This window comes from Caretta caretta, chromosome 3 (assembly GCF_965140235.1).
Source record: "Caretta caretta isolate rCarCar2 chromosome 3, rCarCar1.hap1, whole genome shotgun sequence".
Classification (NCBI taxonomy): Eukaryota; Metazoa; Chordata; order Testudines; family Cheloniidae; genus Caretta; species Caretta caretta.
This window is the reverse complement of record NC_134208.1, coordinates 117,137,930-117,282,108: the sequence shown is the minus strand read 5'-3', so window position 1 is coordinate 117,282,108 and position 144,179 is coordinate 117,137,930. Positions and strand designations below refer to the sequence as shown.

General features: G+C 42.2%; 1 protein-coding gene across 3 annotated transcripts; it reads left to right on the top strand.

The window, feature by feature from the left end:
* Positions 1-56,558: 56,558 nt before the first annotated feature.
* Positions 56,559-135,907, top strand: RGS17 (regulator of G protein signaling 17). 3 transcript variants are annotated; one of them, XM_048844201.2, is made up of 5 exons: positions 56,559-56,944; positions 102,794-102,937; positions 123,816-123,905; positions 125,893-126,127; positions 130,363-135,907. In XM_048844201.2, exons 2-5 carry the CDS (start codon positions 102,819-102,821, stop codon positions 130,549-130,551), a joined length of 633 nt encoding a protein of 210 aa, XP_048700158.1. In that variant the 5' UTR covers positions 56,559-56,944; positions 102,794-102,818; the 3' UTR covers positions 130,552-135,907. The 3 variants fall into 3 exon arrangements, with proteins under 3 accessions (XP_048700158.1, XP_048700159.1, XP_048700157.1); XM_048844202.2 differs by having other exon boundaries at positions 56,560-56,940; positions 123,828-123,905; XM_048844200.2 differs by having other exon boundaries at positions 56,560-56,940.
* The last annotated feature ends 8,272 nt before the right edge of the window (positions 135,908-144,179 follow it).

Below are 144,179 nucleotides of genomic sequence, written 5' to 3'. Positions count from 1 at the left end.
GCAAACATACACTGCAATGCTTTGTTCTACAATGATTCCCGAGTACGTGTTACTGGCCTGGAGTGGTAAAGTGTCCTACCATGAAGGACGCAATAAGGCTGCCCTCCCCAGAAACCTTTTGCAAAGGCTTTAGGAGTACATCTAGGAGAACGGCGAATGCCAGGGCAAAGTAATCCTTTCACATGCTTGCTTTTAAACCATGTATAGTATTTTAAAAGGTACACTCACCAGAGGTCCCTTCTCCGCCCGCTGGGTCCAGGAGGCAGCCTTGGGTGGGTTCGGGGGGTACTGGCTCCAGGTCCAGGGTGAGAAACAGTTCCTGGCTGTCAGGAAAACCGGTTTCTCCGCTTGCTTGCTGTGAGCTATCTACAACCTCATCATCATCATCTTCTTCGTCCCCAAAACCTGCTTCCATATTGCCTCCATCTCCATTGAAGGAGTCAAACAACACGGCTGGGGTAGTGGTGGCTGAACCCCCTAAAATGGCATGCAGCTCATCATAGAAGCGGCATGTTTGGGGCTCTGACCCGGAGCGGCCATTCGCCTCTCTGGTTTTCTGGTAGGCTTGCCTCAGCTCCTTCAGTTTCACGCGGCACTGCTTCGGGTCCCTGTTATCGCCTCTGTCCTTCATGCCCTGAGAGATTTTGACAAAGGTTTTGGCATTTCAAAAACTGGAACGGAGTTCTGATAGCACGGATTCCTCTCCCCAAACAGCGATCAGATCCCGTACCTCCCGTTCAGTCCATGCTGGAGCTCTTTTGCGATTCTGGGACTCCATCATGGTCACCTGTGCTGATGAGCTCTGCATGGTCACCTGCAGCTTGCCACGCTGGCCAAACAGGAAATGAGATTCAAAAGTTCGCGGTTCTTTTCCTGTCTACCTGGCCAGTGCATCTGAGTTGAGAGTGCTGTCCAGAGCGGTCACAATGGAGCACTCTGGGATAGCTCCCGGAGGCCAATACCATCAAATTGTGTCCACAGTACCCCAAATTCGAGCCGGCAAGGCCGATTTAAGCGCTAATCCACTTGTCAGGGGTGGAGTAAGGAAATAGATTTTAAGAACCCTTTAAGTCAAAATAAAGGGCTTCATCGTGTGGACGGGTGCAGGTTTACATCGATTTAATGCTGCTAAATTCGACCTAAAGTCCTAGTGTAGACCAGGGCTATGTTATGAGGTGTTTGAACCCTGTAGAGGGATGCCAAATGGGCCTGCTAACCCACTGTGGCAGGTTCCACATATTCATCCACCAGTGAAGAGAAAGTAGAATCATATAATATCAGGGTTGGAAGAGATTTCAGGAGATCAGCTAGTCCAACCCCCTGCACAAAGCAGGAACAACATCAGCTAAATCATCCCAGCCAGGGCTTTGTCAAGCCGGGCCTTAAAAACCACTAAGGATGGAGATTCCACTACCTCCCTAGATAACCCATTCCAGTGCTTCACCACTCTCCTAGTGAAATAATGTTTCCTAATACCTAACCTAGACCTCCCACACTGCAACTTGAGACCATTGCTCCTTGTTCTGTCATATTCCACCACTGAGAACAGCTGAGCTCCATCCTCTTTGGAACCCCCCTTCTGGTAGTTGAAGGCTGCTATCAAACCCCTCACTCTTCTCTTCTGCAGACTAAATAACCCCGGTTCCCTCAGCCTCTCCTTGTAAGTCATGTGCCCCAGTCCCCTAATCATTTTCATTGCCCTCCGCTGAAGAGGGAGGAGAAAAGGAAAGTATTTTTTAAAAATTATGAAAACATCTCTAAGTTTAACATTGTAAAGGACTGGGGCATAGGGTGGTCTGGCCTAGCAGTCACATGTCTGCCCACAAGAGACAGTAGCCATCCAGAAGGGGTTGGAGGAATTGCAAGAGCCAGGTCCCGTAAGCAAGAACCAAAGTCAGGCTGGGGTTGGAAATGGGAGATCAGAGATATTACAAGGCTTGAATCAGGAGGCAGAAATCAGGGTCAGAGTCAGGCTGGAGTCAGAGATCAGGAGATCAAACGAAGTCTGGCATTGCAGCAGACCAAAGTCTGTGTGGTTACCAGACAACTTCCTGGGGCAACCCCTGAGATTAAATAGGGTGCTGGCCAATAAGAGAGGGCTGCAGGGTACCATCACTCTGGGTCTTCTGTGGTGCCAACTCTCCACAGTGCTCCCTGGCTGTACCTCTGCATGGCCTCCCAGTGGCACTGTGGGAACATCATCTGTCCCAGGCTCTACAGACCCCTTGGTCTAGTTCCTGGATTCTTACATCTATTATAGCAAATAGCTTAGTTTTTAAAGTGGGATCAGGCATTCATAAATAAGAACAGCCTTTGTAGTTTGGCCTTGTGAAAATAGCATGACAAAGGCTATTTGTATCTATCTTCACGTTTCAGGATATAAGATAATCATTAACTGGGTTCTGGAAGAAGTTTTCCTCCATTATATAGTGTTACACAATTAGATCCAGGCGTAACATGTTCCTGTGAAGCATCCAGTACTGGCCACCACTGGGAGATGAAACTGAACAAGAGGGGTCTTTTTCTTAGATATTTTTTTTGGGGGGGGGGGGAAGGGGGTCTGTGTATTCAGGGCTTGATCCTGAACTGTCCTGCACCCTCTGGACCAACACAGGAAAGCACTTACAGCCAGCTTTTCTTTTTACTTTATTAACAGAGTCATTCTTTTATAACAGAAGTCTTATAAAACTTGTTTTACAACTGGAATAAAGCCACTCTTAGTACCTACACAATTACAAATTGACCTCTGGAAATCCCTGCCACTGTATTGATGAGACTTGCTACCAGTCAATTTCTTCAACTTTGTAGTATTGTTCACATATTGTGGTTGATGTCTTTTTACTCTGTCCTCCTCTTTGGTCTTGTCAATTGGTATCATTGGTTTAAAGTCTTTCATTATCTCTGTTTAGGTCCAAACTTCTGTTTTCCTTACCTTGAGATGTATAACCTATTTATTTGTTGTCCTATCAAATGCTATGCACTGTTAAGCTTTTTTCCTTTTTTCCTCCTATCTTCCTTATTTTAATATCTTCATTTTTATTTTTATTTTGACTAGTGTTGAAGAAGTTTCTAAATTGTCCTGGAAATTCTGCATCTTATAAAAGCCATAAAGAACTGATCTCTCATCTCCTAGTCGCTGTTAGAATGACCATTGCATGATGGTGGGAGAGGAATGATTCCCTTAAAATAATTGATTGGTATCAAAAAGTGTAGGAAATTCTAGTACAACAAAAAATAACTCATCCAGTCAGAGTTCTACAGATTAGAATGAAGAAAAAACCAACTACTTAGAAATTTAGTAGAACTTTTTGAAGTTTGCTGGAAGAGGGTAATCTCCCACCACTGATAATTTTAGGGCTAGATTTTCAAAGATATTTAAGTGCCTAAACATGAAGGTAGATATCTAGTGGGATTTTCTAGAAAGAGGAATATGGATGATGTGCATAATTCCTCAGTCACCATATGGAAAATTTATCTTTCCCTCAGAAATCTGCTGAATTATTTGTAATTTAGTTAATGTGAGAATATTGGGATCATATGATTATTTACATTACAGTAGTGCAATGGGGTCCCAGCTGAGATTAGGACCCATTATACGAGGACCCATTGTTCAAGAAACAGTCCTCACTGTGATGTTGCACACTATATGATTTTAGGAAAATGTGCTAATGAGTGTGAATATAATGTAACTGGAATATGCTTTATTCAAAAGGTCTCTATAAGCTTTGTAATGATACTTTACAAATCTACTGAGTGTGGTCATCCTATTTGTATAAATGTATCACTTTTGTATCTGAAACTAGAAATATGAAATATAACTCTGAGGTCCTATTGTAATTATGCAAAGTGAGGGCCATTAATGGTGGTTTAGAATCTTGATGGCTCCCATCAACTAGGACAATTGGTTCTAAATGTCTCTGTTTACTTGCAAGCCTTCCTGTGAGTCAGGCCAGGAAGAATGAAGGCTTGGGGTGTCTCAGGACATGTGACTCTGTCACTTGGTACTGGGATCCATCTTAAACCTGTTTCAGAGTAAAAGCCCTGTTAGTCTGTATTCGCAAAAAGAAAAGGAGTACTTGTGGCACCTTAGACTAACCAATTTATCTGAGCATAAGCTTTCGTGAGCTACAGCTCACTTCATCAGATGCATACTGTGGACCTGCATGAAAAACCTCCTAAGCTTATCTTTACCAGCTTAGGTCAAAACTTCCCCAAGGTACAAAATATTCCACCCTTTGTCCTTGGATTGGCCGCTACCACCACCAAACAAATACTGGTTACTGGGAAAGAGCTGTTTGGAAACGTCTTTCCCCCCAAAATACTTCCCAAAACCTTGCACCCCACTTCCTGGACAAGGCTTGGTAAAAAGCCTCACCAATTTGCCTAGGTGACTACAGACCCAGACCCTTGGATCTTAAGAACAATGAACAATCCTCCCAACACTTGCACCCCCCCTTTCCTGGGAAATGTTGGATAAAAAGCCTCACCAATTTGCATAGGTGACCACAGACCCAAACCCTTGGATCTGAGAACAATGAAAAAGCATTCAGTTTTCTTACAAGAAGACTTTTAATAGAAATAGAAGTAAATAGAAGTAAAGAAATCACCTCTGTAAAATCAGGATGGTAGATACCTTACAGGGTAATTAGATTCAAAACATAGAGAATCCCTCTAGGCAAAGTTACAAAAAAGATACACAGACAGAAATAGTTATTCTATTCAGCACAATTCTTTTTTCAGCCGTTTAAAGAAATCATAATCTAACACGTACCTAGCTAGATTACTTACTAAAAGTTCTAAGACTCCATTCCTGGTCTATCCCCGGCAGAAACAGCATAAAGACAGACAGAGACCCTTTGTTTCTCTCCCTCCTCCCAGCTTTTGAAAGTATCTTGTCTCCTCATTGGTCATTTTGGTCAGGTGCCAGCAAGGTTACCTTTAGCTTCTTAACCCTTTACAGGTGAGAGGAGCTTTCCCCTGGCCAGGAGGGATTTCAAAGTGGTTTACCCTTCCCTTTATATTTATGACACGCCCCCCTGGTGCTTTTTCATTTAGAAGGAGCGGTGGGGACCCAGAGAGGCAAAAGATTCCCACCTTGTGCCAAAACTATATAAGGGGGTGGAACAAAACAAAGGAGGTTCCAGTCATGAGAAATCCCCTATTTACCACCTGAGCTGGAACTAACAAGGACTTTACCAGGGGAAAGGATTGGGCCCAGACTAGGAAGGAATCCAGTCTGTGAAAAAAGTTTATTGGAACATCTCTGAGGGTGAGATTTCATCTGTAATCAGTTTCTTAATGTATTAGGCTTAGACTTGTGTGTTTTTGTTTTCTTTTGCTTGGTAACTTACTTTGTTCTCTCATTACTTGGAACCACTTAAATCCTACTTTTTATACTTAATAAAATCACTTTTGCTTATTAATTGACCCAGAGAAAGTAAGTAATACTTGGGGGAGCAAACAACTGTGCATATCTCTTTCTCAGTTTTATAGAGTGTGGACAGTTTATGAGTTTATCCTGTATAAGCTTTATACAGAGTAAAACGGATTTATTTGGGGTTTGGATACCATTGGGAGCTGGGTGTCTGGCTGCTAGAGACAGGAGCACTTCTTAAGCTGTTTTCAGTTAAGTTTGCAACTTTGGGATGTGTGGTTCAGACCCTGGGTCTGTGTTGGAGCAGATTGGCATGTCTGGCTTGACAAGACAGGGTTCTGGAGGCCCAAACTGGCAGAGAAAACAGGCTCAGAGGTAGTCTCAGCACATTAGGTGACAGTCCCAAGGGGGTCTCTGATTGAACCCAACACACTCACCCCAGAGAGTTTAGAATCAAAATAGACAAGGCAGACAAAGGGTGAGGTGGGAAACAGAGAGGTACTCAAGATCATCTGGCAGCAGAGCCAGGAATAGCACCCAGGTCTTCTGAGGCACGGCACAATTCTTTATGCACTAGGCCAGGGGTCTCAAACACGCAGGCTGCATGCGGCCCACGGAGTTATTTCCTGCAGCCCACCAAAGGCACCAACTCCATCGGCAGCCAAGCTTCAAACATTACTGAGGTGGTTATATTTTATTAAAACCCCTCTTCACATTACAGTTTAAAAAAAGTTAATACATTGACTTTTAATAGCATACTATATTACTCTTTATTTTTTACAATACTTTTGTATCATTGTATGAAAAGGTTTCAGTGATGCGGCCCTCGGGCCAATGTACTAGTCCCCATGTGACACTCATGGTGATTTGAGTTTGAGATCCCTGTGCTAGGCCATGCCATCTCTAAGGCATAGTTGGTTGTTATTTCAGTTACTTAATCCTATTCTGTTTGTTTTTAATGTTGTTGAATACTGTTTCTTTAAGAGATTAGAAATACAAAAACAGGAAGAAATATTTTACTCCTGGGGGAATTCTGCACCTCTGCACATGTGCATAATTCATGTCCCCCACAGGTTATTTTTTCTCCGCGTAATATAGATTCTGCTGGAGAGGCACTGCAGTTATAGCTTTCACCCAGCAGGGACTGCTGTGGCACCAGAAGAGAGGGTAGCCAGTCAGAGAGGCTGCCACAGTGGGGCCAGGTGAGGAGGCACTGGACAGACAGAGAGAGGGGCATAAGGGGCTTCGGGGGGAGGGGGGATTACAGACTGTGGTTCAGAAGGGCTAGTATGGGGACAGATTTGGACTGGGCTCAGGAGCTAGTGGGGTGATAGAATTGAGCCAGGGACTGAATGGGAGGTGGGCTGCAGGGCTATATGGGGACTGGGGGTAAGGAGGTACAGGTACACACTGGGACGAGGGTAGGCGGTGCAGGGACACGGGGATTGGGGGGTGCAGAGACATATCGGGACAGGGGCAGATGTGCCTGACTGGGAGAGGCTAGGGATCAGCCAAGGTCTGCTCAACTTCCTAACAATCCCTTCCTCCCACCCCGCAAAAAAACAGTTCCATACTTCTCCCATCCATACCCTGTAATCCTCCAGGTTTATTCACAAGCTCCTTCCCTCTCCCTCAACTCCTCTGTTAGCCCTGACTCCCCCAAGCATTTGCACTGCTTCTGAGGGGTTCAGGGGAAATGATTCTGTATTGTAGTTTAAATGAATTATTCCAATGCTGTAATCTAGCCTTTCAAGCAAGAAATTTCTTTTTAAAATATCCTCAAATATCTCACACAACTTTACCTAACATCATACATATTTTAATTTTGCCCTTCACTTTACAAAAGGATTAAACAGAATAGGACTTGAACAGAGCCTGACTAACAACTTTGGGTGAATTCCTGGCTCCATTAAAGACAATGGCAAAACTTCCATTGTGTTCCATGGGGCCAGGATTTCATCACTTATTGTATTTATTGCATCAAAATGCATCGTCTGGAAGATTAGAGGAAAAACAATATCTACAACGCTGGAGTTTAGTGTGTTTTGGAGGAAGGGGTGGAATAAGTAGAGGAAGGAATTTCACTATGGATGTTTAATTTTGAAAGAAACTAAAAAACTGATCTATCTACAATGACTGTGGGTTGAGTTTACTTCCAGAAATATTGCAATCAATGAACTAGTTGAGTTTTCATTTATCCCACGTTATGCAATGGTAATTAAAAGGTACAGTTGGAAGGTGGAAGTCAAAAAAAAAATCCACTTCGAAAACTGAATCCCAGATTAAAAAATAAAATCTTAAAACTCCACTTTGGTCCCCGGTTATTATTTCCACATGATATAGAACTAATTAATGCTATAAAGTACCCTTGACCCTGATTGTCTGCACTGCTTCCAGCACAGAGAAAAGAAAGCTATTGAAATTATAGATCTTAGCTGAAGTTACATTATTCAAAAGATGTAATATAGCTTTATATCATCAGTTAACACTGTTTTATTTTGGACTGTACTTTAATTGGGTTACCCTGCTGGAGGTAAAGAGTGAGCATTTTTAATATATTTTCACCATACCATCATGAGCTCTATGTACAAAATGTTATACTTCAGATCCGTTTCCTATTTTATCATCTCAGAAGCTCATTTGTAACATATACTCTATATTGACTAAACCTGTGTCTATGAGATGGAGTGCTAGCAGTTTAGCTCAAGTGAATACAGTTTACTTGGGCACATCTCACCAGTTATCTGACTCCGTAGGTACTTAAAATTGTGCATCATCCCTGAAAATCTCTCCAGCGATTAAAGGTCGGTTTAAATTTTAGATTTTGAAATAGTAAAGCTTGTGTGCTATGCTCTGAACCTTTAGTTTGAATCAACCATCTGCTACAGCCAGATCTTCAAAGGTCAAGACTTTGAGAAAAGTACAGCGTATAGTGACAGGTTTCAGAGTAGCAGCCGTGTTAGTCTGTATCTGCAAAAAGAAAAGGAGTACTTGTGGCACCTTAGAGACTAACCAATTTATTTGAGCATAAACTTTCATGAGCTACAGCTCACTTCATCGGATGCATTCTGATGAAGTGAGCTGTAGCTCACGAAAGCTTATGCTCAAATAAATTTGTTAGTCTCTAAGGTGCTACAAGTCCTTTTTTAGAGTATAGTGAGTTTTTCAGGTAATATTGTTCCAAATTATTATTGAGTAATGAAAAACAAAGGGATAGCTTGTCAGTGCTGCTATCTCCCTATCAATGTGTAAACTGGGCATTCAATAAATTGGGTACTTTGAGAAGCTGTGCCTCCATTTCTCTCTAATCCAATGTCCTTGAATGGTGCCGGAGTTGCAGTGGGGGAGGTTTAGATTGGATATTAGGAAAAACATTTTCACTAAGAGGGTGATGAAACACTGGAATGCGTTACCTAGGGAGGTGGTAGAATCTCCTTCCTTAGAGGTTTTTAAGGTCAGGCTTGACAAAGCCCTGGCTGGGATGATTTAACTGGGAATTGGTCCTGCTTCGAGCAGGGGGTTGGACTAGATGACCTTCAGGGGTCCATTCCAACCCTGATATTCTATGATTCTATGATAGTACTAATGTGCTATTTCAGTTGACACTGAATTCCAAGGATAAAGTTAGAATTAAGGAGACCAAATCCAAGGTGTCACACCAATGAAGTCCAATTTTTCAGAACACTGATGCTTTGGGAGCACATACAGTTCTTCAGAGGAAGTTAGCTATTTTCCCTTTTCCATACAAAATGGGTTGCATTTTTGCAAATGAAAAATATATATATATAAAATTAATAGGCCATACATACAATGTGGGAAGTAGAAATATCTAAGTAACAGAGCTGGTCAGAAAATTTCTAAAATTAAAAAACAAAACTGGGTAAAAATTTACAATTCAATTCTCCCCTATTTTTGACTAGCCTTGCTGGGGAGTAGAGCCATTTTAACTGTTTGTCCTTCCTACCTAATTATGTATATCCCACATGGCTTGGGTGAAACTCCAGGTTTTTTATATTTTAACAAAGTCAAGGGTGTGGTTTTGATCAATATATTTCAATTCATCCACAGCATGCTTTGACAAGAGTCTGTGCTTTGTTGCTATGTAGCCAGGGCAATGGAGATAATTAAGGCCTAGGACTTTGACAAATGTATTTAGAAAGTTTTTATATGGATTTCTGTCCTTCAATGAAGGACAACAAAACCAGGTTGGCCTAATAGGATCTGAATAAATCCTAAAATGGTATCTGCATACACTGAGATGAGACCCCTACAATATAATTGCATTAGTTTCTTTTTGCAAATATTGTAGCTATGAGTCAGACCACGACAAGAAAAACACGGGTGCATAAATCCCTTGCAGCCAGTGAGCTGGGAAGGGGTTAAGGCATGCACAGAAAGAGGCATGCAACCAGCCGGGTTTAATTTGAATTCCCTTGTAAAGAGACCTGGCTTTCAGAGCTCTCTGGAAAGAATTTAGGTCCAGATTTTTAAAGATATTTAAAGGTGCTACTTTGCTCAGTATTGTGAGACCTAAACGAAAGTTAGTGGGACTTCGGCTCCTAAGTATCCAAGTCACTTTTGAAAATGCGATTTAGCCAAGTCACATTGGTCCAGATTTCTGAAGAGATGTAGGTGCCTAAAGATGCAGAATGGAAATTAGGTACTTTTGAAAATCTCACTATCTGCATCTTTACGCACCTAAATACCTTTAAAAATCTGGGCCTTAAGACTCTTAAGCTGAAGGTTCTTGCTAGTGTTTGCATCAGGATCAGCAGGTGCTTAGCATGAATAGTCTAAGTTACAGCTCATTTGTTTGGACGGAGTGTTTTATCCTTTTTCTTTTTGTATTGGGTCATTGCAGTGAGGTGGAGTGGATTCTCTGAACTGGAGAGTGAGGGACCACTACACTCTCCCTCGTGGGTGGAGCCGAATCCACCCCACTCCTGGCACAAGAAGTCACAGGACGGGACAGAAAGTATAAAAGAAGAGGCCTGGAGCTCAGTTGGTAGTGGACTGCCACAGAGAGCAGATGTCTCTTCCAGGGAGCCAAGATCACCTTCCTTATCACTCTTGTTACAGTGTGTATGGTAACACCCATTGTTTCATGTTCTCTGTGTATATAAATATCCCCACTGTATTTTCCGCTGAATGCATCCGATGAAGTGAGCTGTAGCTCATGAAAGCTTACGCTCAAATAAATTTGTTAGTCTCTAAGGTGCCACAAGTACTCCTTTTCTTTTTGAAGATCTCTACAGGATCCTGGACTATCCCCTGAGTGGAGCTGTGCCCTGCGGTCAGAGGACAGACTAGTAGCCCAAGGAGCTGCCATTACCACCATCAGACGAATGCCCTGAGGAGCTGTGGGGACTGCCAGCAGCCAAGTACCCTGAGGAGACCGAGGACCTTTGAACTATGGAGCCCTACACCCAGACTGTGGTAGGAAGTAGCCCCGGGAAACCAGACTTTATTTTGGTTTTGGAGCCAGAGACTGAGACAGCATGTTTCAAGTGGATCCCTGCTGACCCACTATTAGGGCCCTGGGCTGGCACCTGCTGGAGTAGGGTGGGCCCCCGACCCCTGCTGCCAATCCCACCCCTGTGGTGGCAGCCAACTCCCCCATAGATGGTTTATTGCTGTTTGCCTCAGATAGGCGGCTGCTGCCTAAAGACTGTTTGTGGCTCTGCCCCCCCGGAGAGGGCCAGAGTTTCCTCTATAGACTGTTACTTGCTGTCTGCCTGTAGTGAAGTGAAGTTGTCTCCCTCCCCACCTAAAAGCAAGGGGCCATTACAGATGTAAAAATCCCCAATGGAGTTTTGCTCATCTGTACAAAAGAGGGACAATGCACCACTTGCAAACAGTAAGGGGAGAGGATAAAGATTCCACTTTGAGCTCCAAGTAAAGTATCATTCTTAAATGTGCATGTTAATTATGTAGATATAAGTGAGCACTCCTTATGATTTCCTCTCTTCAGGTAGAAAGGATCCATGCAGGATCAGTTACCTATAAGTGCTGATGTAGGAGCTATGTAAGTGGCTTGTATTTATTGGATGAAGTTTTTTTTTTTTTACAGGCAATTCTGCTCCTTTCTTCTGAAAGGTACTTTGCTTGACCAAGAAAAAGGCTTCCTAGCATCTAAGGGTCACAAAATCAGGCCTAATTAGAGAACATTAACCAATCTCCATGCGTTATCAGCACTAGAGCAACCCAATATTAAGTTAGTTCCATTTAATGAGTTTCTGTATAACATTTTTATTTCTGTGGCTAAATGGTTTTCTCAGCTCTTCAGAGCATTCAAAGTATTAGGCAATCTAATCAATAAGCTTAATTAGTGCAGTCCACTGGTGGCCTAGACTTCCTCAGGCAGGAGGTGATGTGAGCATGATGTATGGTTTCTTCAGTTTCCCTGGTTCTGCTGGATATTTTTGTCATATAAAGATTCTTACTTGCCAGTGATCTTATAAAAGAGATCACAGAGCACATCAGATTCTGTAGTTTCCTATTTACCCAGAAATATGTTAGCTCCTTCAGTGTTGTATGTTGTAATTTCAGCTTTCAATATATTGGATGCAGCTAGTGCCAAATTGGAACATTGGCTAAGTTTATCATCAATTTCTGGTATTTGTGTTGTGCTATTCAGCTTCAGATAAGTGCAAGAATTCCAGTCAGATATGAATTCATGTCCTAGTTTTTATTTTAATTTGAATCATATCCTAGTTATAATTTCCAAGTAAAGCCTTGCATTCCATGCTTTTGTGGTTATCTCTCAGGAAGTTTCTCCAATATTATTGCTGATCATAGCTAAATGTCTACAATCAAGGAAATGTTTGTTCATTCATAGGAATTTCAGAGGTATTTATTTCACTTCTTGTAAGAATTATTTCATGAAGCAACTTCTATTTTTACTGGTTTCCTAGTAAAACTGTTCCATTTCTACGGTTCTCTTTTTTTTTTTATCTGACTCTTTTTTTTAATTTTTCCACAAGGAGGCAAAAAGTTTATTCTTAATAATGATTTTAGTGACATCCCACAGTAGGCCCACCTCTGTTGCAGGAGTATCATTTTGAGGAAGGTACTTGTCTATCAAGTGAGACGCATGTGCTAACTCCAGAGCATCCTGCAATCACAGTCTGTTGGCAAAGCAACTGTTGAAACATGATTCACATGGGAAAAAATTACTGACTGTGTCACATGCCTGGTAAAGACCCCTCTGCTGGCTTGACGTTCACCAGACTTGTGTTTGGGGCTCACTTCACTAGGTCCTGTGTGCTTTAAGCCTCCTTTAAGTCTGAACAGAGTCCGGCACTGCCATGACTGGGGTCTCTAAGCACTCTCTGAGGGCAGATCATCTGTTTAGCACCCCCTTCTAAGACCTGGGACTCAACAGTCTAACTGCCTAGACCCTGGGACTAATGCTAACTCCTCAGACCCTCCTGTAGTTTAAGTACACCCCATCCCTCGCCCAGAACTCCAGCCAATTTGGTGCTCTGTGTTTACAGTTCATATCTTCAGGGTCACATGATAAAGAAGCAAACAGACAAACTTTGCACAGGATTCTAAACATAATTTCTATTTACTTAGCATGAGACATGCACAGATCTAGACAAATAATAAATACAGTCATATGTATTTTCTCTGGTTTGGTTTCCTCACCACTCTCAAGAGTTCTTTGGGCATGGGCCAGAGTTGTCTAGGGAGTCCAGAATCCTTCCTCTGCTCCCTGCCCTCCTGCACATGGCTTCTCATCCAGACCATGGAATCTCTTGTCTCTTCTTCCTCTCTGTAAGTGGCTGCTGAGAGAGCCTTTCTTTTACAGCCTCCAGCCAATGAATCAGACTCATCATGTGATAAAAGTCCCTCACCGGGTGATCCGTTGTTTAATTACCTCTTTCCCCAGAATTTGCACTCAGAAAACTAGTGCGCCCTGAGCAGCAGCTATTTCTCTGTCCAAGGTGCTCTATATAAATGGGCAATCATTTAGGTTAATAACTTCCCATTGTCAGCCCTATGTCACTACCCCCTTTAATTTCAGTCCAACATGAAGGTAAAAATACAAGAGAAGGAAAACAAGTTGCATGTTCAAAATCCAGTTTGCAGCTCGACAAAGGCGCAAACAGACAGTTCACAATCTCACACAGAATTCCTAAATTGTACATAGACAGATACCCCAAACTGTCACATTAATCTAACAGAGTCATGGTCTGAAACTGTGATAATATCTTTTTCTCAGTCAGCACCAAGGTTTTGCAGCATATCTAACCCAAAATAGAATGGTGTCCCTTTGGAAAAAATACTGTTCCACAGCATGAATGATGGACCTAAATAACCACAGGTTGTTCGTCATTTATAAACTTGTGCAGTACCTAAAATGCAATTTGTGAGGCCTAGCACTTGAACAGCACTTCACAGTCAAAGCAATATACTTCTCACTTACGAATGCTCGTCTACCCTGTGTATTTGCCACTAAAAGGAAAACATAGTTTTTAACAAATATGTCTGTCCCTGCTCCAGAGGTACAGGTTCAGTTAGTGGGACCAGCCTTACCTGCAACACCAGAAGGGACCACTGAGATCATCTAGCCTGACCTCCTGTATAATACAGACCACAGAACTTCCACCAAATAATTCCTAGATTATATCTTTTTTAATAAAACATCCAACCTTGATTTTAAAAATTCAGTGATGGAGAATCCACCATGACCCTTGGTAAATTGTTCCAATGGTTACTTATTCTCACCATTAAAAAGTACCCCTTATTTCCAGTCTGAATTTGTCTAGCTTCAACGTCCAGCTGTTGGATGACGTCATACCTGTCTCTGCTAGACTGAAGAGTCCGTTATTAAATAATATGTGTTCTCCATGTAGGTACTTAATCAAGTCAACACTTAATCTTCTCTTTGTTAAAATAAACAGATTGAGCTCCTTAAGACTGTCACTGTAAGGCATGTTTTCTAATCCTTTAGTCTCTGAACCCTTTCCAATTTATCAACATCCCTCTTTAATTGTGAGCACCAGAACTGGACACAGTATTCCAACAGTGGTCGCACCAGTACCAAATATAGAGGTAAAATAACCTCTCTACTCGTACTCGAGATTCCCCTGTTTATGCGTTCAAGGATTTCATGATCCCTTTTGGCCACAGTGTCACACTGAAAGCTCATGTTCAGTTGATTATCCACCACAACCCCTAAATCTTTTTCAGATTCACTGTTTCCTAGGGTAGAGTCCCCCATTGTATAAGTATGACCTACATTATTTATTCCTAGGTGGATACATTTACATTTAGCCATATTAAAATGCATATTTTTGCTTGCACATGTTTACCAAGCAAACCACATCACTCTGAATCCGTGACCTGTCCTCTTACTTATTTACCAGTCCCCAATTTTAGTCTAACTTTAGTTGCTTCTGTTTAACATCCTCCAGAGATACTAGTAGAACGGAAAGATTATCTTCACCATATGATGAGACTATATCATCTATTTCCCCCCCCCCAAACATTACAAATATTATTCTTGAGAGTCAGTGGGCTAAATTCTGCACTGATTTATACCCCATCTAACCCCATTAGCCAGTCATATGAGACTAATGTAAACTGCTGTGCTTCTAGAAGGCATCTATTGAATGCCCCATTTAGCATAATAGATTGATGTAAACAGCACTGATAAACCATCCATTTGCTTGATAGTCACCATTACTCTGTAGTACTACAAACCAACTGAGTAATTAAGCCCAGAGTTTTAAAGTTATTGAGGAGTTGCTACACCCAACATTCAAATGCCTTAGTGACTTAGAAGTCTAAGTCCCATTTTTAGAAGTGATGTAAGCACTTAAAGACAAATTTTAGAGATATTTAGGTACCTAAAGAAACAGATAGGCATGTAGTAGGATTTTCAAAAGTACTAGGCATCTAATTTCCATTGATTTCATTAGAACCTGAGATTCTATTCTGCTGCAATTTATACTCCTGTGAGATTGTGCAAACTGTAAGTCAATACAGAATTTGATTGTGATTTCATCTGTCATTACAGTTAGATTGATGTTTCTTCTGTTGGGCAACACCTCTTCTTTCCAGTCTGCTAGGAAAATGGTGACGTTCCCTGATCCATTTCTTCTTTATCTTCTCATGTGCACTTGCAATTAAGTAAATCTCATGTTGGATGGCTAATTTTACCCACTATATATGTACAAAAGTGATTATGCAAGTTCTTTTGGCCTGGAAACTAATTATTCTGGGTAATCTCTTAGAGCCCCTTGTAACATGGTGTGCTGAGTCAGGAGCTAATTCAGCACACTGTCACTCTACGGCCCACCAGTATATATTAATTGGGACCTAACGGGAAAACAGATCGCTCACCAGCTGTAGCTCTACTCAGTTAAAGCTAATTGAAGTGGAAGCAACTCCAGTAGGTGAGATTATATAAATTGACAGGAAGGGAAGTGCTCAGGGGAAGGAAACCTGGAGTAGGCAGCACTATGCCACAAATACTATACCCTTCCCTAGAAGCAAGTGGGGAAGCTGGCCATGGACTGTAAATATGTGTAAATGACACTACAGGCTGTGGCCTGCTGGAATGCAATAAAACATGGTGGTGAAGGAGACCAGGAGTGGTTGTGGTCTGTGGTTAATGCCCAAAAGGACTCTGAGGGGATCACCCTATGACATCCGTACTGAGACTAACTTAAATTGGAATTTAATGAGAGATTTGCCCAGGCATGGAATTCAAGATTGGGTTATCTGGCATTAATAATTAATATTTTAGGTCTGATCAAAATACACGCTGTACATTGCTGCAAGTATTTGTTGCGCTTAGAAGAGGATAAATGTTTTATCTTCCCACCATCCCACTGTAATATCTATCAAAACCATCTAAAGGAACTGTGTTCCCAAAGCGCAAAATCATGTGAAAGTACACTACCATCCGATGAGCAAGATTTAATTAATCCCCAAAATATAAAACACCAAATAAAGGACAATTATTTCTTTCATAATTAACAGGGGAAAATGTCTAATCCTGCAGTATTAGCTCTGCTGCCATTCCTGCCCGTTCATGCAAAGAGTGATCTATGATGATATATAATGGAAAAAGAAAAAACACAACTTACTAATAATTCTGAACAAGAAGATTAATAAAATGGAATCCAATTTTAGATAATAAAATGGAGAATTTTGGTGGATTTTATCTAAATCAGAATTTGCAACCTAATAAACATATAAAAGAACTCATCTCAAAAAAGATATACTGGCTTAACAATCATGTAAAAGAAGCAGTGAGAGATAAAAAGGCATCTTTTAAAAAGTGGAAGTGAAATCCTAGTAAAGTAAATAGAAAGGAGCATAAACACTGCCAAATTAAGTGTAAAAATGTAATAAGAAAAGCCAAAAAGGAGTTTGAAGAACAGATACCTTTTGAGTTTTTGGCTAATAACAAAATGTTTTTTAAGTACGTCAGAAGCAGGAAGCCTGCTAAACAACCAGTGTGGCCCCTGTTCGATAGAGATAAAAGGAGCACTTAAAGACGATAAAGTCATCGCAGAGAAAGTAATGAATTGTTTTCTTCAGTCTTCACGGCTGAGGATGTTAGGGAGATTCCCAAACCTGAAGCATCTTTTGTAGGTGACAGATCTGAGGAATTGTCACAGATTGAAGTGTCACTAGAGGAGGTTTTGGAATTAATTGATAAACTCAACAGTAACAAGTCACCGGGACCAGATGGCATTCACCCAAAAGTTCTGAAAGAACTCAAATGTAAAATTGGGGAACTATTAACTATGGTTTGTAACCTGTCCTTTAAATCAGATTCTGTACCCAATGATTGGAAAATAGCTAATGTAACGCTAATATTTAAAATGGGCTCTAGAGGCGATCCCTGCAATTACAGACCAGTAAGTCTAACGTCAGTACTGGGCAAATTAGTTGAAACAATAGTAAAGAATAAAATTGTCAGACACATAGAAGAACATATATTGTTGGGCAAAAGTCAACATGGTTTCTGTAAAGGGAAATCATGTCTTACTAACCTATTAGAGTTCTTTGAAGGGGTCAGCAAACATGTGGACAAGGGGGATCTAGTGGACATAGTGTACTTAGATTTCCAGAAAGCCTTTGACAAAGTCCCTCACCAAAGGCTTTTAGGTAAATTAAGTTGCATGGGATAAGCAGGAAGATTCTTTCATGAGAACTGAGACAGGGAACAAAGCATAGGAATAAATGGTAAATTTTCAGAATGGAGAAGGGTAACGAGTGGTGTTCCCCAAGGGTCAGTCCTAGGACCAATCCTATTCAATTTATTCATAAATGATCTGGAGAAAGGAGTAAACAGTGAGGTGGCAAAGTTTGCAGACGATACTAAACTGCTCAAGATAGTTAAGACCAAAGCAGACTGTGAAGAACTTCAAAAAGATCTCACCAAACTAAGTGACTGGGCAACAAAATGGCAAATGAAATTTAATGTGGATAAATGTAAAGTAATGCACATTGGAAAAAATAACCACAACTATACATACAATATGATGGGGGCTAATTTAGCTACAACTAATCAGGAGAAAGATCTTGGCGTCATCGTGGATAGTTCTCGAAAGATGTCCACGCAGTGTGCAGTGGAACTAAAAGGAGCAAACAGGATGTTAGGAATCATTAAAAAGGGGACAGAGAATAAGATGGAGAATATCTTATTGCCCTTATATAAATCCATGCTATGCCCACATCTTGAATACTGCATACAGATGTAGTCTCCTCATCTCAAAAAAGATATACTGGCATCAGAAAAGACAACTAAAATGATTAGGGGTTTGGAACGGGTCCCATATGAGGAGAGATTAAAGAGGCTAGGACTTTTCAGCTTGGAAAAGAGGAGACTAAGGGGAGATATGATAGAGGTATATAAAATCATGAATGGTGTGGAGAAAGTGAATAAGGAAAAGTTATTTACTTGTTCCCATAATATAAGAACTAGGGGCCACCAAATGAAATGAATGGGCAGCAGGTTTAAAACAAATAAAAGGAAGTGCTTCACACAGTGCACAATCAACCTGTGGAACTCCTTGAGGAGGTTGTGAAGGCTAGGACTATAACAGGGTTTAAAAGAGAACTGGATAATTCATGGAGGTTAAGTCCATTAATGGCTATTAGCCAGGATAGGTAAGGAATGGTGTCCCTAGCCTCTGTTTGTCAGAGGGTGGAGATGGATGGCAGGAGAGAGAACACTTGATCATTGCCTGTTAGGTTCACTCCCTCGGGGGCACCTGGCATTGGCCACTGTTGGAAGACAGGATACTGGGCTGGATGGACCTTTGGTTTGACCCAATATGGCCATTCTTACGTTCCTATGTTCTAATTTGAGTCTGTGTCCCCTTTCCTTGAGGAGTTCCAAGTCAATAGAATTGATTGAGACAAGTCTTTTTTTTTAAATGAGCTCTAGTTCACAAACTACTGTTTAAAGAAAATAGTTGCTTGCCTAAGAGAATAAAAGTGAGTTTCTCCAGAATCCTTACCATAGTCCAGAGGTTTCCAAACTTTTCTTATCATGTACCCCCTTCCAGCTCTACCAGCTGCCTGCATACCCCCTTCCATCTGCGATCTGCCCATGTACCCCTATCCTTATCATCACTGATACGTTATATGTTCTTCTTAATGCTACCTGTCTTTAGTCATCTGTCTGTATTTCACTGTTGCATACAGATATAGTTATGGTGCAACTATAAAAAACAGCTGAAAAAACCCCCTAAGTTCTGAACTCAATTTGGCTAGAAAGTTGCTGGACAACTGAGCCCATCCTGTACGGTGATTGGAGGTGAGGGCTCTGTACATCAGCGTCTCTGGGTATCTGTGGTTTTAATTCATATATCTTGACGTAAATTAACTACCATATTTTATATAACAAATTCCCACAGAGTTTTAAAGTTTTGTCTGAGTAGCCTATTATGAAAATGCAATAAATAAAATAATAAATAAAATCCACCATTATCCACCACCGTATCCAGGATACGGACCCTGGACTTCAGGAAAGCAGACTTCAACTCCCTCAGGGAACGGATGGGTAGGATCCCCTGGGGGACTAACATGAAGGGGAAAGGAGTCCAGGAGAGCTGGCTGTATTTCAAGGAATCCCTGTTGAGGTTACAGGGACAAATCATCCTGATGTGTCGAAAGAATAGTAAATATGGCAGGCGACCAGCTTGGCTTAATGGTGAAATCCTAGCGGATCTTAAGCATAAAAAAGAAGCTTACAAGAAGTGGAAGGTTAGACATATGACCAGGGAAGAGTATAAAAATATTGCTCGGGCATGTAGGAATGAAATTAGGAGGGCCAAATCGCACCTGGAGCTGAAGCTAGCGAGAGATGTTAAGAGTAACAAGAAGGGTTTCTTCAGGTATGTTGGCAACAAGAAGAAAGCCAAGGAAAGTGTGGGCCCCTTAATGAATGAGGGAGGCAATCTAGTGACAGAGGATGTGGAAAAAGCTAATGTACTCAATGCTTTTTTTGCCTCTGTCTTCACGAACAAGGTCAGCTCCCAGACTGCTGTGCTAGGCATCACAACATGGAGAATAGATGGCCAGCCCTCTGTGGAGAAAGAGGTGGTTAGGGACTATTTAGAAAAGCTGGACATGCACAAGTCCATGGGGCCGGACGAGTTGCATCCAAGAGTGCTAAAGGAACTGGCGGCTGTGATTGCAGAGCCATTGGCCATTATCTTTGAAAACTCATGGCGAATGGGGGAAGTCCCAGATGACTGGAAAAAGGCTAATGTAGTGCCAATCTTTAAAAAAGGGAAGAAGGAGGATCCTGGGAACTACAGGCCAGTGAGTCTCACTTCAGTCCCTGGAAAAATCATGGACCAGGTCCTCAAAGAATCAATCCTGAAGCACTTACATGAGAGGAAAGTGATCAGGAACAGTCAGCATGGATTCACCAAGGGAAGGTCATGCCTGACTAATCTAATCGCCTTCTATGATGAGATTACTGGTTCTGTGGATGAAGGGAAAGCAGTGGATGTATTGTATCTTGACTTTAGCAAAGCTTTTGACACGGTCTCCCACAGTATTCTTGTCAGCAAGTTAAAGAAGTATGGGCTGGATGAATGCACTATAAGGTGGGTAGAAAGCTGGCTAGATTGTCGGGCTCAACGGGTAGTGATCAATAGCTCCATGTCTAGTTGGCAGCCGGTGTCAAGTGGAGTGCCCCAAGGGTCGGTCCTGGGGCCGGTTTTGTTCAATATCTTCATAAATGATCTGGAGGATGGTGTGGATTGCACTCTCAGCAAATTTGCGGATGATACTAAACTGGGAGGAGTGGTAGATACCCTGGAGGGCAGGGATAGGATACAGAGGGACCTAGACAAATTGGAGGATTGGGCCAAAAGAAATCTGATGAGGTTCAATAAGGATAAGTGCAGGGTCCTGCACTTAGGACGGAAGAACCCAATGCACCGCTACAGACTAGGGACCGAATGGCTAGGCAGCAGTTCTGCGGAAAAGGACCTAGGGGTGACAGTGGACGAGAAGCTGGATATGAAGGCCAATGGCATTTTGGGATGTATAAGTAGAGGCATAGCGAGCAGATCGAGGGACGTGATTGTCCCCCTCTATTCGACATTGGTGAGGCCTCATCTGGAGTACTGTGTCCAGTTTTGGGCCCCACACTACAAGAAGGATGTGGATAAATTGGAGAGAGTCCAGCGAACGGCAACAAAAATGATTAGGGGTCTGGAACACATGACTTATGAGGAGAGGCTGAGGGAACTGGGATTGTTTAGTCTGCAGAAGAGAAGAATGAGGGGGGATTTGATAGCTGCTTTCAACTATCTGAGAGGTAGTTCCAGAGAGGATGGTTCTAGACTATTCTCAGTGGTGGAAGAGGACAGGACAAGGAGTAATGGTCTCAAGTTGCAGTGGGGGAGGTTTAGGTTGGATATTAGGAAAAACTTTTTCTCTAGGAGGGTGGTGAAACACTGGAATGCGTTGCCTAGGGAGGTGGTGGAATCTCCTTCCTTAGAAGTTTTTAAGGTCAGGCTTGACAAAGCCCTGGCTGGGATGATTTAATTGGGGATGGGTCCTGCTTTTGAGCAGGGGGTTGGACTAGATGACCTCCTGAGGTCCCTTCCAACCCTGATATTCTATGATTCATGATTACACAATTTCAGCTGTATACACCCCAGTGGTATGTGTACCACGGTTTAGGAATCCCTGCCATAGTCTATTGTATACCTTGTTTTCTAGTATATGTGAGTAGGAGCTCTAATGCTAACCAGCAGTTCTTTGTGCACTCTCTCTCTCTCTCACTCACATATATGCAGATATCAGAGATAGGGGTGCTGGAACAATTTGTATAGTGGAGGTGCTGAGAGCCATTGAACCAAACTGTAAACCCTTTAAATGATGGAAACCACTTCACCACCCTAACCCTAAGGGCACCAGCACCCCTAGTTCCAGCACCTCTGTTGAGATCCATGTCGAGTTTTGTAACCAGAGTATGGCCTCTGTATCAAGGGAGGGCAGGCATTGTAGACCACTCTCCACATATTGGGTTGGGCACTCTTCTACCACATGAGTTATTGTCTGAGATGCTGCCCCATAATCACGTCATGGAGAGGAAAACAGGCCAAGCCAGTACATAGTTGTGGCAAATCTGGTCAAGCCAGGGAGTAGCCTCTGAGCCTGGTCCAGGATCTATGATCAAGTGGACAAAGAAGAAGTGCAGCAATGCTGCCCTGAATTTACGTAATGTGTCAGATTCTCTTTCCCACAAATGCTTCAACACTTGTAAAGACATAATTTTCAGCTCTCTGGCAGCACTAATCATCCACGCCTGGTAAATGGCCATTGTGTTCTTGTCCCAGAGTGTGTGAGCTGCTGTAGCAAAGTGGTGGCAAGAGATCAGCCATAGTGTCAAATCCTGAACCACAGAAGCGGGATTGTGCACTGAAATCCAGTTAGATGAAAATCTACTGAGAGTCTTGTTTCTAGTGGCTCCTCCATCTCAGTGACTTACATTTTCTGACTGTGATTCTGATTTTTTAATCCTCTTTAAATTTTTCATCATAAATTCAGCAGCAAAGAGGAAATTCTAAAAAAAAAAATTCTAGAAAAGAAATTCTATTTCTAAGAATAACAGGGTGGTGTTTTTACATATGTATTAGATATTTCTTCAGTAGCAGCATCTTGCTAATCTTTTTGGCAATCAAAGTGAAGCTCAGATTTCTTTGAAGCTTGTAAACTTTAAATTCCAGTGTTCTAGTTCAAGCCAACCCAACTTGAGAAAATTGATTCTCTGGTATGATACTGTAATTCATTTGCACACTTATCTGTAAGAAACCAGCATTCACAGTTTTAAGTGGAATCCTATCTCCTGATGGATAAAAATATTATGCCATGCTCCCATTTCTTAGATCCAGAAACTAAAGAAAATCCAGCAATCATTTTCTGTTTAGGAGCTGACAGTCATAGAATCATAGAATATCAGGGTTGGAAGGGACCTCAGGAGGTCATCTAGTCCAATCCCCTGCTCAAAGCAGGACCAATCCCCAACTAAATCATCCCACCCAGGGCTTTGTCAAGCCTGACCTTAAAAACCTCTAAGGAAGGAGATTCCACCTCCTCCCTAGGTAACCCATTCCAGTGCTTCACCACCCTCCTAGTAAAATTTTTTTCTCTAATATCCAACCTAAACCTCCCCCTAAACTTGAAACCATACTCCTCGTTCTGTCATCTGGTACCACTGAGAACAGTCTAGATCCATCCTCTTTGGAACCCCCTTTCAGATAGTTGAAAGCAGCTATCAAATCCCCCCTCATTCTTCTCTTCTGCAGACTAAACAATCCCAGTTCCCTCAGTCTCTCCTCATAGGTCACGTGCTCCAGCTCCCTAATCATTTTTGTTGCCCTCCGCTGGACTCTTTCCAGTTTTTCCACATCCTTCTTGTAGTGTGGGGCCCAAAACTGGACACAGTACTCCAGATGAGGCCTCACAAATGCTGAATAGAGGAAAAGGATCACGTCTCTCGATCTGCTGGCAAGGCTCCTACTTATACAGCCCAAAATGCCGTTTGCCTTCTTGGCAACAAGGGCACACTGTTGACTCATATCCAGCTTCTCGTCCACTGTAACCCCTACATCCTTTTCTGCAGAACTGCTGCCTAGCCGCTCGGTCCCTAGTCTGTAGTAGTGCATGGGATTTTTCTGTCCTCAGTGCAGGACTCTGCACTTGTCCTTGTTGAACCTCATCAGATTTCTTTTGGCCCAATCCTCTAATTTGTCTAGGTCCCTTTGTATCCTATCCCTACCTTCCAGGTATCTACCACTCCTCCCAGTTTAGTGTCATCTGCAAACTTGCTGAGGGTGCAATCTACGCCATCTTCCAGATCATTAATGAAGATATTGAACAAAACCAGCCCCAGGACTGACCCTTGGGGCACTCCACTTAATACCGGCTGCCAACTAGACATGGAGCCATTGATCACTATCCATTGAGCCCGATGATCTAGCCAGCTTTCTATCCACGTTATCGTCCATTCATCCAGCCCATACTTCTTTAACTTGCTTGCAAGAATACTGTGGGAGACCGTATCGAAAGCTTTGCTAAAGTCCAGGAATAACACGTCCACTGCTTTCCCCTCATCCACAGAGCCAGTTATCTTCTCATAGAAGGCAATTAGGTTAGTCAGGCATGACTTCCCTTGGTGAATCGATGCTGATGGTTCCTGATCACTTTCCTCTCCTTTAAGTGCTTCAGAATTGATTCCTTGAGGATCTGCTCCACGATTTTTCCAGGGACTGAGGTGAGGCTGACTGGCCTGTAGTTCCCCGGATCCTCCTTCTTCCCTTTTTTTAAAGATTGGCACTACATTAGCCTTTTTCCAGTCATCCGGGACCTCCCCCGATCGCCATGAGTTTTCAAAGATAATAGCCAATGGCTCTGCAATCACATCAGCCAACGCTTTTAGCACCCTTGGATGCAGCGCATCCGGCCCCAGGGCCTTGTGCTCGTCCAGCTTTTCTAAATAGTCCCAAACCACTTCTTTCTCCACAGAGGGCTGGTCACCTCCTCCCCATACTGTGCTGCCCAGTACAGTTGTCTGGGAGCTGACATTAGCTTTTTCCACATCCTCTGTCACTAGGTTGGCTCCCTCATTCAGTAAGGGGCCCACACTTTCCTTGACCACCTTCTTGTTGCTAACATGCCTGAAGAAGCCCTTCTTGTTACTTTTAACATCCCTTGCTAGCTGCAACTCCAAGTCATTCACTGTTTATGGAGAGAACAGTCAGCCCTGGTTCCAAAAAGGGTTCAGTTATGGCAAACCAGTAGAGAACATCCCTGTAGCCTGGGTGCTCTGGCTTCCACAAGTCAAGCACCTACGACGTGCTGCAGAGTAGCCTTGGGCTGTATGGCATTGCCTTAATTGACTGTGCACTGGAGTTGGCCAGTCTAGAGATGTAATGATCAAGTTGTGCTACATTACTGGCCCAAACACCTGTGACTGTGGCAGAGAGCCTCAAAATATGAAGCATCTTCTGCGATGCCAGCTACTTCAGTGAAAATACTCTTCCAGTGACCTGGCGGAGTGCAATGATTGGGCAATGGCATGTGGACAGTGTCATATGCTGTCTGGAGTGGCTCACAACTGTGAGTGCCTACATCACAGCAGACTGTCAGAAAACAGGGCAGACACCCCACGCTGTTGGTGTGTTCTAGAAATTAGATTCCACCAAGACAGTGACAAACGTGAACTCCTGGATCACTATAACAGTCTTACCATAGAGTCACAGACAGTCCCCTTAGACTCTCCAGTCTCTCCTACCAGCCAGACAAACTGGATTTTATGATAAAAGGTCACTTAAACCAAAAATCACACCACATCAGGCTGCTCCCAGTCCCAAGAGACCAGTCACTTACCCAGATCAACTGGTACTCCAGATCTTATACCAAAGAAAGACAATGCTGGTTGTCAATTCTATAGTAAACTAACTAAAGGTTTATTGGCTAAGAAAAGGAAGTGAGAGTTATTGAGAGGTTAAAGCAGGTAAAATATATTAACAGATAAAACACAGCTTGTAATTCCAAATGGTGGCAGTGATGTAATAAACTGCCAGTTTCCCAAAAATCTTTCAGAGTACTCAGATTGTCTCTGGGGATCTCCACTTTGCACCTGGTACACTTCCCTGTAAGAGTCCAAACAATCCAGAGATGAAGGATCTTTCCTTGAATCTGTATGTATAACTTCTTCTGACATAAAGCATGCTGACAGTATATCTATCCACGTGGGCTTTTTTTTTTTTTTTTTATGACGGTGAGTAAGGAATGCATTTTGAATCTTTGACCTCGGATCATCACACACAATGGCCACTTGCTTTGAAATTAGCTCTTTTCTGTTGAAATCCTTCATCAGCATTCCACAAGGCTTCTTTGGTGGGTTATTTAGGTACAGGGGTATAAACAATGTAAATGTTTGCTGCTGCATGAAAACATGATACAGACAAATGAAAACAATGCAAGTAACGTCCGATTAGTTTTATGAAGTCTAAACACGAAATGCATTCTTCTACCTTTAACAATCACTTTGATCTAAACTAATAGACAAGTGAATTGGCCTGAATACACTCTGGCATGACCTGGTCTGCCAGCATCACACACAGTTGTGCCGGGAAGCAGTATCGACAAGACGATTTAAGAAAGTGTAGCTAAATAATCTTGTGAGCCTCATCTCTGCGAAACAAAACATTGAAGACCAAGCCATGAAGGTCTAACTTAGTCTTAACTTTGCAGCTTGACCCTATCTATCTCTATCTAACAGATCTGTAAAAAATAAAAACAAAAAAATATCTGGAGAAACAGTAGATATAGCATGGCCCTTGCCTCTGAGTGGCACTTGCTCTTAATGTTGTCAGTGATACATTATAGATTCAGCGTTAATGGAAGTCTTTTGCAGGGAAAAAGAGAAGAGGGATGAGTAGCAAACTGGTCTTTGATAGCAAAAAATGAGGCATAATATTTTAACACTGTCAGCTAATAGATATTTATTGTGGTATGGACACACACTACAAGGTTTTAAAGTCTTAAATTGACACTTTGGGTTGAGCTCCCAAGAGTCTGCAGAAATACTAAGTGGGAGATTGGTGAGTAATATCCACATTTAAAGAGCATACATTTCACTAATTATCAAATTTTGTTGGTTTATGTTTAGACATTTTGTCTTGCCACTCAAAGGCTGGCATTTTGGTCTTCCTTCACCAAGTAATTAAAGTGCTTTTGTAAAGCCAATCTATTAATATGCAAAAAGAAAAGGAGTACTTGTGGCACCTTAAAAAGAAAAGGAGTACTTGTGACACCTTAGAGACTAACAAATTTATTTGAGCATAAGCTTTCGTGAGCTACAGCTCACAAATTTATTTGAGCATAAGCTTGGTAACTGTTCAGACCCTAGGCAAAGTAAGGAAATAATTACTCAGATGTAACCTTTCATATAGCTCCTTCCCTTCCATCTACAGATTTGCTACGCTTGAATAACCTGACAACTATTCTGTCCTTGACTCTATCATCTTCCCTACAGGTTTTCAGAATCAGACTGTGAAGGTAGATTCTCTGGTTTCAATGAAATGATTTGGGAATCTACTACATGACTCATAAATAGAGCCTTCCAGAGGCTGACCATTCCATTTCCCAAAGCCTTTTGAGGTTCCTAAATTTGTTTTTGTTCTACATCAGCACATAACCCCAAACTCTTTGAAAGCTTTTGTGAGATGGAATTTTAACAACATGTCCATTTTCAGAGTGAAAAGGTCAGGTTTGGATTCAGGTCTCTACCTCTTTGGAATTGATCAGATTCTATTCTGGATCTCAGGAACATTTCCATCAAAATTGATACATCTCCCATAACATATTTTGGTTTTGATGAAACAGCATTTTCCAACACAAACAAGTTGCATAAAAAATGTTCAGCTTTATTAATGGATTAGTTAATGTCTGTACCGTGCTTTAAAGAAGTAAAACTCTATGTGGCATTATTATAGTTAATTATTAGAGACAAGTAAACTTTTTTTTAATGTTGAAACTGGAAAGCAACTTTTTAAAATAAGATTTTTATTAGGCATGTAATACTAAATTAGTGCTTCAAACAACACCATACTAAATATATACCCAAGAAAAACTCTCTCTCAAAATTTCACACACTCTCATAACTACATATCCCCCATGCTGGACCAAAGGACCTGTTCTGATGGTCTGTTCATGAAGGACAAATACTTCTTATGCTGTCTATACAGTTTCTCCTAACCAGAATAACATTGGTCCTTTTGATTAAAGGTTGGTGTCTATCATTTGTGATTTAAATTTTCAGTTAGGGGACCAGGCTCAACCTCCCACTGCTATTAGAAGAACAGGTATCTGCTACAACCAGGTCAGCATTTTTTCATCTCTTAATGGTCAGGAGATTATGCCCATTTCTTTTGGATGTGGCCCTTGCAACCGTTATCCTTTGTGACCTCCAAATCAGGCTTTTCTAAATCACCCTCCATGGGGCTACACCTTAAATTAATCTGGGATTGAAGCTGATGCAGAATTTAGCTTCCCACTTAAGATGTGTGCCATTTTGTGAGCCCATTAAATCAATGCTCTACGATCTGCACTTGCTGCGTGTTGGTTTCTGGGCAGATTTTTAAGATTTTTTTTTTCCCACTAGTAAAGCCTAAGATCTACCTCTCTTTTCATAAGATGCAGCCACAGTAATGGTCAGTGGAGGCACCTGAGCTACCGTTCCACTGGAAAAAAAGGAAGGGGCTACTGGCAGGGCATTCTCTGGGCTGGTCTCTACTACGGGAAGATGGATGTATCAATTATGCAGGTCTAGTGAAAACCCACTAAATCAATGGCAGAGTGCTCTCCGGTCAACCCTGGTACTCCAGCTCTCCAAGAAGAATAAGGGAAGTTGACTGTAGAGGGTCTCCCGTTGACTCAGTGCAGTGAATTGTTGAATTTATTATGTCTTAACTGTACTTTTAAGAGTTTGTCATGGATGGCCAGATCCTGGGATGGACATGCTTTTATGTCACTAGTACAAACCTCAGATAAGTAAATAAATAAATACATTGTATAGCTAGATTTCATTTAGCAGGTTTTATATATTTGGGTGGTTACATATATCATCTCAAAGACCAAACCAAAACATCTGGAGTCAAATCCAGAAATATTAGTCAGCGTTTTTGTTCAGTCAGCTTTTTATTTTAGTCAGGCAAACTTCTATTGACTTCAGGAGGAGTTTGCATGAATAAAGCTGAATGACCATTGAATAGAACCTGAATAAAGACCTTAGGACTTGACCTTAGCAGCGATGGCGGCGGTGGCACGGGCTGGCCATGCTGAATACAAACCTGTCTGAACCCCCTGAGGACATACGTGGCATGTCTAGCCTGTGCTTCCACTGCCACTGTCCAGGCTACCTCAGATACACTGTTGCTTTTAACACACTAGCTTAGATGAGAGCTAGCACAAGTATGTCTATGCAGGCTAGATGTAGTATGAGTTCTGGGGTTTTTAGAATGTGAAAATATTACATAAATTAAAGTCTTAACAGTTGTAAAAATTACAGTCAGGCCTGGATAATCTGCACTAGGTTTATCCATGTGTCTAAGCATCTAAAAGAGACTTAGGTGGTAACCAATCCCACAGCATTTGCATATATTTGAAAATAATTTGATAAGTTGGTACTTTTCAATTTGAATGCAAGACATTTGCAAATTGATTGAGATTGATTATTCCTGATGCATACAGTCTCTACAGAGTTGCAACAAATGAAAAGAAAATCTCAGGCGTGAAACCACACAAGATTTTACGTGTTTTTATAGAAATTATTTTTACAATTTATGCTTGTCAAATCACATTTCTGAAATTATATGTAACCATCAAGTTAGTATAATCTATATTTTCCTTGCCTGGCCTGAATGTTATCTGTGTGTCATGTTATCTGCACAATATTTTCTGTTGTATTATCACAATTGTAACAATAAAATGATTCTTTTATCCATGCTATTTTTAACAACTGTGAAAGACTGTGTGATCAACCTTTGTTTTTAATTGGTCAGAGATTCATAATGTAAGTAATTGGATTTTTAATTGGTTCCTTCGACTTTCTATTTTTGGAGTTCCTTGCAAATAACCAGTAGCTATACTGACATTGTGATGGAATCCAATTGTAATTAACATTAAAATTTCTGGCCCCATGCACTGGAACTATGGTTCATGTCCTGGCATTTATGGTGACCCTTGGAAATAATGTGATAAAGCGCTTAGGAGTGTTCAGCCAATTAGAGTGCATGGATGACTGAACATTCCATGCCATCTAATTTTAGAAAGCGGGTACCTCATGCTGTGGAATGTTGTCTCTCCAATGTCTCCTAGAAGACCCTTGCTCCACTAGATTTCGGGACCAAGGCAGAAAATTGCAATACAAATATACTCTACTGAAATGAAAGTGTGTTCTCCAGTTCGAGAACAAGGATGTTATAGATGAAGAAGCATAAGTGTATAGTCTGTTCCAGTAGTATTCTGATTGTGGGTGTCTGATTTGCATAATTCTGACAACTCTTATAGTATATGTGCACTCTGATTAACTGACCAATCAGAGTATAAAGGTTTGCGCAATCACTCTGGTTATTTCTCAGTTATTGCACTGGGGACATTCACCTCTGTGCAGAGGGACCAGCACAAAGTTTACTCACCATTTACTTGTCTAGCTTGAGCTTTAGAGCTGGTCAAAATTTTCTGAATTTCACGTTTTTGAAAATTGTACTTTTTATGGAAAAATTTTTCAGCAAAAACTTTTGCAGAAATTCTGATGAGCTATAAAACTAGTTGGAAATCGTGGGTGATTTGGGAAAAAAAGTCAACATTTTTCCAAAGTTCAAGAAACAGTGAAAATGTTTGACAAAAATCAGTGAAATTTGTTTACTGATTTTTCCACCCAGCTCTACTATTTTGGGGACTTAAACAGGACATAACATAGGCCTTGTGCTGGGCCTCTGTTCAGCGGTGAATTTCACCCACTGTAAATATGTAAGTATCACTACTGGATTCTATATTAATTAAGTCCTGACCATGTATTAGTATAGGATACAGATATTAAGGCACTTCACTGCCCCAAAGACCTTTAAAATCTAGAAGTCTCATGCAAAAGACAAGACTCGCTGGGAGATCCAGGAGAAGATACTTTAGATAATCTTTTTTTAATTAATAAAAAACCACATCCTGGCTTCGTCAGAGTTACACCAGGGATGAATTTGGACCAATAATACACATTAGAGCTGGTTGAAATGCTTTGATCAAAATGATGAAAAAAGTTCCTTTTTTGTTTTTTTTTATGAAAAACATTTTAGTTGTTCTAAGTTTTCAGCAACTGAAATATTTCTTGATATTTTTTTTAGCATAAAAAAACCTGTAAAACATTTTTTGGGGGGGAAAATAATTTATTTTGAGTATTTTAAAGAAAATACCATTTGCTGACCAGCTGTAATAACTTACTGATCTTGCAGAAGTTTTCTGAACTTAATTCATTAATGTTTTTAAATGGTGTTGAGATCCTGGGATAGAAAGTGCTAGAGATGTTCAAAATACTGTTATGCTTACATATGCATACTGTGTCACCCTGTTTGTATTTTAGGTAACAAAATTGCTCAACTCTGCTTTCTATAGTGGACATATGCATTGGTCCTGCTCTGCTCAGGTATATCCCAGCTACAAAGTGATTGATTGGAGTCACTGAATTTCTAGATCTCTGTTTGTCCATGCATGGAGAGGACAGATATCATTTTCATGTGCTAAGAAGAAAAATAACACTGGAGAAGAGGAATGAAATGAATTGTCTCAGCACGTGCTGAGAGGAAGGAACTTTTCATTGGCTCCATAATAATAGTGTGGTTGGAAAGCCCCAGTATGCTCAATTTCCAATCATATAACTTTCTTACTTTCCAATTACAACATATATATTAACTTTTCTGAACCAGCTGAACTCTTTAGCATCTCTATTTCTTATAGTGTCTGAAATATAGACACGCTCTGTAGGTTGCACAAAGCAATGTCTATTAATGTCTGATTGCTCACATCTGAAGGGAATAAGACACAAGATCAGGCATGATTCCTTGAAGTGTCAAGATTAAAGTTAATAAGTCATAAAGTAAGAGGTGCAAACAGAATTTTCATGTTAAAGAAATATAAATGTTAAACTTGTAGAGTGCATTTACAAAAGGCTGACAAACTTTCGTTTTGTTCCCCCAAGAGAATAAATTGTGGGTACAAATCTGAGTACTGGTGCCTCTTATTAATTCACTTGCACCCACAATTAAATTGAAGGTGTAAACTGAAGAGAGACATTTTTCAGGGGTAAATGGTGCTTGTCAGAAAAAAAGAAGAGGCTACTCTTTTGAAAGCCAGACCCACAGTGTTCATTGTTTAATGTGCCTTTAACTTAAGCATGCATTCACATTCTCCTTTAAAAAGAAAGCCAGGGGAAAAGGTCAACTCATAAGAAATAATTGTGTGGGCCTGTGATGTGATTTACCAATATGTTCCACAGCACAATGGATTTTTTTTAATAGTTCTTTGTCCCTTACCTTGGGTAACAGTATCCCTAGCAGGGGGCAAATTCAGTGATCATCTTCTTCTTCAACAGTTAGCTGAACGCTCGGCCATAGTGATCTTTCACCATTTGATCCATTCCTGTGTGGCCGCAAGGGCTTGACAGGCCGAAAAAGCAACATCGGAACAGACTTCATGCACACAGGTAATAGGGGGTGTGCCTTTGGGCTGCCTCCACCCCTCGGTTGGTGGAATTTTATCCCAGATGTTACAAGCCATCTGGAGAACTTACGGCATTCTGGCAACATGTCCAAAAAGCATAAGACGCCAGCTGCGGATAATGGCCCCTGTAGTCTGTAGATCGGAGCAACCGTAAATGTCTACATCACAAATGAAGTCATTCCACTTTATGCCCAATATACGATGTTGGCATTTTGTGTGGAAAGCCTCCAGCTTTGCCCAGTCTGAGCAGCATAGTGTCTGTTTCGCAACCATACAGCAGTATGGAGAATATCGAGCTCAAATAGATACTGAACTTGGTTACCGTGCCAAGATGATATTGATTCCATATTTTTGGCAAATGACCCATGGCGGATGCCAATCCAGTGAAGAACCTCCATATGAGAGTTGGAGGAACTGGTGAATATTGAGCCCAAATAGCAAAAGCTGGAGACTGCTTCAACTGTTTTATTATTCAAAGAGACTGGAGTCATGAGTAGACTTTATCCTAGGTTTTCCAACTTTGTCTTTGACCACAAGCTCCTCCTCCATTTGCTGGAGTACCTCGCAAAACCTGTCAGGGCTTTGTACTAGAAGAACAACAACATCCGCATAGTCATGGTCTGATGGAATACTATATTATGAAATCCATTGCCTGACAAAAGAGTGCAAGGGCCAAGACACAGCCCTGCCTGACACCACATACTTCTTTAAAAAGTGCCGACATCCGATTCCCGAGACACACACTGGCAGTTGTTCCATTATGCAACTTGCTAATCAAGTCCAGCAGAGTAGTTGGGACACCTACATACTTTAAGGCTTTCCATAGTGCTACTTTGTCAACTGCATCAAACCCAGCCTTAAGATTGACATATGCTATGTACAGAAGCTTCTTGAACTCACTGTGTATCTCGGACAGCAAACGGGGCCAAAATGGTATGTGGACCTGTTCCTCATAGAGCCTGACTGTTGGGGGCAATGCTTCTGATGTAGCATGGGCTCCAAATGCACCAGCAGAACATATGCAAACACCTTCTCTGACACGGACAACAAGGTGATAGACCTGTAACTCTTACATTTGCTGTGCAGTCCCTTGCCCTTATAAAGTGACATCACAATACTGTCCTTCCAACTCTCCACACTAGGCAAAAGATGACCAAAAGTGATTCTGCTCCAGGATGAAAAGCACACATTAGCAGTTCTAGGGGGATGGCATCAGCATCAGCTGCATGTCCGTTTTCCAGTTTGCAAATGGCGTGTTTCGCTTCATCCAGCATTGGTGCATCAGTACAAGTGTCTGGGTCCGAAACCACCAAGGCTGCCAAATCTTCAAGCTCAGAGCAAAGTGTTTCAATGATGGGGAAAGTCATTTCCAATTCTTATTTTGCTTTCTATAGTCTCCCCTCACTGCTGCAATTTTCAGATGGGCATAAACTACGAAGGAAGCTGGGGTGAGTCAATGCAGAGGGCCAAGGCAATTGTGCAGCATCTTTCTTATTCCATGTAATCACCCCTCTGCAAAAGATATTGTACGGGAAAAGGGGGCCTGGCCATGGGAAGAGACAGACTTAAAAGTATTTTCTCCTCCACAATAAGAGGGACATAATGCTAATGTTGCTTCAAACAATGTTACCTGCCTTGTGCACTCTGTCGCCCCCATTAGTGGAGTCTTAGAATGCCATCATGGGTCAACAGCCAATGGCAGAATGGCTACTGGCACAGTTTTGTTGACACAGTTGGGGGACAGGTGGCAAGGAGAATGCAGTCGTAGATTCAGTGTAAATGGCTAACTAGATATCGACAGCGCTGGGGCCACTGATATCCAGAGGGTTCCAGCCTTTTGTTCCTTTGCTGATCCTGACGCTACTCATTCCACACTCCCTGCCAGCCCTGCAGACCAAACTCAGTAAATGTGCAGAATGTTTGTATTAATATGTATTTGTGCAAAGGAGGAGCATATGGGTGTGTAATCCTGCTTTAATCCTCCTTATCAATTCTGGGAAGGTCTCCTCTTTGATCAACACTGAAGTTGTCTATTGCATATGCTACACTGAATAAGTGCGGAATATGCCACTGATACATACCCATATTGCAAAGAAAAGATCTGGAGCACAGATCAAAGAGGAGAATTTTGCTTTTGGCTGATCAATGTTTATGTTCTATTTGTTCTATTTCTTCAAAAAAGTCTTTGGCTAACTAGAGCCTTAGAAACAGTCTGGCATAGCAAGCTCCCTCTGGAAAGTTCACTTTTTTCCACACATGCAGCTTTAGTTTCACAATACTAGACATTCAGAAACTCAGCTTGCAGCCTTTTTAACTTTCTACCTTTCCTAATTCAGTCACAATACAATACTAAAAGAGCAGCATATAAAACCTTATCCACACAGGGAACATCTCATAGCATTATGTTCAACTTGCTTTGAGCCATGGGATTCTCATTCCTAAGTACCTACCTTAGGTATTTACATGGCCCCCATAAACTTATTGTCAGATCACCTCATAGTCTTTACTGTATTTATCCTCACAGGACCCCTATAAGGGAGGGGAAGTACAATTATGGGGAATCAAGGTTAGTAAAGGAATTTCATATGCCCCCTTATTGCGCTGCATGGCCGCACAGCAGTGATCATAGCTGAGTCCTTTCTTATATTGTGCACAATGTAGGTATCTAAGCCCTTGACCTTGCAAATGGTTATGCACATGCTTAATGTTACATGTATGTTGTTTCACATGCATAACTTTAAGCAGATGGGTGGTCCCACTGAAGTCAAGCATGTGTGTAAGTTAAGCACAGGCAGAACTGCAGGATCATGGGCTAAGATGGTGCATGAATTTTATGATAAAAGAGACCCAGGAATCTGGGGAAGAAAAGCAAAGGAGCACCAAAAATCCATTGGAAAAGGTAATGTAAAAAGGAGGTCAAAACATCAGGAAGGAATTGAGCTGAGTAGAAGGGTCTTGCACTGAATTTTCAAAGTAGCGATGGAAGGACTGACTGACACAGTTGGGGACAGAGTACCAGAAATGAGGCCCCTGAAATGCAAGAAAGGATTGGCCAGTGGTTAGGGTACTAACCTAGCACTCCAGAGACATGAGCTTCCCACATCCTGGGGAGAACAGGAACCAGCAGGCTGCTACTCTCTGACAGGGCTGTTGAACGGGAGTTGGCCCAGAGGAGGAAGTAATCTTCACCTGAAAAATAGCTGGTACAGATTGCTTTCCCCTTACTTCAGGGTTAAAGTATAAATTAAACTCTGACTCAGAATTATGCACTACCCCATACTTGGTCTGACTTGTAGGGTTAGCTCAGCCCACAATAAATAGCCCAATAGGAAACGTACCTTTGTTGATGTTTGTGTGGTCAGAAATGACTATTCTTAGAAATGTTTTTTCTGCAATTAAGGGGAATTAAACTGAGACAAAGGGGCATAGAACAAAATACGTATCTTTTCAATTCTATTATGCAGTTCTGAAATAGGATCTTATAGCATGCCTATCACCATGTCTGAACACCTTTGGCTGTATAAAATTATTTCTGCAAAGCACCCTGTTGAAATAGCTTCTTGCTTAGATCACCAGTGGTAAGTGGCAAGAGGCTAACTGGATTCCAGTGTTTTTTTACTTCTATTGGGAATAACTGGTCAGCATTTGTAAGGAGGGGCTCTATGCATAATCACCACCTTTGGCTAAGCATATTTCATTTTTCTCCAAGCACTTTGTAACTGTTTGATACAGAAACAATTCAGTATATTGGAGGTACTGCTTGCCCAAGCTTCTGGGTCTTTGCCCAGTTGCAATCTCAGCAATGTTATTGCAGTTCCTTCCTGTCCCTTTGATGTAGCATTTGCTTTTTAAATTCCTTTTGGTTTCACTCATTTTTCTCACTCTGCTTTTTGGCTTGATTTCTGAAGGTAGTGGGCCTCTTTCAGGGAGCAGGCTTTATCAGAGAGGGTATGCCTCTCCCCTCTGTTTCATGAACTCATAGTGTTACAGTCGGATAGATTTATTAAGCTTTAACTGTCCCCAGGAATACTGGAAAGGACTACATCAAACAGACCATACATCGCACTGTGCTTGGAAAAATCCGCTGCAATAACTACTGAGAAAGTGAACACTGTTTATTTCCAAATTGATCTCCTTTCTGCTCACAGGGCCCCAAACTTCCCTGTGAGTAGGAGTCCAGCACCTCCAAGGATATATTCAGTGCCTTGCTGGATAAGTCTTCTAAGTGCCTAGCTCCCAGCAGCACTGAGAGTCTGGAAATGTAAGACTATATAAACTATACTAAGGGGGACTTCATTTCTTCTTTCTCATGGTGGCAGCAGAAAGAGACCCAAAAAGCAAACAGAAAATAAATACTGGAACGTAAATTGGATATTTAAAATTCTTTCAGTTTTAATCACCCAAGGTGCTATTAGTTACATAGGTAAGAACATTTGTTTCTTACAATATTTGTTTTTAAGTTCACAGTGCTTTCAACTCAGCACAGTTACTAAGGACATTAATATATCAGGGGGGAATAGACATTTTGTGCTCTGTACAGGTGGGGAAAAAAGAGGTAAAAATCTTGTCATTTCCAAAAAGAACATGCCAACTATACTATTTTCCCACTAAAAGTAAGTGTCTAAAATATAGTTAATTATCCCTCTGGGCAAACTAAGAGGTGCCCCTGGTCTATATTCAGCATTTTTAATGCCTACAGAATTTACCATACTTGTGGTTCATTTAAAAAAGATGGACCTACCATTTTGTCATATATAAAATGCAAGTTTGAGTAGCTCAGGATTTTATCATCAGTTAGAAATCCAATTGATAATGGGCTCCAGGGAAATATTTCTCACGCAAATAGGCATTGTGGTTTAGTGGACTGAGCAAAGAACTAGCAGTGAGGAACTCCTGAGTTCTATTACCTGTCTAGCCTTTGGACAAGTCACTTAACTTCTACATGTCTCAGAATCTATCTGCAAAATGGGGATGATAAATATTTGCTTTCCTGCTTCACATTCTTCTTCACATTAAGGGCTTGATCCAGCTCCACTGAAGTCAATGGGAGTTTCACCATTTCCCTTCAGTGGGAGCAGGATCAGGCCTTAATTATACACTACTTTTGAAGTGTTGAGCCAAATTCTACCCTCAGTTACAGCTTATTGACTTTAATGGGATTGTTCGGGTGCCACTGCAGGCAGAATTATTCTATCACCATAGCATCTCGGTGCCTACCAGGATTAAGAATAAACAGGATTAGTGTCTATCATGAAGTTTTCTCTCCATTCCTCCCCGAGAGGGAAAAGTTAAGTGGATGTAGTGTGGGAGGATGTTGTTTTTAAAAATGTTATATGTGTGTATAGTGAGAGAGAGAGAGAGAGAGAGAGATTCATATATGCTATGTGCTGTTTATTGGGAAAGTAAATTGAAGGTGATAACTTCGCATTTGGACTGGAAAGTAATGAGGCTTGTTACCATTCTAAGATCCTGTTCTATGAGCTAGATTTTCAAACACCAGTCTGTTTTTGCTCACATAATCTTGCAAGAACAAAAATTGAAGTCTGGGTAAGGCAGGACTGAAAATGTGGCCTCTAAATTGTATACATTTAGAAAGGAGAAGAAATGAACACTCAAAGCCTTGAAATATGAAAACATTTTAAGCATCCACATTTTTTCTGAAGGGTTACAGCCAACCTTTTTTTTTTTTTTTTTTGATAAAAGGAAAAATGATAATCTTGAAGACATTTTCATGTTCTCCAGCATGGACCATCATCTCAGTCTTTGCACCCACAGCTGAAATGCAGGTACAAATCTAAGTATGAGCATTTCTAACCATACATCTAGGTAGGTAGAATTGCAAGTACTCAGGGCAAATCCTTAGCTGGTGTAAGCTATCATGACTTCATTGAAGTCAACAGCAGTTCACACCAGCTGAGGGCTCTGCCCCTCAGCTTTTGTATGCAGTTAATTCTGCAGGCCAGGGAAGATTCTGTGGGTAAGCAAAAGCAGCCTAATGTCACAGAAGGAGAAGGAGATCTTCGCACTGAGATAATCCTGGTGGGACACTGTGAACATTCCCACCCCTGGGCACACCAGCACAGACAATGTCGTATCTCGGAGTTATGCTCTCCAAACAGGTCTTCTTGTGTAAGAGAAATGCAGTAATTTTTTAACAGGGCACACGACATCACCTACTTATGTTGAGATGTCATTTTCTCAGTCAGTCAGAGGGCAGGGATGCTGAACAGTTACTGAAGCAAAATCATACAGTTTTATTGCAAGTTATGCAACCTGAACTAGGGTTGGTTTGGAATTTCAATAACCATACCAAATGCCAAACTTTTGAGTGTGTTGATGCCCACTTTTAGCCAGTCATAGGAAGAGACTGGCACAGTTATTGCTCAATAACCATCCTGTAAATATGCAGAGCTAACTATTTGGATGGCCTCTTTTAACCACTCTGCTTTGGCTGGTTCCTGCACTCGGACTTTTCAAGCTTTCTGTCAGCAATGATGATGACACCTCTGCTTCACAATCCCTTGGGCTAGAGAACAAAACCCTCCGAAATGAACTAAAACAAGAGTTTAAAACAAAAAAATGGATTGTGGAACCGCTGCAATGGGAATCGTTTTAGACGGGGTTACAAACCTTTTCACTCATTTGACTCCTGTGCCTCCCTTCCCTCCTCACACGGCAGCCAGGCTGTCATTCCCACAAGCACTGTTAGATAATTGTGGTGTTGTCATTGCCTGTGAACACTAGACGACCCCCAGCCCTTCCCTCCTAATTTTGAAACAAAATTCTGCTGCCAGTTAGAGCCATGTAAATCCAGAGCAATCCTATTGGAGTCAGGGGGAGTTTTGCTTGAGTAAGGAACGCCAGGAGTGCTGGAACAATTTTTCTAGCGGGGATGCTGAAAGGCATTAAACAAAACGGTAAGCCCTGTTTCTGATGGAGGCCATGCTTTCAGTTATTATTGTTATTGCACCCCGCAGTACACGTAGTGCCAGTGGCCCTAAGGAATGCTGAATAAGACCTGGAGTGAAATCTTTGGATCCATCTGAAGTCAATGGCAAAATTCCCATTGAGTTCACTGAAGGCAGGATTTTACCCTTTGTATTTTATGCTAGAAAAATGGATCCAACATCACTTTACGCTTTTTTCACTATTATTTTCCACCTTGCCCCCATCAGAGGAATCTGTCCTGCATTTGGCCCTCAACATATTGAAAGGTCTGGCCATGGCTAAGGGGCTGTGGTAGGTAAAACTTTCCTGTCAGCTCCTGCACACACATGCAGAGTATCCAGTGCTGCACAAACTCTTACAAACAACATTCTAACAGTCTTTGTCACCAGAAAACTCAGACATATTACCCCATATTGCGTTCCACAATAGCACACAGTCTAACAAACAACCTCGAAAAGATTCCATCCCAGATACTTGTTGATGACAAGGTCAAGCTTGGTTATAAGGAAGCTGAGGATACTGGGCCTGTCCATATATGAAAAAGGTTTGAAATGCAGGATGACTTCTAAATGACTAGACCTCATTGTAGTTACTTTCAGGTGTAAAAAGTCATTGATAAAGGAGCTAGTCCACCCTCAAGGGACCAAATCCTGTTCTCAGTTGCCCTTGTTTAAATCTGAAATGTCTCCACTGAAGTCAACAGGGTTACTTTAAAATGACACTGGTGAAATTGAAAGTTCAGTTGGTTCAATACACAGCAATCCATTAAAGCAATGGCTTGGCCACTTGCTTTAGTTGTTTTATGAGCATATTTTCCCCTGAAGCTTGCAGCAGTGAAGGTACTGCTGCATATGTATCTGGATCAGTGTGTGCATGCACAATATGATTTGTTTTATTTTTTCCTGTAGCCAGTGACTACATATACCTTGTAGATGCTGTTTCTTTCTGTAGCACTGTATGACGGTGTGGCAAAGAGAGCAGAAGTTATTTTAAAAATGCAGGTGATGCTTATGTTTGCCTTTTCTTCCTATCAGCAATGTTACCAAGCTGGTGCCAAGGGAGAAAGGACTTTATTGTTTTGTTTTAAAAACATATTGCCCTCCTGAGCACCCCTCCTTCGGCCATATCCCTCCACGCTGGGGCTTTGTGAGAAAATTAACTGGTTGTACACTTCTGCCCACAAGCTCTAAAACTGGTTCTGTGAACCATGTCCGGAACTGAGTTACCGTGGTATAATCCTGTGTTAACTCTGTGAAACTCAAGGGAGTTTCTTTAGATTTACACCAGAAATCAAACTGGGGCCAAGATTTTCTAAGGTAGCAAGTGATTTTGGGTGCCTCCGCTTCAGGGCAATCAACTTGAGATGCCTTAAAGGAATTTGATTGTCAGAAAATACAAAGGAGACCCCCCTCTCTAAAAATCAGGCCCTTTATGGTATCTCAAGCTGGGCAGCCAGAAACCTAAGGCACTCTAAATCACTGGTCACTTTGGAAAATTTTAGCTTATATCTCAGCACGTCGGCTTTGCCTTCCTCTAACAACACATGAGTCATGAGTAACTGCCTAGACCTTTAAATAACAGTTGGTCAATGGAAGAGATGCATTGCAATCTAAGAAAAGGAGTACTTGTGGCACCTTAGAGACTAACCAATTTATTTGAGCATGAGCTTTCGTGAGCTACAGCTCACTTCATCAGATGCATACCGTGGAAACTGCAGCAGACTTTATATACACACAGAAATCATGAAACAATACCTCCTCCCACCCCACTGTCCTGCTGGTAATAGTGGGATTACCAGCAGGACAGTGGGGTGGGAGGAGGTATTGTTTCATGATTTCTGTGTGTATATAAAGTCTGCTGCAGTTTCCACGGTATGCATCTGATGAAGTGAGCTGTAGCTCACGAAAGCTCATGCTCAAATAAATTGGTTAGTCTCTAAGGTGCCACAAGTACTCCTTTTCTTTTTGCGAATACAGACTAACACGGCTGTTCCTCTGAAACCTGTCATTGCAATCTAAGATGCTCTGTTATTATTTTATCATGTGCACTTCGATTTAATTCATAAAATAGTACATACAAATTCCTTGTAGTGCTCTTTAGCAGCTATTAGGCTTTTTTGGCTAGAGGGTGACATTTCAAAATAGTCAATTTTCAGAGTAAATTTGCTCTTTAAGTTCTGGTCTATTGTCTTCTGGATTGTGGCAGGCACTGAAATGCTCCTAACAGATAAACAACAATAATAATTCTTTTCTAAAGGAACATCCAGTTATTTATTTATTTTCTCTGCAGTCTTTTGCAGGACAACTTTGGCTACATCTCATTTATTGAAACATTAATCTTCAGACAGGGCTGGCAAACAAGCCATTGATCTGAAGAGCCAGGATTTTATGCTATGCAAAAACTGGATTCACTACCTCCTCCATATATAAGGTTATATTGCTATCTTCATTTGCTTCTAGACTAATTAGAGTTGTTAACCCGTTGTGTTTCATGGATGAAAAAAAACTTTAGTCCAGATTTTGCTCTCATATAGTCATGAAACTCCCTCTGAAGTTAGTAGTTGTGTATTAATATCTAAAACACAGTTTGGCCTTTGTGTAGTATGTCATTCTGTGTAATATTATTGTTAGCACGTCTGCGAATTATAGATAAGTCCATCAGATGGCATAATGTTAAATAACTGAGCTCACTGTGAACTTTTATAGCTATAATTTACATAGTGCAGTAGATGAGCATGGTCCTTTACAAAACAAAGAAGGAGTCTCTGCCCCAAGGAGCTGACCATTTTAAAAAAATGCCAGAAGGAGAGAACAAATACAGGGAAAGTTTGTGAGAAGAGGAGGAAGATGAAAACAGTAAGTGTATATGGCTGCTTAGATGAGTGTGGCATGCATCGTTGGGGTTCTTGTTCTGTTTAAATTACTATGTAAGGACTGTAGTTTACAAACCTCTTTGGAGAAATGGGTTTTGAGAAGGATGGAAGGAGGAAGTGGAGGCGTGGTGAGCTGAGCCTTCATGTCCAGGTGCAGAAGGCTTATTAAAAGGAGATATACAGGTGAGTGTGGAAGGACAACATGAAGGACACAATCAAACCATATGTTGATGTTTAGTCTGACACCAGTGTCGTTGTCATCTGGAAAGTGATATTTTCTTCCCTGACTAGAAATAATGTGTAGAGTGAGCAGGTTGACATGTCTAAAGAACCCTAAACATGCCACCAACTAACCCCATGGCACCCTATTGCCTTTGCAGGGAACAAGGAATGATACTCCCCCCCCCCCCCCCCCGCCTCTGCCTCTCTGCCACTTTGCTGTATCTGTTCAGTGTGGGGAAAGCACTGGGTTTTTCACTATCTGAATCACGCTAATAAAAACAAGAAAGAATGAGCACATGCTAAATCTGCCCAAAAGAGCCAATTCCAACTAGTGGGATAAGCAGCTCTTTAACCCACAAATTAGGTACCCTACTAGATACTTGAACATATGTGTCTTTACTGCAAGGGGGTCTGTTCAGAATGCTTCAGATACAGCCCACTGTAAACCGTACTTTTCCCAGATTTTTGGAGTTTAGTTCTCCTTAATATGAGCTGTTCTCTGAGAGTCTGGTAGTGATTCAAGGTATTTCTTGTCCTCAGAGATCAAGCACGTTGCCTCCACGCTGGTCCTCTCCTAGAAAGCAAGACAAGTTTGGGAGTAAAATTCAGAAGTCATGTCCAGTAGCCAAGTGTGAAGCTGCAAAACAACTCATTTAAATTGTCACTGGTTGGCAGTGTTAAGTGTACATGGTTGCAGTCTCCGTGCTGGGTTCTGGGTTTAGTTCATTTCGCTGAAGCAGAAGGCCGCTCTTACTCTGTTTGTTAAATAGTGAAGAGGGAAGTACCAGCATTTCACAAGGACTTGCTGGGATAGTGACCAATATGATGAAGATTCAGAAGGGTTGGCCAAAAAATAGCAGCATAAAGAAAATGTATCAAATAAACTAGAAAATAAGCAAGGGCCACAACAAACTTGTTGAAAACATAATGAGAATACGAGGAGCCACAGAGACTCCATAATGAGCAGGAAAGGGTGCACTTTCAAAGCAACTTGTTACTGAATTATGCCTATTTCCCTATCCTCTGTTCTGCCACTCTGCCAGAAGCACAGGTAGCACTCCTGGACTGAACTCAGCACAGCCAAACCACAGTGGCTAGCTACTCCTTGGACTGAGGAGAGGTAGCGTAGTATATGTGATACTATTCAGGCATTGCTAGCCACATACACCACATACAGATAAGCCTCCATCTGCCCCATTCCACTCTCCAATGGGAGTGATGGGATCCTCATCCAGAAGTGGCCCGGGGTGGATTTAGGAGGCAGTCTAGCTCCTTGCAGCAGATAGATTGAGCGGCATGTTTGCAAGCTCCCAGGGCCTGCACTGAGCTCAGAGGTAGAGCTGGCTGGGAAACTGACGTGTTTGCCATTAGAAATTTCAAATAGAAAACTGAGGGGGGAGGGTCAAAAAATTCAGTTTTCCAGCAGGAAATTTCAAACCAAAACAAAAATTTTCTGTTTTGAATAGACATTTTGAAACAAAATGATAACTTTTATTTAATTTACATAAAAGGTTGATTTGTTTTGGTTTCTTTACACCAAAAAGCCAAAACAAAACTTTTCACAAAAACATTTGTTTTGATATTTCCCTTGGGAAAATAGACATTTTTAATCAGTATTGATTTCCATTTAAACAAATTTTTGGTTACATACAACACAGGCAAATTGTTCAGTGGAAAAACTTCCTACATGAAAAATTTCAAGCAGCTCTACTCAGAAGCCTCTGGGAAATGTTTACAGTCTGTCCCGGGGGAGCAACTACTGCTTGAGAGTCATTGTCCTGTCATAATGTATATAAACAAGAAGAAAGAGTTAGTCACTGCAGGAAAATTAACTTTGTGTGTCCTGATCTTTTGCAATACAAGTTTGAACCTTAATATACATCGATGCCATTTGTAGAAGATAGAGCATGACAATTTTTGCATAGTAACTTCCTGGGTTCAGAACAATTGATTATGATAAATGTACTTGAAGGTACATTGTCAAAAATGACAATCGTCAACACTTCAACTTTAAAAATGACATGTTCTGTTTTAAAATGTGTCTCTGGTAGGTTTAAATAGCAGCATTTTCCCAAAAAAGGGCATAATGAAAAATCCCATCTCCTATGCTGAGTTGATTGGGATGGTGGAACTGTGCTTGAATATCGTGCAACCATGTATGTCATGACATATCTGTCCCCTTTTCCTCTCAGCTCTATTTCTATGAGATGCCAGGGGACTGAAATTGACAAGAATCCTGTTTCAAGTGCGCAGAGAATGAAAATTACTTCCATTTGTAAGCCTCTCACAAGAGTAAATCTGGCACAGACAGCAGCAGGAGAGCACCGCATTCACATCTGCAAAATTTGTTGTCTATTGCCCACTTTAGGAGCTCTGTTTTAAGTCTGCTGAGTTCTTGCTTTGGAAGGACTGATGGGTTTCATTGTAATGTCTTTTATTAGAATAATATTTTAAAATAGAAAATACCATGTTTTGGAAATGCAAATGTTGAGCTTGTCAACCTGAACAGTGTCCATAATCAATTGTTCTTACATCATAAAAGCATAATCTATTGATCTGACATCAGGACAACTGATTGTCTTTTTCCAGACAGACAAGTCATCATAAAAAGCTGATAATTGCCAACTAAATAACTGACTCCAATAGTGGTTGAAAACCCCTCAACATTTTTTAAAGTTCCCGCTGTTATTATCACACTTGTATTGACAAACATTTAAAATATAATTTCTTTAAAAATATTGTATTTCTAGTAAAGGTAGACAGGTTATTGGTGTCAGATAAAATAGCCAAAGAATGTACCTTCTTTTCCCATTTGTTAATTATTTGGCCAGGCACCCTGCAGATGTATTGGTCACTCACAAATATCTGATGAATTGTTTAAGAGGACAAATGTTAGCCGAGTGGGGTGTCCATTCACACAGAGTTCTCTTTTTATTTGGGCTCAGTGATTAGTTAGCAAAGTCATGTGATTTTGTTTCTACTCTGATTAGATAAACTTTTTTAAGAAGGGGCATTTACTAGTAACAAACAGCAAATATTGAATAGTGAGTATCAAACAGAGAATACGCTTGTTTGCTATGAATACCCTTGCTCACATGCAAATAGAATTTTTTGCAGACAGAACAACTGTTCTCCAAACACTTGCGCAGAGAAAACCCATTGGCACAAATGTTCTTGGATAGTGAATGATGAACATGGGCAGACCAAACAGTTAAGCTATTTTTCTTCTATTGTCCGGTTCTAATTCATATAGGTAAGCCCTGTGGCCTGAAGCTCTAGAGAAGGTAGGGAGCTCTCTGCTCCCATCTATTGGTGAACAGGGAGAAGTATAGCTACAGGCAGAGCTTCAAAGTATAAGCTTTCAACCCAGCATACTTCCAGTGGCTCATTTGGGAGTCACCATAAGAGTATGCAGATTCAGAATTGGTCAGGTAATGGAACTGAACAAGAGAAAGGGGAAGAAGACTTCTACTTTACAGCAAGGGGATTCATCTTCAGTGTCAAGGAGTCTGCTCAAGTGCTCTATGTGATCCTGGATCCCATCCGTTAAGGATCCTGTGCTATGGGAATACACAGGCAACGATACAGAAGCAGCTCCTCAAAAAGGTATAGTTGAAGAGGACTCTTTACTGAAACCCAGCAGAAAGAGGTGACTCTGGTGAGTAAGCCCCACCCCCTACACACACGTTCTCTAACCTCTACATAAAGCTGAAATCACTGAACCTGAGTTGGGTTGTGGAGCCTCAAGACAGGACAAGGCAGCACTTACCAAGGGACTGGAGACAGGCCTGCTGCCCAGGTACACCTCGGGACTCTGGGACCACACTACCACTGACCCCAAACTGTGAGTAGGGTTTAGCACATGGGGAGGTGACATGGAAAAGGGACACTTGCCGACTGAATGATCATGCCAATAGGTGAGTAACAGAGTTAATGAACAATTGCCAAAGGTACTCTGGGGGAGTATTTATTTATCATTCATACAGATACTGTTGCTACTTTTTCCTCAAAGTAATGCTATGTTGCCTTTTCCCCTAGTAAAGTTCTCCTTGTTCCATACGCAGACTCAGTGATTATAGACAGGGAAATATTGCCCTTTGGGGATATTCAGGGAAGATATTTAATGATCCCAGAAATTCAAGGTGAGGGCTCAAGCCAGTAGCACTTATTTAAGAACCTGGCTCTTGTTGCTGTTGACAACACTTGGCAAAACGGTAACATATATTGTGGGAAATAATTGGGTGTGGGGTGGGGGCAGAGGAATGGGCTGAAGTTAGTTACTGGATATGAAGTTAGATTTGTCTCATCATCGTAGGCTTTTCATTTCCGTTCAAGTTCTGTTCTCATGGTTGATATATCACCCTTAGGTGAAATAAAATAACTTGCTTTACTCCACCTACAAGACTTCAAATGAAATTTATGCTTGTTTTTAGAGATGGTCCAATCACTTTTTTTCTCTTGTATTCTCTATCTTCAAATATTTGGGTTTCTTTTAAGTTTAATCTTTGAATTTTCTGAGTTTCCTCAGGTTGTCTTGTTTTGTTTTGTTTGTCACTGCCATGTTCTTCTGAGGTTCTTCCCCAGTGAATTACCAGTTTGTACTCTCAACTATAACTCCAGTTTAATAAAGTCTGTTGGGAGCATGAACACATAATATTAAGTAGAAATAAAACTGTGTGTATAAAGTAGGAGTGGCCAAACTTACTGACCCTCTGAGCTGCACACAATAATCTTCAGAAGTTCGAGAGCTACAAGACACTCACAACCTGCCCCGTGGGGTAGTGCCTGCCAGGATGCAGGGCTTCTGCCCTGATGCCCCCTCCCACTGGACTAAAGCCCTTAGACCCCACCCCCTGCAGGGCAGAAGCTGGTAGTCCCACCACCCCCACAGGGCAGAAGCCCTGAGCTGCCCCCTGCCCAGTCTTGTAGGCGGAGAATGGGAGGATCTCTGGGGGACTGCACTTGAACTGTAAAAGAGCTGCATGCAGCTCACGAGCCACAGTTTGGCCTCACCTGGTGTAAAGGTTTACTGCAAGTACATCCCTCCCTCAGTTTCCCCTAGTGGACTTTCAATAAGTCTAATGAGGCTGACTTATACTGAACAGTGCCCCTTCAGGGGTATAGTTTATTTAACCCAAAGGTGGAATGTTACACAAACAGGTTTCCACTCCAGTGCCCTAGCTGCAGGGGAAAGGGGTTGAGTTAACCATCAACCTGACTTATGTCCAGGTCCCTTATCAGTGAGGCCCTCTTAAGCCTCACTGATATCCTCTTCTGGAGCCTCTTCTGGAGCCAGGGCTTCTTATCACCTGGGAAAGGGTTTCTCCTCTTGGAACCAGGTCCCCACAGAGATCAAACTGCAACAACCCTTCCTATGATCTGGGGCTTCTGCTGCTACATGGTGAAGCCCTTCCATGGGGCCAGGCTCCCCTAAGACTTGGCATTCATAGCTCCTTCCTTTCAGAGCCTCTCCCACCTCAGAACTTTCTTCCTTCTTTTCCTTTTCTGGTGAACCCCCTTCACCAGGCTCCCCCTGAGAAGCCCTCCCCTTGGGAACTTCCTCTTTCTAGGGACAGTTCCTCTCCCCAGGAACCTCAGTTCTCTAGGGAGACCCCACTGGGAGCAGCTTCCTAGCCAGCTCCCCTGAGGAGTTATTTCCTCAGGCTCTTCTTCTCTTGTGTTTTCTCTTGCCTGAGCCCACATAACCCTTTATAAGGCCCAGGTGTTCCTTAACTAATTAACTAGTTAGGCCCAGATCCTTAGGTAATCATTTATCCTCAGAAGGATCTGGGCTGACTCAGTCCCTTTGGCAGAGCCTGTCACAGGAAGGCTGAGAGTCTGACCATCCTCAGGGGCCAGCTCTCCTGTGACAGACCCCCATTCATAAAAACTTCAAAGCATGTGCTTAAGTCTACCCCATTCAGAAAAAATCCTTTAAGCATGTGCTTAAATCCCATTAACTTCAACAGGAGTTAAGCACACTCATATATTATAAGGTCAGAAGGCCATTGTGAACATCTTAGTCTGATATTCTATATAACACAAGCCATAGAACGTTCCTCAATTAATTCCTGTTTGAACTAGTGTGTATCTTGTAGAAAAACATCTAATCTTGATATTAAAATTGCCAGTGATGGAGAATTCACCACAAACCTTGATAAACTTGTTCCAATGGATAATTACCCTAACTGTGAAAAAACTTGTGCCTTATTTCCATTCTGAATTTGTCTAGTATCAACTTCCAGCCATTGGATTTTTTTATACTTTTGCCTGCTAGACTGAAGAGCTCATCATCAAATATTTGTTCCCCATGTACTTAATGCACTTATAAACTGTGATCAAATGACACCCCTCCCCCGCCCCCCCAGACTTCTCTTTGTTAATCTATATAGATTGAGCTCCTTCCTCTATCACAATAAGGCATGTTTTCTAATCCTTTAATCATTCTCATGGGTCTGCTCTGAACCCTCTCCAATGTATTAACAGCCATCTTGTATTCTGGACACCAGAACCGGACACAGTATTCCCACAGAGGTCGCACATGCCCCAAATACAGAGGCAATATAACCTTTCTACCCCTAACTCGGTATTCTCCTGTTTATACATCCAAGATCTCATGACACCATTTGGCCACAGCATCACACTGGATGCTCATGTTCAGCTGATTATCCACCATGACCCCCAACTCTCCATGATCCCCAACTCTTTTTCAGAGTCACTGCTTCCCAGGATAGAATCCCCAGTCCTGCATTCTTTGTTGTTTACATTTGGCCATATTGAAATCATATTATTTTCTTATGTCCAGTTTACCAAGCTATCCAGATCGCTCTGTATCAGTGACCTTTCCTCTTTTTATTATTTGCCACTTCCCTGATCTTTGTGTCATATGCATACTTTATCAGTGATGATTTTGTTTTCTTCCAGGCACTGATAAAAATGTTAAACAGATCAGGCCCAAGAACTGATCCCTGCAGGACCCCACTAGAAACACACCCACTCAGTGATGATTCCCTGTTACAGTTATATTTTGAGACCTGTCAGTTAGCCACTTTTAATGTAAGCCATGTTAGCTGTATATTGCTCTAGTTTTTTAATCAACATGTCATGCATACCAAGTCAAATGCCTTGCAGAAGTCTAAGTACATTCCATCAGCACTATTACCTTAAAGGTAGGCATGTGCTTTAGGTATTTCTTGAGTATACTTGGGCCAAATTCTGAAATCCTTATTCATTTTTTACTCAGTTCTTACTCAGACAAAACCTTAATGAGTTTTGAATCATGACATTAGTATTTGTCCAGTTATCTTTAAAAGTAATTAGGGATGAAACAATAATGGATTCTCACACTGGTGACAGAGCATGTAAATTACTTAGACCTCAGTGGGGAAAGCCATATGACCCAGAAACAACCTGCCCAGACTTCCAGAGGAAATTAAGTGAATCCAGAGTGTGACGTTCTTTAGAAAATGTCCAAGAATGATGCTCACCCCACTGACAGCCCTTTCTATCCTAAAAATTCCACCCAACAAAGAATCATAGAATCATAGAATCATAGAATATAAGGGTTGGAAGGGACCCCAGAAGGTCATCTAGTCCAACCCCCTGCTCAAAGCAGGACCAATTCCCAGTTAAATCATCCCCGCCAGGGCTTTGTCAAGCCTGACCTTAAAAACCTCTAAGGAAGGAGATTCTACCACCTCCCTAGGTAACGCATTCCAGTGTTTCACCACCCTCTTAGTGAAAAAGTTTTTCCTAATATCCAATCTAAACCTCCCCCACTGTAACTTGAGACCATTACTCCTCGTTCTGTCATCTGATACCATTGAGAACAGTCTAGAGCCATCCTCTTTGGAACCCCCTTTCAGGTAGTTGAAAACAGCTATCAAATCCCCCCTCATTCTTCTCTTCTGCAGGCTAAACAATCCCAGCTCCCTCAGCCTCTCCTCATAACTCATATGTTCCAGACCCCTAATCATTTTTGTTGCCCTTCGCTGGACTCTCTCCAATTTATCCACATCCTTCTTGAAGTGTGGGGCCCAAAACTGGACACAGTACTCCAGATGAGGCCTCACCAATGTCGAATAGAGGGGAACGATCACGTCCCTCGATCTGCTCGCTATGCCCCTACTTATACATCCCAAAATGCCATTGGCCTTCTTGGCAACAAGGGCACACTGCTGACTCATATCCAGCTTCTCGTCCACTGTCACCCCTAGGTCCTTTTCCGCAGAACTGCTGCCTAGACATTCGGTCCCTAGTCTGTAGCTGTGCATTGGGTTCTTCCGTCCTAAGTGCAGGACCCTGCACTTATCCTTATTGAACCTCATCAGATTTCTTTTGGCCCAATCCTCCAATTTGTCTAGGTCCTTCTGTATCCTATCCCTCCCCTCCAGCGTATCTACCACTCCTCCCAGTTTAGTATCATCCGCAAATTTGCTGAGAGTGCAATCCACACCATCCTCCAGATCATTTATGAAGATATTGAACAAAACCGGCCCCAGGACCGACCCTTGGGGCACACCACTTGATACCGGCTGCCAACTAGACATGGAGCCATTGATCACTACCCGTTGAGCCCGACAATCTAGCCAGCTTTCTACCCACCTTGTAGTGCATTCATCCAGCCCATACTTCCTTAACTTGCTGACAAGAATACTGTGGGAGACCGTGTCAAAAGCTTTGCTAAAGTCAAGAAACAATACATCCACTGCTTTCCCTTCATCCACAGAACCAGTAATCTCATCATAGAAGGCGATTAGATTAGTCAGGCATGACCTTCCCTTGGTGAATCCATGCTGGCTGTTCCTGATCACTTTCCTCTCATGTAAGTGCTTCAGAATTGATTCTTTGAGGACCTGCTCCATGATTTTTCCAGGGACTGAAGTGAGGCTGACTGGCCTGTAGTTCCCAGGATCCTCCTTCTTCCCTTTTTTAAAGATTGGCACTACATTAGCCTTTTTCCAGTCATCCGGGACTTCCCCGGTTCGCCACGAGTTTTCAAAGATAATGGCCAATGGCTCTGCAATCACAGCCGCCAGTTCCTTCAGCACTCTCGGATGCAACTCGTCCGGCCCCATGGACTTGTGCACGTCCAGCTTTTCTAAAAAGTCCCTAACCACCTCTATCTCCACAGAGGGCTGGCCATCTCTTCCCCATTTTGTGATGCCCAGCGTAGCAGTCTGGGAGCTGACCTTGTTAGTGAAAACAGAGGCAAAAAAAGCATTGAGTACATTAGCTTTTTCCACATCCTCTGTCACTAGTTTGCCTCCCTCATTCAGTAAGGGGCCCACACATTCCTTGGCTTTCTTCTTGTTGCCAACATACCTGAAGAAACCCTTCTTGTTACTCTTGACATCTCTGGCTAGCTGCAGCTCCAGGTGCGATTTGGCCCTCCTGATAACATTCCTACATGCCCGAGCAATATTTTTATACTCTTCCCTGGTCATATGTCCAACCTTCCACTTCTTGTAAGCTTCTTTTTTATGTTTAAGATCCGCTAAGAAAAAAGCCTGAAACAAACCAGCAGATTAATACATATTTTTAAAACAATCTAATTCCTATCTCAAGCAGAGTTTTTATGCCATAAAGGGAGAATTGCCAGAAACCCCAGGAAGTCCGCTAGAAACACCACGATTGCTACTGATTTTACAAGAAAGGTGCTCACATATTCTGGTTATGGGAAGCAGTATAAAATTGACAGACAGAAAAATACCCATAATCCTTGAAAACAGTGTCAAGATGTAAACAGGTCACGGGCAACATCCTGAGATGCCAGCTACCAATGTTTTACATGAAGTTTACAATAAGGCTATACTGGTACTTTTGGAATTATCACAGCTCTTCTTTAATCCTTTGGCTAGTAGATGGTATCTACAACTTTAGCATCTTTCAGCTGTTGTGATGCTGTGTCTTACTCCCAAATATTAAAGAGAAGTAAGGTTATATAATCGGTCCATGCTTCAATTATTTCTTTCAGTTATTGATTTTATACTACACTGAAAGCAGTGTTGTGGGCATTAACAAAGGTCACAGCTTTCTGATCCAGTTCAAGATTTTGTCTTTTCGGGTGTCTTTCTAGCATAATCATCATTGATCTTTGCCATTTTTGGGGTACTGAAGATGATTATATTTATTTTACTTCCTAATAGGGCTAGTAGACAAAACAATAACTTGGGTGTTCTCATCATTTGCCTTTTAACCTTTTAGAATATATTTCATTCACTGACTAAAATGTTTCTAATTCTAAAATGTAAAAGAAAATCAAATACTTTGTATGAATACTTCAGAGTGCCACAGAAGTTCAAAAACCAAAACCCCTGATTATGGGGGGGAGGGGGGGTTAGAGAAAATAATCCCATAGATGTTTCACAAACCTGGAAAGGGAGTCATGGAAGGGGATTTAGGGTACTGAGGTATGTGGGACTGGATAGGATATGAAAGGAGGAAGGAAGAGGGGACATAGAAATGAGGACAAGTGAGAGGAGGGCCTGAAAGAGAAGTCATGGAATGGAGTGCAGGGGATTGCAAGAGTCATGAAAATAAGTAGTCAGTGATCTAAAGTAAGATAAAGAGAGTGAATGGACAAGACTGGGATGTATGGAGGGAAGATCAGGAGACCACAGGAGGTGAGGGTATGTGTACATGGAACCAGGGTAGATACAGATGGATGGGTTTGCTAGAGACTGGGAGGCATAAAAGGAGACATAGAAAGGTGAAGTATTTCAGTCACACCAAAACTGTCAACACTTCAGATTTTCCAGATATAAAACTTGAAGCCATGGAAGTTTTCTCTGCAGATATGTGGATAAAAGCTCCCCCTCCATTTCCCTCCACTGTCCATTACCCCAGAGACAACCTGTGCAAATGGGGGGGAATGACCCCACAACCCCTGCCCCCCATGTGTTGCCTCTGCATGACCACCACCTCCACCAAGGCATAACTTCTGTCATCACACATACCTACTATGAGCCTGCCAAGTCTGCAGCTGGGGAACCTTGCTTTGATAGCTTCAAAATACCTGTCATAGCAGGGATCCCCTCCTGAGAAACTCATAAGCAAACCTGATTTAGGCTCCAGTTCAGGAAATCACATGCATTTAAGTCTCGTTGATTTCTGTGGACGAGAGAATGAACTCGTAGCTTCCCAGGCCAGAAGGGATTACTTAATCTGACCTCTTGTAATACAAATCATAGAACTTCCCCAAAATAATTCCTAGATCATATATTGTAGACAAGCATCCAATCTTAAGTTAAAAATTGCCTGTGATCGTGGTCAGTCTTGGCAAAGATCGACAGTAGTTAAAGCGTAAACCTTTTTAGGCAGTGGTCCTGCGTTATTGATGAGCGGACAATCTGCTGTGCAGACTCCCTTTAGCCCTTACAAAGTACAGCTATCCTATCTCTGTCATCTTAATCAATTTAAATGCAGCCATGTGAGGACAGGCAGCAATGTAGAGGATTGCAGAGCTATGTGCATGGTCTAATTGCACTGAATCCCAGGGCCTGCTCCTGGCAGGTGCTGAGCACTCTTTTCCCACTGAAAGTGGAGTTGAGGGTGCTCAGCACCTAACAGGAGTAGCTTTGAGTAGGGGAAATGTGTACGAGTGTAGAGCCACCACTCTGGCCTCTGCACTGGCTATTACTTCTGTTCCTGCCCTGACATTGGAGAAGGATGACCCTTTTCCTTGGCCATGTGCAGCAAGCTGATGATTCTGGGCCATTGGAAGAGGCCCTGGGAGTGACTGGGATTGGGTGGCAGCCCTTGCTAAATTATTCCAAAGGTTAATTACTCTCACTGTTAAAAATTTACACCTTAGTTCCAGTCTGAATTTGTCTAGCTTCAACTTCCTGCCATTGGATCATGTTATATCTTTCTCTGCTCAACTGCAGAACCCATTATTAAGTATTTGTTCCCTATGTAAGTACTTCTAGACTGTAATCAAGCTATCCCTTAACCTTCTCTTTGTTAAGCTAAATAGATCGAGCTCATTGAGGCTATCACTATAAGGTAAATTTTCTGATCTGTTAATTATTCTTGTGGCTCTTTCTGAACCCTCTCCAACTTATCAACACGCATCTTGATATGCTTAACTTCAAAGTTAGGCATATGCTTAAGAGTTTCTCCTAAACAGGATGCTTTCCTAAAATGAAGCCTTAAAATTGTGTTGCTCATTAAAAAATATAGGACGATCTTAAAAAAAGCTTTTATTTAAAAATAACATTACAGTTGAACATATGCTTCAATGGAATCCAGCAAACACCCCCAAAACAATATTACTTTCTTTATGAAAATTATACAGATTCACCTACTCTCACTTTAAGAATCCTGAATATGAACAAATATGGAATGCAGACAGTTCCCACTGTCCCATCATCCTTTGCCGCTCACTAGTACTATCAATCCTATTGACTCCCAACACGTAATGAAACTTACATTTCCCTCCTAAAATGTGCAATATATATATATATATATAGGTCAAAACAGCAAGTAAGAAAATCCCCATTCTCTGTTCAAGGGACTTCATGGTGGAGGAGAAAGAATCCACAATTGGCAAATCCTGTTGGTACTGGTGTTCTGAAGAATATACTCAGCTAAAGTTCCCTAAACATGGGATTAGTGAGAAATGAGTAGGTGTTGTCATAGGAAAATACATATTCTAATCAACCTCCTCTTCACTCTCCCATCACTTGCACACTTGTCCGTGCACACAAACACACACTTATTTTGAGTAGTAAAGCTATCTTCTCCTTCCTGAATTTTCCATATGGATCCCCACTCTTAAGAATAAGCAAATCCCAATGCACAAACTCATCATCTTCGCAAAAGTAGTGACTCTTGTTCCACCCGCTAGTCATGAATCTTAAGGTATAAAAAGGGTGTGGCTTCACCTGCCCCTTTCTTCCTTCTGACCATTGCAGTTGGATTTGGAGCACACGCAGTAACCAGGACACTTCAAATATCAGCTTTTCTGCTTGTTTGGGTACTTTGTTTGTTTGTTTTGTTTTAATGTAGGCCAAAATTGTCAAATGTAAATACATAAAGTTAGGTGCCTGCATCCTTATTTAGGCGTCTAAGTGGCCTGATTTTAAAGGTGCTGAGCATTGACTCTGATTAACTTCAGCCCTCATCATTCGGAGCTTGAAGTGCCTCTTCCCAGAATTCAGGAACAGAGGCATATGATTACTATAGTTGTAGATTTAATCTGTAATTTGGCTATAGTTAGTCAGTTTTTTATTGTAAAAGGAAACAAAGTGTTTGATGCTTATGCTATTGTGAGGCTAGTCCTCCTGGGCTGCTTACCTTTCCTTTATTTCAGCTGTGTTAAGACCTCACCAGTATTTTTAACACTGTTCCACCACAAGACTTTGGGATCTAGATTATCTGATGGACTCAGAAAAGCTGCATAGGCATTAAAACTGGGAAGCTGGGGGAGGGGTGTCTGTGTGAGAGATATGCAACCAAAAATTACCTGGATCCAGCAGGGTACAGGTGCCAAATTAAAGGTTTTACACTTTCCTTATACCATAATGTGTTGGGGAACAGTTTGTTTTGGTTGGCTAGTAGAAAGAACACTTGTTTTCAATTTTGATGTTAGAATTTCTGGATTTGTGACAAGATTCAGTAGGATCTAGTTGTCAGCTCTGAGCTATTGTGGGGCTATTGCACTGGAACACATCAGGGGCCGGATTTTGTAAGGTGCAGCAAAAATGACTAAATGTGTCCTCTGTTTAGGCAGTGGAATTTGAAAGTTTGGCAAAAAGTTGGCAGGGTCCAGATTTTTGTATCACTGTTCCACAGGGTGAATCATGGTCTTGGTTTTGTCTTTGCACTTGGAGCACCCACACTGGTTGTCTATTGAGGCATCAGAACTTGGGTGCATGGGATTCAAAAGTTATCCAGATATTTTTGTGTCACTTGCATTGGGCTGCATCAGGGTCTGGGTGGTCTTTTCTGTGTGTGCAGTCGGAGCAGCTCGACCTTTTGTCACTGTGCCTAGTCCAATTTGGAGGTTAAGGTACAAAAACAAGCAGGATCCAGATGGAGCTAGCTGTTACCTTTCCCCCCTCTGGCTGTATTTATCCATGGGACACAAGGTGGCTGAGGTGTTATTTTTTATAGTGGGACTATTAACTTCGGCATTTATCCATGACATTTATTTCCATTTCAGAACCAGAAAAGGAGGCGCCTGTCCCAAGCTGCCCCTGCTCTCCGCACAAAGCACAGCTGGAATGAGTGAGGTGGCCAGCGCCCCTCTGGCACACAGCCCCAGCTCACTCCTCCCCAGAGCCAGGTGATTTAAAAACCCATCGCCAGACATCGAGTCTCCCTCCCCAAAGCAGCCATGTTTGGCTGGAGACTCATTCCTAGAGCCCTAGGACCACGAGCACCGGCTCTCCCAGTGCATCCCCTGGGGACCACTCCCTCCTCGGGGCTCTTTGCCTGGCCCCTTGCTCTCCGCCAGCCCGCTGCGGGCAAGCTCCCCGGGGAGGAAGCGGAGGCAGGGGACTGGGAGTGAGTCACGCCGGGGAGAAGCGGGGAAACTCCAGCTGCTCGGCCGGGTCCAGCGCGAGTGGCAGGGCGCATGTGCGCTCGCTCCCTGCCTCCCTTCTCCTCCCTCCCCGCTCTCTCTCCCTGCAGGCTGGGTGCTGAAGTTGGGCGGATGGCAGCAAACCAGCTCCGCTAGGGACCAGCTGCACGAGCCCTTCCCCGGGATCGCTCAGTGCCAAGCACACGCAGCCAGGCGGGGGTGGGTAAGCCAGACCGCTGTGGTGTTTTTTATCATTATTTTGAACCTGAACCTTGTTAAATGGCACCAACATGTCTGCTGTATCCTGGTGCCTGGTTTAGAGAGAAGGGGTGGGGGGGCGGGGGGGGGGGAGAGGGAATACAACTGCAAATGCACTCACACGGGGGGTGGGGAGGGAAGGGGTGTGTGTGTAGCGGGGCGGGGGGTCAGCCGCGGTGGCCCGGGGGCTGAGCTGCAAGGTGGGGTCCGAGCGAGTGTCGCTCCTCTCCAGTGATGCACAAAGGGGTGGGGAAAGGGAGCACGGTGGCTCCACTGGACTCCCCAGATATTGGCTCCTGGGCTGTGGCTCTGTGGAGCGATGCTGCTGCTGCTGGGCATCGGCTGCATCAAGGAATCCTGATCCGTCCGGGCGGGGGGTTCCTACCATATTGGGGGAAAGGAGGGGGAATATCGTTTGCAGATGTGTTTGGGGGGCTGCTGGGGATGGCGGGGGGATCGTACCTTTCCTCTTGACCTTCTCCTCTGGCTCCCTTAAGGCAGGGTCTCTTCTGGGCAGGGGAGTGGGGACGATGCACCCTTGCGTTTTGCACTGATTTGAAACAATCGGAGACCGTGGCCTTGTAGAAACCACACGCACCGTTTGTCTGGGTTCCTTGGAAATGGAAGTGATTCCCTGTAAGACCTGAACAGAGGCATGTAATACAGTGCAGACTGCTGGCTGAGGGAAAGGGGGGAGGACGATAATAAAATAATAATAATAATTAATAATAAAAGGACGAGGCCCCCACTAAGTCTGTAGAAGCTGCTTCGGTGCAGGGCAAACGAAGAGGTGGCTCACAGGCACCATCCTTGCTGTTCATTATTCTGATGAGTTATGGATTTTCTTTCCACTCTCTCCATAGTCTTTCATGTCACCCATCCATCCTCCCCCCTCATTATTCTGCGGCATCAGCAGGGAGCTGGGGTTTGGCCGGGTTCTGCTCCCCCTGCCTTTCTTTCTCTCTGTGTGTGTGTGTGTGTGTGTGTGTGAAAATGTCGGAGGCTGGAGGAAGGACAGAGCCTATGGGGAAAAGCAGGCAGCTACAGATGGTTTAGAATGAGGCTCAGGAAGCAGGAGGCTGGTTAGTGGCTGCTAGAAATAGCGGATCCTTCCCGGCTGGCACCAAGTTATGAACAGCGCAGCGCGCTCAGCAGAGGGGCGCTCACAAGCCAACTCTCTGGCAAAGGAGATCAAGCCCACCGCCCTGAGCCCCTGGCGAGGACTTTCTCTGACACAGGACAGACACTGTACAGATGCCCAGCTTCCTAAGGAAGAGAGCGCAAGAAAGACCCTGTCTGGAATGGTTCCTTTCCATTCGACATTGTTTTTGAGGGATTTGATTGCATTTAGCTCCTAAAATCCGGGATTAAAAAACGTGAGGTCTTAACTTTATCACCAATAAAATCGCTAGAATATGAAGAAAACCAACAAGCTCTAGTTTGTCCAGTTTATTTCCAGAGCGCTCATCACCATACTATCTGAGTACTCCATTATAATGAGCTTAGAACTGGCATAACTATGTGTTAGGGTTTCCAGTATTGAGAGGGGATCCTTATCTTCCGCATTGCTAAAGATTTGGGCTAACCAGTCATCAGCTTTGCAGCTGGGATGCATATTATTATATTTACCAATACATACATACATAAACCTTGTTTTTTGTTTAGCTTATCAAGTGTTGGGCAAATGGATGAAATCCCAAATGCAATAATAGATTGCATTATTTTTAAAAAGCTGGAAAATATAAGTAGGTAAATTTATTAGCTGTTGATAGGTTTTATAGAGAAATAATAAATAACTCTGCAAAATGAATGCATACTACTGTCTATTTTTACAAGTTTTTAAAAGGAAGTTAATTCCTTATTCACATCAATGGAAGCTAGTGTCATCAGCCACATTATAAGATACATAATTAGTGTCATCATGAAAAATTGACATCTATGTAAGTAAATGAATGGGAATAATCCATTGTTTGAGGTTTGTAAGAAACATTGTTACCTAAGATATTATTATTGCTAATAATTATTTATTTGAATTTCATCAGCACCCAAATGCGCAAGGCACCATCTATATATACAGGAAGACACAGTCCCAGCCCTGAGAAGTAAGATGCTTCTGAGCAGCAGAAATGGAAAATGTGTACTTAAAATATACATTAAGTGATTGTTGTGTTTATAAAAGGTGCTGGGTTGACAGCACTAGAGCCTAGCAGTGTCCTCTCCTTATAGATGCAAAGGCACTTCAGTCTCCCACTCTGCCAGTCCTTGGTCTTGCTGCTGAGACTACAAATAAGAATTGCAGTGATGAGGGCTTGATTTTGTGTGTGTGTATGTGAGAGAGAGAGAGAGAGATGGACACACAGAACTTCATCAAATCATCATTTCATGAAATCATCAACTCAGTTCATAAAGTCTACTGAGCAGTCATTCAGTGGTAATAACTTTCCTTCACTAATGATTAGACCAAATTTAGACCTGGCATCCTGGTAAAAAATCCCTATCCTATTCCTGTTATCTGAATTACCTGGTTCCTGGAAGCCTTGGGGAGGAGGGGGAGCGCATTGTTCTCCAACTATTGTTTTTGGTTTGGTTTGGTTTGGTTTTTCTCAAAAACTAATTTAAATGCAACATACAAGCTATATAGACATGGCTTTGTTGCTGATTGCCTTAAGTTATGATTCGTTGTGTGTAATGTGCATTGTTTGAAAAGTACGATAGAACTCTCTTACCAAAAGCAAGACAGCAGTGAAGGCCCTCTGACTAATTGCTTCTACCAGAGAGTAGGACTTGAGTGAGGATCATGCATAAAGAGCAGTAGAATTGATCAGGCTTGCTTAGGAAAATGCTTGCCAATCTTGCGATAGGATCACAAGTAGGGGTGCTTCAATTTATCTCTCAGGAACTGTAGAGGAACAGAGACATCATGACCTACTGCCACATTATTGGAAAAGCGCTGTCAGCAGCAGTGTCCACATGACACTGGAACATGACTGTCGGCAGAAACAACATGGATGAGGTGCAAGGTAGTATAGCAGAAACTCATCTGAATGAGAGTCCCTCCATAACAAATAAAACATTGATGCAGGATGCTGGAATACTCCTCTCCCAAGAGCTGAAGAGGAGATTAAAGCAAACTGCACATTAAGACATAGGAGAGAAGATACCAGCTGATCTGAAAGTAAAGCCAGCTAGACACCAGTGTGGCCTGCCACTTCAGCAATAGCATCTGTATGTAAACTTTTCTTCAAGGTAAATATGGTGGCTTGAAAAAAATTCAGTGCTCCCTCTACAATCATCTAACATTAGCCTCTCCACTCTTCTATAACAAGCAAATAGGGCCTTGTCATTTATCTACTTTGCAGAGATCTTTGAATGTGAAAAATGTGGAAATACTTGTGTTATAAAAATGTACCCAGTGAAACAATGTTAGTTAGTTAGTATGGAAGTGCAGTTATTACACCGTAGTTAAGGTAGAGGTATATTTAGTACTTAAAGCAGGGACTCAACTTCTTTTTCATATGAACAATACAACATATCCTCCCCATATTTACAGTGTTTTCTCTTTGAGTGTAGAATGAATTTTCTGAGAATTTACAAATCAATCTGTTAATTCGGTTGAGTTAAAATTCATTAAAAACTAGGTCCTTTAAGAAATTTCACATCTCATGTCAATCTTTTCTTTCTGCTGAATTATCTTAATAATGAAATAACACAGGCACTTCAAACTTTCCATATTGTTAGAATTAATTGGAAGCTTTTGCATAGGCTGTATCTGAGGAAATTAAATTGCAATTAAGATAACAATTAGATGCAACTGTTAATAACTTATGAATATATAGGCTGCAGACAGGTGCAGGTCAACAGCTCAGGTAACTCTTAAGGGGGGCCATTGTGACTCTAGAGGTAACTCAACCAATCATCACCCTTCCTCTGCTGTAAATTTGCATGGAACAATTCTATTGGTTGTAATGAGTCATCAGTATGAGGGAGACTGGATGCATGTGTCAGGAGTCCTCACTGGTAGCTTACTTGGTTCAGCTGTCACTGTTCTTTAAAGATTTAATGTCTGCATGCTAGTTTGGGCATCAGAACTTGAACAGCTTCCTATCTGCAGTACTGCAATCTCAGCTCCTCTGTGCACAGAGGCAGCACTGATGGGGTGGTAACTGGGGCAGGAGTCCAGGGTAAGATGATAAACTGCGTCAACATTGAGTCTCAGGGCATGGGTTCTCTCTGAGCATTCTTTTTGGGTTTCCTGTTTAGTTTTCATATATGAAATGTTTAATAATTTCTTAAAAATAAGAAAATGACCATACAAAAAAAATCAATGTTAAGATAGAGTTAAAGTTGAGAGTATGTATCAGAAACCAACAGGTAAAAAGCATTACGGGCCTGTTGTAATGCTTGATCTGGGGATGATTACAAATCTAGGAACATACATAATTAAGGTTACACTTAAAAGAAATCTAAACATGTTAAGGTAAGAAATGCACAGTTATAGTACTTAGACAACCTTAACTATGCCTTGTTGTGATAACAGGAAGGGGAAAAATATGAAAAACTCTAATATGTCTAAAATCAATTGGAACTAATATGAGACCACAAATACTACAATAGCTTAATCATAACTGTATGGTTATTGCATGACATCAGTACAGGGCAGAGTTAAGTTTGTTTGGGTATCTTAATTGTGCATTTCTCACCTTACTATGTCTGGATTTCTTTTAAGTGTAACCTTAATTATGCAGTTCTTGCGTTTGTAATGCTTGGCTTTTGGGTGATGACAACATCCCTGTAATGTTTTTTTTTTACCCTTAAGTTACTAAGACATGCTCTCAACTGTAACTCTATAGAAATGCACATTTTTTGGTCTGGGAATTAGTAGTAGTTGGCAGTCATTAAGAGGGGAATCAGGAGAGAAATGTCTTCATGATACCTCGTTCATTATAACAATTATATATTGGACAGTCCAGGGACCTCTAATGCCCATACACCTGGGCATTTTTTCTCAATTTCTGTAAAATGTTGAAAAATGAAGGTGAAACTTTCACTGGGCCTGATTCTTTGCTGTGCTGTTTCTGGTGATTGCAGCAGAGTGGGGGGATAATATCTCAGCCCTAATGCTGGCACAGATGAGAGCAGCCTGGGGGCCATTCTAACTTGTGCTGGCTGGAATTGGTCCCCAAAGGATTATCCACAAGCTGGGGTTAGCAGAAGCACTGTGTGCTCTGGCCACTCCTTGTCACTGATACACCTCTTCCCACCCTGGACTTCCCCCCTATGCTAGGGCGCAACTGTGGGGAGGGAAGGACAAGTGCCAACTATACCAGCTCTGTTCCCACTGAGCCTCCATCATGCCAGGGGTATATCCAGCTGGGGATTTATGTGCAGTCTCACTCCTTTGGCATCACCTGGTCAGAGCAAAAAGTGTGGAGCGGACCAGAAAAACCGGCCCACTCTGTTTAAAGAAAAACTATGGATCCGTTATGAAACAGTTGATACTGAATATGATATGAATTACTGAATATTCCCCCTCCCTCTGGATCGTTATTTGAATATGATTCTGTGCAGGCCTTCACTTTCATTTGACTTTAGGAAAATAGAATATGGCTGGATCTCTGACAGAGACAGATTTGTTATTTTGTGTGAGACTCATTTTTAATTTTAAAAAAAGGAAACATGATAAAACTGGCATAGTCAGCGCCACACTGTATAAATAGGTCTAGCCTAGGGTATAGCAAAAGCTGTTTATCACTGAATAGTGTCAGTAAAATAACATTAAAGAGTCTGAGACAAAGTAGCTAAACTACATAAATTATGGCTGAAGGCTGCACGGTATCCTTAACTCAGCCCCTACATGCCTAGGTATTGCAGCTCAGAGGGCTCCTATCAGGGGATCTCAAAGCACAGGACGCTCTGATATATAACCTGTTCTGCCATTCTGTGACAGAGTGCTGGACAAAGACAGCTGTACCAGCACTCTGATCACTGGATCATCAATTAAATCGCCCTGGACTAAATCTGGGGGGCCAAACAGTGCCTAACTTATAGATTGGTATAGGCTGAGGAGAGCCCCAAAGGCCAACTAGCCCAGAAAGTAGAAAAGACACAGGAAGGAAGTGGTCAAAGGAAAGAGAGAGAGACAGGCAAGCTTTTGAGAGTCAGAGCCAGGAGAGAGCTCTCAGGGGGAATCCTAGGATCACAGGGTTAGAAAAGACTGCAAGGGTCATCTAGTATAATGTCCCTGCCACGATGCGGGATTTGTTGTGTCTAAACCATCCAAGCCAGATGGCTATCCAGCCTCCTTTTGAGAACCTCCAGCGAAGGAACTTCCACCACCTCCTGAGGCATCTGTTCCATTGTCCTACTGTTCTTACAGTTAGGAAGTTTTTCCTGAAGATCACTGTCTCCCCCACTCCTTGGCTGAATGAGTTAAGGTTTGCATGTTTATAAATACAGAGCTGCACAAGTTTGTAAAGGTGGTGGGGAGAGCACTGTAAATACATTGCACAAGGCATTTGACCAGAAGGTCTCCGAGCAGTTTGTGTCTAGAAAAGAGACAGGAGTAGGATGATGCCTTGTCACACATTCCTTGGCACACAGCAGGAAGGCTTACCAAGAAGTCCCTGTATTTCTTGCTTTGTTTCTGACCAATAAAAACGTTACCTACATATTGATCTGAGCACTTCCATGAGAGAAAAGGTATAATGAATGACAAATTTCATGGTCATTGCCTAGTGGTTGTATTACTCTGTTGACATCACTTTCTGAAATGATGAACTCCTCATCCAGTGTAAAGTTCACATTATTGCAAAATCATTATAGGCTAGATTCTGCCATCTTTACTCACATTAGGCCAGATATTCAGCTTCTGTAAATGGTTGTCAAATCAATGTTCTATGCCAACTATCTCAGCTGGGGATCTAGCCCACTGCATAATATCTTACGCCATGAGTAGCCCCATTAAATTGAACATAAGTAAGGTGGTAAATGTAGTCCTAGTTACTCAGCACCTGCTAGTTAGTTTTGTAAGTCTGTTGTTTTAATTTATTCAGAAATGGCAAAACATTAATAACAATCAGCAACTTGCAAAAGTTATCATTGCGTGGGAACAGACATGTAAGGTATTTTTTGCCACTCAGTCACACAGTGGTTTAAAAATGGGTACAAAAATATTTGTGCACCTAGATTCAAACCAATAGGATTTAATGTGTCTGTAATATAGCAGCCTGAACATCTGGTAATAATACTTCATATTTATGTAGTGTGTTAAATGTGTTCAGAACATTTTACAAATCTAACTAATCTTCCTAATATAAGAAACTGAGGCTAAGAAATTCTGACAGATCTTTAACCGTAAAAGTAAGCAGCATACAAGAACAGAGCAGAGGATAATGACTATCAAACATTATATTGGATTATTTTACACTTAAGGCCAAATCCTGGAATTTTCCACCACATCCAAATAAATGTGTTTTATGGAGGTTAACCCTCCACACACTGGCTAGAGCAATGGTGCAGTCATTTCACAAATGTGGATGCTGTAGTAGTGGCAACTGTGCTCAGTAACTTCATACAGGAGTGGGAGTTGGGTTGGTCCGTGGATTAATGTATTTGAAAACTCATTGGCCTTGCCCACTGAGGAGCTGCCAAAATCTTAACAACCGGTTCCCTATAAAAAGTTCTGATTTAAGGGATGTGCCCCAGTATGTATTTTTTGTACCAACAGGGTTACCATACCTCTGTATTTTCCCGGGAGGAATTTTTAAAATGCAAAAATTCCTCCCAGACGGCAATTTAAGAACCAAAAAGCCTGACTTGTCCGGGAAAATACGGATGTATGTTAACCCTGCCTAAAGTTCTTTTTTAAAAAGATGGGCCTGAACTAGAAATGAGATCCGTTTCACATGTGTGTGTCCCCGCCACTCCCTGGGGATGTGCTAGGGTGACCAGATGTCCCAATTTTATAGGGACAGTCCCAATTTTGGGGTCTTTTTCTTATATAGGCTCCTATTACCCACCCACCCCCTGTCCTGATTTTTCACACTTGCTGTCTAGTCACCCTAGGGTGTGCACATGTGTGGGTCCCAGCTGCTCCCTGCCCCCCTCATTGAAGCAGGGGTGCAGGGTTACTGCCCTGGGAACTGCAGGGCACCAGTGGACGTGGAGCCAGCTGCAGACAGGGGCATGGGGCAGGGCTAGCTGGAGGCAGGGGGTGCGGGGCTGGCTGCGGGTAGGGCAGGGGGTGCGGAGCTGGCTGGAGACAGGAGGGTGCGGGGTTGGCTGGAGGCAAGGGGGTGCGGGGCTGGCTGCGGGCAGGGCAGGGGGTGCGGCAGAGGCTGGCTGCAGGCAGGGAGTGCGGGGGTGGCTGGAGGCAGGGCAGGGGGTGCAGGGGTGGCTGCGGGCAGGGGCTGGCTGCAGGCAGGGAGTGCAGCAGGAGCTGGTTGCGGGCAGAGGGTGTGGGGTGGCTGGAGGCAGGGGCTGGCTGCGGGCGGGGGGTGCGGGGGTGGCTGGAGGCAGGGGCTGGCTGCGGGCGGGGGGTGCGGGGGGGCTGGAGGCAGGGGCTGGCTGCGGGCGGGGGGTGCGGGGGTGGCTGGAGGCAGGGGCTGGCTGCGGGCGGGGGGTGCGGGGTGGCTGGAGGCAGGGGCTGGTTGCGGGCAGAGGGTGCGGGGTTGGCTGGAGGCAGGGGCTGGCTGCGGGCGGGGGGTGCGGGGGTGGCTGGAGGCAGGGGCTGGCTGCGGGCGGGGGGTGCGGGGGGGCTGGAGGCAGGGGCTGGCTGCGGGCAGGGGGTGCGGGGGGGGCTGGAGGCAGGGGCTGGCTGCGGGCAGGGGGTGCGGGGGTGGCTGGAGGCAGGGGCTGGCTGCGGGCAGAGGGTGCGGGGGGGGGGGCTGGAGGCAGGGGCTGGCTGCGGGCAGGGTGGTGGGTGCTCACGGGGAGAGCGGCTCGGAGCAGCCCGAGCAGCAGGACGCAGCCCAGGCCCAGCAGAGCAGCCGGGGACCCACCAGGCAGCAGCGGGAGCCCCAGGGCCAGGGGAGCAGCAGCAGCAGCAGCAACAGGGCTCGTGCCCAGGGCCAGGCTGCAGCCCACATGGCTCCCGCAGCGCCCCCGGTGGCCGGAGGAGGAATTACATCACTTCCCGGCCGGAGCCCATCAAAGCCTCAGCGTCCCCTGCAGGGAAGCGGGTTAACAACCGGTTCTAAAACTGCTTCAAAATTTAACAACCGGTTCACGCGAACCAGTGCGAACCGGCTCCAGCTCACCACTGGCCATGCCCATATCACTCCCTTGCTCCAAGCCCCATCTGCATAGTTGTAGAGAGAACCACTGAGATGTTCATATGCCATGTTGAGGAGCACAGAGTAGATCTGCTCTGTTGCAACACGGATAGAGCAAGTCCCTCTACTCAACCTCTCCCCAGTTTACCCTCTGTGCAGTGGAAACACAGCAGTTCTTGTTCCTTTAGATCATCTACATGCCCATTACAAGTGGACAGTATTTGTCCCTTTTTGTCCTTTTGTATTTTAGGTCTTACTATTCTTGACTTCCAAATGACAACAGATTTGGTTTCTCAGCTGATTATGACAGATGTTTGTAATGCTAATCCCTTTTTGTAGCCACAACAATTTTTAAGAAATGGTTATGCTTTTATGTTCTGTCTTCACCATCCTTCATATAATACAGCAGAGAGAATTGTTTAAGCATATTCACCAGGACAGCATTATAGTTTAGGATCAGGGAGTGACATATTATATGTGTGTGATGCAATGTGAAAATCAAGCTGGTATACTTTATGTGTCCTTACTTCCACTGGTGGTTTTCTGGGTCAGGCATTTCATTCCACGACAAAACACAGTGACCTGTTTTCAATCTGATTAACAAACAAAAGGAATCCTAATGATATTGTATGAGATATATTATATGTAAAACTTAGTAGTATTTCATGAGGGCTTGAGAAAAGCTACAGAGAACCCAAAAAAATGGAGACCAAAACAGCAATAGGAAAATATCAGTGACAGAACAAGAGGAAAAAATATTTATCCCCAGAGGAAAGGAGCTTTCTTCTAGCAAGCGCAGTAATCTTGAACATATAGACAATTTAGTAAATACTGAGAACAATTACAAAATAAATAATCCAATTGGCCATTATTATTAGTAGTAGTAGCAGTAGTATTTATTATTTATTATCTTTATAGGTATTGGTTTGTGGTTTCAGAATTAACATAATGTATTAGTATAATAATACCAGAAGACTTTGCCCATAAGTATCACCTTTTCATCAAAGAATCCCAAAGCACTTTTCAAACATTAATTACTCCTCCCAGCACTCTGGGACACAGTAAACAGCTTTGTGTTTATTTGACAGATGGGTAAAATCAGTCCCAGAACAGTTAAGCGATTGTCCAGGATCACAGAGCAAAGCAATGGCAGAGCGAGGAATAGAATCCTGGGGTGAAATCCTGGCCCCAGTGAAGTCAGTGACAAAGCTCTCATTGATTTAGCTGGAGACAGGATTTCACCTCAAGAGTCTTGACTGCCAGTCTCACTAGACAGCACTCCCTGTGGAGAAATACCACCAAACACTCCCTGTATAAAAACACTGTCGATAGCTGAAGATACCTAAAAGGTCCAGTTAAAAACAAAGCAAGACGATTTCCAGCGAAGTAAACACGATTGGTCTCTCCATTCACTCCATTGTTTCAATAATTTTGAAAATAACTAGAACAAAACACCAACCATTTTCATTCAGTATATTTATTCGTTTTTTCATCTGATCATGTAACCTGAATATCAACTTGAAAAAATGAATATAAATTTGCAATTGAAAAACTACATTAACATCAAAATCCATAGTGAGTAGGTGACTTACAAAATTTGGAGGCTCGGGATCACTTATAACAATGTCTCTCTAAATTTTGTAACGTAGGAATTAAGCTATAAATACTGGAAATTTTACAGTAGACAGCCTGATACTTGCTGTGTTTGTGTCAGAATATTCAGCTTCTCTTTGATCAGTTCTTTAACACAATCTGCCTCTTTGGGGATTCATTAAAACTTAGCCTGTTGATCTCCCTCTTTTTTATGCAGACAACACCAAGACAGTTAAAGTTAGTTAAATAAGATCTGTCCTAGCTTTGGCAAATTTATGTATAAAATAATATGCTGCAAATTTCCTTTGTCTTCATTGTTAGCTTTTGTGATAGAACATCCCATAATATTGCAGTCACTATATATATATATATATGGCACAGCTAGAAATGTGTGCAATTGTTTACAATAGACAGGAGTAACAGATTGATCTATGGCTAAGTTCTAGCAATTAATATATAAAACAACTGCTGTAAGAAGGCTAGATGTATTTTATCTGGATGTGTGACCCATTGAAGACACAACTGTAGCTTGTGTGTAATTATTTTAAAAACTGCACCCATAAGGCTAGCTGGTGTTTTGAAAGTCCATATGGGGCCTAATCCAACTCCCATTAAAGTCTACAGGAGTCTTTCTGTTGACATCAGTGGAGTGGGACTAGACCACAATGAAAAACAGTCTCCCCCTACACAGTATAAGTCACCAATTATGTTATACATTTAGCTTTATAATTACAAAAGTATATCTGATCTCCCTGTAGGCAGCAGCCACATTGCTGAAAAGTAACATCATTTGTGACAAGGAATGAATGGGAGCCCAGATGTTACTTAATGCATACTGTTTTTCTTCCTCTTATAGGGTCCAGTGCTGTAAGGTGCTGAGCACCAGCAACCCCCAGCACAGTTAGTGAAGCTGAGGGTGCACAGCACTTTGCTGGCCAGGGGACTTAATGTGGGTCTAACAAGTAGAAGGCAGAACTTTTATGGTTTTCATTTAACCAAGACACATAATGTTTAAACAGCTAAAGTTTGTTTTTTCTGTGTTAAACCCAAAGGCAAGCAGGTTAGTGACTGATTTAGAGCATGCTACAGTGTGCATGTTAGGGTAGGTCTATAAAGGGATAAAAAACCTGTAGCCTGGACACAGATTGCAGCTTGAGGGGCTCGGGCTGTGGGGCTAAAACTCAATGTAGACTTCTGGGCTGGGACTGGAGTCCAAGCTCTGGAACCCTGCTACAGTGGAGGGCCCCAGAGCTTGGACTCCAGCCCCAGCCCAAACATCTACACAGCGATTTTTTGGAATGCCAGAGCCCAAGCCCCTCAAGCCTGAGTCAGCTGACCCAGGCCAACTTTGGGATTTTTTGTAGAGGTAGCCATAGACTATGTTAGAACCAAGTCCTGCAAGGTACTGAGTGTATCCAGTGAGGTGCTGAATGATTCAGCTCTTATTGAATTCAGCCTCACAAGGCTGACAACATCTCAATGGATTAGATCACTTCTGATGTACATGCCCACCTTCAACGGATGGCCTAGAAAGGAACTTTAGATAACATTTGGCCCAGTTGTGCTTCTGAGATCCACGGATGGAATGAAACCTCTGTGGTGCAGCCCTCCCCTTCTTACACAGACAGTTGGCTCAGACCCCTCGATAGCAACATCCCTTCTCCCCACCTGACCATGAAAAAGGCCCTCAGTGGATCAAGTTCCTCAGGTGATTGTGGGGAGAGGGGTTGGGGAAGGGATGTGATGCAAGAGAAAGGCTATATCATTCCCCCACCTGGGCCTAGTGGCACTCACAATGAAAGTTTAATAGGCTGTGTTACATTTCCACAGGTCTCTCCCCATCCCCTTTTACATAGTGAGGATCCATTTTTAAGACGCTTTCTAGGGCAGCTGTCATCTGAGGAAATCTCCCTGGCTAGAACTGTGCTGCCACGGGTTGGGGGGTTGGGATGCAGAACTATCATAGGGGCACAGGCTTCCTGCTGATCCCCTAGGGTCATAGAATCATAGAAGATTAGTGTTGGAAGAGACTACAGGAGGTCATCTAGTCCAACCCCCTGCTCAAAGCAGGACCAATCCGAACTAAATCATCCCAGCCAGGGCTTTGGGGATCCCAGAGGATCCATGAGGTTTGTAGTTGAGCCTGTTGTACCTACCTGCAAAGAAACAATTATGGGGGAAAGTCTCTGCAAGAAGAGATTTCTTCCATGTTAGCTGCCTCCCACAGGTTTTTCCACAGGAGTAGTAATTGGGCCCTTTCTGTTTACTTAAAGCTAGGCTGTGGAACCCTTCCTCAAATTGTGCATTTACTCACATGAATAGTGACACTGAATTAAATGAGACTACTCAGGTAAGACAGTGCACACCAATATGAGTGAGGACTGCAGTCTAGCCCTAAATTAGAGCCATATTCTGCCACTCTTACTTGGAGTAGTAACTTATTCCGTGAATAATCCAATTGACTACTATTTATGTGAATGTCATTACTTAACATGAGTAAAGGTGACAGAATCTGGCACGTAATCAATGTAATTACTAATTACGTCATATAAAATACAAAGAAACACAACAATATGACACTTACCATTGCCTGGTAGAAAAGAAATAAATGACAGTATCTTCTGTTTTGTATATGGTTTCCCAGCTATGCAACAATAAAGTTCCAAATAAACAAAAAGAGAAATAAAAAAGAAATGGAAGTATAAACAAACTGGGAGGATATTTAGATATAACACAGACAAACAGGATTCTAATCAATCTATGAAATTTACTTATGCAAGCAAACTACTGCTGGCTTCATGAAAGTTGGATAGATCAAATTTCTTAAACAGCCATTAGAGTTGTTTTAAAGATATTGCAAAGTTAATAAAGAGAGCAACAAAACAGGGTCTTACTAACTTAACAGCTAAAAATCTGTTGTGATGAAATTCTGGATAAGGTTGCCCAGAGAATCCAGAGTTTCTTCTTGATGGCAAGTGGATTTATTACAGTCTAAAGATTCTTTCCCTTGTCACCCCAAAAACAATAGTTAATGCTTTCCAAGATGACACACTTAAGGCAAAAATTAATGATACTTCAACATCAATATGAAAAATTTATTTTTCAATAAATCTAGTCTTCTTCATAAGCTACTCATAAGAGACTTTTGTCTCTCCTGTGCTCAGCACCACACTATCTATGTGTGCACCTTATAGCACTAGATAAATCAGATAAGTAGACATAACCTAGCTAGAAATTAGGACCATATGCTCTTTGCCAACAGCATCATGATCCCAGCAATAATGAATGTGTGAGACAACTGTGTTGGCTTCACCTACATCAACTGAAGACAGACAAGGATAGACAAGGTGTCACTCTCTTTGATCTGAGGCTATTCAGATCCCCTTTTTAGTAAAAAATCAAATCACATAGATGGTGGACAAATTCAGGCTCCTTGGATGAATCACCAAATCATTCACCTGGGAGCGAGGCCTTCTTTAGAGCTGGGCAGCAAACAATTATTCCATCCCACAAGAGTTGAGCTTTAAAAAAAAAAATTGCATCCTGAATCAGGGTGAAAAGTCAAACTTTCTTAATTTTTCTTGAACTGATAATCCAAAAAAAAAAAAAAAAAAAATAGTATCAGGTCAATTGAAACATTTCATTTTGATAATTTCAAAACATTTGGTTTCAATTTCAACTAAAACAAAGTTGTTCTGAATCGAAAACAAAACTCTTTTGTTTTGAAAATGTCAAAATGGACATTTCAACAATTTTTTAAAAATTAAAAAATTGAACTGGGAAATGAGTCAACACTGAACCTTTCCCACAATCAGTTTAGGTTGTGACAAATAAGCATTTTCTGACTGAAAATGATCATCTGGGAGTCTAACTTGTTAACAAGAACTCTAAATTGCTAACTCAGTTGACAAACAGAGACACAGACCCTTAATCAAAGTGACCTTTCACATATCTTATGGTTGATTCCACTGTCCTACTAACATCAGCTCAGTCTTTTCTGGGATGACTCTCAACCAGGTTGTGGTCATCCATGCTCCATCCACAACTATACAATGAGACAAACTTAACCAAATCTCCGAGAAGGATGAAATGGAGAGATAAAGCTTAGCACCATCAGCATATGGAAAGCACTTCACCTTATGCCTCCTTGATATCCCTTCCAAAGGCCAACATACAGGGAGGTGACAAGATGGAACTCTGCATGTGAGAGAGCCCTTGGGACAGAAAAGTAGTTACCCTCTGGGGGTCTCTTGGAGAGACAAGAAGGAAGTGTCCACAAAGCAGCCCTTTGTTAGGTCTTCACACAACTCAGCAACACTTCAGGATCAACAATTTCTAAAGGTTCTAATAATGTCAGCAAGGACATCTGATCTTTATCCATCACTCTGAAGAGATCATCAGCGAGAGTTACCATGACAGGCTTAATGCCATAATCAGGTGTGAAGTCAGATCAACAAGGCGCAAGGAGATCTGAGGAAACTAGATAGGGTGAGACATATCTCACTACAACTGTCTAACATAGTTTTGCCTGGAAGTGGAAGGTTAGAGATAGGCATGTAGTTGGCTAGATTGTCAGTGTCAAGAGATAGTTTCTTAAGTGACAGGTTTCAGAGGAACAGCCGTGTTAGTCTGTATTCGCAAAAAGAAAAGGACTACTTGTGGCACCTTAGAGACTAACCAATTTATTTGAGCATAAGCTTTCGTGAGCTACAGCTCCGTTGAAGTGAGCTGTAGCTCACGAAAGCTTATGCTCAAATAAATTGGTTAGTCTCTAGGGTGCCACAAGTACTCCTTTTCTTTTTTCTTAAGTGAAGGGCACATACTTCCTTAAGAATGCTTATCACACTCTGTTCTCCTTAAATGAAGCATTGAGAATCTCCACTGAAAAATGATCTCAAGCCTTCAACAGGGAGGAAGTATATGGGCCCAAAGCAAAAATTACAAAACAAACTTCTTCCTGCATTTCCAGAACCTCCATAAGCAACACAAACCTAAACTGAAGCAGAGGAGCCTCTGTCCCCTCAAGATCCTCCGCTGCTACCATAGTTGAAAACAGATGATCTGAGCCTGAAATTAACCAATGTTCTCTGAAAAATAACAAGAAATTTCCTGACAGCGGGAAATACTTGAATCAGCTCCCAGGAGAATGCAGCTTGAATTAAGCAGGCTATTCATTAAATGGGATAAATCTTTTATTCGAGATTTTGCAGATGCTTCCTTCTTTGTCTCCTGCATAGCCATACCATATGAGCTTGGAAAATGTTTATGTCACAATTGGTCACACTCAGACAGGGCCTTCTGCCTCTGTCTCTCCAGCAGTCTTCCAGCTCACATCCTGAGGCAAGAGTTGCTGAACTGGAGGAGCAGAGAGTCTGAATTATTTATAGAGACAACCTACAGGGAGATTGTCTAGTGGGCCCACCTCAGAACTGGCTGCCCCAGTTCTCCAGTTGAGCAAGCAATTCCACGCTTAAGGGGCAGTGTGTAAAAGGGCATATATTTAGGAAAGGTAGAAGGAAATGGAAGGAGTATTAAGGCAAGTGGATGTGGCAGAGCATGGGATGTGTGAAGGAAAAGAGTAGAGTCCAGAGTGGAAAGTTGGGCAGGATAATTTGAAGGGTCTAAAAAGTGATCTTTTCTTTGCTATTTTACAATGAATTTCACTGAACCAAAGCATAACCTTTACATAGGTGTGTAGAAATGTCTATGTCTGCTACAGCCCTGGCTGGTTTTGTCCCAGCCCTCCTCCTTATACTTGCCATTACTGAACATGCGGCACTAAGTTATATCTGCAGAAGCCTCACCAGAGCAATAACTCTTCTCTAAGCCATGGGCAGAGCTGGCTGAATAGCAACTGTGGCTCAGAAATAATAGCACTGGATTCAGTTTGATTCATGAGACTGGGAGGATTTTGGCAACTGCATTTGAAAACTCCTTCTAGAAGCTTGTTGGTGGTTCTCATGTTTAAACTTTCCCACTGAACTGGAGAGCCTAAACAACAAGATGCACCTTGGATTATCGCACATAATAATGCGATTAATACACATCGAGTAGCTGCAGCAAATAATCTGCAGAGACCCAGGGCCTGAAAATGGCTTGTCCAAACTATTAGGCCAATAATAACTAATGAATATCTTTCAAGAAAATCAGGACTGGGTCTCTAGCTAGAATAAAAGCTAAATTCATGATGAATATTATTGGATACAAATAGTTGATGAGCTCTCTCTGTGGGGACTGAAGTTGTTATCTAAGTGGGCTCTCACCCTGGCCAGACAGCCAAAAAGGTATCCTTCCTTACTTGGAAGTTCTGTAGCTATTTGGTCATCTCAGGCTCCCAATAAATAGTAATTCCCCCCTTTTTTTTGAATGTGTGTGATCCTCATCAAATACTGGTGCTTCAGTTGGATGTTGTCCATGGCTACAAAATAGGTAAATTGGCCAATGAGGGCAGGCCTCACATCCTGAGAATTTCCCAGGACACAGAGCATAGGGGGATGGCTTCCTTCTGGGCTTGTCATAGATTTGTATCCCATAACAGCAATTCTGAGATTCTTGCTTTCCTCTGAATCTGTCTGCCACTTCTAACCCTCAGCTGTCCTGTGACTCTTCCCATGCCAGAAAAAATGACTTGTTTTCCAATGTTAAGAACCATGTGTTAAGAGAGGTCCATGCTGGCAACTGTAAAGTACCAGGAGGTTTTAGGATCCTTACAGGGAATTCTACAAAATATTTGAAAATTCTCCATCAGCCCCTGCTCCAGAGAGCTATGGTGGTGACGATAGGTGTTTGCTTCAGTTGTCCCAGAACACACTAGAACAACACATGCTGTACTTGGATGCTCCAAACCAATTTTTTTAAGTTCCTATTTGGACAGGCTACAGTGTTGCAGCCAATGACTGACTACAGTCTATATCTCTGCAATGTGAATGCTTAGTGTAGACGTGGCACCTAGTGTGGTACACAGCAGCTGTAGAGGGGATGTTTTCTGAACTGAGAACAACTTCCTTGTCCCTGTAGCTCAAATCTCCAGCCCAGTAGCCAAGGATGCTGACTTGGCCTTGTTCATTAAATAAAATAGGTAGTCCTCTATGGTTTGCAGAGCACTTAAAAGTCATTATTTTTTGTGAAATTTAAACTTTTCATTTAAAAAGTGTGTCTTATCTGACAAACTGGTAAATGTGAATCATAGCAGTATTGCCTTCTGGAGCATGTAGACAAAGTGAAAGAATAGCTCTAAGGGATATGAAGTGCCCTCATTCATATCAATGGGGATATTTCACAAAGCCTAGTTATTTTAGATGTAAACACTAATTCTTGTGCAGCTGATTCTCCAGAAAGAAATAGCCACCAAATGAGCTTATACACTGTTGGATTTAAGGGAATGGAAGGGGAGAGAAGAGGAAATGGGCACTGGAAGACAAATTGTAAAAAGATGCACCATGATCTATAGTAGGAAAGAGAAGGTGGAGTGAATTCAGGAAGGGAACAACAGTAAAACAAAGAAAGAGACTTAATGAGCTACAGCTCTTAAGTAAAATTTTAATTGCCAGTGTCACAATTGGAGCACAGAACTCTTATTCCTTTAAGTAAAAGGCATGATATGATGGTAGAGGTCTTTCACCCTGGCTAATGGATTTGGTAAATTTTTCAAGCTTCCTGTGCAAGTGACACAAATGCACAAAACCAGGAATAAACTAATAAAAATGGGGAAGGAATATCCCCTTCCCATTGTACGCAATATGTTTGGTGAAAAACAGCATGGAAAAGAAAATGGCAATAAATAAATATCTATTTATTTAGTACTGTGTTCATCTTGTGCTTGAAGCTATAAAAGCTAGAAATTCCCGGGATAAGTGTTCTGTGTCCTTTTGAGTGGAGGAGCTTTCAGAAGACAAATTCCTACATTTTGCTATGTGTGTCAAGTGAATAAAATGCTTCTAATGGATTTTAGGGGCTGGTTCTTGAAAGAAGCAGCATAAAGTTGATTATGGTAAAACTAGAAAAACAGAGCATCTGTCTTGAATAGAGCCATGTCAACCCTGTTACACCAGAGATACCATTAGGGGTGAACTTACTTTCACTAAAATGAGGCCTGTTTCACTTTCCAAACTGACCAGAAAAAGTTGCCAGACCTGCCTAAAAATGAGTAACTGTCAGAGTGTTTCAGCATATGGTCCTGCATCCGTTGCTGGTCTGACTTCCTGTGATAGTTTTAAATTTTTTGTATCATTTGGAGGCTAATACATAACCCATTAGATTTGACAAAAACAGATTTTTATCTTAGGTATCTTAGAAAGTAGTGCATCTTGTGAGTCAGTATAATTATTTATTGAAGGAAAGTCTTGGATTAGCTAACCTAGACTACAGGGACTCTGCCTTCCAAGAAGCTGTACTTTATTTTTATTTTTTTTTAAAAGTCTTTCACTAGTTACCTTTCCTCAAACTGGCATAAAGAAATAACTAGTGTAATTATAAGATCATTAATATTTGTCTGGACAGAATTAACTGCAGAAAACACCTAAAAGAACACTATTGTACAAGCAGAAATGGACTGGAAGACCTTAGATCTCTTCCATCTCAGTTCTATAATAGACTTTATCTGGGTGGTAAGGACCATGGTGTTCTCCATCTAAGTGCAGAGTAGACTCCATAAATTCACTGGAGCTAATGAACTTGGCAAGAACTCAGCTACTAGAAAGATAAAATGCTGCTGCAGGGAACCACTTTGAGGAATAATTTCTTAGATAGCTAACTTAAAAATGACTCAAAACGTGTAGGCTGGACTGTCAAAGAAACTATATTGCTTAGAATTTCAGTTACTCAGTGTTTTCTTGACTAGCAGGGTAACAGCTCCACTTTCCCTTTACTGACTGGCTGTGAATTATTCACTAGAACCTCAGTGGGTGTGTCTTTGAGTGGAACATGAGCACTGACTGAGATGATGTGGTGGGATTAGATGGAGGTTGTGGGATGGGGGAAGGAAGAAGAAGACAGTGTCTTTGAAAATGGAAAACAAATTCCACAAAGGCACACTCCCATGCCTGGGCATGGGCCGACAGTTTGAGCAAGGGGTGGTGCACAATTCACACTGCTCTGCATCTCCCCAGGAGTGACCCTGAGGGACTTCTGAATCACAGCGCCCCCCAGGCATCTACCTTCCTCTCAGTAGGAGTAGCATCTTGCTGCTGGTCTATATAGCAGCATGCCCCATGCTGGTTCATCCACACTGGCAAGGCAGTGAAGAGTGCAGACCCACGGCTCTGTGCACTCCCCTTTTCCGCAGGCATGGGTAGTCCATTCTACGGTATAGAGGGGGTTCTTGTTGCCCTCACTCCTTTGCATCATCAAAACCACAGTCTAGCCCTCGTTTTGTGTATGGAATTTTCTCTCTTTTCAGTAATGAACATCAACTGCGTGGAACCGTCACTTGACAAATTGCTAAAAGGCAATGTGGCCTAGTGATCAGAGAAGAGAACTGGAAGCCAGGATCTTATTCTTGGCTAAGCTATAGGCTCACTGTGTGACCTTGCCTAAAAACAAAAAAACTTCACCTCTTTTCCACAATTTACCCATCTGCATGTGAGAAGTGAGGGACGTAAGATTTGCCATCCTTGCAGGGCTCTTGTGAGACTTGATTCATTAATGTTTTTGAAATGCTCTGAGGCTGATGAAAGTGGCTAGGTAAGTGCAAAGTCTTATTATTGCATAAAAGATACTAGATGGAGTACAGTGTGTAATGCTGCTTTTTTACAGAACAAAGAGCTGTACTACAATAGCTCAAACAGATATAAACCAGGAAACCTACCGAACAGTAAAGAAAGTGAGTTTAAATGATGCATCTCTATACCAGATCACACATGGAACACTCCTCACTGGTTAGTCGTGTCATTTTTTTAAGACCCTTGTTCTGATAGCCTGTCCAGCATAATACTTACTACAGGGAGGACAAACTGGCTGGTAAAACATTTAGTATTTGTGGTTCAAGGTTTAATTCCAACTTTAAAAAAAGCAGCAATGCTAACAATAGACATGTATCTCTTATTAAATAAAAATGAGAGTTCTTTCTTTCTTCTTTCCCTGAACTATAACTTTCAGGAGACCATCCCTGCAGATCACTCATACTTGCTGTAGAATAGTGTCCTGACAGGAATCTTGTTAGACAGCTTAAACAAATTTAAATCCAGAAAAAAACAATCTCATGTTATCTTCAGTAAACTGTCATAACCTCTACAGATCTGATAGAAGGAAGTAGCCATATGTGCCATTATTCTATTTGCATGGGAGAGACATCTATACAGACATGTTAATCAACTCTTGGTTACACTATGTAAAGTGTGTCTGTAAACTTAAACAGGCAGGTAAGCAGCAGCTATCCTGGGGGATAAAAAAAAGCTCTTAATGAATGTCTAGCACTTTGTGCTGTATAAGTACTAGAACTAGGGGTTCTGCGGGTGCAACCCCTGGTTTGAAATGATTTCAATCATACACAGGGTTTACAGTTTGTTTCAATGGCTCTCAGCACCCCCACTATAGAAATTGTTCCAGCACCCCTGCTAGGCAGGTGCCAGGTTGATGGGGAAATTGAGCCTCTTCACAGTCATGCAATATGAAGCACAGGTAGTAACACTGCAAGCCTCTGTGTGCAGCCCTGTCAATGTCTGCTCTAGAGTGAGCATATCCAGGAATAAGTGTGTAGTCTCCAGGTCCATTCAGTGTCTGGCTTGTCTGCTATATAGACTACTAGAGAGCTTACCATTTGATACCAAATGCAGAGGTGGTGGCAGCCAGTAACAATATGGCTTTATAGCCTCTCTGTGGGTTGGCCACTAGAGACCACGATAATCACAAACTTCTGAGCAAGCCTTATCTCATCCAAGAGAAAGCAGTCGTCTGGTATATATTCAGGATGCATACAAAATCAACCTGCCACCTCTTTCATTATCACATCAAGGGAAAGAACTAACAAAATTTTACTTGCCCATAACTTGCATCTTCCAAGTGGGAGTAGAACTCTGCAGGGCTCTACTTGCTAGTACATTAGAAAGCTGACAATCTTCTCACATTTTAGAAGATTCCTAGAATCTTCTCACATTCTCACTTCTCACCACATTAGTGACCCTTCGGGGTAAAGGAAATGGGTCCTCTTATTTCCTCCAGCTTCTCCATTGACATCTTTATAATCTGGAATGGATGTAAATTCACAGGAGGCAAACTTTGTGTTTAAGACTAAAGCATGTTGCCACATTAAATGCCTAGTTCAGACCATGGTGGATTAAGCTGTCTTGGGGGGAAAGCAAAAGGCATCTGCTAAAGGTTATATTCCATGCCATCCACTCACCTTATATGGAGTGGAGAGGATTAGAAAGACCTATTACCAGGCTCCATGGTATCCTCTTGCTGCTTCCATCCCCCAAAACGGTATCCTGGGGTATTGCTGTTAGTGTGTAGAAGACATCTGACACAAGCAGGGATGTGTATAGCCACACATCCATTTCAACTACCTTACACTGACATTCTTTTGAGAAACAAGGTGAGTGAGGTAATATCTTTTATTGGACCAACTTCTGTTAGTGAGAGAGAGACAAGCTTTTGAGTTATACAGAGCTCTTCAGGTCTCTTCTTCAGAGCTGCAGAAGAGCTCTGTGTGGCTAGAAAGGTCTTCTCTCTCACCAACAGATGTTGGTCCAATAAAAGATATTACCTCACCCACCTTGTCTCTCTAATATCCTAGGACTGACATGGTTAAAACTACACAGCATACCTTCTTTTGAGAACACAGTTACCACCAAACTGGAACAGAACAATAGTTAATCTACGGTAGTCTGGAATCCTGTTGCCAAGGCTGCTGCTAGATGCCTTTAGCAAAAGAGTTGAAATAATTGTAATGCCCCTAAATATGTAAGTTATGATGCTATTAATGTACAGAAAAAAACTCCTCCTACTTGGAGTTCAAGGACCAGTTTCTGGTTCACCACACTATCAGAGGCTTGTTCACCTGCACATCTACCAATGTGTATATGCCATCGTGTGCCAGCAATGTCCCTCTGCCATGGACATTGGTCAAACTGGACAGTCTCTACGTAAAAGAATAAATGGACACAAATCAGACATCAAGAATTATAACATTCAAAAACCAGTCGGAGAACATTTCAGTCTCTTTGGTCACTTGATTACAGACCTAAAAGTGGCAATACGTCAACAAAAAAACTTCAAAAACAGACTCCAGCGAGAGACTGCTGAATTGGATTAATTTGCAAACTGGATACAATTAACTTAGGCTTGAATAGAGACTGGGAGTGGATGGGTCATTACACAAAGTAAAACTATTTCCCCATGTTTATTCCCCCCCCCCACACACCCCCACTGTTCCTCAGACGTTCTTGTCAACTGCTGGAAGTGGCCCACCTTGATTATCACTACAAAAGGTTCCCCCACTCCCCACGCTCTCCTGCTGGTAATAGCTCACCTTAAGTAATCACTCTGGTTACAGTGTGTATGGTAACACCCATTGTTTCATGTTCTCTATGTATATAAATCTCCCCACTGTATTTTCCACTGAATGCATCCGATGAAATAAGCTGTAGCTCACGAAAGCTTATGCTCAAATAAATTTGTTAGTCTCTAAAGTGCCACAAGTACTCCTTTTCTTTTTGGTTCACCATTGTAAATCTGAAGTAACTAATTTGCTTCACTAGCTACTACTGATTTGCCTGCAACTGAGAAAAAAGTACAACTTTGTGTGTAGTTCATCATTCAGTAGTAATGATTGTATTAGCTGGAGAAACTTTGGTAACGTGAGAAGCTGTTATTTGTATTTGACTTAAAATAAATAACTGGCTATTAGGCAATGCTTTGTACCTGGCTATCTATAAATAGCATTTCAAAACAGTAGCAGTCACTTAATTACAACCAGGTTGGCAGTGTTTGTTCATTTCTCAAGAAACCGAGGGTACTGACACACTAGGAAGGCACTCAGTTAATAATAACAAATGTATGTATTTGCCTTTTCACAGCCAAATATTTATGGATACTGCTGCTCAGGATCTGATTTTCCTTTCAGTTGTCTTCTCCTGTTTAATCATGCCACAGCAGTCCTCCTCCCCACTTCCATGTGAACATTCAAGGTATTTTTATCACAGCTGCATGAAAAAAAGGTAAATTGGGCTGGGAGAAGGGGGAGGAATATGGCTGGAACTAGAGAGTTATAGGCAAATGAGAAATAAATCTTATCTTAAGAGTATTTTATCCTAGTTCTAATCTACTATAGACCCTGACAACTGGTTCATACGCAGTCTGGCTCCATGTCCAGACTGATATAGGAAATGGTTGACAACTGGACCCTGTGCTAAGGAAACATGATATTTGGGCAGCTGGGAGTTGAAAAGGAAGCTGGAAGCTGTGGGCATAACCGTTAAGGTGATGTAACATAAAGGAGCTTCTTTTCCCACTAAGATTTCATAGGGAACTCAGACCATTACTGATTTCTCTTATATGTGGTGACAGCAAGGGGACCAAATGGGTGGAGTTTGCCTCAGCCCAATAGGTCTGTATTGGGGCAGAGGGAAACTTGTGCTTCTTAGTATGCTCTATTCTCCCCCATTTTGCCTGAGAGTCAGTCACAATCCAGTATTCATTGTGCTTCATAAAATATCCCCCGTGAATGAGGCAAGGCCCGCTAAACACCTTACATGCTGCATGTTACAACATTGCAGGAAGGCTGCAGGGGACCACGTAGTCAGACTGCATTGTACAGCTTAATTGTCACAACATAATATTTAATGGAATTACCTAGCCTTTTTAAAGGGGGGAGAATTCTATATTCTGGAACTCTTGACTAGAAACTACCAAAACACCTTGCCCCCGTGAGTGCACAATGCACGAAGGAAGATACTGCTTATGTAGGGACTTCAGTCTTCAAATCCTTCAGACTGTCCAATCAAAACAAATTTTTTGTCACCAGAATGTAGCAAGGTAACACTGACAACTATTTCCTTCTGAAATTTTAGCTTTCTATCCCCAGCCATTTTGGGTAGTAGATAATTTATGTTAATGAGACCACTGTACTTGAGAGCACATGAGATATGCATTCTCTGAGGAAGAGAGCTTGAGTGAGAGAGCCTGAAGCTCTCTTCCTCAGAAGATATCTGTGAGAGATTTATTCAGCACTACAAATTGCTCAATTTGAACATGCAAATAGGTACATAGGAAAATATTGAATGAATCTTCATTAAAAAAACCCCTCTAGGAACAAGCTCTTCATGAGAGGGAGTGTACCATATCTAAATTAAGGAGAAAGATCGATAGACTGGACAGAACTCCTTTTGAGACTCAGTCTGCTAGAACAATAGGGGCTGCAGCACAAGATTTGTATGGTGTAAATGAGACAGAAACCAAATCTCTGTTTCTTTAACAAGGTGGCATGAGAACCCCTTCCTTCACCAATGAAACCAGAAGTACAGCACTCTCGTTGGCATAGCTCTTATTGTTGTTATTGAGAGCTATGTGCCCTCATCCGGGGGAGGCTAGATCACATTGTATATGTGTATCACACTTAACTTGCAGAGAGTAAACAAGGGTATACAAACTGCTTTTATTGAGGCCAGAAAGACGTGGAGATTGCAGGGTCCCCTGGGGCCTCAAGCCAGCCCTGGCTTTATTTACGTCAGATACACTAATGCCTAGAAGATGGACAATCAAAGAAAAGTATACTGTGATCTTCTCACTACTGAATGAAAGTCTGGAGGGTACATAGTTAAAGGGTCTTCTGCAACTGTACTGCTGTAATAACGTTATAGTGGTCAAATCTGTTGGTCGATACATTACATGGGAGGAAATCCAAGCTCACTTACACCAGTACTAGAGCTGCTCCCAATTTGCAAAGTTAATGAAGTTACTCCAAATTTACCCCAGTGTAAGTGAGATCAGAATCTGGCCCAGTGTCCTTACTACTACAATTCATGAAAGTAAAGTATTCACTTCAATAAAGGCAACTAAAATGATGGAGAGCTATACTGTTCCTATTGTGAGGGTGGAGAACCTACTCAAGCAATAGTTTGCAGACAAGAGTGACTGGGGAAAGACTGCAGAAGTGGAATAGGTGTCAACAGAAACTTTCATCCTCTCTTCTGGATCTGACATAATCAGAAGTGGAGCTGAGCAGAAATCAGAATTTCCATCCCATCCCATGGGAAATTCTGATATATTTCAACATTTGTTTGTTCTGAATTGGGATGAAAACAATTGGGAAGAGCAATTTTTGCAGAACAAAAAGCGTTTGAACTTTAAGTGTCAATGCTTCTTTTTGACATCCCCAAATTAAAATGTTTTAAATTAGTTCATTGTTAAATGGAATCTTCACTTGGTGCCTCATTCTCCCCTCTGGGACAGGTTCTCTGCCTGGACTACATTCCTCATGATGTACCATGTGGCCTGGTCACAGGGGAGATCAGAGTGCATCATGGAAGATATAGTGAAGGAGCCCAGCCCATAGGGGAGAATGAGGTATCAGGCACCATAAGCAGATGCTGCTTAATATTGAAGGTTTATCTACTATCACATCAGTAGTTAAACTTCTCTAATGATTGTCTAACCTAGATTTATTATGATGGGGAAGACTTTTGTGGAGGCATTTGTGCATATTAATAGACAATCACAACTTCTTCAGAAGTGTGAAAAGTGGATTGGGAATCTGCAAGCACAGGAGAATAGGATAAATATAGAATTCATAAGAGACTGAATAATTAATACAGTCTGAGTAAGTAAAACAGCCACCTACAGTGTCTACATAACTTATCAGAGGCCTTTAATGTTCATTTGTGGTATCTCTTCAGTGATGCAGTATACTATCCTATAAAGACTCTACAAGTACTGGCTTGTGTGCGGTAACACTTTGCCTAATTATAGTCAGATTAGGGGTAGAATTAATCAACTTGACTAAATTGTCTGAAAACATGCATTTAATTACTTCCTGTTTGGTGCCTCATTGTAAACATTCCTTTCTTCATATGAAAGAAGATGGTAGATGTATTTACAGACAAATATCTCCCTTATTTTGTCACTTTCTCTGATTAGAAGACCAGTTTGTTCAATTGATATTCCTGTTCTCACAGTCCTGTACTCATGTGAGTCATGCTTACTCAGACTGTGTGTGAGTAACTTACCCTGAAAAATGGGGTAGTCTCACTGAAGACATGAGTATAGAAGACTCGTGTGAGTAAGGGATTGCAGAATCTGGCCTTCCCTATAGTGTCTGAAAAGGGTCAGATAAATCAAAGGAAATATTAGAGGAGTCCACTGCAGGAAGGATGTGAGGAACAGTTATATAGTGCAACTGCATTGAAGTCAGTGGCCAAGGGGATCCAGGATGGGACCACTAATAAGTAGGAAAGTACCATCATAAGTATTTCAGTATATTTCCCACTGGGGTTTTCCCTCAGCAACACACTGTCCACCTATCTTAACAGACTTCCAGTAAATCACTGTGATATTGCAGTGTAAACTGCTTGCTTCTGCAGATACTGTCCCCTAAGAGCACTCGTAGATTGGCACTTTCTGTAGAATGGTTGTACAATAGGCATCCTTTAACAGCACTTGGAGGCAAACAAACATAGGTATAGTGTAAAGAAGCAAAAGAATATTTGTCTTCATCAATCGTCTCAGTCTTCTCAGACATACAATCTGTTGTTGTTATCTTAAATGTGCTCTTCCCAAGACTTGTCCTCTTCTTTAGTCCTGTGGGGAGGGAGTGGAGAGGGGAAGAATGGAGATGCTAGAGAGCTTGACAACACAGATTTGGCTAGATAGTGGAAGTGGTGGGTGAAATTCCCTGGCCTGTGTTATGCAGGAAGTCAGACTTGGTTATCATAATGGTCCCTTCTGCCCTCAGTCTGCCCCATGATCATAATACTTGGGATCTTAAATAGTAAATGGACAGCTGTTTATAATAGTTCCTGAGAGATACGGTTTAACCCAACCCCCCCCCCCTCCCAAAAAAAAAAAGCCCTCCAAAAACTAAAGTGGAGATAGAGCACAACAGTTATTCTAGTGGACATGGTTGGTGGACATTCTCCAAACTCAGATCTACTGCAGACTGGAAATGTGTTCTTGCCTAAAAGGGTTTGAATTACATCAGCTAGATTCTGATCTTGGGTACAGTTGTCATTCCAGACTAAATTCAGAATCTGGTTCCATATTGCACTTGAATATTGTATTTATAGTTAAACCAAAATTCTTCTTTGCATTGCACTGGCCCTCTTATGTTCAAACCATTCACCTGAATATTATCCTCATCGGGTTAGGCTGTGACGCTAACTATAAACAAACAGTGCAGAATGGATAGCTCATTTGTAAATAACTGCTATGACCAATCTAAAATGATTAGAAGAGTTAAAAAAATGTATGGCATTTTGACTGGCTAATAGCAATTTTCCAATATTAGCAAATAAAAAACAGCTGAGTTATTTTTAACATGCCTGTTTCTGGAATTCCTCGGCAATACCAACTTATTCTGCTCCCATGAAATGACCTTCATTCTCATTCATGCACATGTGCAATAGCGGACCCTTGTTGAAAATATTATGACTTAGTCTATTTTCAATTACTTTTGACTGTCTGGTCTTTTTCTGTGCTTGCTAGTTGGTCTGGCTCCACTACCTGGCTCTTGGCTCCTGTATTGTTGCCTAGGCAACTGGGCTCAGAACTTCTACTCTGCATGTGTGCCTGGGAAGTGGGGAACTTGGAAATGGCCTCAGTTGCTGTGTTGTTCGTCAGGCTGGCCAGTCTATGCTTCTAGGTGCCCTAATCTCTGGCTGCATGTTGGGCTCCAGCTCAGGCTCCCAGATTCCCTGCTGCCTAGCTCCATGAAACAGGGTAGTGGTTATGCACTGTAATACAACTAACTTCCCTTTCTGGGGAAATCAAGATCTAGCTGCAAGCAGGTCCTAGCAGGGCAGGGAGATGGGGAAACCATGTCAATATCTGGCTAGAGCCAAATGAAGTTCTGTAGCAAAAAAAAAAAAAAAAAGCCATGGCATGTTGGAAGAATGCCAGGCTGCAGAATTGGTGTCCATAGGGGCCTGTCCATAATACTAATAACTTGATTTAAAGATTTAAATCTACACTTTCTAGTTTACTTTGTTCGGGAGATATTGCTTCTCAAGGGACTATAAACACAAAGGTCCATTCCAGTGCAAAGCAAGTCTGTTCTCCACACCACAGGAAATTCCTCCATCAAGAATTAAAGTTTCTCATAACTTACGCTCCCTCCAGTGGACTCTCCCCTAAGGTACAAGGTGGCTTCAAATTAAGATGCAGCATACAACTCTCTGCCACCAGTCTCAGTACATCAGCGAGTAGCTTACATTTTCAGTATTTACCATGTATGTGAGCACTGCTGTGCATCAAGTGGCAGTTGCTTTCAGCAAGTCATCTCATAGCACTTAAGCCACAAACTCTAGTGGTTTCAGAGTGGTAGCCGTGTTAGTCTGTATCAGCAAAAGGAATGAGGAGTACTTGTGGCACCTTAGAGACTAACAAATTTATTTGGGCATAAGCTTTCGTGGGCTAAAACCCACTTCATCGGATGCATGCAGTAGAAAATACAGTAGGAAGATATATATATAGAGAGAGAGAACATGAAAAAATGGGGGTTGCCATACCAACTCTAACGAGACTAATCGATTAAGGTGGGCTATTATCAGCAGGAGAAAGAAAAACTTTCGTAGTGATAATCAGGACGGCCTATTTCAAACAGTTGACAAGAAGGTGTGAGTAACAGCAGGGGAAAAAATTAGCATGGGGAAATAGTTTTACTTTGTGTAATGACCCATCCACTCCCAGTCTTTATTCAAGCCTAATTTAATGGTGTCCAGTTTGCAAATTAATTCTAATTCTGCAGTTTCTCATTGGAGTCTGTTTTTGAAGTTTTTTTGTTGAAGAATTGTGACTTTTAGGTCTGTAATCGAGTGACCAGAGAGATTGAAATGTTCTCCGACTGGTTTTTGAATGTTATAATTCTTGATGTCTGATTTGTGTCCATTTATTCTTTTGCATAGAGACACAAAGTAAAAACTATTTCCCCATGCTATTTTTCCCCTACTGTTACTCACACCTTCTTGTCAACTGTTGGAAATGGGCCATCCTGATTATCACTACAACATTTTTTTTCTCCTGCTGATAATAGCCCACCTTAATTGGTTAGTCTTCTTAGAGTTGGTATGGCAACCGCCATTTTTTCATGTTCTCTCTCTCTATATATATATCTTCCTACTGTATTTTCCACTGCATGCATCTGATGAAGTGGGTTTTAGCCCACGAAAGCTTATGCCCAAATAAATTTGTTAGTCTCTAAACTCTAGTGGAACTTCTTCATTAGTACTGTCTTTTCAAGTGGCTTCCTTCCACACAGGAGAGGTTTAGTGGAACTCTATTAGCAAAGAATGGCAGATTGGAGTTAGGCAGACTGATTTGTGTCAAACATGTTAGGAAAAAGCACAGAGTTTGGCTTTTCAGTTGTGCATTTACTGAATATGCCAGAAGTGTGTAAGAGGAATGAGTCAGATACAGTGGTGCAAGTGGAATCAATTTCTTACTGGTACGGGGGGGAGGGGAGCAGCTAACAAGGGACACGTGACCGCCTCCACATGAGCCTCCTCCTCACCCGCAGCCTGGGGCCCGCTCGCTCTCCTTGTCCCCTCCCCGTGATCCACCCGCTTTACCTGGTGGGGAGCTCTGTCCTCCTCCCGCTGCACAAAAGACTTGGGAACGGCAGCGGTGAAAGAAACAGAACGTGGAGCCACCAGGTGGCTCCATGCTGCAGCTCCTCTGGCGGGGCTGCTGTACAGACGGAGGAGACCCTGTGTGGAAGGGCAGGGAGCGGTCCAGCTGCACTGGAGGAGCTCCCGTTCTGCTCCTCCTGTGTCTTTCCAGTACACCATACCAACTATAAATATCTTGCTGGTATGGTGGACCGGACCGGACAGCCCTACTTGCACTGCTGGTCAAATATAAAACATAATACTAAGTCATCACTTGGCTCAAGTGTTTTGAAGCAAAACAGTGGCCTCTTTTATTGATAAACACAATGTTTATGTCCTTTTATAAAAACCTTTGCCCATATTTAAAGTCTGCACTCTAACAGGGCATAGCCATGGAAAGAGAATTACAGTAGATCCCTGATGCAGCACATGGCTGTGCCATACTTCTGTGTTTCTGCCACATAGGAAAAGGCAAAAGTAATTTCCATTAGCTGTATGAAGGCATAGTGTTATCTATTGCTCAGTGAGTGTTTGTCCAAAATAGCCTTTTACTTTAAATTAGAGCACTAGAGGAGCCATTGATCAGCATTATAGTACTTAAAGGCATATGTTATAATCAGTCATCCCCATAAGTGGGTTTAGTATTGTGTTTTAACACATATAGATCTCCAGCTGGTGAAGTGAATCCTATGCAGTTCACTGTGTTTAGATCTCTTATTTTAAAGCTCTCATCCAAAAGTCCCCTTTGTCCTGCACAAACATTAAAGGTGGGATTTTAAAAAGCACTTAACATTGCTCCTATTGGATTTAATGGAAGTAGTTTTTTATCATTTCACTCAGCATAGGCAGAGGTGGCTGAATGGTTCTTAAATACATACATAACTTGTAAAGTGCTTTGGGATGAAAGGTACTAAAACAGGCCTTTTAGTTTAAAACTGCAGAGTCACTCTTGGTCTCTTGTAAAATATATATGACTACAGAAAATGAGAATCCAGAGATAAATGCAAGTCTACCAATTCTCCCTGTCACTAAATAGACAAATCATCTTTTATAGCCTGATCAAGCTCTCATAGACTTAAATTAAAGTTGTATGGGGTACTAAGCAGAGAGCTTTAGATATGACTTTGGCTAGTAATGGGAGCAAGACCATATCTAAAAGGGCTCTATTTCAAGCCGTCTGTGTTTGCGTCTCAAATGGACTAAAGTAGTACTAAGCCTACTCCTTAGCCCATGTAGCTGGGCTAGATACTGGGAACCACATCCCTACCCAATACCACTACACCTAAAGCAACAGAACAGCTGTGTACTCAATAGCTGGAATAAAAACTTGCACAGATCCCACCCTTGTAGGGAATATAGCCATGCAGCTGCAGGGTTGATCGGAGCCACATGGGGCTGTGCGTATTCAGCTGGCTTGTGATCTTTCACCGGTGTAAATCAAGAGTGTCACAACTGACTATGGAGTTACTTGGTTATAACTGAGCAGAACTTCGTCCTTATACATGCATCTTCTCCACCAGACTCATTAGCTACATTGCCAGCAGAGACTCCTCCACCAGGGAGGTGTCTGCATCTGGTCCAAATTGTATATCCATGCTGTCATTAAACTTTTTAATGGCAGGGGTTTTTTTGTTTGGGGAGTGGGGGCAGGGCAGGGGAGGGGTTGGTAAGGCATTGGTTGGTGGCTGGCTCACCAAACTGAGTTGTGTTCCTATTTTCGTATTTTTGTAATGCTAATGTTAAAACATTAAATTGTCAGGATATCTAAAGCTCTTGTATAGGTGTCTCAGTTATGTATATTATATGGTCCTCTTCTTATTCTTTAACTTACTCTTCTAAAATTCAGCACGTAAACATCCATGTTTCATTGGCTCAAGGAAATAGTTCTGTATGCCAGGGGTTCTCAACATTTTTCTTTCTGAGGCCCCCACAACATGCTATAAAAACTCCACGGCCCACCTGTGCCACCACAACTGGTTTTCTGCATATCAAAGCCAGGGCTGGCATTAGGGGGTAGCAAATAGGACAATTGCCTGGGACCCCATGCCACAGCGGACCCCGCGAAGGTAAGTTGCTCAGGCTTCAACTTCAGCCCCAGGTGGTAGGGCGTAGGGCCCCAGGCTTCAGCTCTGAACAGTGGGGCTTCAGCTTTCTCCAGTGAGTGTAACTCTGGCCCTGCTTGGTGGACCGCCAAAAACCTGCTCGCGGCCCCCACAGGGGGCCCCAGACCCCTGGTTGAGAACTGCTGCTGTATGTAACTCTTCTTCTACTTTAAAGTAGTTTAGGTAAAGTAGTTTAGATGACAGGGCGCTGATGAACTTCCCTCAGGAAGCTCATAGTCTATGCAGCAGTAAATAAGGATATCAAACAAGCAGCAATTGCCCAGGAACACAATTTGTAGGAAGATCTGTGGCAGATATGCATGTCAAGCTTTGTTCAGTAATCTATAAAGACCACGTTCTAAGAGGTTTCATCTGCTGATCACTAGGGACCTGTTTATCAAAATTAAATGTGTTCACAGTATTCCATTGCATAGTTGAATGGAAGAACTACTTAATGGTTTGCTGCATGTTAATACAGCTAAGGGATTAGCACAATTTACAATGCTTAGGATAAGATTAGAGAACTGGGAAACATACAGATCTGACTAAGCAAACATTGTCACACTCAAATTTAAATGTACCCAAAGGATTTTGAAAGACTATGTTTCAAGTTTTGAGAGCATGTTCTTCCTTCTTTGCCTCTGAACATTAAACTATTTAATACTGGTACAATATATAGAAATGGATTCTGATATATCACAACTGGTATCACTGAAAAGTAGCTTCAAGTTCTCTCTGTTAAACTTCATCAAAAGTGAGATGTTACATAAAAATGTCTGTTTATAATTCTCTTATAAATGGTCTTCAAAATATTCCTGCCTTAGATATTTTCACTCTCTAGATATCAAATTTCTCAAAATCCTTTTTCAAAAACATCACTACCAATCCTGCCCTCAATTCTACCTGAGCAACAAACAGTGTGTTGAATATGGTGCCTTAAAAGGAAGTAGGGACCAAACTTGGCTCCATGAATATCATTCTCTCATACGGATAATTGTGCTTATTCTGTATTTTTTTAAAAAATGTGTTCCCTAAAAGAAGAGATTTGATTTTCTACCTGAACATGTCTTTTAAAATGCAAACAAAATGCTGTATGAGTAACCCTAAATGCTTGGGAAGTTATCAAATATGACCATTTTCAAAGCTTTCCATAGTAAGACATCTATTGCTTTCTCTGAGAAGATATGTTTTGGTCTTAGTTATTGGTGAGAAGCAAAGAAATGAGTAAATACTTGATCTGCCAGCTAAGAATTTTTCATTTAGTTCTGGTTGGAAATCTCAAATTTTTTGCAAAAATGTGATGAAAAATGGTGTGGGGCAGGGTATAATGACAGCTACTATGGGTTTTTTTCTTCGTCTTCTTCTTTCATTTTATGACTAGTTTTAGGCCCTTTTGAAAAATGCTATTCCTAGTCTCCAAGTCCCTCTGATTTTTTCCAGTGCCAAAATCTCTCACTAAATCTCAATCTGGCCACGTTAAATTATGAAATCCAGTTTGATTATGCCTGTATCCTTGCATCATCCCTCACGTTAAGGGCACAGGGAGTGGCACATGGGTGTCTGCCCCTAAACAGGACAGTTAAGGACCATCAACAATTAAATAATCTTGCACTAGTAGGACAATGCCTAGGAGTTTACCAACTCACCGGGAAGAAAGGGTTCCAAGCAACAGATTACCTGGCCAGGGACTTGAAGTCACCAAGGTGATCTGACAAAGGGAATTGCAACTTCATAAAAAGGACTCACTCAAGCCAGGGGAGCAGGCCAGGACCAGAAGCAAACAAGGCTGAGAAGAAGAGGAATCCTGGACTCCCTGAACAGACACTGACCAAACCCCAAAGGGCATTTGGAGTGGTGAGGAAAGAGAGGCAGGGATTTGCATGCAAGTTTTGTTTTTCCCATAGATCTGTAGATCTCTTGTGCTGCTACATCGCTTTGTGTTTAGAAATTCCTTGTCGAGCCTGTGTTACTTTTTTTCACTGTCATAATCCCTGAAGAGGGAAACAGTAAATCCACAGATTTGGTGGAACTCTGGGAATGTGTAGTAGTGACCAGGGAGGCTTGGGAAATCCAGCTCTGGTTTCAGGGCCTACAAAAGTGGACCACAGGGTCCCCAGAACCAAGAGCAGTGTCAGACACAGAATCTGCACCTGAAGTGAGAGTCTAGGTGCCCAGGGCCAAAGAAATAGTACCTAAACTCTGCCTGGCCCCAACAAGCCAAAAGCATGTGGGACATGAAGGTTGGATCCAGTAGTTCACCCTGGTAAGTGTTTACCAGGGACCTCACCCAGGGTTTGTAACACTTAAACTCCTAGATTTTCAAAAGTCACTTAAGCACTTTTGAAAAAACTTTACCCTAAGTCTCCAACAAATTCCTGTAGGAGTAAGCCAAATATTTGCAACCCCTTCCCCAACATTTGACTAATAAATGAAGAGTGTTCTTAAAGCAGCGCCTATATTGAAAGAATTGAAGAGAAATCAGGAGGAGGAGGCAAACTGACTTCTTCCTAATTTATACCCGTGTGAAAATTTACCTCTCCAATTCTGCCAGTGTCGGCTTTCCCCTGTATTCATACTTTCTACTCTTCCTTTTTCTCACCCAGCTGAGCATTTCTGAAGAAGGTCTGGGTATGCTTTAAATACTTAGTGACTTCCCATGGTTTTCAACTCTACCTTTCTAAACAGTATTTATTCATCATCCTTTGCCTCCATAGGCCAGGAGCATGAGGTTTACTTGCTCTGCTTTGACTTGTCATGAAAGCTGGTTGTTTTCTCCAGCCACACTTTTGACCAAAACAAACCTTTTTTCTTTTTTTAGAAAGTGTTTATTTGGGAAGGTGGGGCAGGGATTGTACCATAACAAACGCAGAAACTTCCAAATTATCAACCAGCCCCACTTGCTGTCTGTACCTTGTCCATTGTTAATTCCCTGACAAAGGTGAGTGATTACCTTCTGCTAGCTAAATCTAAGGATATCTTCTTTATCCTCATCCTTTGATGTCTGCTGCCCTTTCATTTTCTTGATGATGTCACTATTTGATTTCTATGCCTTTGCTTTCTTTGCGGCTTGGTGTTTGCTCCTTAACAGGAAAAGTGAGGAGAGAACTCACCTCAAACCTGTACTGCTGTCATGGTTCTGACTAACTCCGATATCTGACCTTTCATCAGTGTCTCTGATTGCATAACCCTTGTCTGTGCCCACAGCCTGTAGCAACCTGCATGGAGTTTAGGAGGTGCACAGGTTGCAGGAGTGACGAGTATGAGGGAGGCATTAGTTAGTCGGTCTGCATGCACATGGTTTGAATGCTAGCTACAGTTGCAATGCTGCTTTAAATAATTCTCTTAATAAAGAGCCAATTTAGTTTTAGAAGGATGGAGTCCTTCCATGTTATCCATCATGCAGCACATGAAACATGGTGGCAGCGATCAGTCTAGCAAGACCCATGGCCAGGAAGCATAATTAACAGGTAAACAAAGCAGCAACTAGAAGCAGAGCATGGAAGAACTCAGGCCACAACGAATACTGGGTTTCCAGACAAATCCCTTCAATAATTATAGAAGCAAGAACTGAGTCTGCATACAAAGCTGACCATTAGGGATAAAGATGAAAAATAAGGGTAAAGCTTTTTTACTACCTCATTTGAGGGAATGAGAAGTGAGTGAGATGCTGTTGCCAGAAATAATGCCGGAAACACTGGAACAGCTGATAAGTGTTTCAATACTGTGACTCCAGATAGAATGAGACTGTAGATACTGTTTTTGTTTTGTTTTTTGTTTTGTTTTTTGCCTGAAACCAAGAAACAGAAGAGGAAATAAATACTTACATTAGAGCTGAGAACTCTGATAACTACAATCCATAACTAGAGACAAAATCTTTTTTTTTTTCATAGATTCATAGATATTAAGGTCAGAAGGGACCATTATGATCATCTAGTCTGACCTCCTGCACAACGCAGGCCACAGAATCTCACCCACCCACTCCTGTGATAAACCTCTCACCTATGTCTGAGCTATTGAAGTCCTCAGATCATGGTGTAAAGACTTCAAGGCGCAGAGAATCCTCCAGCAAGTGACCCGTGCCCTATGCTACAGAGGAAGGCGAAAAGCCCCCAGGGCCTCTTCCAATCTGCCCTGGAGGAAAATTTGTGGGACGCTGTTCATTGAACCGTTTCTAGAAGTGCTTATATTTGTGGATTGACATCTTCTAATGTTACTCTGAACAAATCAAATGCCTAGCACCTGAGACTTTAACTCTCATTGCATAAAAAGTATGGCCCCCTCAATTGGTTTGAGAGTTTGTTGTCCCATTGATATTCCTTCCCAAAGCATGCTTTGATTTTGCAGTCTGTTTACTGTTGTATAGTGTACTTAAACCTCTCTAAATGAAAGATGTGTGTAGTTATCTGATTAAAATTCTATATCTACACAAATTTGCTGTTACTTCTGGTAGCTTACCAAAATGGCTCTCTATGCTGCAGAGATCGTGCATCAGTGTTTTTAAAAAAAATTATCTTGAGCAAATATCTTGCTTTCCTTACTCTAGTCAAAATTCTTTGACTGACCTACTTATTCTAATTGTAAAATTTCTGATTAAATTGTACAGGATGCATGCAGGTCACAAAGCAGTAAACTAAGTAGAACTGTGAAATGAGATCTGGCTTTTTTAGTGCACTGAGAATCTAATGCTTATGTAGCAGCTACAACAGTGGTGGCTTCAGTGAAGCTGCTTGCTTTCTGTGTCATTCAAGGCTCCCGTGAGTAAGCTCTCAGTGGAGTACATTATACACTTGACCAAAGATGTTTATGTCAGGATCTGCAAGCCCTCTCTGGAGGGAAAATAACTTTTTCACCAGTTGCAACCAACGGCTTCACTTGGCAAAGTCAGCTTCACTCATACTAGCCAGAGAAACAGGATAGATAAGTGAAGCACCAAATGGGAATCTCCGATGCCGTGCCACACATACAAATATAAAATATGCTTCGGAAATATGGAAGGCTTCCAGGTGAGTTTTACATCCTGCACTTATAAAATGCTCCTGAAGGCTGCAGAGTGCTTCTCATAATTTTAGCACGGCTTGTTTAATGTTTTAAGCTTCCTTTTAAACACTGAAGCAAAAAACTGTGCATGTACCCATCTCAAACTTTTAAATAAGGCATTACTGTCAGGCTTAATCTTCAGTAGCTGGGTAATATTGTCTGGTTTAGAAGTATTAATCCATAGCTGCACTGTAATGTAGAGACTTAAGTGGGGCGTCGTAAGGATACTCAATTCACTATAAAATGCTAACAAGACATCTCAGTCAACCTTCTCAACCATGAACTCTGTCTGGCAGATTCATAAAAAGGGATTGTTGTACACAGAGCAAGGTCTCTACAGTGTCCAAACAAATTACACAAGCTGGTTTTGGTAGGGCTGAGTTAGCATTCCCAGATAGTCCAATAAAATATTAAATATTTGAACAGCTTCTATATAATTTCTTAATATCCTAGGAGGCTTTGTCTTCGCTCCTGGACACAAGGGGTCCAGTTCTGAAAAGAGGCTGCATATGCCTACTTCATGTGGCTCGCATTTAGGGAAAACAGTTTTGTTTTTGTTTTTTCAAAAGATTGACTTGCTTAGGATGTGACCAAATTATAACTCTCTGAGAGCAATTCTTCCTCTCCCTACAATTCCACTTATTATATTCAGTGATTCACAAATTGAAAAATGCTTGCTCCTATAACAGAGGAAACAGGCAAAAATCTATGAAGAGTAGACTTTTAAATGCAAGAGTTTGCAGGGCTTGTGTACCAGAGCAGCTAGGATAAATTTAAAATAGGGGCCAAAGATCAGGCATTCTAGACCGATGTAGGAGCCGGCTCTACAAACGGTATGACTGCCAGTGAAAACTGATGCAATGTGATGCATGAAAGCAAAAATACTCTGCTTTTGAGAATATCTAACGCTGAAATGAATTACTGCCAGGGAGTTTCTGTGTGACCTCAGATTGTTGTATGACCATGTTCCAACCAGTTTTAAAAAAGCCAGGATGAAGGGCCAAACATATCCAGAATAGAAGTGTCTGACATAAGAAAGATGCTCTATGTGCGGAAAACTCACATGTCTTGGAGTTCATTTGGGCAAGGGTTAGGTGCAGCAAGAGCAGCTGCAGTCAAAACTTATCGTCATGGGGAGGCAATAAGACTTATTATGAAGCTACTTGAGAGCTCCACCTTCAGAAGAAAAGTTAGTCGGCGGAGCAGTAGTCTGCTCTCGGAGACAAGCAAGTATTTTACAACATAGAACTGTAAAAGGGATGGACCCAGAGGAGGTTTAGACCTGTCATTCATAATGGAGAAGAGGTAATTTGGGGGAGTACAAGTATTTGAGGCAGGATGAGGTATTTACATGACCCCGCTGAAAACTAAAGAAAATCATGGCTTCATAATATGATGGCTGTCATCTTTGCAAACACTGAGAGGCCTTCAAAGTATAAAGCATTAGTCTCCAGGACTTAGCTAGAAAGCCTGTCTCTCTAGCTCAAGAGCTATCACATACACATCTTCTGGACTGATCTCTCCTGTTCTATGTTAACACGCTGACAGGTATGTTACATTAACACTGTATATTATGTAGTTGCAGCTTGTAACTCCGTAGCTCAAGCAGTTAATTTTGCACTTAAAGCAGGGATTCAACCTCTTGGTTTGTGAGTGAGGGGGTTAGTACAAAATAGTGTATCCTCAAATGTACAGAACTTATGGAGTGCAGAATGAATTTCTGGAGAACTTACAAGTAAATGTGTTAATCAGTTTGAGTTGCAATTTAAAGAGGTCCTTTAAGAAACTTGGCATCTGTCAGTCTCTTCTTCCCAAATGATCTTAACTAGGGCATAATGCAAACACTTTCTATGTAATTGCAATGCATTTAAATCTTATGCATAATTGATATTTTAAGAAACTAAGTGGCAGTTAAACTAAGTTAATTGCTTCTAACTTCTAGGCCGAGATAACTCAAGTGAGGCCATTGTGACATAGAAGGTAATTCAACCAACAACGCTTCCTCTACAACTAACTTGCAAAGTCTATTGGTTGTAATGCGTTGGTGTGAGGGAGACTGGACACAAGTCTAAAGTTCTCGATGGTAGATTACTTGAGCCAACTGTCACTGCTCTTTAAAAATTCTGTAGCTGCATGCTAGCTTGGGCATCAGTGCTTGAAAGGTTCCCCATGGCATGCGGCCTTGGCTCCACTGTGCATTGAGGCAGCACTGCTAGTGGAAAGGAGGCAGGAGTGCAGGGACAGACACTAGGACTGTATTCTTCCTGCCTGCCTTCACTTAGCACTGGTCTCACTAACACAGCCCCCTAAAAACATGACTACATTGTAAAGGAAGGGCCAGATCTGTTCTGCTTTGCATCACAAGAGCAGCGCAAGCTGCTGTAAATCAGCTTAACAGGCTGGTGCACTCTGGCAGGTTTGCACTGCTCTGATACACCAGTGGGTCCACCTTTAAATAAAACACTATTTTAAGACTGATGCTAGATAGCAAATAAATAGAAATATTGCATGCTGGCGTTCTCTGTTGGGTTTTTTGAGTAGTTAGTCATCATTTGTATGTCACTTTAAAAATATCCCAGGCAAACCGTTGTAATAGAGTTAAAGTTGAATACATATCAGTAACAAAATACTATTGGAATTTTGTAATTATCTCCAAATGAAGCATTATAAAATAATTCTGCCCTGTGGTGATGTCATGAAGAGGGAGGTGGACATGTGGAAAATCTAAATGTTTTTTCTTTAAGACTTGACTTTATTTTGAGACCACAAACCCTAAAATGCCTCATTCATTGTATGGGTATTGCATGCCGTCACTATAGGGTAGGGCGTTAATGTTGGCTGGGTGTCGTAACTATGCACACTTTTTATCTTTATATGCATCTTAATGCTTGGGTTTGGGGAGAACTACAACATCCCTAATGTTATGAAATACACACAGATTAGCAAGAGTGGTATCTAAAGAATATGAAATAGGCCAAAATAATAATCTGAAGTGTGGCTATAAGAAATGTATAGAACCACATCCTTGGCTGGTACTAACTGGCATTGCTCTGAAGTCAGTGGAGCTATGTTAACTTAATCAGCTGAAGATTTGGTCCTTTATTGGTAAAGTTAAAGGAAGCAGAGCAGTGGAGAAGAGCTGGTGTGTCAGATCATTCAAAGAAAATATTTTTCAGGGCTAAGGATGTGACTCTGCAAAGATCTGAGCACTCTCAACATCCTTTGAACATCCCTAATTTGCTACCTGTCTCATTCTTTTTTTCCCCCTCAGCATCTTGAAAAAGGCATGTTACTTAGACTGACTCTGTGGCAATCCTATCCTGAAAGCTGCAATGTTTTGCTCATAATTTACCACAAAAGAAGGATCATTCACTGCCTATTCCACAGAAAAGTGACTTGGTTGTCAGCTCCTCCACATGTCATAAGGGCCTCTCCAAAATAGACATTGGAGAGGAGAGTGTCTGCTGCACTTCTGAGAGCTGCAGCACAGAATTCTCAGCCTAGGGCAGAATGGGGATAGGTGACTTTAAAATATCTTTGTGCCCTCCTAATCCTGGGCTGCTCCAGGGGCTGAAGAGGCCCCCAATATAGTGTAGATACCCCATGACCACCAGAAATATCTAAGATATGGCAAACTCCCTGGGACTGCCCAAAGCCCACTGCACAGCCCAGAATCTCTGCCGTGTAGTTTGCTGGTGCCCTGCTCCAGAATGACCCTGCTGCCCCCTACATGCCTCATGTTCCAGAGTTGTAAGGTGGTCCTTGGGAGACAGCTGTACAGCTGTTTTCTGCAGTACCTGAGTTAGGGGAAATCCTTCCCAAGCTGGCCCCAGGGCTCTCAGGGCCCCTTTATACTTCTCTAGACCTTTTATGAGGCGTAAAGGGGCTGGAGCAGGGGTTCCATCCGTGATCTATGCCCTTAGGAGCTCTGGTAAATTAGACAATAATGAGAGAGAAACAAGACACAATGGGGTAGGGAAGGTTGGGGCAACATCACTAAAATTATAGAATCATAGGACTGGAAGGGACCTCGAGAGGTCATCAAGTCCAGTCCCCTACACTCATGGCAGGACTGAGTATTATCTAGACCATTCCTGACAGGTGTTTGTCTAACCTGTTCTTAAAAACCTTCAATGATGGAGATTCTACAGCATCCCTAGGCAATTTTTTCCAGTGCTTAACCACCCTGACAGTTAGGAAGTTTTTCCTCTGTCCAACCTAAACCTCCCTCAAACACTGCCTCAAACAAGGACTATTTCACTGCATGATGGAATAAAGAGGGTGGATTTTATTTGACTAAATGGATGTCTTGGTTAACTTCTTGTAGATGTTGCAGCCGTAGGGTGATGGAGGACAGACTTAAATGAGGTGTGAGGGTTGGGGAAGGGGGGGAAGTTTGCAAATCAGGAAGGACTTTCCAATGTAAGGGAAAGTGTGGAAGAAAGTGCAGGGACACTTATAGGAGATGCAGGTAAATGGGGTATCAAAACAATTGATGGGGAATGAGACAATGTAAAAAAAAACAGCTCAGATACGAGGAGGGGCTGTTCTGTGTGGCTTTGAAGCACGGACAAGAAGCTTGATCTTGATGCATCGGAGGAGAGGAGCCAAGAGAGCAACTGAGTTGATGTGGCCTGGGTCTGGTGCAATGTCCAAAAGGCAGGAGAGTGAAGAATGCTGTATCTTGGGGATTTCTGGGAAAGAGATTTAAGAACTTAAGTGAAAACCCCATGTGAGATGGTGGGGGACAGGAATGTGAAAGGGGTTGTGAAGGATCTTCTCTTCATCCTCTAGCATGAACCATTTGGGGTTTGAACTCCTCAGTCAATATCCATTATGCTTTCTCAGTTGTAAGGTGTGTAATGAAGCAAATGTTATTTAATATATTCCCTTCGTTTTGAGGGAGGGATTTTCCCAAGATATTGCTCTGAGTGCTAGAGGATTTCTGTGCTAATTACAGTGAAGTTTTTGGTAATTATGTCCTAAATATGTCAGTAGGAGACTTGGAGTCAGGCTCATTGTCAGTTGTATGGAGTTGACGGCACTAAGTTTTACAGGGTTTGTTCATTTCATCTTAAACTAATATGGGTCTCACTGCACACAAAAGATACATACATTTCTCTTGCTTTGCTGCTTTAAAAATTTATGTACATGTTGCTCAGTTACTTAATCTACCCTGTACCACACTTTTGCATCTGTAAAATGGGGATAGTTCTTTCCTACCTAACAGGGGCACTGTGAGGATAAAATCCATTGATTATTATGAGACGCTCAGATGCTATGGTGATGAGGGCCAGAGTACCTAGATAACCCCTAGAAAGTGAACTGAACCTCTTGTGTAAAATGGAGCCAGATTCTGATCTCACAAATTGGAAGTCATAAAATTGAAGCAAATGGAAATATCCAGATGTAAAACAGTGAGAAGGGAATTGGGCCCACGGTGTGCTGCCTGGTATAGGAGAGTCTATCTAATCTCCTTTGTAGTGCTCGGAAGAGATGCTGCTTCTGTTGGGGAGATGGACTTTTGCCCCTTATCCACAGTGTTCATGCCCAGCACAGAGCTAATTTCACTCTGGGATCTCAGGAAGAGTGAGACCTTTCAAAAGCTAAAATGCAAACTCAAAATTTGTAATTCCAGCTTGCATCACTATCACAGAATCTCTGTTCAAAATCAGGTCGCATAATTTTGGATCTCCATTGTCATTCCCTTACATTTGGTTCCAGTCAAACCATCATATCACTAGATTGATCTGAGTTTAGAATTCTAAACTTCATTTTCATAACCTGGATCAGACAAAAGGCATCCCCATCATATGACTAAGTCACTGTTTACATTCCATAGCTCAATCACTGAATATATCCAAAGAATGAGTTTGATAATCCCTCTCCTACAGCCTAAACACTTAATGAATCAATGGGAGTTTTGTCAGAGAAGACAATAGGATCAGGTCTAATATTTGCAAATACAGTAGTTAACAGCCAAAGCAAGCAAAGACGAAAAGCTTGACTCCTGTTCACCCCTGCACCACTGTGCTCAGTAAATGAATGTCTGGCTTGCACCACCACCCTTGGGATTTGCTGACTGCTTGTAGACTTTCCCTGATAGGAACTGAGGGAATGTCATGCTCACAGAAGTGTAGGACTGATAGCATTGACTTGAGCCAGGTGCTGTGTAAGCTCTGCAAACTTCACCTCAGTCAGTGGGAGCAACACCCTCTGCTATTCTAGTCTTGAACATCGATAGAGCAGACAGCCAATCACGTCAAATTAAAGCAATGTTTTGTATTTTCAGATAAACATACTGTAAAATGAGGTTGAGGTTCCAAACTTGTATCAACTGTGACCAAAAATGAACTTGATGGGGTTGCAGAGGGCAAATAGTGCCCTAACCCTCTGTGCCACCAAGATCCCTGCACATTATATTGGAACTATAAAGACACAAGTGTGGTCAATCTACCATGCTCTCGACCCCCTGCAAAACACAAGCCTTGTATTAGTCCAAATCACTTGTATTAAATAATAGTGTAGGCCAGGGGTTCTCAACCTTTTTCTTTTTGAGCCCCCCAAACATGCGATAAAAACTCCACAGCCCACCTGTGCCTCAATAACTGTTTTTCTGTGTATAAAAGCCAGGGCCGGAGTTAGGGGGTAGGAAGCAGGGCAATTGCCTGTGACCCCATGCCATGGGGGCCCCCGTGAAGCTAAGCTAAACTGCTCAGGCTTCGGCTTCAGCTGCAGTTGGTGGACTTAGAGTCCTGGACTTAAGCCCTGCACGGCAGGGCTTCGGCTTTCTGCCCTGGGTCCCAGTGAGTCTACTGCCAGTCCTGCTTGGCGGACCCCCTGACATCTGCTTGTAGCCCCCTCAGGGAGCCCCAGACCTCTGGTTTAAAACTGCTGGTGTAGACAATTGTGCGCTTGGGGGGGGGGGGGGATTGGGAGAGGGGATGGAGCTTGTGAGTAACTCACTTAAGAAAGGTACAAGAGTCTGTAAGCACATCGATTCTGGCAAAAAACTGAAATGGTTCCAAGTCCCAGTCTCTCAACCTGACTCGATGTAATTAATACCCCTGTCACATGACAGGTGGGAAAGTGTGGCTGTATAACCACAGACTCCCTTAGCTACTGTTACGAAATGTAGTGCTGAAAATACTTCAGTGATTTTAGAAAGAAGCCATTTAAGATTTAACTTTCACTGCTGCTGTTTTGGTGTATGCAAGCTGAGTCATATTGTGTGCACCAGTGGAAAAAAATCCCTTAATAAAATCTAAAATCCCTTTACTCTTATTCTCCTCGTTTGAAAAGTTCAGCTAATACATGAAATATTAATTCCGTCTGGAATAAGTACAAACCACTGGAAGGAAAAAATAGCTTGGTTTAAGAAAATCTGGGAAGTACTGGTGATGAGGGAAGGAAAAACTTGCCTAGCCAAAAAGCCTAACACTGGGAAAGATTTTGAAATGTTTACTTTTCCTTGGATGCACAGATAACTCCAGTAGCCAAACCCACGGTAATGCTAATCTGGACTAATTAATGGTAAATAATAGGTATTGGCCCTGACTGACGCAGCGCATTAGTTGTAATGTTCCAGTTCAGACTTCAGGGCAGTTTAATTCTAGCTTACACTGGAATAACAAAGATCAAAGCCAGGCTCATGGTTTAAGTGAATTACCATCTTGCAATAATTTTAGAGCGATGGAAAAAACACAAAAACCAGTTGAATAGTCATATCATTGTTGATATTTTAAGGGCTAACAAAGTGCTATACAATTGGTGAGGTGCGTGCTAGTGATTGTAAGGCTAACAAGCAGCCTCTTATTCTACTCAAAGTGACAAGAACAGGTGCAACCCTAAAGTACTGCAGCATAAGCATGTCCCTGGAATATAGTGGTTTAGCAAAATGTTTGTATTGTACTACTTAGGCAGCACAGATGATGGGTATTTGTCTTCATTGCCAAAAGTTTTTGAGAGACTTAATACAATTAATGTAGAAAATGTGATTGTACTTCATGTTTGTCTGTAGTAATTCTATAAATCTCTTATGTCTGTGTTCTTGTAGCCGCTTGGGTACTGAAGTAGCTGAAATGAGAAAAAGGCAGCAGTCACAAAATGAAGGAACATCTGCCGTGTCTCAAGCACCTGGAAACCAAAGGCCCAACAACACATGTTGCTTTTGCTGGTGCTGTTGTTGCAGCTGCTCATGGTATGTCCCGTAGTGTACTTGGTCTCATATCCAACACAGGTAAACAAAGAGAGTGAAAACTGCCAGTTGCTGGGAATGTATGGAATTCTCTGAGAGTCGCACTGCTGAAAGTCAGACTTTATTTTTCGACACAAGAATTTTATTAAATAGTTCTCTGCTCTTTCTGGACCGCTTGTGTTACAGATGAGGGAGTGGGCATTGAAAATACGACTTTGATTTTGCCCCCTCTCCAAAGTTACTATCATAAAATGAGGAAGTAGCAGGTGTAAAACTCAGGTGGGCAGATGATCTTGAAAATGTCTTAATTTTACATTTAAGACACTCTTGTTTCAGTTTGTATTTTTTAGTATTTAAATTGTTCCCTCTAAACTATAAGAAATGTTTCAGAACACTTTGTCTTTGCATTCATTGGGCGGTAAATGGGCAGAAATGAGAACTATATAGAGCTGCAGCAATTTAGTTGTTCAATTAATAAATTGTTAACTAAATTCTCTAGTCTGAGAACATTAAAAAAATGGATTTCCACTGTGATCTTTCAACTAGCAAAAAGCACTATTTTAGCAGGGAAAGTCATTGCTACTCAGCTATTCTTAAAGGAACACTTGGATTGCGGAGTTTGAAGCTTAAGTCTATGAAATAACTTCAGTTAATCATTTCGCTGCGCTGTATGTCTAAGGTGTCTGTTGCCGTAATATAGAAGGCTCCAATTTATATACATGCTTAACTTTACGCACATGGCTAGTCCTAATGTAGCATAAAGCTACTCTCAGAATTGTTCAGGGCCTATGCAAAGATATAATCATCTGAGTGTTTTTGGAGTGGCCATTCTGTGTACATCTCTCTGATTTTACACTTAAGTCAGCCATTTGCTCCTTTTCCTGCATCTAAAAATGCACATCAGAGGGTACCAAATATCACAATGGCACAGCCTCTTCTGAACCTCTTCCCTGCCACGTCCTCCTCTTTGCCACAGGAGCAGGAACAGAACAGCACAAACTTCCAGCTCTCACAGAACCAGAGGATCCATGGGAACAAGAAAGAGTGAGTGAGGACATGCTATTAGGAAGCTATCCTGCTTCTTGCTATATGCTCACTCCATACAACACAGAGAGGCTTGAAGGCTCTTAAATGTGAAGACAAGCACTGAGCTGCCTCTGCTCTCCTCTGGCCTGTGTAAAGGGTATGCGGGGCCATAAGTATCAACTTTGCTTATGGATCTTTATAGGCTGCACTGGGATAGATATTTGAATAATCAGTTCTCCTCACACATCCTTAGAGCTTTGTTTCCCTTGGAGAGCCTTCAGGGTAGTATGCAGTTCCCATACATTTGAACAGCTTGTGCATAGTCAATCGAGATATGATCCATCATTGCATTACAATGTTGGGTGTACTCTCAACTGCTTTTGTAGAAGTGTTTATTGCTGATCATATCCTGACGTTTTTTCTGAATGTGGACTTGATTGTGCATGAAGAACTGGGTAAGCCTAGTTTCCATCTTAAAAGTAAAGTCTAACAGGCTAGCTTGAGGGATGTAGTAGAAATGCCATTGCTTGTGATTCTTAAAACTAACCTGAACAATATAATGGTGAAAATAAATCCGGCACGGGCAGAATGATGACCTAATGGGTCTCCCATCTCTAACTTCTGAATCTGTGATTGAAGCCCAAAGAAGGTGTGGGAGGGGTTGAGGGGGAGTCATTTCTGAAAGGCAATTTTGGTCCTTTTAGAACTTGAGTCAAAATGAAATATTTGTTTTGGTGTGGAATTTGTCTTGTGAGCTTGTTTATGGCTACAAGGAGCCAGCATGCTACTTTCTTTCTCCCACTCACTGTCTCTAATAGCTTTTATATATATAAAAAAGCCTACATGAGAAACCTGACTTGCTGATTATGGTTGCAGGCAAGAAATTCTCTGGAGCCATATTATGCAGGAAGTCATATTAGATTATCATAACAGACTATGCTGGCCTTAAACCTACCCAGACTCTCCCCAGTTCCATCAGTTCTTATATCTGGAGTATTATGAATCTCACCAGATGGCTTTATGGAGACGTTGTTGGGTTCATTACTGGTGACAATGCTCTAATAGAACCTGCCAGTACTGATGCTGTTGGCTATTTCCAGCTTTGCCAGCAACATGTGTGACGTTAGACAATTCAGATCGCTTACCCTCTCTGTGCCTCAATCTCCTTGCTGTTAAAAAATAAGTACAATACTTGCCCACCTCGGAGCATGGCTTGCGCAGCTTATAATGAATGCTTTCACTTTTGTCAATAACAAGGCTGTATCTGTTCAAGGTGCTAGTTCATTAGCTGACAGCTCTGGACAAGTCATTACAGTTCTAAAAATATCCTAGCGAGTCATGTGATATTTCAGTTTTCTTTCATTCCACCCAGTGTTAAAGTCAAATGAGGATTAAGACTCTGTTTACATAGCAACTTAGTCAAATACCCACACCTTTGTTTGTGGAAATAATATCTTTCCTAATAGAGAACTTGTTAGCAGCATTAGGTCTTTATTCAGAAAGCTATTCCGTGTACCTTCTGAGAATGATTAGTTATGTTTGTTCTGGTTTAACTTGGATTTAAACTTGGAGAGTGGTCAGTTTAGATGAGCTATTACCAACAGGAGAGTGAGTTTGTGTGTGTGTGGGGGTGGGGGGGATGTGAGAAAACCTGGATCTATGCAGGAAATAGCCCGACTTGATTATGTAAAGAGTTGTCACTTTGGATGGGCTAGCACCAGCAGGAGAGTGAATTTGTGTGGGGGGGTGGAGGGTGAGAAAACCTGGATTTGTGCTGGAAATGGCCCACCTGTTGATCACTTTAGATAAGCTATTACCAGCAGGACAGTGGGGTGGGAGGAGGTATTGTTTCATATTCTCTGTGTGTATATAAAGTCTGCTGCAGTTTCCACGGTATACATCTGATGAAGTGAGCTGTAGCTCACGAAAGCTCATGCTCAAATAAATTGGTTAGTCTCTAAGGTGCCACAAGTACTCCTTTTCATTTTTTAAACTATGTATTTTTTAAATAAATGGCACCTGTTAATTTTGGAAGCTATTTCCAATAGCACTGGAAGTCTAGTGGTAGTAAGCATTAGCAATTTAAAGGGTGCTGGTCATAGGGGCAGGAATTAGAGGTGCGGGGAGTGCTGAAGCACCCCCAGGGCTCTGCTCCTGGCCCCGCCCAGGGCTCCACGCCCAGCTGCTGGCCCCCTGCCCGGGGCTCCACTTCTGGCCACTGGCCCCATGCTGCCCCCAGCTGTGGCCCCAGCCTCAGCCCCCTTGCCCCTATTTGCATCCTCCCCTCCCAGAGCCATGGCCCCACTCCTGGCCCCAGCTCTGGGGGCCTGGGGCACAGACAGGGTAAAGGGGGGCATGAGGTAAAAAGTTTGGGGACCATTGCTTTACAGTTAGCTGACTCTCTGCACCCCCACTATAAAAAGTGTTCCAGCACCATTGGTGAGGGTTGTCAATGCCGGCTGTTACAGGGAGAGGTGGGAGAGAAACTGTCCCTTTCCGTTAACCATTTCACTCCAAGTAAAAACACATTCCTAGAGTGCAAGGCTGGAATGGACCACTGGGATCATCTAGTTTCGCTTCCTGTGTAATACAGGCCATAGAACTTCCCCAAAATAATTCCTCTTGAACTTGAGCATCTCTTAAAAAAAAAATCCAATGTTGATTTGAAAATTGCCAGTGATGGAGAATCCAGCACAACCCTTGGTAAATAGTTCCAGTGGTTAATTATTCTCACTGTTAAAAATGTGTGCTTTATTTCCATTCTGAATTTGTCTAGCTTCAGCTTCCAGCCATTGGATCGTATTATACCTGTCTCTGCTAGATTAAAGAGCCTATCATTAAACATCTATACCCCATGTAGATACTTGCAGACTGTAACCAAGTCACCCCTTACCTCCTTGAATCTACCACTGGAAGGTATCTTTTCTAATCATTTAAGCCCCCTGCATTCCCTGGGCTCTTCTCAGAACCTCCTCTAACCTACCAACATCCTTCAGTTGTGGACACCAGCAATGGACACAGTAGTCCACCAGCAGTAGCACCAGTGCCCAACAGAGGTAAGATAAGCTCTCCGCTTCTACTTGGAGTTCCCCTGTTTAAGCATCCAAGGATTGCATTAGCCCTTTTGGCCACAGTGTCTCACTGGGAGCTCATGTACCGCTGATTTGTCCAACGTGACCCCCAAGTCTCTTTCAGTCACTCTTTCACCTCCATCATGTAAGTACGGTCTATGTTCTTTCACTCTAGATGGATGCATTTACAGTTAGCCATATTCAAATGTGTAGTTTGCTTACATAGAGCTTACCAGGCAATCCAGATCGCTCTGTATCAGTGACCTGTCCTCTGAAATATTTACCACTCTCAATTTTTGTGTCATCTGCAACCTTTAGCAGTGGTGATTTTATGTTTTCTTCCAGGTCACTGATAAAAATTTTAAATAGTGCAGGGCCAAGAACTGATCCCTGTGGGATCCCACTAGAAGTAAACCCACTCGATGATGATTTCCCATTTACAATTGCATTTTGAGAGCTATCAGCTAGCCAATTTTTAAACTATTTAACATGCACCACGTTAATTTGGTGTTTGTTGTAATTTTTTAATAAAAATGTTGCACAGTACCCAGTCAAACGCCTTGCAGAAGTCTAAGTATATTACATCACCATGGTTACTTTTATCAACTGAACTTGTAATATCATTAAAAAAATACCAAGTTAGTTTGACAAGACCCACTTCATATAAAACAATGTTGATTGGCACCAGTTCTATTACCCTCCTTTACTCTATTAATCGAGTCCCATATCAGCCACTCCATTATCTTGCCCCGGATCGATGTCAGACTGACAAGCCTATAATTACCAAGTATCCCATTTACCCTTCACAATATAGGTGCAACATTCGTTTTTTTTCCTGTCTTTTGGAATTTCCCCAGTGTTCCAAGACTTAGTGAAAATCAACATTAGTGGTCCAATGAGATCCTCAGCCAACGCTTTTTAAAATTCTTGGATGCAAGTTACCTAGGTGTGATTATTTTAAAATGTCTAACATTAGTAGCTGCTGTTTAATGTCCTCCAGAGTTACTATTGGAATGGAAATCTTATCCTATGATATGACTACATCTTCTGTTTTTCCCGCAAATACGCAACATAAATATTTATTGAACAGTTCTGCCTTTTCGGTATTATTATTGATAATTCTACCATTTCCATCTAATAATGGACCAATACAATTGTTAGGATTCTTTCAGTTCACAATATACTTAAAAAACTCCTTCTTATTGTCATTAATTCTGCTGACCATCAAATTCTCCTTGTATCTCTTTGATTCCCATATGAATTTTCTACAATTCCTGGCTTCTGATTTACATTCACTACTACCAACTTCCCCTTTCATCCATTTGTTATATACATATATATGTAATTGAGTTGTTTGGTTGGTTGGTTGATCACTGCATTTGCTTCTCCTCTAAACCAGTTAGGTGTTTTTAACCAGTATGACCTTCTTCCTTGATTGTGGAATTATAGCTTTTGGGGCATCTAGTAAAGTGTTCTTGAATAATTCACAATTATCACACACACTTTTTATGGTTTAAATTCTTCCTCTAAGTTGATTTCTCTCATAATTAATTTCAGCTTTGTGAAATTGGCCATTTTAAAGTCCCAAATGTATATAATTAGTTTGGACTTTATTCTTTTTGCACATTAGAAATGTGATCAAATTATGATCATTTGTACCTAAACTACCCTTAATGTTTGGTTCTGTAATCAATTTCTCTTTCTCTGTCAAGACAAGGTCTAATATAGAAATCACAGATGTTGGCTACAAAGCTTTTTGAGTTAGGAAATAGTCATCTATAACACTCAGAAATTCCAAGGATGTTTTAATACTGGCAGCATGAGATCCCCATATGTCACTCAAATTGAAATCCCACCTCCCCAATCACTCAGCTTTTTTCCCCTATGCTTGATAGTTAGGTGCGCAAGCAGGCGGTCATCCTGTTCCCTAGCGTGATTTGATGGTCTGTAACAGACACCAATTACTACCCTATCTTGTGCTTTATCTGTTAGGATATTGATCCATAAGCATTCAAGAACATTTTCTTCTGAGTTAGCAATGACTTGGAAACAGATGATGCCACTTTTGACATAGTGTCGTTCCTCCTCTTGATCCTTTTACCCACTTGATCCTTCCTGAAGCGGTTAAAATGGATGGCTATAACATTCCAGTCATGTGACTCATCCCTCTAGGTTTTGGTGAAACTACCTAGATCAAACTTATGTTCATAAATGAGCAATTCCTCTCGTTTGCTATCCAGGCTCTTAATACTGGTGTGAACATAATTAAAAAAATTATTCTCTTCATATCCTTTGGTTCCTTGATTAATTTTGTTCTCAAATCTCATTTTTGTGCTAATTGAGCGCTCATACCTTTCTGCCTTTTACCATCCCCTTTTATTGTTAATTTAACACCCTCCTGACTATCTAGCCAGCCTGTTCCCAAGGAGATTGGTCCACCTTCTATGGGGAGATGGGACTGTATAGTTTGGATGGCCTCCACCTCAGCAGGAGGGGAAACCAATGTTCCACAAAACCAAAACTCTCCACCCTACACCACTTACCTAGCCAGTGGTTCACTTCCAGAATCTTCTGCCTTCTGTCTTCATTCACTCACAGGACAGGAAGGATCTCCCTGAAGATTGTTTGAATATGATTTTTCTTCAGCACCCTTCCCTGAAGTCATCTGTTGCCTGAAGTCATCCGAGATGTACTGTCATTAGTGCTGATGAGAACCATCACAAATGGATCCTTTCCCATCAACTTCAAAAGCTCATCCAATCTTAGAGTGATATCTCGTGTCTTGGCTCCAGGAAAAGAACACATCAACCTAGTGCATGCCTGTCTCTTGCAGAATGTTCATTTGATTCTTCTTAGTATAGAATCCCCAGCAAGGATAGTCTGTCTTCTTGGATAGTTAAAGATTCTTTGTGGGCAAACTTGCTGTGTTGTCAAATGTACAGTAGCTAGAATGTCTTAATGCTCTATGGAATGGTGGTAGCACAGCAAGAAACCTGGAGAACCAGAAATGAAAGGCTTAGCCAACATAAACCACTTCATTTGTTCGACTGGCCCTAGAGATGCAAAACTTACAACAAGTAAAGACTGAGGATGATTAACTTACCCTGTCAGGAGATTAAGTTTTTTGGTGTTGTCTCCACGCTGTGGGAACTGCATGCCTAGCTCTTATACTAACTAATCATTTTTAGCTATAGTTGGCAGTTAGGGTATTGGATCCTTATATGCCAATAAATACACATACTCGTTACATACCTACTTTCTTTAACAGTCCCTTGTTTCCACTTAATACCTAGCAGAGCAGTCACAGAGCCAACTCCTTTCTGTCATGTTAGTATAAATATTTGTAAATTGCGTAGTTCAAAACATTATAAATCTGAACACATATACGGAAGTTAGCTGTCTTTCTACTTTTAGTTGGTTTCTGCTGAGGTTTTACCCAAGTTGGCAGGTGCATCTAAAGGATTTTAAAAGGTGTTCCTCGTGAATTTAGCAGGACAACTTGCACCTTTGAAAGATACTCTGCCAAAGTATGATGTCTGCAAATCCCTCTTCCTTCAACACCAAAACCAAAAGATTTGGTCCAAGATCTGCTCCTGCAAGAGAACCTGGTAACATGAGTTTGGGAGACCTTCTAAGATGGCTTCCCCAGGAAAGAGTAAGCTAGCCACAAAGCCGTCCTTGGTCCTGAAGCCTGATACAAATTCCCAGGCTGAAAGGCCTTATCTGTTTTTTAAAGCCTTCATTCAAACAGCTTCTGAAGGTATCTCCCGAACCCTCCTCTTCTGGAAATTGGAAAGGCACCACTCATGTCAACATTTCTGACTTTGGAGATTTAGAATGGAAAAGAAATTTGGACACTACTCCATTTTATTACATTACTCCATTTTATGGGGGTGGGAGGGGAAAAGGGAGAAGTTGATTTTTTTAAAAAAATGTTGAATAGAAATTGTTCCATTTCAAACCCTGCTAAACAAACTCAGAATAGTTCACAGTTCTTTTTTTCCATTTTTTGATCAGGTCTAATGCCTTGATGGAAACATCACCTCTCTTCCATGGGAATTAATTCATTCTAGGTCACAATGGGCTTAGCTGGTTCAGTTCATGCCTCTTACCTCCATGGGCCAGTCTTGTTAGATCTGTGTCAGAGTAACTATAAGGGGGTGCACCTGAGCTTCCCTTCTCAAGCAAAATTCCCAATGAAACCAGTAAAATCTGAATAAAACTCACAATCTGGGCCTAATTCTCACACTATGCAGAAAATTATCTTCTCTTTGGATCCATTAACTCAAAGGAGAGTGAGTTTGTGGGGGGGGGTGGAGGGTGAGAAAACCTGGATTTGTGCTGGAAATGGCCCAACTTGATTATCATACACATTGTAAGGAAAGGTTTCAGAGTAACAGCCGTGTTAGTCTGTATTCGCAAAAAGAAAAGGTGCCACAAGTACTCCTTTTCTTATTGTAAGGAAAGTGATCACTTTAGATAAGCTATTACCAGCAGGAGAGTGGGGTGGGAGGAGGTATTGTTTCATGGTCTCTGTGTATATAATATCTTCTGCAGTTTCCACAGTATGCATCCGATGAAGTGAGCTGCAGCTCACGAAAGCTTATGCTCAAATAAATTGGTTAGTCTCTAAGGTGCCACAAGTACTCCTTTTCTTTTTGCGAATACAGACTAACACGGCTGCTACTCTGAAACCTGTCAAAGTTTCTAGGTCGCTAGACAGAGCTGCCTAGCAAACATTCTCTTTTTGCATCACAAGACTTGGGGGACAAGGCAGAGATTTAACTACTTGAAACACCTGAAAACTGGCCCCACTCAAGGTTCTTCAAACTACTTAAAATGGGAAAACTGAACTTTCAGCATTTGGACAACCAAAAAGAAGACATTCTGACTGTTAGAGTACTCTTTTCGTGCCTTAATTGTTTAAATTAATGGTACTTAAGCAATATTCCAAACACTTGTCCTAAGAAAGAAAGAAAGAAAGAAAGAAAGAAAGAAAGAAAGAAAGAAAGAAAGAAAGAAAGAAAGAAAGCTGGTACCACAACAGGGTACAGGGTACCACAAAGGGAAACAGCAGAGGGGGGGGGAAACATGTATAATCCTAGAGTGTAACATTAAAAATAAACATGCTCACTCTTCAATCATCATTCGGCAGGGGCAAGGATTTTTCCTTCTGATTTTACTGGAGCCTTATGAATATTTAGTGCTTGTAACAGGGCTAGAAACAGGTGGCTCTGTGCACACTGTTTACACAACTCTCCTAGGGCATCGCAATCTGCCTTGCAAACCTTTGGACCTGGGCCCTGCCTGATATACTGTGCCAGAATGTGTTCTGGTTTAATGAGAAGGGCAAACTTCCAGCAATTAGTAGCCTGAGATTAACAAACACTTCTCATGTGTGATTTAAGCAAGAGAGAGATTTGGGCTGAAGAACTTCAAAGATAACACCCAAGAAAATGACAGATCATTGCCCAGCACCTTATTGTCACTTACACCAGTGCAATGTGGGTGTAAAATGGTACTATTCTGACTGGTAGTACTTCATACCCACTCTGTGCTTGTGTAAATGATTACACAAGGTAGGGATGGGTGTTCACTTGGGTACCAAGTGCATTCCTTAACTACTTAAGTAACTATTCCACCATAACTTCAGAACAAGGGTGAGTTATTTGATTTGGGGGTTTTTTTGGGGGGAGGCGGGGGCATTTAAAGCTATTCCACTTGTGAATTTGAGTTTTGATTCAGATGAATTGGAGAATCAAGAATAGGAATCTAATATATAGGAATATAGAAGAGACACTATAATGCAGTACTCTAGGAAATTGTTGCACTGTTATTGGCCAATTGTTAGGGTAGTGGGGGGAAGGGGTGTGTTTCTGAAACTGTAACCTAATTTTTCTGACCTCAAAAGTTCACATTAGTTCTGAGATGCATTGAGGTTTGTGTCTGTATTTACTGTGACTTGTCCATCTGTGGTAACCCAGTAAGGATGGGCTGAGGGGAAAAACCTAAATGTATTAAATTAGCAGGTAGTCCATAACTTAAACTGAAGTGTCACAAAAGAAAATGGAAAGACCTTTATGTACACAATAGTGCTAAATTCAGAATCCCCATCATTCTGATAGCAAAGTCCCAGAAAATAAGAGGGAGAGTTGAAATCCCCCACAATGAAAATCTGATGGGCCCCATTTGAAACCAACAATTGGACATTGCTGGGAAAATTGGGGTGCAAAAAAATCAGACCCCCTGATTTGAAGAGTAAATACGTGGGGTCACATGACCCTTAATCTTATTCAGCGACACCTAAGCTGCTGGCAGTAGTTTCTTAGAAGGAGAGCTAAGACTAAACCAAGTTAATTTTAGAAAAGGATCTTGATTCCAGCCTGTTGCAGCACCACTTATGCATGTAGAGGTAGCTGACCTTGAGGAGAAATGCAACCCTGAGAGGAAGGCAAGGAGTGGAGGTACCCTCTCCATCAGAAGAGGGTAGCTTGAAGACCCTCAGGGAGATGTGCTGATTCAGCACATTCAGGGAGATGTGCTGATTGCTGGCATCCTAGCCCTCCCTCTTCACATCCAACCTCACCTACCTTCTGGGCAATGCCATTCAGCTCTAGGATTGGGGAGTACGGGCTGTGGGAGGCTTGAAGTGTTATAGTCCTGTCACGGGTGGACTTTCTGCCACCAGGACAGATGAGCAAAGCTGTGTTGCTGGAAAAGAAACTGGAGAGCTAGGGCACCTGAGTCCTGCTCACATTGCAGTTCGTGTGAATTTCAGGGGGTAGGAGTGTTGGCCCCATGTCAGTCCAGAACATATTGTGAAGAAGCTTTGTCTTCTCCTTTCACATCTGACTTTTATATAGCTACACAAAGATGCATTGACTTTAGACCCTGGAAAAAACACAAAACTGCTGCAAGGGGAGAGGCTTAACATAGGCCTAAGTTGAAAATAAAATGGGAACTAGGACACTCTGTATGGTACCTTAAAGGAGAAAGGGGAATTTTTGTAAGTTTTCCATTTTATTCAACAGTGGCATATAACAGGACATTAAATATTTAAGTTTTATCAGGAGAAATTCTTATCCAAATAAGACACTGGTTCCTAACTGAAAGGGAAAAGGTACTGGCTCCAGTCAATTTGTTAGCAGCATAGCTTCCAACTGGTAAAGGTTTATCATGTAACTATGTATTATTCCAAATCGGTTTAAAATGTCAGTTGAAACAGGAATAAATGTCTAGGGCTTTTAAATAAAAAATGAGGATAGATCATGGAAATGAGTCTTTGTAGGCTAACTCCTAGTAGATAAAACCCAGAAGATGAAGAATCTTCTGTTAAAAGTAGGCCAGTCACTCATCAAGGCAGAAAAAAGGAGATGACAGTCTTATCTAGTCATCTTAATATGATTCAAAAATACAAACGCGTGGCCAGATGGCAGCATTCGTGTTTATAAACTAGGTACTGGTACTACCCCCCTCCGTTGCGTGCCCTCAACTCCCTTTGACATCTCTGTGTTGGGAGCACATGCTGGCTCAAAGATTGGGCCCTTCGCTCTATGGAAAATTTGAAAAATAGCAATTAAAGTCCATTGTGAAACAGTGCAAACTTCTCTCTATATCCATACAGACTTCTGTGATGATCACAACACAGCAGTGTGTTTAAAAATAAATAAAAAATGAACGGTTGAATGAAAATGAAGGGGTAACATCCCTAATTTGCCTTGAAAAGAGTATAGGCAGGTGTATAAACACTCCTACTTAACTCTGCCAATGCACCTCAGTCCTAAATAGCAACACCTCTGCTTTTATCTGGTCTTGAACCTCTCTCTCTTGCTAGAGACTATCTGTACTAAATTGTGTGGTGGCTATTTTATATGCTCCTCTCTGTAGGTGACCTACGGGAGGTTTCAATATGTATCTCTGGAAGTGGAAGACTGAAAGTCTGTCTTAACCATTTAATCTGTTATTTCAAAATCATAACAAAATAGAATGCAATGCTGTGCAAAATCAGTTTAATCCTATTTATTAAGGAAGTATATTCTTCAATATCATAATAGGAATCTTTATAAAAAACATAGACTCCCTAAGCCAAAAACTTAATAATGCTTTTGAATAAAACTATGAGAGCTTAGCAGGAACATTCCTGTCATATCTCCCCATTGTGAAAGAAGCAACAAGAGTGTAACAAGCTGGTGGCCTTAGCAAAGCTAACTCTCGTCATGCGCTTGGCAACTTGCTAATGGGCTCCAATTCTCCACTGCCTTATACCTTGGATAGTCACTCACCCTGTGCAAAGCAAATGTAAGTGGCTATACAAAGTGTAAGGCAGCAGAGACCTGAGACCCAGTGTGCACTTGTTGGAATAGCATTGGAATCACTAAAGTCACCTGCCAAAAGACTACTCCAAACCACTCTGATGGTGAAGCTTCTGTTCACCTCGTGTCCCTTTAAATTAGTATCCTTTCTAGTTCTCTGGGTCCTAGACGACAGGTGCCTTTATGCCTTTCAAATATACTAATCACTTGTAGAATAGCTGCAGTCAGTACTAAGGTCTCTGGGGCATGTCTAGAAACTACACATACCCACTGCATGCAACAGAATATAAAGAGCAACAATATTTTGAAGGAAGAAATGAAACTGACAGGGAGACAGGTGGACTGATTTGGTGAGTTGGTGGGACGGGGATGAGAGTACGGTAAGGGCACCCCAAGTCCAGTATTTGCCTACGGCATGAACCAGAGGCCAGCCCTGCTGTAGTGAAATAGAACCAGAATAATTCCATTAAAAATCAGTGATAAGAGGATTTAGCACACCAGATTGCGGTAGTGGATTTCTTAAAGTGCACTCGACATTTGAGACTAAAATAGGATGCTTTTTCTGAGAGAAGACTAAAAGTTTCCAAAATATTGATTTAATAGCTTCTGCTGTAAATACCATATGAAAGCAGTGTGATTTCTTTATGATTGAGGTCCGTTGAAAATTTTTTCCTTCCATCAGTGTTCACTATGAAATTCTGGGAGGAGAAAGACAACTAGGAAATAAGCAGGGTTTAGTAAAGCCCCCTTGTGGACAGTGTTGTATCACTAGACCTTTTAAAATGCTTGTGTGCTTTTGTATGTCCTCAAGTTCACACTTGTCATCAATGACCTCAAAATGTATCTCCCACCATTACCCAGGAGAAACAGGTATTTCTTAATTTAAATTTTGTTAAAATAGCTCCCAAACTGTACCATTTAACTCAAATCTTTCTCTATAAACATGATCATAGTGACTGTAAATTACCTGAAAAAGACTAAACTCTCAATCTGAATTTTTATTAAAGCTAATGTTAAAATTATATAATGCACAGGTTGAGGGAATTGCATTGGTACATCTGGGTATAGGGCTTAAATTATTCAAAAGTACAAAGTGTGCTTTAAAAATCATAAAATACATATAGTACATAATCAACAATAACCCAAACGTAGATTGATAAATTTAATTATACAGTTTAGGTGTCAGCATCCAAATATTAGGATACATCAGTCATGAAAAGTTTTACAGAGAGTTGGTTGTAGAAAGCAAATATAGCAATGAGTGGAGATTGTCCCTCAGCCATTGAACATTTAGGACTGGTTGTCCCTCAGTAAATACAGTACATCAGAGAAGTATTTATCTACATATTGCCCTTAGCCAGAAGTCCAAGAAGTAATAATATACTGGCACATATGGAAAAACAATGTCAAAACCTGAAAATAAGTGCATATTTCTAAGTAGAACAAACTATTAGGATGCTGTACCACATTGGCACCTAGGCTCATACCTGACAGCATGGTACCAAGTTGAGTGTAGAGGTGCCATACTACAGAGGAAGGGGTCCCTTCTCCACATCTTTGGCTATCTTGGCAGCAGAGAGATTCCAGAGCACATTCAGAGCTGAGGTGGGAAGAGATAGAATTTCAGAGTTTTGATCAAAGTTCCTTAGTAAAATACAGTCTAATACTACGGCTGCTAACTGTAGCTTGGTGCATAATGTTTGCTGTGTCTGCCTCCATGGCAGCAGCACCACCAGCATCTAATGACATCTTCATGGATTTGAGATGCTGAGAGTATGAAAGGCTCCACTTAAAACCAGATTTTCTTATAACATAAATTTCTGTTAGCTAAGTAGGAAAATGCATATGAATGTACAGAGCAATATATTCTTCCCTACACTCTTATTAAACTCATATTCTATAGAAGTACATAGATTGTCTACTGCAATAACAAATATATGGTACCAACACAACTTCATATTAAAACTAAAACACTGTCTAAATCAAGGAAATTCACAATAAAGGCTAAAACTCTCTCCTCTATTAATTCCATTGTAACTAGTTTATTGAAAGACTTGCAGAATCTCATGCAAGACCACATTACCCCTCCCTACCCCCAGGTTTAGGAAGACAATTCAACAAAACTTCTTGCTTTTGTGGGTTCTGTTAGGGTGAGGAGGTATGCAATAGAGACTATACTTCAGTTTGACATGTAGAAATAAAAGGCATGATCCTACTCTCCTTGAAGCCAATTGCCAATCTCTCACTATCCTCAATGGGAAGAGAAGAGTAAGTCAAATTATATTTGAGAGCTTGCTCAGGGAACATAAGCCAAAACTAATTGCATGCTAATACAATGAAACCTGCCTCAAGCTACCTGCTAGGTTTTGCCTAGTAGGAAGTGACCTTTAAAGTTTATAAAACTTTTCTAAAAATCATGGAGACTCTTAACTGCATGCTGAAGACTGACTTGCCTGTTCATGGTGATGTGCATGTTCATGCATATTTCACTGTCTGAATTGCTGTCTTCTAGCAGGTGGCCAACAAGCCTTTTTGAATAATACACTAGTGATTGTGGAAGACAAAACATATATGTACAAAACTACAACAAGCCACAGACCCAAGTGATCATGGACATCAGTGTTTGGCCCTTAAATGTACATTAAAGGGTAGTATCCTGACTGGTAACCTCATGTTAAGAGGGAAGAAGCTGAACAGCTTAAATATATAACCTGTAAAGAGACCTTCCTGAGAAGAATTAAGCAAAAATAACTGATCAGGAGTGAAATACATGACACTTTGTTTTAAAAAATGCTTTGCTCAGCTGTCCTCCTAGTGAGTGAGTGAAGTTTCCTAGTTTAGTTTTCAGACTATTAAAATCCAGCAGATTTTTCTGCAGTCTCCAGAGCAGCAACTACAGGAAGAGACTCGCTCAGCCCAGGATGGTGCATGCACAGTCTGGTCAGCAAGTGGGATCTGTCAGGAGCTGGCTCATGCTCAGTGCAGATAGGCCCTCCAGAAAATTAAGCTGCTGAACTCTTAACAAGTCTTTACTGAGCATGTCTGAACTTAAATTTTCAGAGGCTCACAATTTGCCCAAAAGGGGGCATATTTTCAGAATGCAAAAGGCACATCCCTGACACCAGAGGAATTTCCGACCATCAACAACCCACTAAACTTCTAGTTCCTGTTTCAACGTACCGAGGTGCCAGAGCTTCTCAGTGAAACGATTGTAGGATTTTTTTTTTAACATGGGCAAATATATATTTTCCCCTGTAATTGTTTGGAGAAACTGTTTTTTGCTGAAACTTTCCAGGAAAAGTCAGTGTGAGGCAGACACTCAGAATGGAAAACTTCAGCTTGAATGGTTAAAGTTTACAAAGTTATAAGCAACTGAAAACAGGGGCAGGTTCTGAGAAGTATCTCTACATGCATCACCTAGATTAGAAGAGAATGTGAACTGCTCTAACATGAGCTTTCTGAAGCTGGCACCAGAGTAGCTGCACCATACAGAGTTCTAAAAAACCACATGGTGCACGGTACAGAGAGTTGGCATTCAGCTGCTGCAGGCTTCATCAGTCCCATAAAAGCCAGCATGAGGATTTAATACTGCAGAGCCCAAAGTGCATGCATGAACTAACTTTAATTTCTAAATCTTGCTTAGAAACCTCTCTATACCCATAACCCTCTATACCCAAAAAACTAGCACTGGGTACCAATTCTTATGAAGTTCAAATAAACATGGAGTCTCTAGGTCTTGGGAACTGAGACAAGCCAAAAAAGTTCAGAAAATATTAAATGAATTAAACCTAATACTGGTATTCTCCTTATGGCCTCTCACTTTCAAAAGCAAAATATCTATCACTGTATAAGATTGAGTGTGTGAAATTTCAAGCAGATAAGTTTATTTCTGGCAAAGATTGATAGGGAGGTAGGAGAGAGGTTTATTGACAAGCTAGGTTCTGTAAACATAGCTTGGAGGTTGCTTGGCTGTATCATTCATAGTTATACAACTTTGTCAATGGATTTTACTTGTATTTCAGTGATCTTTTCATATAATAGAGCAACACTGTCATGCTTCTCTGCTCCTAAATAAACATTGTCCTGCCCAGTTTTCACTAGCCTATGGCTCAAAACTTCCAGCTGACTTACAAGTAAGGTGCCAGACAACGTATTAATTCTCTTTTCTACTGTATAAAAAAAAAGCCAATAGTCATCTGCTCATATGCACTGCAATATCATGGCACTACATTAATCTCTAGCTCCAGTGGCTTCAGAATCTGGCCCTTAGTCACTTGTGAGATGTATTCAGTTTTGTCTCGATTTGGGGATGACCATTCCATCACTACTGCTTGCTACAGGGCATAGTTCTTAGTCTCCCTGCCAATGCAGGAACTAGTAACTAACTGGAGGACAAAGGTATGAGAAGATCCTCCATCTGGAAGCTGAGACTAGAAAAAATCAAACTAGAAATAAGGTGCAATATTTTAAACAGTGAGGGTAACTAACCATTGGAGAAACATAGCAAGGGTAGTGGTGTATTCTCTATTACTGTGATTTTTGTAATTAAAAGTGGATGTTTTTTCCAACAGATATGCTCTAGTTCAACCACAGCTATTGGACTTGAAGTGGAAATTAATTCAGGGCCTGTGTTTTACAGGAGGTCAGACTAGATGATCACAGTGGTCCCGTCTGTCTTTAAAATATATATATCTATGACCTTACCGTCTTTTTTTCCCAGTCTTTTAATTCTGTGATAATTAGACTTCCCAGCAGCAGGAAGTGTCTGTGAATACTATGAATTTTAACCCCAGTGAAACAGACACTACCTGAGAACAAACAGGTTACAGAGAAACATGTCAGAATGTCTGTCTGCCCCCAGTAAGTTTAGCCGAGAATATACATTATTCTTGATACTGAATGTATACAACACTGATTTCTAGTTTTAGGGTTAAATTCTGTCCTTGGATGCATGTAAGTTCCATCAGCTTCATCTGGTCCTTAGGCCGCAGTGAGGATAAATTTCTTGTTTATGTTACAGCAGTGTCCAGAGGTCCCACCAAGATCAGGGTCTCATTTTGCTACTCATACAGATGCATAGCAAGAGACAGCCCCTGCCATGAAAAGCCTACAATCTAAACATACAACACAAAGGATGAGATGGAAACAGGTGCAGAGAGGTGATAGGATTTTGCGCCAGGTTGCAGAACTGGGAATAAAATACGAATTTCTTGACACTCCAGTGCTTTTCCCACTAGACCAGTGGTGGGCAACCTGTGTTCCATCAGGGTAATCTGATTGAGGGCCATGAGACATTTTGCTGACATTGACCATCCACAGGCACGTCCCCCCGCAGCTCCAGTGGCCACGGATCACCGTTCCCGGCCAATGGGAGCTGTGGGATGCGGCGGCCAGCATGTCCCTGAGGCCCGCCGCTTCACGCAGCTCCCATTGGCCAGGAACAGTGAACCACAGCAACTGGGAGCTGCGCGGGGCCGTGCCTATGGATGGTCAACATCAGCAAAATGTCTTGTGGTCCACAATCAGATTGCCCTGGTGGGCTGCATGCGGCCCATAGGCCGCAGGTTGCCCACCATAGCACTAGACTATGCTCTCTTAGTTTGACTTCTACTTTCCATATACTCTGCAGCATACTGAATGACACCAGGGAAAGGGTTTTAATAACTTCCTTATTTTATGTTGATAGAGGTATAGAATGTACATTGATGGGTATGTAGTGATTTCAAAAATACCTTAACTGTTTGGAGATGATAACTGAGATCATGCATGTATAAATACTAATTGAAGACAGCCATGAATGGGCAGGTCATCAGCCTAATCACCTGGTTACAATAACATAGTAACAGTGCTCTTAGTTACACCTGTGTAAATCTGAAAAATATAGAGCTCCTGTCCCAGTTACTGCTCTGATAAATAACAGCTTTGGTGTCTAGGTTCCTATTTCTTTTTTGTACTCACTACCCTATTCATTTTTTTTCCAACTTCAGTAGCCAGTCCTGATTCTCATACTTCAGCAGAAGCTTTGCATGAGCAAAGCAAGCAGCATTTGACCCCAAATATCTACTTAAACTAAGTACAATCTTATACCTCTCGGCTGAGAAACCGAGAGCCCCATTTAAAACCTGGGGTGTGGGTGGTTTGGAGTGGCTCAGTCCTGAGGCAGGCTGAAGAGCTCAGTGCAGTTTAACTACTGCTCACATCGCAGAAGAAAAAAGACAGGTCATTTCCTTCTCTTTGGGCTGAATTTTCCTCGTCTTACCCATCACGCAAGCGCTCCCATTAAAATTGCATGAATAAGATGAGTAGGATGTGGTGAATCATAATGCTTTAACTATTTTTAAAAAACTGTTTGCAATCATAAATTAATAAGGGCTTGATGTACCTAGCAAGCAGGATTATGTCTGTGATGCAAAGCTGTATTGTCCCCGGGGGAGCTTTGGGAAGGATTGTGCCTTGGGTACAATCCGTCACAGAAGCACAAAACAGAGCACATCTGTTATACGATCCTTTTGTGCTCCCATCCTACACCAATCAGTGGAGTTCTCTGGGAGCTGCCAGTTGCCTTTCTGTATCTCCTCCATGGAGTGACTTGTGACCACAGGGGCACTGAAGTCCCTGGGATCTAGAGGAGTGTAGGGGCCATGACAGAGGGAGGCAAGCTTCTTGTGACATTTTCTCCCCCCCCCCCCATAAACCTTTGTGCTCTAACCAGGTACAAACTGACCCCAAGCAGTTACATGTGTGGACTTAAAGATTACAAGATGTAAAAAGTGGATGGTCCATATTCTGTTCTTGTTCTATACATGGAACTCCCATTGGCTTTGGTGGGTGCTCCCTTTATAGAATGACAGGAAATGGGTCAAAAGGAGATGGAAAAGGCTTTTTACCTGCCAACCCCAGAGTTCAGGATGTGTTGTTTCTCCTGCAGCAGTTGATGACATCCTAACACCTTAAGCAGCACAGGAGCTGCATTCCTACGCTGTAACAGGGGAAGCAGAACCAAGGGCCTGAACTCAGGTCTTGGCAGGTAAGTGAAGAAGCAACTGATTTCAAGCAGCTTTGTTTGAAAGTGTATATCTTTGTAATGTTTAAGTCTTAATATGTAATCTGCAATATTTGGAATTTTGTATTTTGTATTTTTAAAAGAGCCCTTGAGTTCACTTATAAGCGCTGCCAAACTGATGATAAAAGTGTTGATCACGCACCTGAGTGAAGAAGGGGTGGAGGGAAACCTTATTTACAGTTAGAGTGACTCAGAGTTGGATTTCTCTTTCAGTGTGAATGGAAGGTACTCAATTCAGTCGAAGAGGGAGAAACTTTTTTATTTAAACTTTTTATACATGCAGCTACATAAGATGATCAGGGGCATTGTGGATATTTGATATTCAAAATCTGAGCTACATTGGTTGGTTTTTTTTTTCCATTGGACAGACTGTTCATGTGGTATGTTCCAGTTCCCAAGCCTAACTCTTACAGTCAGATTTCCCATGCAAATATTGATGCCATTCAAAATTTGCTTCCTGTAAGCATCTTCCAGTATTCAATTCATTGTTTCTGTAAATGTTCCTGCTCGAAATTTCACCTGCTAGTATGTTCATAGAAAGCAAAGAAAAATGAAGCAAATGAGATTCAAAACAGGAACAAATATTTGAAGATTTTTTTTTTACATTTTCATCTAGCTTTGAAGATGTATTTATTTATTTATTTAAGAAAAGGAAAGTCATTCTTCTCTCAGCTCCTAGTTACAGAAGGCTAACGGAAGTCTTTCTACTGAAAAACCGATACGTTTTATTGGTTTGAAAAACTAATAGTACTTGGCATATGGACAAAAGGGCTTACCACTTAATGAAGTGTGATCCATTTAGCACACTATTTGCTAAGTTGGCAATACATTAAAAATAAAAGTCAGTTTTCAAAGTAATGTGTCCAGGAGTGCTCACAAATTTGGTTAAAGAGGAAAGGATTCCTATGGGACAGCTACATGCTAAATCTTATAATTGAAACCACACAACATAATCTTAATGTAGGGGAAATCTTGTTCCTCAAAGAATGAATGAATCCCCAGCATTGCTGGGGCATTTTTATAAGTGCCCAATAAAGTCTCTCTCCCTTTTCTTTTTTTTTTCTTCCTTTCCTCTTACTTGTTACCAGTATTATTCTGACTCCATTTAGGGCAATCTTTCCAAAAGTGACCTCTAAATTTATGCCAGTCTTTGGGAGCACAACTATGAACTTATAGTAAATTGCATATGGAAATAGCATCTTCACCTCCTAGTCTGAGTTCTGGGGCATGCAAAAATTTGTGATCAAAAAACTCTCCCAAAACTGGGTTCATATTTAGAAGCTGGAGTGAAATCACTTTGGAAAACGTAGCCCTAAATATATACATACCCCATTCATTGGAGCATTGCTACAGTCATTATTTTAAATTAACTTTCTCTAGACAAAATAAAGTGTTGTACTACATTGCAGCCTCACTGTTAGGAATGAAGATAGAGCGGACAATGCAGGACGGCCAACACATACAACCAAAATGGAGAGTATCCAAGTCATAGAGGAATGGTAAGTTTCTCACGTTAAGTCTTCCAGTGCTCACAATAGTTATCCAGTAAATCAAATGTCTGTATTTCTAACTCGGCTGTAAGTAATATCAGAACCTCACTTGATCTGAGGCTTCTAGGAACTTATCTGATGTTCCCTTCTTAAATCTTTGGATAAAAGGCAGTAAAATCGGACATGATGATGAAATGCGAGTAAAGGCATTCCAAGTCCTATCTTACCTACAAAAATAATTGTTTAAATAACGGTTGTGAAACATTGTTGCCCAAACATGTGGGGAGGAGAGAAGATGGGAGTGGAGGAACTGTCACTACATATTTTCTGGCCCTCCTTCCATATACACAAATTCAAGGGTCATGCAGTTGCTGCTCCAACTTGGAGTGCAACTGCTGCTGTTCCAAGACCTTGGGGAGCGGGAATTTTTCTCCTTCTCTCTGCAAAATTCCCTAGCATCCAGCTGAGTTATTTGGAATAGATGCTGAAGCAAGGATTTTAGCTTTAACTTACTGAACTTGAGATTCTGCTTATTATTCTCTTCTTAAATTAATGTAACTCTGGGGCATAGTGCCATCTTGCTCAAATATCTTCACCAGACTGTAATATTCACGAAGCAAGGAATGTCCAGTTTTAGAGCAATGAGTTAATGGTTACAAAAAAGGAACGTAATGGATGAAACCAGATTCAATGCCCTACTCAATCCCTAAAGTCTGAATAAATTCCAGACTCTCTATCCTACTTCTACCTGTTTCTGTACTTCCTGGAAGTGCTGTCTTGTGGACACTGCACGTATCCATGCCACAAACTCCTTTAGCTTTAGTGGAGTTGCTTCTTATTTTCACCATTCTGAGAAGAGAATCCTGGCCTCTGAGTCCAAGAAATTATCACTGACTGACAAAACAGAAAATATGGAGTCTGTATTGGTTAATTAAAAAGTTATACCCATTTTGCTCAGGATAGCTTTCTGGAAGTATAAATATTAAATAACTTATGTATCCTGTATTGCTTGTAAAATAAAGGTTGAGTAAATGGATTTGAGCATGAGACATATGGTTGAATACTGCTTATTGTGTGACACGTATACTCAAAAGCTCTTAAACACTGGAACTTTCAGAGGCTTCCATCGTGCAGGAAGGACAGAATGAGTACCCAGTATTAAATTTAACTAAATTTAATAGTAGTTAAATAACTTGAACGACTTAACCCTCAAGTTTATAATTTATATATTAAACAATGTAGTCTTCTGATCTCCTATCCAGTGCTTAAAGTGTAACACACTGGGAATAGCTTTCTTCTAAAGGTGGGAATGGTTTGGGTTTTTTTCCCCTTCTTCTGTATCCAATTTTGCCAGTAGCATCTGGTGTTACCCATCAAATCGTGTACTAATAGATTATCGTTCAGATCCATAGCACCAAACAAAGGGAAGCTTACCAACTCTTAGGTACTAGAGACATATGCTAATTTAAAATATCTCTCAATTGGTATTTTGTTGGGCCTCATTAGTATGCCCTCGGCTGTCAAGGACCTCTTTGTTCTTCTCAGCCCTGCTGAACCAAATAATGCAGATGCACCTGATTGTCCTAGCGTCTTCAGAAGCAAGCAGTGACATCAGATGTCACCTAAACCAGCCTTGAAAGAGAATCCATTATCAACCATTCAGAATCCAATCTCCTTTAAGTACAGAGGCAGTAATTAAATTCTGTTGTGTCTTTGCAGTATGTCACTTTATTCTTGAGTTTTATGGATAACAAATAACATTAGCAAAAAATCAATAGAAAACCAGGGTACCCTGCCTCTTAAAATAAGACAAATTTAATTGCTATTGGGATTATGAATACAGAGGTGAACACAGTGCAAAACTTTATAGTTATGACTGAAGCCCCATTGCTTTCATAGTTCTTGACTACAGTGTAACTGAGGAGAATTTGGCCCAATGTATGTAAACACTGTTACAAAAACAGAAGCATATTCTAATGATACTTTCTTTTTGCAGCCAAAACCCTACTGCAGATGAAATTATGTCTTGGGCTCAGAATTTTGACAAGATGATGAAAACACCAGCTGGTAGGAACCTTTTCAGAGAGTTTCTTCGAACAGAGTACAGCGAAGAGAACCTGCTTTTCTGGCTTGCGTGTGAAGACCTAAAGAAGGAACAGAACAAGAAAGTTATTGAAGAAAAGGCGAGGCTTATATATGAAGATTATATTTCTATACTTTCACCAAAAGAGGTAAAGCTGGAAATACTGAACTTTCATTTGCTGTAATCAAGGATGGCAGGGCTACAGGTTCATGTGGTGGGGTCAGAAAACATACCTGACGTGCTAGATCAGACAGATTCTTCACACTGAGGCTCTTCAGCCAATGAAAAGGGGCCAGAGTTGGGGTGGGGGGCATTTGGTACCATTCACTCCAGCTTCTCAAATCTCTGGGTAAAGAAGCAAGGCTCAGTGATCACAAGGCCAGCAGTGGTATGTTGTTCTCTGCTTTTGTAGTGGAAAATTCCTTTTAGAGATAGGGAGTAAGCCAGGGAAGAAGGCTTGAGGAGATGGTGCCAATTAACAACTGTGACATCCCATACCGGGTGTTTAATTGGAAATGGAGCCATGGGACATGTTCATGAATAATCTCTAATAATACTTAAAAAGTTGTGTGTGGAGTGATGTCCTGCAATCACTGTTGGGGTTTGTTTGTTTTTTCTCAATATTTTAGATAAATGCTTGGATCGTGTCAAGTACAATAAGTTCCTTTACTTTCCCTACACTTTGAACAAGATCCTCAGCTTTTGTAAACCATTCTAGCTCTAAGTCAATGGAGCTATATTGATTTATACCAGCTGAGGACTCAGCCCTATACATTTATCCTCCAAGATGGTTTCTAGAGGTAATTGCTTCCATTGTCATTATCTTGCCTTTCTTCTGTCTTGTAGTATGTTATGTTGCTTTTGAGTGATACGACTGTCAGTATAGTAAGCTAATAATGTTTTTCTCTTTCACTTATTAATACTCAGATGGCTTTCTAAGCCATCATGTAGCCCATAGCTCTCTCCAGCTTTTAGGTCTGCTGTAGCATTTGAGTTTCATCATGCTTAATAGCTCAAAAATGGTGACAAATTTCATGCTCAGTGTACATAAAGTTTTCCATGCAGATGCCCTTCAGTTTCAATGGCTATCCCAAATCATCTCCTGTCATTACTGTAGATCTTAAGAGGCAAGCAGGGGACCTCTTGAAATCACTTAGACGGGGCATGTGGGCTGGGAACCTTTGCCCCAGCTACTATGCATCCTTTTCCCTATGCTGCTATGGGTTTGTCTGAACTATAGCTGTTTACAAACCACTTTAGTGCAAAGGTTGTGTAGACCAGTGTGAAGTTCCCCTGGTGTTATCTGGACTGGTGATCTGCTAGGTCACTCCAATCCTCGACTCTGGGAGCCAGACTTACCCTACTCTGCTGTGAGAACCCCCCCCACTGCTGAGCTGTTCACGCACAGCCTCTGGCATGAAAGCTGCTTGGATTGTGCAACTGAATAACACTAACCAATATCTCTGGTCCCAGACACAACCCTAGGAACCTCTGTCTTGCATTGTCCAGTTATGCCCACTTGCTAATGCAAACTTATATGAGTTTGTCAATTTAACAAAGAAATTGATATGTACCAGGCTTGTTATCCCAACAGGAGTCTCTGACACACTTCAAACCAAACGCACTGTTTCAGGTAGAATAAACAAACAAATTTGTTAACTACAAAAGATAGATTTTAAGTGATTATAAGCCAAAACACAACAAAATGGATTTGGTCAAATGAAATAAAAGCAAAACGCATTCTAAGCTGATCTTAACTCTTTCAGTGCCCTTACATACTTAGATGCATCTCACCACAGGCTGGCTGTTTGCTCTTCAGCCAGGCTCTCCCCTTTGATCAGCACTTCAGTCGCTTGGTGGTGATGTCTGTAGATGGAGGTGGAAGAGAAAGGAAGAGCATGGCAAACGTCTCTCCCTTTTATCATGTTCTTTCTTCCCTCTTGGCTTTGTCCCTTCCCCCTCCCCCCCACTTCGGGATCAGGTGAGCATTACCTCATCATCGTCCCTGACTGACCAAGGGAAGGGGGGTGACTCCCTCGAGAATCCAACAGATCCTTTGTTGCTGCATAGGCCAGTGTCCTTTGTTCCTGTGAGGCTGGGCTGAGTTCGTCCCATACATGCCCTGATGAGGTGTGAACTGCCCCTCTGTTCCTGGAGAGTTTTGCCTGGGCTTGTTTTAAGCCAGGAGGACACATTTTCAGCCTCATAACTATATACATGAAATTACAACCTATAATATTACAATAACAACAATGCTCAGTGCATCATGAGCCTTCTGAAGACACCCAACATGACAAACTTTGCATTGGATACCACACAATCATATGAATGTGGAGGTGCAGGGTGTTCCCCCAAGATACAGAGTGTCACAGCCAGCAATCAGTTATCCATATAAACTGCAGTCATCTTTGCCTGCACACTTTACAGGGTGATTGAGAAAATTCTAGACAAACTAGACTACAGGTGTGAAAGGTGACTCTTTTTTAAAATTCTATAAACTCAACCAATTTTCACCAGAACACTCACCAGCAAATATCTTCAATAAGGACTACTTGATGCCACTTTCTCTAACAAAGAGGATTAATCTTCTAGCTGCATAAAATGAGACCCTAATGCTGTTAACTTCATGCACTCAAAGGCAAATCACCCAAAGGAAAATCACTTAAAGCTAAGAATTTCAGGTCTAGGATAGAGAAGTACAGTTGGTCAGGAGTTGAAATCTGCCCTAAGCAAATTCCAAGGCTGCAATACTGCCCTTTGCAGCTGCTTCTTCAGTACTATAATTCAATACACTATCTTGTCTACAGCTTTAGCTATGCATGTTGCATCACACAGTGCTGTGTGCATGATAGGAGAGAGTTCACAACAGCCATTTATATGAAAGTACATAGTAAACAAGACAAAATATTCTCCAGAGTAAATAAATTAAGTAATAGGAAAAACTTGCTGGCATACATAGGAATCTGATATTTGCAGTTAAGCTGGCATCATAATAGTGCCTTGTGATTAACAAATGATTAGACTATAGAATGCATCTTGGAGAAGAGGACTTACTCTGTACAAAGATTAAGCCAATCAAGATGTATTAGACTATTATGACAATAGTACAAGCACACAAAAAATGGAAAAAATACAAGGTGCTACCTGTAGCTCGTAAGGCTGTAAAGAAAACTTGCTTACTGTCTTAACTATACCAGTATTGTATTTGGTAATATATTTAAAGACTTTATTGCAGTGCATATGCAATATTCATTCCTGATTTTTTTTAATGCTTAACCACACACCTTTAACGGTCTTCTAACATCAGGGTGTCGCTGCTGCTTTTGGGTTTATATGGACTAAATATATTTGGACAATATAATTTTTTTTTTAATATGGGTAAAGTGCAGATATATAGAGCCAGATCCTCAGCTGATCTAAATAGCATAGGTCCGTTGAAGTTCATTGCGTGGCTCAAATAGAAGGATCAAAGCAACGAATTGTTCTTGGCTCTTCCATATCCATGCTCTATCTTTTTTCTCCACAACTAATATTTTCCTAACTGGACCCATTTAGTTTTCCCTATTGTAGCGATATTTTATTTAATCTGATATGAATCTTGTGTTTTACTAGAACATCAGGGGCAATGTGCCTCTGTCCTTCCTAGCTGTCAGAGTTCATTACAAAAGGAATATGTCAGAAATTCAAGTGGAAATTGCAAAATTGCTACCAAGTTAAATATGAATATAAAATTGCCTAAAAGAGGAAATTACCAGAATCTAAAAGGCCTTGAATGGAAGAAAAAAAATGAGACTTAAGACTAATAGCAACATTAGCACAACAATAAAAAAAAACAAAACACTTTTGGCAATTTGTGACTAGTAAGTATAGTGTCAAAAATAAAACAAAAAAACCCAACAACCATGGTACAGTAAACAGAAAATTTCAGAAGACTGAACAAAAGCAACTAGGAGAAAGCATTTCAGCCACTTAATGAGTCATCCAGTATTTCTGAGGATGAATATCTTTAAGTTTGGAAAAACTAAGTAAAATGATCAATGTAAAATGAAATATATATGGAGAGATCCATGTTAATGTATAGCTTTAACTGCCCTGCATTTTTGCTGTGAGATATGGCATCTTTGTCTCATAATGCCTCATGTGAACACAAACAGCAGGGCAAATCAAAATGTGTTTGGTAGGCTTAGATTGTAGTTTTACTCAGACTTGTATAAAATTGACTTTTGAAGAAGCCGAGTACACAAAAAATATAACTGACAAAAGGAAACTTAGCTCTTGGTGCACTGTAGATTTTTTTTTTTTGGAAGATCTATGAAATATAGATATTTATATGGCCCTTTCCAAATCTGTTGTTTAACAGACATCTCTTTCTATTCTCTTCAGGTTAGTCTTGATTCTCGGGTGCGAGAAGTGATCAACAGAAACTTGTTGGATCCCAGTCCACACATGTATGAAGATGCTCAACTTCAGATATACACCTTAATGCACAGAGACTCTTTCCCAAGGTTTTTGAACTCTCAGATGTACAAGTCTCTCATCGAAAGTACTGTAGGCTCTACTTCTGAAGCTTAGTTCTAATTTTTGGATGAAATAATTTGGGTTTTTTTGTGGTGGGTGGGAGGGAATAAAAGTAGTTTAATAACATCTGGCGCTGAGTTCCTGGAGAACTACAGTTTAGCACTACTCAGGCTACTGTGAAGAAAACAAATACATATTGTGGTCTCTGTCTACATTTTTACCAAGGTCCTCCTTGCTTGAGTTTGCGGGGGAGGGGAACGATGGATTTGCCAAAAATACGTTTGTTTCACACTCCTTTCACTTAACTGCAGTCAAGATTGCAATGATGTATTTGTAGTTTTATGAACAGTCTCCTTGTGTATCCTCACACTGCATGTGCAAGATAAAATTGCTTCACATACCAATTATTTGTTGCAATATTTAATTCAATAACATAAATTATATCTGTATTTAAGAACTTTTTTGTGCAATACAGTCTTATGGTACATAGAAATAATTGCAGCAAACCAGGAAGGGGCTTGCATTTTTTTTTTTAACATCACTAACACAGAAAAAAGCCAATTTTTCACATGTAGCATTATTCAACATGCTCTACTGAGTACAATACACTGACTTTTTGAAGCCAACATTTCTGTATAGGAAAAAGAGCTATTTATCACTGTTTATTTAAAACAAATCAAAGTGGGGATTCCTCTGGTTGTTCACTGCCAAAACTGGCATTTTCATTAGCGTCTGCAATGTCGAAAAAAAAGAAAGCACAAACCACTTAAAGGGATCCATGTCTGGGTGACACGATTTATGCGCTGATATTGTTTAATTGTTATAAGAACAAAGTTTTTCAATGTACACTTCAGATGTCAGATACTGTAATTGATTTATTAAAGACTGGCGATCCAGTTCTAACACTGTTGTCTAATGTTATGTACTTCAGCAAAAAAAAAAAAAGTTTATAATTTAGTTTTTGAATAAAGAAGTTTAATAAAAGATTGCCTACATGTAGCATTTTAGAGCATTTTAGAACATTTTGAGGAATTGCATCTGTCCTGTAAGATATTTTTCTTTTAAAGAGAAATCCAGTGAAAAGATGTTGTTTTTTTTAAAAGTAGTATTTTACAAAGGGGGAGAGGGGCTAAGGAAGACTTATCTCCGCTTGTAGTCTCTTTGATTTTGAAAAACTCCTTGAAAACAAGGGGTTGTGGAGATTAATGTTGAAGGGCTTGTGATCTTACACTCCTTACCCAGGCAAAACTGTTGAAGTTAACAGGTGTCTTTCCTGGGTAAAGAATTCTGAATATTAAGGGCCCAGTACAATCAGAACTAAGAAGGCAGCACAGTGCTCAAATCACCTTGCTGCCAGGCTATTTTTTGCAGATATCTGGCTTGGCCTTTTTTAAAAAAATTGTCCTATTTTGATATGCACTTTGATGTTTAAAGATACCATAACTTGTAACTTACAAAACACCATCTTCATACTTACAGCACACTAAACTATATTCTGAGTGCTAGCATCCCCTGCAAACTATCCTGAAAGACAAATGATAGAATGGCTTTGAATAGAAGTTTAAAATGCCCTTATTACTGGGAACATCGTCCTTATACTAAGGCTTAGAGAGAGGCAAGAGTCTTCTCCCTTACATGCATATAAATATGGAGTAACTCCATTAACTTTGGAGTTGACAGATTATACCGTTTTGTAATGGAGCAGAATCTGGCCCTGAAATGTTGAGCCCTTCCTCTCAGTCTGTAAATTACTTCTGATGGGCCGACCTCTGTACAGAGCCCTATTGAAGTCAATGGGACTCATACAGGCACAGGGATCTGCCTGCATGGAATAACTTGCAGGATTTGGAGATGTTTATTTTCTGGGGGTTACTTTTTTCCCTTTTTTTACTACCTCTCTCTCACACTTATTAATTATTATTATTATTATTTTATTTATAGAATATGTTTCAAATAGCCAGTTTGGGGAATTTTTTAAATTATCATTTTTACTTGAAATCTGTGTGTTTTTTTCTGGATGAATATGAACAATTTGAAGAATTGTTTCTTAAACTCATTTGGTTTTGTAACTTATATAGAATTCAGGATATTATTAAAAGGGCTATTCTTTATTCCCTATGCAAATATTTTAAATGTTGTAGTGTATGACAAAATGGGATTTTAAACAAATTCTGCAAGGCAGAAAACAAAATTCTGTTTACAGTGGCGTTGCTGACTATCCTACTATATTCAGCACTTTTAAATATTGTTGTTTATGAAAATGTAGTTTAAAATGCAAGACATAATATTTATAAACATTTCTTTTAATAAATACCTGTTTTGTCTGAAAGTGTTGTTGTGTTATGACATACTTTATTCATGTTGGTTAGCTATTTACCATTATGAATAAAATATTCAATTATATTGATATAGTAATAGCTATGATGTTTACAAAAAACTTTTCTTCCTGAAGGGGAGGATGGAATTCAACAAGGAAGAATTGCCTCCTTCTACTGTGAAATACAATTTTAAAAATGAATTTAAGATACTTTTTCTTAATTAGAATTAAATTTGGTCCTACATATCTATTGTGCCATTTAGTTAGAATGATATTTACTATGGTACTATACATATATAGCATCATATATATATTTATATGGTATGATTTTAGGTTTGCTAGTGTTTGAGGCACAATGCATTTTGGTGCAAACAACTAGACAATGTGTAACAAGACAATACTGCATGTATAAGCCTTTAAAAATGTAGACTTGAATATTCTTGACGTTACCATTTCATGGTGACCTGCTAGCCATAAGCTATCTTTATAAGATACTTTAGACAAGTAGATGTTCTTGTCAAAACAGACAGTTCATCCTTTAGGACACTTCTCACTAAAGATAAAGGCCCTAAAATACATGTTGATTTCTAGCATAGGCATTCCAGAAATCTGTATCTGGAAACTGTTACATCATTTTAAGAAATATTACATAGGTCTTCAGTGTAATATTGCAATGAGATTATGTTCTAAATCCCCTATTTTCAGGGATTTATAAACTGACCATAATTTATGACATAGAAACTTTCTTCCAAGGAGTAAATATTAATATAATTACTGTTAATATAAACTTCAATAATTGGGGTTTTCAAAATTATATGAATAGTCAACTACAGTCCATGTCAACTTATTGGATATCTCAAACTGTTTAAATTTCTGAAATTGATATTGACAACAAATTAGGTCATAACACAATCTCATTGCTTTTGGTACAGTATTTTGAAAAAAATGTAAACAGATGCTATTATACTTGAAAACTGATTTACTTGCACATATAATGTACAATACAATTTTTAAACTGCCCAATCTGCTTACTCTATAGACTGGAATAACAAATATGTATATACCTTGCCACTTCTGGTCTCATGAAAAACTGAAATACAAGTACAAAATATAAACATAAGCTTTAAAAAAGAAAAAAAGAAGCTTAAATGCAGATACATCATAGGGCCTAATCCTGCAGACACCTTTGCATGGCCCTGAATAAGCAAAGCATTTAGGCATATGCCTAAATCCCATTGGCTTCAAAGAAACTAAACATGGGCTTTGCTGAATTGGGGAACACGTGAATAACTTAGGGTTGCCCAAATAGTCTTATTGAAGCCAATAAATGGTTCTGTTTAAATTACTCACATGCGTAAGTGGTTTGTCCTCTAAGTCAACAGTATGCAGGAAGCTACCCCCATTTTTCAGGTTAAATAATTATGGTCCAAGTTCTGACTTGGAGCCATCTTTGCTCCCCCTGGCACAGGATGTCTACACAGATAGCACCTACCTGTGAAGGTAGGTGCAATGGAGGGGGATGCTCTCCCTGGGAGAGCAAGTGGATAGAATTGCTGCCATACATCAGGCTGTGGGGCCATAGAGGGGAAAGCAGCTTCAAATTACAGTAAGATCTTCCTATAAGGCTTGTTTTGCAGAGGCTGACTAGGACATGTGTTCAATGAGCCCACTGAAACTGTTAGACTATTTTCTTCAATGGCCTTTGAATCAGAATCCATGTCCCACAAGGAGTAAGGCCTTCAGTTATCAATGGCTGTAGTAACCCTTCTTGCAGAGTTAACACAGCCAAGGACTCACAGCGGGCATCCTGCTGATGGAACCTGGCGACTGAGTGGATTTAGACTTTACATACTTGAATAACCAAAATGTCAGTTTCAACTTGCTTGTTCCTCTCTGGCTACCAACCCCAAAATAAGGCTCCCTTCAAATGCAAGTTGCTACTGTTCTGCAGATTCTCTGCAGACAAAACATTTGATGTGGGGCTTATGAGACCCGTGTTTTTAATATATATGCCCACTGACATATATATTAAATATAATATATATGCCCAAGTATGCTAGCTTGGAGATGCTTGGAGTCAGAAATTGACCCTACTTATCCCATAAACTAAGATATCAATACAAAAACTTTCCCTGCAATTTAAAATTGTGATACAAGCCAGATAATTCAACTGCTGACAGTAAGTCATTAATTCATGCTGGCTTTTTTCCCTCACAAGCTTTAATTTACACTATATCATCATGTATTCTAAATTTCCTGGCTTTTGACTATTTGTCACAAAGCGTGTTTAATTATACATAGTAGTTATGAATTTCATAAATTCTAACATTCATAGGAACTCTACTATTTGGTCCTGTGAAATCCATAAAACTTCATCATTTTTCATTTCTCCCTTTGACAGAGATGCTTACTGTATTAAATTATCCATCATACTTAAGTGAACTCCACTGACAGATACCAGTGGATCACAAAGAAGCTTTGCATGCATGAATAAGGTTTCAGAGGCAGTGCTTTAGGCTATTTCTTAATGCCAGACTAACTTCAAAGACAGTACATTCACTACATATCCTCTAAGTCTAATTTTCTTCTTTTAAAAATATTGCTGTTACAATGTATTTTGTCAATCCAATTGTACACAGCAACAGACTTGCTGAAAATGGTTTTCTAAACATTGCAGAATTACCATTTTTAATCAGCCCTTCATTTTAATATCCAAAACCATCTTCTCATGTTGAATGTATTTCCTGTGGATTTCCAAAATGGATCTGGATTACAAGTTTTCATTTCTGACTGTTTTGGCAACTTTACATGCATATGCATTACATTAACTTTTTTTTAAAAAAATAAATCTTTTGAAATGACAACTCACTAATGTAAGCTTGGGAGAAGTTACTGTTACTCTACTGGTGTATGTTAATTTAGTTGTAAAGTATGCTTATTTACTTCTGTTAATTTAAGATGTGAACATGAAAGGAAGAACAGAATACTTCAATTTGATTCCTTCCAATGGCTGTACTATAAGTTTATTGCTTAATACAATTTTACGGATAATTTCACCTTTTTACAACATAATAAAGTATATTCTTTAAACTACTTATGTTTTGAGTTTAGCTGAGAGTCTTACTTCTGATGTCATCCAAAACAAAGTGACTTTATTGCAAACTGTTTGCACACAAGGAGATATCAGAAGGGATGAACTGATAATACCAGACAGCAAAAATAAAGTTATCCCACAATCTTTTATCACACCACAGCCTACTAAATGACTTCTTTGTATATCTTTTACATTTCCAATGCAATTGAGCATTAAAATGTGTTTAGCAGAGCTGTATTTTAGAAACTGGTATCCACTGAGCTTTTACTTCAGTAATTCTTGAAAACTGCCCTTATCTCTTTCTTACAAAACATTTTAGTTCTGCTTTTACTCTGAATGTTCAATTTTTGCATGTGCTGTAACTACAGGATACATATGCAAAGATGCCTAAAGTATTTTAAGGAAGTTCTTTCACCACTATATTTTTGAGGACTCCTTATAGCAGGAGGAGTGGCCAAGAACTCTGAAATTATACTTAACAGGAGCCCAATCCTAGTACAGCTTTTACGTAGGATTACAAACACTTCATACCTGTGCTTACCAGCGCCTCAATAAACTGACTTGGGCCTTATTTATCCTTTTTTAAAATAACTTAAGGTATGAATCTAAACAAATATAGTTATACCAGTCTAAACATAGTTGTTGACTCTTATTCCAGTATGTCTTTTTCATGTTAGCTTATGTTGCTCAGGAAGGGGTTTAAGCTAAATAAAACACACAAAAATTCTTATACCTGACAATGTGTAAACATAGGATTATACTGGAATAACTGTTAAAACTCTTCAATATTGACAAGCCCTTATTTTGAGCCTAGTTGCTCTGATGTGAGTATGGGGCTGAAGTGACCCAGGTGGGATCCACAATGTTTTTTGGGGTCTTAGGCTCAGATCCTTGAAGGTATGTAGGTACCTAACTACCTTGGAGGATCTGGGCCTTTGTGCTTGAGCTCATCTACAGTATCCATCACCATATATCGAAGTCATACCGGAGTTTGAGGAAATAAGATCCTTGTCCCTCAGATGTTTCACTTTGTTTCTATGCTGGAATAATGGAGGTTCCTACTGTTACCCATATGGAACAGCAACAAAATGGAAGAAAGGGAGTGGGTTAGATCCCTGAGCTTGCCCCCAAAGGAGAAAAGAATGCCTTTGCAAGGAAGAAATAGCTAGTGCTGATTGGCGAGATGGGAAGAATAGGATGGCCTGTCTTCTTCCCTAGCTTCAGTCAAGGTGTGTTCTTGTGCAGTTCATCCTGGGAAGAAATCCTCCCTGCTACTTCCAGAGTCAACCTCGGTACATGCACAAAAGCTTCTCGTCATTATTCACAGAAGGGTAGAGTAAGCCGGTGGTCCTTCCATCACTATGCAAGTGGTGTGGCAGCGTTTGAGGGAAATTCCACACCCTGTGCTATGCAGGTCAGGCTAGATGATCACTATGGTTCCTTCCAGTCTTAAAATCTCCCAACAGAGTAAGCCTGGCTGTGGAGTTCCAGCAGCCTTCCCACTGCCACTGAGTGCACGAGTGAAGCATTAGAGACAATGAGATGATACTTACCTTAGTGAAACAACATTTGACAGCTCGTGTATGTATGTGAAGATGTACTTACTAGTAAAGAAATGGTTCAATCTATCTCCCAGTGGACAAAAGTCATGTGTCAAAATCACTGCCATAATTCATACTCTTGTCATCAGTCTCTGCATTAAACCCAAAAATTCGGAAGGAATGGAGAATGAACTGTCATTATCCCATAGATATAGGGCCTCAAGGTCAGGACTGTGGACATATTGCTGGAAGCTTGCACTACTGCTGCCACCAAACATGGTTTGTGGAGAACCGGAAAAGGTTACATCATCAGTGCTGACTAACTGTGGCATCTCTAGTGGGCTTCTGATAAAGCCAGGGTAAGCTTTCTAGGGCAGGTAAGGTTAAGCAAAGAGGTGAGTTTTCTATTTGCTTTTAACCTGGGTTTATAAACTTTTGGGGCTTGCTCCTGAAAAGGCCAAAGCAAACTAGCACAGGGCTGAGACTGCTCTGTACTGTGGATAACCTAGTCACTGGACTGAAACATGAAAAATAAAGTGGTCAAAGCCTCTACACCATGCAGGGACGGAAGTGATGTAGATAGGGGCAGAAGTGATATACAGGAGGGAGATGTATTAGGCAGAAGCAATGCAGATAGGGGACTGAAGCAGTGCATGGATGGGAAGTGTAGAGGAGCTGAAGCCATGTCCTGAGGGGAGGGTATAGAGCTGAAGCAATATATGTAGGTGACTGAAGTGCTATATGGATGGGAAGCATATAGTGGCTGATGGGAGGTGCACAAGGGCTGTAGCAATGTAGGGAAGGAAGGCATATAGGAGCTGCAGCAAAGGGAGATGTACAGGGGCCACAGTGATATAGGGGAACAAGGCGTATGAGGGCTGTAGTGATATATGTGTGGAAAGGAGGTGTATAGTGGTTGTAGCGATGGAGCAAATGGAGGCATACTGGGGCTGAAGGGAGGTGTACAGGGGCTTTAGCCATGTATAGATGTGAGGCATACAGGGGCTGTAGCGACATATAGATGGGAGGCATACAGGACCAAAGGGAGTCGTACAGGGGCTGTAGTGACATGTACTGGGGCTGTAGAGATGTAGGGGAGGGAAGCATATAGGCATTGCATATGTAGATGCGGGGTGTATAGGGGCTGTAGCGAAGTAAGGGATGGAAGTGTATGGGGCTGTAATGATGTACAGAAGGGCGGAGTACAGAGGCTGTAGCAAGGAAGGGGAGAGAGTTGTACAGGAGCTGTAGAGATGTAGGAGAGGGAGGTGAAGAGGAGTTGCAGGGATGTAGATGAGGGAGGTGTGCAGGGGCTTTAGCAATGTTTGTATGGGAGGGCGATACCAGTCTATAGAGAGGTGGGGAATAGGGGCTGTGACAATGTATAGGAGGGAGGGTATAGGGGCTGTAGGGATGTATAGGGGCTATAGAGGTATATAACTACAAGAGGTACAGGAGCTGAAGGCATGTATAGGGGCTGTAGGGCTATATAGCTGGGAGGGGAGCAGGGGCTGTATAGAGGCTATAGGGCTATATAGCCAGGAGGAACGCAGGGACTGTAGGGATGTACAGGGGCAGTAGGACGGTATAGCTGGGAGGGGCGCAGGGGCTGTAGGGATGTACAGCTAGGAGTACTGCAGGGGCTGTAGGGTGGCATAGCTGGGAGGGGCATTGGGCTGTGTAGCTAGAAGGGGCGCTGGGGCTGTAGGGCTCGGAAGCTGGGAGGGGCGCAGGGGCTGTGGGGATGTATAGGTAGGGGGGTGCAGGGGCTGTGTAGCTGGGAGGGGCTGGGGGGATGTATAGGTAGGAGGGGCTGTGTAGCTGGGAAGGGCTGTGGGGACCTATAGAAAGGAGGGGCGGTGTAGCTGGGAGGGGCTGTGGGGATGTATAGGAAGGAGGGGCTGTGTAGCTGGGAGGGGCTGGGGGATATATAGAAAGGAGGGGCTGTGGGGATGTATAGGAAGGAGGGGCTGTGGGAACGTATAGGTAGGAGGGACTGTGTGGCTGGGAGGGGCTGTGGGGACATAGAGGAAGGAGGGGCTGTGTAGCTGGAAGGGGCTGTGGGGACGTATAGGAAGGAGGGTCTGTGTGGCTGGGAGGGGCTGTGGGGACGTAGAGGAAGGAGGGGCTGTGTGGCTGGGAGGGGCTGTGGGGACGTAGAGGAAGGAGGGGCTGTGTGGCTGGGAGGGGCTGTGGGGACGTATAGGAAGGAGGGGCTGTGTGGCTTGGAGGGGCTGTGGGGAGGTAGAGGAAGGAGGGGCTGTGTGGCTGGGAGGGGCTGTGGGACATATAGGTAGGAGGGGCTGTGTGGCTGGGAGGGGCTGTGGGGACTAGAGGAAGGAGGGGCTATGTGGCTGGGAGGAGCTGTGGGTACGTATAGGTAGGAGGGGCTGTGTGGCTGGGAGGGGCTGTGGGGACGTATAGGTAGGAGGGGCTGTGTGGCTGGGAGGGGCTGTGGGGACGTATAGGTAGGAGGGGCCGTGTGGCTGGGAGGGGCTGTAGGGGACTAGAGGAAGGAGGGGCTGTGTGGCTGGGAGGGGCTGTAGGGGACTAGAGGAAGGAGGGGCTGTGTGGCTGGGAGGGGCTGTGGGGATGTATAGGTAGGAGGGGCTGTGTGGCTGGGAGGGGCTGTGCGGACGTAGAGGAAGGAGGGGCCGTGTGGCTGGGAGGGACTGTGGGGACGTAGAGGAAGGAGGGGCCGTGTGGCTGGGAGGGGCTGTGGGGATATATAGAAAGGAGGGGCTGTGGGGATGTATAGGAAGGAGGGGCTGTGGGGATGTATAGGAAGGAGGGGCTGTGTGGCTGGGATGGGCTGTGGGGATGTACAGGAAGGATGGGCTGTGGGAACGTATAGGTAGGAGGGGCTGTGTGGCTGGGAGGGGCTGTGGGGAAGTACAGGAAGGATGGGCTGTGGGAACGTATAGGTAGGAGGGGCTGTGTGGCTGGGAGGGGCTGTGGGGACATAGAGGAAGGAGGGGCTGTGTGGCTGGGAGGGGCTGTGGGGACATAGAGGAAGGAGGGGCTGTGTGGCTGGGAGGGGCTGTGGGGACGTAGAGGAAGGAGGGGCTGTGTGGCTGGGAGGGGCTGTGGGGACGTATAGGTAGGAGGGGCTGTGTGGCTGGGAGGGGCTGTGGGGACTAGAGGAAGGAGGGGCTGTGTGGCTGGGAGGAGCTGTGGGGACGTAGAGGAAGGAGGGGCTGTGTGGCTGGGAGGGGCTGTGGGGACGTATAGGTAGGAGGGGCCGTGTGGCTGGGAGGGGCTGTGGGGACGTATAGGTAGGAGGGGCCGTGTGGCTGGGAGGGGCTGTGGGACGTATAGGTAGGAGGGGCTGTGTAGTTGGAGGGGCTGTGGGGACGTATAGGTAGGAGGGGCTGTGTAGTTGGAGGGGCTGTGGGGATGTATAGGTAGGAGGGGCCGTGTCGCTGGGAGGGGCTGTGGGACGTATAGGTAGGAGGGGCTGTGTAGTTGGAGGGGCTGTGGGGATGTATAGGTAGGAGGGGCCGTGTGGCTGGGAGGGGCTGTGGGACGTATAGGTAGGAGGGGCCGTGTGGCTGGGAGGGGCTGTGGGACGTATAGGTAGGAGGGGCTGTGTGGCTGGGAGGGGCTGTGGGGATGTATAGGTAGGAGGGGCTGTGTGGCTGGGCGGGGCTGTGGGGATGTGTAGGTAGGAGGGGCTGTGTAGTTGGAGGGGCTGTGGGGATGTATAGGTAGGAGGGGCTGTGTAGTTTGAGGGGCTGTGGGGATGTATAGGTAGGAGGGGCCGTGTGGCTGGGAGGGGCTGTGGGGATGTATAGGTAGGAGGGGCCGTGTGGCTGGCAGGGGCTGTGGGGATGTATAGGTAGGAGGGGCCGTGTGGCTGGGAGGGGCTGTGGGACGTATAGGTAGGAGGGGCCGTGTGGCTGGGAGGGGCTGTGGGACGTATAGGTAGGAGGGGCTGTGTGGCTGGGAGGGGCTGTGGGGATGTATAGGTAGGAGGGGCTGTGTGGCTGGGCGGGGCTGTGGGGATGTGTAGGTAGGAGGGGCTGTGTAGTTGGAGGGGCTGTGGGGATGTATAGGTAGGAGGGGCTGTGTAGTTTGAGGGGCTGTGGGGATGTATAGGTAGGAGGGGCCGTGTGGCTGGGAGGGGCTGTGGGGATGTATAGGTAGGAGGGGCCGTGTGGCTGGGAGGGGCTGTGGGGATGTATAGGTAGGAGGGGCCGTGTGGCTGGGAGGGGCTGTGGGGATGTATAGGTAGGAGGGGCCGTGTGGCTGGGAGGGGCTGTGGGGATGTATAGGTAGGAGGGGCCGTGTGGCTGGGAGGGGCTGTGGGGATGTATAGGTAGGAGGGGCTGTGTGGCTGGGAGGGGCTGTGGGGACGTATAGGTAGGAGGGGCTGTGTGGCTGGCAGGGGCTGTGGGGATGTATAGGTAGGAGGGGCTGTGTGGCTGGGAGGGGCTGTGGGGATGTATAGGTAGGTGGGGCTGTGTGGCTGGGAGGGGCTGTGGGGATGTATAGGTAGGAGGGGCTGTGTGGCTGGGAGGGGCTGTGGGGATGTATAGGTAGGAGGGGCTGTGTGGCTGGCAGGGGCTGTGGGGACGTATAGGTAGGAGGGGCCGTGTGGCTGGGAGGGGCTGTGGGACGTATAGGTAGGAGGGGCTGTGTAGTTGGAGGGGCTGTGGGGATGTATAGGTAGGAGGGGCCGTGTGGCTGGGAGGGGCTGTGGGACGTATAGGTAGGAGGGGCTGTGTGGCTGGCAGGGGCTGTGGGGATGTATAGGTAGGAGGGGCTGTGTGGCTGGCAGGGGCTGTGGGGATGTATAGGTAGGAGGGGCCGTGTGGCTGGGAGGGGCTGTGGGACGTATAGGTAGGAGGGGCTGTGTGGCTGGCAGGGGCTGTGGGGATATATAGGTAGGAGGGGCTGTGTGGCTGGCAGGGGCTGTGGGGATGTATAGGTAGGAGGGGCTGTGTGGCTGGCAGGGGCTGTGGGGATGTATAGGTAGGAGGGGCTGTGTGGCTGGGAGGGGCTGTGGGGATGTATAGGCAGGAGGGGCTGTGTGGCTGGGAGGGGCTGTGGGGATGTATAGGCAGGAGGGGCTGTGTGGCTGGGCGGGGCTGTGGGGATGTATAGGCAGGAGGGGCTGTGTGGCTAGGAGGGGCTGTGGGGATGTATAGGTAGGAGGGGCTATGTGGCTGGGAGGGGCTGTGGGGATGTATAGGTAGGAGGGGCTGTGTGGCTGGGAGGGGCTGTGGGGATATATAGGTAGGAGGGGCTGTGTGGCTGGGCGGGGCTGTGGGGATGTATAGGTAGGAGGGGCTGTGTGGCTGGGAGGGGCTGTGGGGACGTATAGGTAGGAGGGGCTGTGTGGCTGGGCGGGGCTGTGGGGACGTATAGGTAGGAGGGGCTGTGTGGCTGGGCGGGGCTGTGGGGACGTATAGGCAGGAGGGGCTGTGTGGCTGGCAGGGGCTGTGGGGACGTATAGGCAGGAGGGGCTGTGTGGCTGGGAGGGGCTGTGGGGACGTATAGGTAGGAGGGGCTGTGTGGCTGGGAGGGGCTGTGGGGACGTATAGGTAGGAGGGGCTGTGTGGCTGGGAGGGGCTGTGGGGACGTATAGGTAGGAGGGGCTGTGTGGCTGGGAGGGGCTGTGGGGATGTATAGGCAGGAGGGGCTGTGTGGCTAGGAGGGGCTGTGGGGATGTATAGGTAGGAGGGGCTGTGTGGCTAGGAGGGGCTGTGGGGATGTATAGGTAGGAGGGGCTATGTGGCTGGGAGGGGCTGTGGGGATGTATAGGTAGGAGGGGCTGTGTGGCTGGGAGGGGCTGTGGGGATATATAGGTAGGAGGGGCTGTGTGGCTGGGCGGGGCTGTGGGGATGTATAGGTAGGAGGGGCTGTGTGGCTGGGAGGGGCTGTGGGGATGTATAGGTAGGAGGGGCTGTGTGGCTGGGAGGGGCTGTGGGGATGTATAGGTAGGAGGGGCTGTGTGGCTGGCAGGGGCTGTGGGGATGTATAGGCAGGAGGGGCTGCGTGGCTGGGCGGGGCTGTGGGGATGTATAGGCAGGAGGGGCTGTGTGGCTAGGAGGGGCTGTGGGGATGTATAGGTAGGAGGGGCTGTGGGGATGTATAGGTAGGAGGGGCTGTGTGGCTGGGAGGGGCTGTGGGGATGTATAGGTAGGAGGGGTGTGTGGCTGGGAGGGGCTGTGGGGATGTATAGGTAGGAGGGGCTATGTGGCTGGGAGGGGCTGTGGGGATGTATAGGTAGGAGGGGCTGTGTGGCTGGGAGGGGCTGTGGGGATATATAGGTAGGAGGGGCTGTGTGGCTGGGCGGGGCTGTGGGGATGTATAGGTAGGAGGGGCTGTGTGGCTGGGAGGGGCTGTGGGGATGTATAGGTAGGAGGGGCTGTGTGGCTGGGAGGGGCTGTGGGGCGTATAGGTAGGAGGGGCTGTGTGGCTGGGCGGGGCTGTGGGGACGTATAGGCAGGAGGGGCTGTGTGGCTGGCAGGGGCTGTGGGGACGTATAGGTAGGAGGGGCTGTGTGGCTGGGAGGGGCTGTGGGGACATATAGGTAGGAGGGGCTGTGTGGCTGGGAGGGGCTGTGGGGACGTATAGGTAGGAGGGGCTGTGTGGCTGGGAGGGGCTGTGGGGATGTATAGGCAGGAGGGGCTGTGTGGCTGGGCGGGGCTGTGGGGATGTATAGGCAGGAGGGGCTGTGTGGCTAGGAGGGGCTGTGGGGATGTATAGGTAGGAGGGGCTATGT

Bases quoted from the DNA above. Each gene is read 5' to 3' on its own strand.
- RGS17 (XM_048844201.2), top strand. From the start codon at position 102,819: ATGAGAAAAAGGCAGCAGTCACAAAATGAAGGAACATCTGCCGTGTCT. The intron at 102,938-123,815 runs GTATGTCCCGTA...ACTACATTGCAG, and splicing joins TGTTGTTGCAGCTGCTCATG to CCTCACTGTTAGGAATGAAG. The intron at 126,128-130,362 runs GTAAAGCTGGAA...TATTCTCTTCAG, and splicing joins CTATACTTTCACCAAAAGAG to GTTAGTCTTGATTCTCGGGT.